The sequence below is a fragment of the Aegilops tauschii genome, chromosome 3 (assembly GCF_002575655.3).
Source record: "Aegilops tauschii subsp. strangulata cultivar AL8/78 chromosome 3, Aet v6.0, whole genome shotgun sequence".
Lineage (NCBI taxonomy): Eukaryota > Viridiplantae > Streptophyta > Magnoliopsida > Poales > Poaceae > Aegilops > Aegilops tauschii.
Window position 1 is genome coordinate 591016227 of NC_053037.3, and position 144179 is coordinate 591160405.

At 46.7% G+C, this 144179-nt stretch overlaps 4 protein-coding genes across 4 annotated transcripts; all 4 read right to left on the reverse strand.

The window, feature by feature from the left end:
* Positions 1-4601: 4601 nt before the first annotated feature.
* On the reverse strand, positions 4602-5072 carry LOC109784522 (uncharacterized). The gene has a single exon (XM_020343122.1). It carries the CDS (start codon positions 5070-5072, stop codon positions 4602-4604), a length of 471 nt encoding a protein of 156 aa, XP_020198711.1.
* A 12553-nt stretch (positions 5073-17625) lies between these two features.
* Positions 17626-18180, reverse strand: LOC109784523 (F-box protein At5g07610-like). The gene has a single exon (XM_020343123.1). The coding sequence runs from the start codon at positions 18178-18180 to the stop codon at positions 17626-17628; it is 555 nt and encodes a 184-aa protein (XP_020198712.1).
* Positions 18181-19599: 1419 nt separating this feature from the next.
* On the reverse strand, positions 19600-20968 carry LOC141020759 (F-box protein At5g07610-like). Its single transcript, XM_073495701.1, has 3 exons — positions 20442-20968; positions 20172-20240; positions 19600-20071 (listed from the first exon to the last, which is right to left on the reverse strand). Exons 1-3 carry the CDS (start codon positions 20966-20968, stop codon positions 19600-19602), a joined length of 1068 nt encoding a protein of 355 aa, XP_073351802.1.
* A 228-nt stretch (positions 20969-21196) lies between these two features.
* On the reverse strand, positions 21197-103066 carry LOC109784524 (DNA repair protein recA homolog 2, mitochondrial). Its single transcript, XM_020343124.2, has 7 exons — positions 102851-103066; positions 102243-102330; positions 101456-101625; positions 100951-101097; positions 100245-100379; positions 100030-100095; positions 21197-21880 (listed from the first exon to the last, which is right to left on the reverse strand). The coding sequence occupies exons 1-7, from the start codon at positions 103064-103066 to the stop codon at positions 21659-21661; spliced, it is 1044 nt and encodes a 347-aa protein (XP_020198713.1). The 3' UTR covers positions 21197-21658.
* Positions 103067-144179: the final 41113 nt, after the last annotated feature.

The window sequence follows — 144179 nt, forward strand, 5'->3', positions numbered from 1 at the left end:
GTCTTCTTATTCTAGTCACCTATTTCGAACTTTCTTATTTTGCCATTTTGCAGATTTCATTATGTGCTGGATGGAGTGCTTATTCTACTCTTCTTGTTCTAGTCTTCTTATTCTAGTCACCTTAGCTATGGAGTGCTTGTTTATGTATGGATGGAACTTGTTTATGTATGAATTGATGGATGGAACTTGCTTATGTAATATGTATGGATGGAACTTGCTTATGTATTAATGGATTGAACTTGCTTATGTATGAATGTATGGAACTTATGTGCTGGATATATGTGATATGAATGCCTGTGAAATATATCTATATATGTCATATATATTTGCTGTGAAAATTGTTGGATTTAATAGAAAACAGAAAAAAGAGCCAATATGCAGGCTCTTTGCCGTCTGCCACCGACGGCAACGGGCTCTTTGCCGTCCGCCGCAGACGGCAAAGAAGCCACATGGCATCCAGCTGTGCTTCCTGGGAGCTGACCCATTTGGTCAGTTTGCCTACAGTGGCAGACGGCAAAGAGTAAACGATTTTGCCGTCAGCGGCGGACGGCAAAGGCCTACTAGATGACATCATACGGCGGACGGCAAAGACACTAGAAAGTTTGCCGTCTGCCGCGGACGGCAAAGGCCTGCCGTTTGCCACTTAACGGACTGACAGCGCAATTATTGCCGTCCGCTCTCTTTGCCGTCCGCGGCAGACGGCAAAGGGCCTTTGCCGTCAGCCGCCAGGAAGCAGACGGCAAAGTAGCTCTTTACCGTAGCCTACTTTGCCGGAGCCTTTTGCCGTCCGCGGCTGACGGCAAAGGTCTTTGCCGTCCGCCGTTCATGCCTTTTCCGTCCGCCGTGGCAGACGGCAAAATAGCTGATTCCTGTAGTGGGAGTACAATTTAGACTTTTTGGCTTTGTCTGAAACGGGGAGACGTGATTTCTCAGTAAGTCTGCTTAACCGCCTATCTGGCGGGATAGACTATAATTGGATTTCACGGCCACCTCGAGGTCGTTCTGGGGGCATTTTACTTGCATTAACACAGGGACTATGGATGTTTTGGCTAGTTCGGATGGAGAGTTTCATATTAAACTCCATATCCGAAACAAAGCTGACAACTTCACATGGACCCTCGTCGCCGTGTATGGGGCAGCCCAAGATGAGCTCAAGGCCGTTTTTCTCCGTGAACTGGTTAATCTAGCGAAAGATAATCCCTACCCCATTCTTATTGGTGGGGATTTTAATTTGCTACGATTTCCAAATGAGAAAAGCCGAGGTAGGTTTGATAATCATTGGCCTTTCCTTTTCAATGCTGTCATAGACAGTCTAGATTTGTGAGAGGTTTCCATGATTGGAAGACAATTCACTTGGGCAAATAGTTTTCCAGAGCCGACATATGAGAAATTAGATCGAGTTTTAATGGATACCGACTGGGAATCCAAATTCCCAATGGTTTCTGTTCGTGCTCTGCCTCGTATAGAGGTTATCTCAGACCATGCACCCATCCTCTTAACCACTGGATTACCTCAACCACAACACAGACGCAAGTTCAAGTTTGAACTGGGTTGGTTGCATCGAGATGGATTCTATCAAATGGTGAAGGAGGTGTGGGATAAACCGGTTGCCGGGCTTACCCCAATACACATATGGAACAACAAAATACGTGCATTACGTAAGTTCCTTGGTGGATGGGCTAGGCACACTGCGGGTATCCTAAAAATGGAGAAGCTTCGTCTTTCATCTATTATTGATGATTTAGAAGCTCTGGCAGAGATTAGACCTCTCTCTGACTTTGAAATAGAGATCAAGAGTCAATTGAATGCCCAGTTAGCTAGCATGATGCGCGAGGAGGAACTCAAGTGGTACCAACATTCAAACTCTCAGTTTATCCTGAAAGGTGATTCGAATACTAGATTTTTTCATGGTGTTGCCAATGGTAGACATCGGAAGAAACTTATTCATTCCCTACAACAGGAGGAGGGCACGATTGAAGGGCATGAGCAACTTAAGTCTTATATCACTAGTTATTATAAAAATCTGTTCGGAACCCCTGAGGAAGGAAACTGCTCAATGGATGAGTCTCGAACAGATGATATCCCCCAGGTTTCTGATGCGGAAAATAGCCTTCTAACAGCTCCATTTTCTGAGGAGGAAGTTAGAAAGGCAGTTTTCCTAATGGAGCATAACAAAGCACCGGGTCCAGATGGTTTTCCCGCTGAGTTCTACCAGAACTTTTGGGAGGTCATCAAACAGGACTTCCTACTCTTGTTTGGATGCCTTCACGCTGGCCAACTAGAGTTGTTTCGCTTAAACTTCGGTGAAATTATTTTATTACCTAAGGTTAATGAGGCTGAAAGGATACAACAATATCGTCCAATTTGCCTCCTTAATGTTAGTTTTAAAATATTCACTAAAGTAGCGACGATTAGACTAAATTCGGTTGCTGAACATGTGGTTCGCCCTTCTCAAACTGCTTTCATGCAAGGCAGAAACATCCTAGATGGGGTTGTTGTCCTTCATGAAACAGTTCACGAATTGCATCGGAAAAAACTGAATGTTGTGGTTCTTAAAATCGACTTGAAAAAGCTTATGACAAAGTCAATTGGTCTTTTCTTCAACAAACTCTCAGAATGAAAGGTTTTTCTGCAGAGTGGCGCGCAATGATCCATAGTTTCGTGTCTGGAGGTAGTGTTGCCATTAAAGTCAATGATGACATTGGCAACTATTTCCAAACGAAGAAAGGATTGCGACAAGGTGACCTAGTATCATCCATGCTATTCAATATAGTGGCTGATATGTTAGCGGTCATGATTGAGCGTGCCAAGGTTGATGGCCAGATTGATGGGGTAGTGAGTCATCTAGTGGATGGTGGCCTCTCTATCCTCCAATATGCCGACGATACGATTCTCTTTATGGATCATGACCTCGAGAAAGCAAGAAATCTGAAATTAATTTTATCAGCATTCGAGCAACTCTCGGGGCTTAAGATCAATTTCCATAAAAGTGAACTGTTTTGTTTCGGCGAGGCTCAAGACGAGGCCCATCTGTATGCTGACTTGTTCGGATGCGGATTGGGCTAGTTTCCGATCACTTATTTGGGGATACCGATACATTATCGGAGACTCACAAATGCTGATTGGAAACACGTCGAGGAGAGACAACAAAAAAGACTTAGCAGTTGGAAAGGTGAATTGCTATCTCTGGGAGGAAGGTTGGTCCTCATAAATGTACCAAGTAACATGGTACTATATATGATTTCCTTTTTCCAATTGCCGAAAGGAGTATTACATAGATTGGATTACTTCCGATCGAGATTCTTTTGGCAAGGAGATAGCGAGAGAAAGAAATATCGACTGGCTAAATGGAGTGTGATTTGCCGTCCCAAGGACCAAGGTGGTTTGGGCATTCATGACCTTGAGGTTAAGAATAGGGCCCTCCTCGGCAAATGGTTGTTTAAGTTGTTGACGGAAGATGGCGTATGGCAAACCCTCCTAAGGAGAAAATATGTGGGTTCTAAGGCGGTATCCCAAGTATACTGGAAGCCTGGGGGCTCTCATTTTTGGGCCGGACTAATGGCAATGAAGAAATATTTCTTCCGCTATGGTTCCTTCTCAATTAAGGACGGCTCAGAAATTAGATTCTGGGAGGATAAGTGGTTAGGTAATGCTACTCTCTGGGAACAATATCCAGCTCTATACAATGTTGTGCGTCACAAGGGTGATACTATTGCCAAGGTTTTGGAATAATTTCCACCAAATGTGACGTTCAGAAGGGATTTAATTGGACCTAGACTCCAATCGTGGAACATACTGCTCCAGCGGTTAACCACGGTACAGTTGTCACAAGGATCCGATGTCTTTTGTTGGAACCTACATGGGAATGGACAATTCTCAGTGGATTCTATGTATAGAGCTTTGATCCAGTCAGACGTGCCAGTTGATAATAGTAAGAAGATCTGGAAGATGGAGATACCTCTTAAGAATAAAATCTTTGCATGATATCTTCGTCGCGGAGTCATTCTTACTAAAGATAACCTTATCAAGAGGAATTGGCATGGAAGTACGCAATGTGTATTTTGTCCGCATGATGAGACAATAAAACATTTGTTCTTCCATTGTAAATTGGCTCGTTCTATATGGTCAGTCATCCAGATAGCTTCTGGCCTGTATCCTCCGTGTAGTGTTGCTAATATATTTGGCAACTGGTTACATGGGATTGATCATAGGTTTAGAATTCTTCTCAAGGTGGGAGCGCTTGCCGTGATTTGGTCGCTTTGGCTATATAGAAATGATAAGGTTTTTAACGATAAAAGTACTTCACTTATGCAGGTTATCTACAGATGTACCGGGACGCTTCATTTATGGTCCTCTTTACAACGAGTGGAGAATCGAGACCTGTTTACGGAGGTGTGTACAGGATTGGAGGCTGCGGCGAGGGATACTTTTACCCAACATGGGTGGCGGCATGATCTTAGGATTGGGCCACCTATGCTTTAGGCGTCATACATATTTCATCTTTGTATTTCGCCTTCTTCTTTTATATTGGCTTGTCGTGAGGACTTTGTTGGCTGTGAGCATTTTAGTTATGCAGAAGCCGGGTGTAATGCTTAAACCTTTTAAGTAATAAAAGGCCCCTTTTTGAAAAAGAACACCTCGTAGTGCGGCGACGCGGCAGGGTCAAACGCGAGATACGCTTCACGGCATTCCCCATCATCGTGCGCTCCAGGCAGGCGCTGCCACCGCCGCGTGGCGGGGTTTGCCACAAAAAACTCCCTCGTGTCGCCGTAGAGCAGGAGAACTTTGCAGTGGTCCGCGATCTTTCTATGGCCTTCTGTGTAGTTCGGCAGGAAGTGGAGGTTGCTGTGGTCGACGCAGGAAGTGGAGGGGCGGGCGAGGAATTGCGAGCGGTGGTGGTCGTTGTAGTTGGCGAAGATGCCCTCCGCCGAGTGCGGGAGCAGCAGCCGCCGGGCGTCCACGACGGCGTGCCACGCTCTGCGCACGCATCGGGACCCGGCAAGGTCATGCGTCTGGAGGCGGCCAAGGATGGCGGCGAGCGCGTCGTCCCGCAGCGCCTCCGTGTGATCCATCGTTGCTCGCTGCTGTGAACCGCCTAGACACGTACGGAGGCTTATATTGGGGCGGACTCTGACGTTTCTGTTTGGGAAAAGGAATTTCTTTTTTGAAGTTCAGGAAAATTTCTTTTCTGATGACAACAATCGCCTGGTATGGTACAACGTTACATGGTAGAGTTTGTACCACCTCATGTGACTTCTTTGTCGTTCGAAATACGCACCGAACTCGTGTGCCTTTTTTTTTTCTTTCAAGATTGTACGCATTGAAATCCAATATAAAAATGCAGAAAGTTTAAAGGGGCGTGTTATGCGTCTGCCGGTTGATCTTTTTAAAAGATCCGCCCGGCCGCGAGCCGTCAGATCTCACGTCATCGAGCGGCCAAGCGTCATCGAGCCAAAGGTTGTGTAACAAGCGGCCAGCAGACACAGTAACGCTGCTACATGCTTGTGCCAACTGCGTGCAGAGAACATGGCGACTTGTGAGCAAGAGACCTCAAGCGCTTTGGATCGGTCGTATGCTTAGTGGGTTGCAGGTGGGCTTTGCTTCCATGCATAGGTAAAATATAATAGTGCCAAAAACCTGGGTGGGCCATGTCCAAGTTTGGCACCAACAAAGCTTCGCCCCTGATCATGACAGAATAAAACACATTAATGTCAGATTTTCACTATATTTGGGATTTTATTGCTGAAGGTGATTTGAAGGCATGCATGATAGGTACGCATGATAATCGTGCTGATATGATGAAAAAGCCAGTTTCTACCAATAAGTTTGAGCCTCGCTCATGCTTAGTTGGTATTTCTCATTAATCTTATGGACTTCGACACATAAGGTGTGTTGCTGATTTAAATTGAGTTATTTACTTTCTTCGACTATTATAGGGAATTTGGCTCAATGTGGAGATTGTTAAATTGTGATTCAAATTTTACCGTGTTGGACTAGACTAGTACAAACAGTGTGGGCATTGCATTGACGTTGACACATACGAGTACAACTGGTTTACTTGTCCTTCAAGGATTCCTATGTATTGCCCCTCATATATATCTCATGTATTCGCACCTAAAGACGGTCTATCGTCTCGTGTTTGTAATACTCCTCCATCATGGTGAATTGCACCTTCGTGCATCTATAGTTCCCCCGTATGGGTTTTCACGTTAAATCTGTGTCTCTTATGTTTTTATTCTCATTTTATCTACCATTTTCCGGTGTTTGGATGAGTCCTGCTGGATTGTACTTAGAGCCCTAGTTCTATTTGCACATTATTTATTCCTTGAGTATATATGTATCCAATTTACAATAACTACACCGGTAGTTATATATTTCTAGGTAGATTCAAGGATTGACAAGTTTTTTAGACATGGGTTCTCTGCTCATGTTTACTGATGTTCTTTGTGAACCGTGGAAACATGTGTTAAAAACATTGCTATATCTTCCGTCCTTCAACCGTGTGTGGAGGTCCACGTAAAAAACATATTTGGTTGTGTAACTTCACTAAGGTTTAACTATTATATTTCAGTCTTGGACCAATCCTTAGAATATTTAACTAAAACAAATATAGAAGAAAAACTGCAAAAGAGATGTCATTATTTGTACAAATATCTAGCCCGTGCAGTTGCACGGGGTTGACGACTAGTAATCATAAAGCAAGTTTATTACATCATTAACATACGTATGCTAGTCATCATCCGCATCATCATCTGAGTCTGAGTTTTGAGTCTGAGTTCGCCTTTTCTGAAAGATCTCCCATCATGCATGGGGTATATAGAAATGACTCCTCTACCGAAATTATCGTATCATAGGTTGGACGTAGACAGCCAATGTACTGAACTTTTGAGCTATCCAAATGATAAGCCACCAATTCAAATTGCTTCACCAAGAAGAAGGCAATCTCTTTGTAGGGGTGAAATCCAAGTAACCGATAGAATGCATAAGTGAGTCTACACTCATGGTTAGTATCAAGGATATTATCATCATCCCAGTTCCAATTAAAAATCACCTCCTCTAGCTTTGTGTTATTGCCATATCTGTCAAGAATAGGATCATCATCAAAGATCCAAGGACTACATATTCCCTTAGGGTCGAGGGAAGATCTATTTGCCAATGGCTCAATGCCAATGCTACTCTTCAGCACCCATTCTACCTCGCCATTTGATCCACTCAGATACCAAATTGGAATTTGATCATGAATATTTGCAAAGTACACACCAGTCTCAGAGCTCCCAAGATAATGGTGTCCTTCTTTCCTTTTGTTGGCATCTATGGGAGTTCCTATTACACGATATTTGCTATCAGACAATGAGAACCTGCAATTCCTAAAGCTGTCAATGGCATTTTTGAATGGTACAAGTACATATGAATGCTATTATTTGACAAGGGAAATTAACATTACGAGCTTCCAGTTTTTGTGATGCTTACCTGGTGACAAATGCACCGAGACAAAGCAGCACGTGCACGTGCAATGTTCCGCACTTGACTAGAAAATGTCTAGCGTCAACACGGGTGATGGCCATTCCGCCGAGTGTTGCGGAACCTCCGTGCTCCATGTAGGTTTCGACAAGTATCTTATACTTATCGTGAAGTTTTCCTCGACTAGCTGTTCTGGTGGCACCTCTGCGTCCTTGCAGTCGGTCACGTCAAACAGCCCTAGGTCCTTAGAAGTTATCAAGAACACATCGTAATGTGGTGACACGACAGGGTCAAAAGCGAGATGCGCCTCATATACTTCTGTGTTGTCATTGATTTCTGGGAGGCGCTGCCATCACCGTGTGGCTGGGTTAACCACACAGAACTGCCTGGTGTCGCCGTAGAGCAGAAGGCCGTTGCAGTGGTCCGCGATCTTATTACGGCCGTTGGTGTAGCCGGGCAGGAAGTGGAGGTTGCCGTAGTCGACACCGGGGTGCCGTGTGGAGGGGCGGGCGAGGAATTGTGGGCGGTGGTGGTTGTAGTAGTTGGCGAAGATGCCCTCCACAGAATGCGGGAGGAGGTGCGGGAGCAGCAGCCGCCTGGCGTCCACGACGGCGCGCCACGCCTTGCGCACGCACCGGGATGCGGCCAGGTCACGTGGTCCGAGGCGGCCGATGATGGCGGCGAGCGCGTCGTCCGGCAGCGCCTCCGTGTGATCCATCGTCGTTGCTCGCTGGCTGGTGTGAACCGCCTAGACACGTACGGCGGCTTATATATATTGAGCCGGACTCTGACGTTTCTGTTTGGGAAAAGGAAAGTTTCTTTTCTAATGACAACGATCGCCTGGTATGATGCAACATATACATGGTAGAGTTTGTACCGACCTCAAGACCCCTAAAAAAAGGAGAGTTTGTACCGACCTCATGTGACTTCTTTCTCGTTCGAAATTCGCACTGAACTCATGTGCGTTTTTTCTTCTTACAATATTTGTACGGATTGAAATCCATCAACAACAAAAAAGGCTGAAACTTCAAAAGCCGTAAGGCCCCGTTTGATACAAAAGTAACTGTAGTTTTAAATTCTGTGAAGTGTTTGGCTATAGGGAAACGATTACAATCAACCGGCCGATGACGCGCTGAGTTCCGTCGCATGCGCAGCTGTCAGATAAGATTAATCAGACAACACACAAGCTCTAAACAACTGATCAGGACGTGACGCGTGTCTCTGCCATCTTGACAATTTTTCTGCAACATCACCCGTGTTGCAGAAGTTTTTCCGCAACAGCATCCATGTTGCAAAAAAATTAAGACGGAAAAATTTCTGCAACATCATCTGTGTTGCAGAAGTATTTTCACAATAACACATGTTTCAAAAAAGTTAAGACAGAGAAAAAATATGCAACAAAACCTCTGTTGCAAATGTTACTGCAAAGAGCTCCGCAACAATGCCTTTGTTGCATTGTAAGGAAAAAAAGGATGCGCCGCTAAATAGCCTCAGATCAAGCGGCTGCGAAGGTGGCGGATCTTTTAAAAAGATCCGCCGGCCGACGCATAGCGTCGCCCTCGGCTATGTACCAACAACTATAGTTTCATATATGTAAACAGTGGAATTCCTGATACCGTATTTTTCTTTTTGTTTATTTAAGCATCAAAGAAAGGACGCCGATAACTGCCACACATGTGGTATATTAGGCATCCGCCCACACATCGTGTGTGGCGTGAGTACGAGGCAGCCCACACGGGCTGTGTGGGCGCACATTAGAATTGCCCACACGTGTGGGCGTAGCTACTTCGTGCCACACGCCCAACAAGTACTACTCATCTCCACCTCGCGCGTGTGGCACGAAGCAAGAATGCCCACACGTCCTGGCGCAGCTACGTTAGGTACCTGCGGGATGACGATTTAGTTGCCATCCGGGATGGCAGATGTAGTTATCCGGGATGGCAAGTATAGTTGTAAAAGCATGGCAACTCTATCTGTTTTGGTTAACTATAGTTGCCATGTCTAATTTATGGTAGTTGCCGCGTGTAATCAAACCGTAGTTGCCGTATGTGATCCGTGTGTTTATCTAGTTGTCACGTGTGGTCCAACCATAGTTGCCATGTATGGTTAATCACAGTTGCCATGTGTGTTTATCTGGTTGCCACGTACGCGCAACTGCAGTTGTCGTCTAGCAACGAATTATAGTTGCCATGTGTGTTTACCTAGTTGCCACGTTCGCGTAACTGCAGTTGCCATCCACAACGTAGGAGTCGTCGTGTGGGCGAAAAGTAGTTCGCCCACACGCGCATGGACTAGGTGGTGGCTGTGTGGGCAGAAACTAGTTCGCCCACACACGCAGCTGGCAAACAGCATGGTGCGGGGCGTGTGGGCAAACTCTCCAACGCCCACACACCAGCCCCGTCCTACGTGGCACAACAAATCCACCTTTTCGTGTCAAGATTCGTGCAAACTGCACTGGACGACAATTCAGGCGTGTGAGCGAGTTGGAGAAGTGCCACACGTGTGGACGTTAGTGTTTCCATAAAGAAAAGAGGTCGAACTGAGAAAAAACGCTCATGTTATCCTGTCCTTGACTACCATGCAGCTTGGTTGGTAAGCACAATTAACCATACTATCTTTGTTGAGGTCCATCTTTTTAAGCATATCTTTATGCCGGCCACCTCTTCTACAGAAAGATGCTCAGCTATCACCTGTAATAAATACAAATATGTGAGGAAGTTCATAGAAAGCAAGTCTAGCGTGACAAAGCATTGGTTCAAGTCAGACTGAGGTATACACTATTAGGGAAAAGCCTAGCAGTAGCGCGGGTATTTGGTGTATCAGTAGCGCGGGGTACCGCGCTACTGATACGGCGCTACAGCTTACATGTATCAGTAGCGCGTTCTGCCCCACGCTATTGCTATACATGGCTAGCAGCAGCGAGCTTTAATTCAACGCGCAATTGCTAATAGCTGCAACGCTTTTAACTTGGGGGCGCTACTGGTAAGAGCACGCTGCTGCTAACTTTTTCCCCTCGCTACTTTTAGTTTTATTAGTTTTTGTTTTTGTTTTGCATATTTGTTTTGTATTTGAACAGGCTTTATACAATAATCTTTAGCATATCATACACATACAAATGTAATCATAGCATCAAATCATGTCATCATCATAATCATCATCCAACACAAAGTGGTTTCTCGTCATCATCTCGAAAATAGCGATACAAGTCTCGATTACTTGCAACTACATGGTCATCCATCTAAATAATGATATACGCGAGAAGAGCTATCACTATGCCATCTATCACAGGATTAAAAACCAAGCAGCGGTTGAGGGCCCAGAGCGGCCGGGTCAGGGTCGTTGAGGATCTAGGCCGGCGTCACGTCCGACTTAGCGAACGCCAGGCGGCGAGTAGCGTTGCGCCGCTCGTAGAGGACCTGTTGCCTCGCCGCGCGCTCCTCCACGGACATGACGGCTCCCGAGCCAGAGGGACCGTTGCCGCCACCAAGGTAGTGGAGAATGTGGCCTCATGCCTTGGCGATATCGGACGCAGTTCGTCCTTAACGAACCGCCTGCGCCAGTTGTGGCCGGGCGGCAAGGTCGGCCCGTCAATCTGGGCATAGCAGCTGTGCGGCGGTGACGCTGGCTCCTCCTTCACGCGTCACCTGATTTGGACATAGTGGCTGCATGCCAGCTCCTCCTTGACGCGGCGTCGGATGTAGACGCCATCACAGTTGCGTGGCAGGGACGCGGGCTCCTCCTTCATGCGGTAGCGCAGCGATGAGTGATATTTTTACACTCCTCTACCCTTAATTTAAACCGATATAGTTCATTAAAATCAAAATATTTGCTCGGACATTGCCACTAATGCCTAATGAATGCATAATATTTCAAAATCCTATCTTTATTGTGTTATCATATGAAATGGGCTAAAAATGGACAAAATCAACTGAGAACATTTAAATGAGTAAATGAGAAGATAGAAGAAATCAAGTGGAAGCGTGCCAGCAATTCCAGAGCAAAACACATCGTTCCATGTGACCTCGAGCACTCGTATGAGTGGTATGCTCCTTGTCCACTTCAACAACTTTTATAAAAGGGTTGAGGCCGAAATGTCAATAGAACAACCGTGAGCGGAGCCAGAACAGAGTCATCTTCATCCCCTCTCCATCAACCCAAGCCACAACCACTTGCCATCTCCATAGCCACCATCTCCATCTCCACCATAGTTTTGCCTCCTCTAGTCATACTTGTAATCGTGCATCGCACACGGCATCCATTGTAAAACATATTATCAATCAATGTACCTTCATGATGTGTTCTATTATGTATTCTTCATGTGATCCGATCTCCACGTGTGAGTAGTTTGGTAAGATATGAGTTGAGGAAAGAACCTTGCAACCCGATTAATTGTTTTGGGGATCCATGGAAGCGATTTGAATAAATGTCCTGTATGTGTAAAATAAAATTGTTCCGTATATGTCTCTTGTCTCGTTCGCATTCTTCGTCTCTAGAGGTTCATGGATGGCGAGTCATGAAGAGGCTAAGGGCAGGGGACCGTGAAGTGTTATTCCGAACACTAGGGACGGAAAGGTTTAGTATGGTAACATGGTTCCTATCTTTAGGGATTTGAGAGGTGTAGTCATTATACGCCCAATACTTTTGTCTGATTTATTGCAATCTTAATTACCAAGGCAACCTAGTGAGACAGATAGGGCCTTTAGTTGGATAGCTGACTCTTGATGCAGGACGTGTGCTGGTCAAGACATAATTTGGACACATCCCCCACTTCGGTTCGTAACAAGCACATCTTGATAGGTGACTTCCAGTGCACAAATTAAGATCATATTTGGTCCCAACACAATTATATGGTTGTAAGCATTAAGACCTCATACCCATACCTATTTTTATTATAAGTGTTCTCCTTCATTTGTTTGATTTTGATCCGGTCAAAAGGTGGAATTGTTTCTTGAGCAAAAGCTTACTTGAGACCCTAGCTTCAAGGGGATCATCCTCTCATAAAAATCACATGATTAAAACATTCAGCAGATTTTATTATAAGGACGTTTTTTTGACACCCTTCAAATGGACCCAACTGTTTTTGACAAGTATGCATGCCAAGTTTCATAGCTTTTCGACCATGTATGAATTTTCTATGGTTTTCCTGAAGATAAAACCCTGAAAAACTATCTGGATGTGATGCAACGTGCGTATGTTGTTGGAATTCGATGAAATTTTGTGTGGGATCCTAGGGTGTGCATGCCCACTCACTTGTAAAATTTGGAGTCATTTTGAAGATGACCAGAAAATATTGCCCAGACGTTCTATGCATTTTATAGGGTTTCATGATGATAAAAGCCTAAAATATTGTCCGGACGTGACACAACGTCCCCTGGTTATCCAAATATGTGGATACTAATACTAACCCATAGGAAGCGCTCCACAAAATACGGGAATCTTTTTTGTCCGAAGGACCAAATAAAAATCAAAAAATGATGTCAACAGATCCCGCAATAAAACCCCTAAGCAAGCGACAGTTAGTTATTGTTCATTATTTATGGATCTGTTTTAATATTTTTGAACATTTTCTAAAAAAATTATGGACATTTTTTTTCCAAATTCCCGAATATGTTTGGAATATTAGATTATTAAAAAAAATCATGAACATTTTTTATTTCATTAACATTTATTTAAAATTGGAATTATTATTATTGAGATCTGCAAAAAAATTAAATTTATTATAACATATGCATAATTTTTGAAATCCCGAATCAATTTAGACATGAAAAAACAAAAACAAAAAATGCAAAATTAAATAAATATCAGAAACTATAAAATATATAAAACAGGGGGCGCCACGCCCGCGCTTGGGCCGACCCATTACCACAGGCCCGAGGACGACGCCCGGCGAAGGGTGCCGTCTGTTGGCTTGTCATAGGGTGCCATCTTTTTTCGTTCAAATTTCTTCCCCGCCTCTCGTCCGCCTCGATTCCTTTTTTAAAAACTAATTCAAGCAAAATTTAGGGCGGCCCGTGACGTCGGGCAAATTTCAATCAAATTTTGGAATTTATACAAAGTTTTTTTGAATGAAATTTAAACATAAACATAAAATCCCTAAACTACTCTGAGTCGCTGAACACCGGCTCCAGGAAGTACCCGCCGGAGCGGCCCACATCCGGCGCGTCGCCGCTGGCCGTGTCGCCTCGAGTGCCACCCACTGCCGGCTGCAGCCCTGCGGCAGACGCCGTCCGCCGGAGCATCTCGAAGAGGCCCGGTGAGTCCTCCGGGTCATTCGGTGCGCACGGCGGAACCCACCCGCGGTTGTCGCCGACTCACAGATGGCGTGAAAGAGGCCCGACATGTCGTTGGGGTCACCTTCTTCTCGGAGCGTCGTCAGCTTCGGTAGGACCCGTGTCGCCGGTGGTGGGTGGGGGGGGGGGACGACAGCTGCTAGCGGGGCGATGGCCACGGCCGCCGTCGGAGGGGGTGGGGGCAGGGAGGGTGCTGCACAGGAGGCGCCGCACCGGCGAGACGACGTCGAGCCTCCTCGATGACCTCGTCGAAGTCGTAGCCGTCCCAGAACACGAGGCGGCCGTGCCTGTTGAATCGGCCGCCACGACCGGCGCATTCATGGCCGCGGGCGATGGGGGGCCCTCCACCGCGTAGCCACCGCCATCGATGTGCCAACCTTACGGCAGGTGAGCAGCCGGCGGCACAAGGACGCCGTACCTGGACAGGTCGTCGGCCTCGTCGACCGTTAGCGACAATGGTTAGGACCCCGCCCTCGCAGCGCTGCGCCTGCCGCTGCTGCTGCCACCGCTCGACATCGCCGCTGGTGGGAGTGGGATCAACTCGTTTTGGATCGTGTCGCTGTAGGGGGTGTGTGGTGCTCGGGGGGGGGGGGGCTTTGCGGCGATGCGTCCATTTATAGGGAGAGGATGGGGGGCGGGGTCGATGGTGCGGTCGGAAGCCGCAATTAGACTCGTCGGGAGCCGGCGGGACACGTCATCAATGGCGTCCCTCGGGACCCGGTCGCAACACGCCTTGCAGTGCCGCCGAGGGGGCAGTATGCGGCAAGGAGCGTGTTGCGGAGGGAGAGGGAGGCGAAGGCGTCACGAGCACTGGTCCATGGCGACGGGAAGGCGCGCAGTCGAGGACGGGGAGCAGAGGAAAGGTCAGGACTCGGGGAGGTAAGCTCTTGGCGGCAAGGTTGCCGGAGATGTTGACGGTGCCGTCGCGAGATATGGTCAGCGGCGGTGGGGAGGCTTGGAGTTGAGGGGGGGGGGGGGGGGGGAATCAGGAAGGTGAGCTCCGGCCGGCGAGGTAGCCGGGGATGCCGTTGGTAACGCAAGGGGTAGCCCCAGCGCCCGGTCTCCTGTGTGCGTTGGGGCAGAAGGGGGGGAGGGGGATGAAGCTGCGGGGTGAGAGATGCGAGGGATTTGTGAAGTGGTTCTGCTTTTATATACCGATGACAGTTTCGCCGTAAATACTGTCTAAAGTTCGGTGGCATTTCTGTGGAGAAGGGGAGAGAAGCTGCGGGGAGCACACGAAGCACGTCCTGAGGTGCTTTTTGCTTCTAGTGCATTTGGGATGGGTGCTTCTACGAAGCCAAGCCCCAAGTTTTAGCTGTTTGTTTGGGCTAGTGCTTTTAGGGGTTCAAAAGCACCAAAAGCAAAAGCTCAAGCCCAAACAAACAGGGCCTAAAATTGAGAGTTCTGAATTCTGAGATGCTACTTAACCAATTCTGCCTTTGTTTCTCGATACTTTCCAAGATTTTTAGTAACGATGGTGACTGCATGCAGCTATAAAAGCCATCAAAGTGAACTTATCTAAGCATCATTTCCTTGGGACATGGAGTTTCTAATCCTGAGCTCAAATGCACCCTTCTAAACAGTAAAATCGAAAATAGAGTAAAAAGATTCATAACCTTCTGATTTTTTTTACAACAAACATTGTTCAATATTATGCATGCGTGCGAATTTCGTGAAGAAAACAAATCCCTAATAATCTGGGCAGAAAAAAGAAAAATCAATGCTCAGAAAAGACTATTTTGTAAAGAATTTGTTAGCACTGATTTTCCCCCAAAGCGATAGGAATCTTTTTCTCTTCACGAAATTCGCATGCATCTAGAACATTCAAATTCGAATTCTGCCAAAAACTTTCAGAATTGTTTTTTTTTGCTATTTTCTTATTTTGATGTTGATGCAAGGTGCATTCGAGCTCGGGAGAAGAAATGTAGTTTCACATTGTGAACGATTATTAAGCCAGTCAGCGGTCGTTCCATTTCCATCCCATGATACTGAGATCCCAAGCAAACTACCTTGGCCATCTGTCCACGATGCTAATGCATGCACTTATCCTGCTTATTTTGTTACTGTTCGCTTCCAGTTACAGTGTAGTTTATGCTTCGCAGCTTGAGTAGTGAACTCGGCTCAGTTGTGGTACCAGATTATATTTTTAAAGATAATATAGTATAAAAGAAAGTAGGACAGATATATTCCCTTCGTTTCTAAATATAAGTATTTTTAAAGATTTTAATATGGACTACATACGGATGTATATAGACATAGTTTAGAGCGTATATTTGCTCATTTTGCTCCGTGTATGGTCCATATTGAAATCTCTAATATTTAGGTGCGGCAGGAGTAGAAGAAAATATTGGGCTTCTCTAGAGAGGGGAGATGACTAAAACAGTGTGTTACACAGAACGCAGAATTAATCAAAGTGATTGGCGCTATTATCCTAAAAAGGGCGCGCAATATTAGCTCCCGGTGAACCACCTCCTGGTGTGGTGGTTGAATCGTGGAAGCACCAAGTAGTATATTCAAATCAGAGAGCTCACTTTTACGCACCTAAGTCTTTCAATTAAAAAATTAGCAAGATTTACGGTACTCATCAATCTTCTTATGCATGTCGCGGTGTGTACATGTACCTTTGTACTAATGGCGAAAAAACAGAGCAGACACCAGGCATAATCGTTGACAAACTAACTAAGACTGTAAACGTAACCGACCGAGAGCAAACAGACAATAGTCATGAAGCAAGGTTGGGACACAGATATATGTACACTAATCTTCATCTTCATCATCGTCTTCATCTTCATTTTCCTCTTCATCATCTTCTTCTTCTTCTTCCTCTTCCTCTTCCTCTTCCTCTTCCTCTTCCTCTTCATCTTCTTCATCTGAGTAGGCACTTAGTGGAAGATCTTCGATCATGCATGGTGTGTATAGAAATGACTCTTCTATCCCAAATGTTGCGCTGTCATAGTTTGGACAGAGATAACCTATGTACTGAACTTTTGTGCTATCCAAATGGTAAGCCACTACTACAGAATACTCCGCCAAGAAGAAGGCGATCTCTTTGCAGGGATGAAATCCAATTAGAAAGTATCCAAGACGATGTCCACACTCATCGTTTGTGTTTGTGTCAAGCATATTATCATCGTCCCAGCTCCAATCAAAACATTGCCCTGCTAGCCTCTTGTTATTTCCATGTTTGTCAAGAACCTGATCGTCATCTAACATCCAAGGCCTGCAAATTCCTTTCAGGTCGAGTGAAGATATACTTGCCAATGGCGCGAGGTCAATGATATTCTTCAACACCCAGCTTAGCTGATCGGTTGATTCACTCAGGGTCCAAATCCGAATTCGATCACGGATCTCTGCAAAGTACACATCATCCTCCGATCTCCCGAGATAATGCCGCCCAACTTTAACTTCCATAACATCTATTGGAGTTCTTACTGCTTTATATTTGCCACTAGACAATGAAAACCTACAAAAATGTGAACAACAATTTTTGAATGTAAATTATAAGCAATATGAATGCTAGAGTTGGCAAGAAAATTTCATTTATCATACGCTTTTATCATGATGTTTACCTGGTGACGAATGTACCGCGGTAAAGTAGCACGTGTAGTGCTCCATGACAATACACGCTGTAGCGCCATCTGCATGTTGCCATCCAAAACATGTACATGAACCACAATTTACCCTGCAAATTTACCGCTCTCGTCATAGCACCACCTTCCCTAACAAACAACCTCTTTTGCCATTGTCGCGTGCTCGACGAGAAAACATCTACCGTCAACTCGGGCGGCGGCCATTCCGTCGAGTGTGGTGGCCCCTCCATTGCCGTGCTCTGTGAATACCTTGAACTTATCGTGAAGTTTTCTTCAATGAGCTGTTATGGTGAGACTTCTGCCGACTCGCAGTCGGTCACGTCGAACAACCCTAGATCCTTAGGTTGTATCAAGAACACCTTGTAGTGCGGCGACGTGGTAGGATCGAATGCCAGGTACGCGGTGGAGCTTTCTTTGTCAGGCGTGCCCGGGAGGCGTTCCCACCGTCGTGTGGCGGGGTTAACCACGCAGAACACTCTCAGGCCGCCACAGCAGTAGAGTTTGTAGCCATCACCGTAGAGGAGGAGGCCGCTGCAGTGGTCCACGATTATGTTATTGTCCTCAGAATAGCCGGGCAGGAAGTGGAGGTTGCCGTAGTCGACGCCGCGGTGCCGCGTGGAGGGGCGGCCGAGGAAGTGCGGGCGCTCGTAGCTCCAGTAGTTGGCGAAGATGCCCTCCACCGAGTCCGGCAGATGGTGGTTGCGCGGCAGCAGCCGCCGCCCGTCCACGATGGCAAGCCACGCCCTGCGCACGCGGCGGCACGCCGCCAGGTCCTGACGCGCGAGGCGGCCGAGGATGGCCGCGAGCGCGTCGTCCGGCAGCGCCTCCGTGTGGTCCATCGGCTTGTCGCTCTCGCTCGCTGCCGCCGTGTTCTGGACGCCGATCACGGCAGCTCGGGGCGTACTGGGTTCTGACCTAGGTTTCCGCTCGATAACCTTGCCCCTATACGTACCGGACGTGCTTTATGTGTACAACTTGAAAAATATACGTGGAAAGACTTGAAAGCTACGGAATCAAATAGGAGCAGTATGAAATTTTCCTGTGGAAACTTGGCTTGTGGCTTACGATCCGTGCCCGCACATGTGGGCAAGTTTGTTTTTTTTCTTTTTTTCTTTTTTGCGATTGAAGTTTAAAATTTTCAGGGCCGCACGGCACACACTCTTCCTTTTTCTGTATGGAACAGTATATGGTATATTTAGACAGGTTTGTGTAACGGTGACATCTGGACATCAATCGTACTTGTTTCTTTGTCATTATCGTGTAGAGTGTGATCGTGTACATATTTCACTTTTGTATAGATTGGATAGCTTGAAATTAATCTACTTCCTCCGTTCCTAAATATAAGTCTTTTTAAAGATTTTAATATGGACTATATGTATGTACATAGATATATTTTAGAGTGTAGATTCACTTATTTTGCTTCGTAGGTAGTCCATATTAGAATCTTAAAAAAACTTATATTTCGGAACGGAGGGAGTAGCAAGTAGTTGTACTTATCAGGCTATCAGACTGCAAGAATACATGTTGCCTTCATCCCTTGCTATCTCGCTTGGATCAGTGATTAATTAGACGTTGCACTAGTGATTAAACTTAATTAATTCATAATTATGCTTCCACTCAAATCAATATCTTTCATAATTGATTTTAATATCTAATTCACCACCATTGATGTGGACATGTTTAACTACACCACTCAGACTGCAAAAATAGACTTAGGAGCGAATAAACTATGATGTGTATATGCGCCATCTCTGTGATTGCAAAAAAGAAAAGAAAACAAGATAAGTACAACCGTAGCGTGAGGCTGAATGCCTGAACAACGGGGCTTAAAAAGGAAGAGCAGAGTAGAAACTATTTGGCGAACAAACTACGAAGACTGTACACGTAAAACGACTGAGAGCAAACAGGCAACAGTCATGAAGCAAGATTGCGTCAGAGAACGTATGTATGCCATCTTCATCATCTTCATATCGATCTCGAACCTTCATCTTCATCTTCATCTTCGTCTGAGTTTGCATATTCTGAAAGATCTCCAGTCATGCACAGGGTGTACAGATCATCTTCGTCTGAGTTTGCATATTCTGAAAGATCTCCAGTCAGTCATGCAGAGGGTGTACAGATCATCTTCATCTTTGTCTGAGTTTGCCTATTCTGGAAGATCTCCAATCATGCACGGGGTGTACAGAAATGACTCATCTACCCCCATTGTCACACTGTCATACTTTGGACGTAGATGACCTATGTACTGAACTTTTAAGCTATCCAAATGGTAGGCCACCGCAATTATAATACTCCACCAAGAAGAAGGCGATATCTTTGCAGGGATGGAATCCAATTAGAAAGTACCCACGACAATCTCCACACTCATTGTTTGTGTTTGTGTCAAGAATATTATCATCATCCCAGCTCCAATCAAAAAGCTGCCCCGCTAGCGTTTTGTTATTTCCATATTTGTCAAGATCCTGATCGTTATCTAAGATCCAAGGCCTGCAAATTCCTTTCGGTCTAATTGCAGATATATTTGCCAATGGCGCAAGGTCAACACAATTCTTCAACGCCCAGCTTGCCTGACCGTTTGATTCACTCAGGGTCCATATCCGAATTCGATCACGGATCTCTGCAAAGTACACATCCTCCTCCGATCTCCCAAGATAATGCTTTCCAGCTTTGCCTTCCTGGGCATATATTGGAGTACTTATTACTTTATATTTTCCACTAGGCAATGAAAACCTACAAAAATGTCAACAACTATTTAAATATAAAATAAGCAATATGAATGCTAGAGTTGGCAACAGAATTTAGTTTCGTGTGCTTTTATCATGATGTTTACCTGGTGCCAAATGTACCATGATAGAGCGGCACGTGTAATGCTCCATGACAATACACGCCGTAGCGCCATCTGCATGTTGACATCATAAACATGTACATGAACGACAAGCTACCCCGCAAATTTACCACTCTCGTCATAGTACCACCTTCCCTAGTAAACGATATCTTCTGCCATTGTCTTGTGCTCGACGAGAAAACATCTAGCGTCAACTCGGGCGGCGGCCATTCCGTCGAGTGCAGTTCCTCCTCCATGCTCGTGCTCTGCGAATACCTTGAGCTTACGTCGAACAACCCCAAATCCTTGGGTTGTATCAGGAATACCTTATAGTGTGGCGACATGGTAGGATCGAATGCGAGATACGGGGCGCAAAACTCTTGGTCGAATGTGGCCGGGAGGCGCACCCACCGTCGGGTGGCGGGGTTAACCACGCAGAAGGCCCTCATGCTGCCACAGTAGAAGTTGTAGCCGTCGCCGTATAGCAGGAGGCCGTTGCAGTGGCCCACGATCATGTTATGGTCCTCGGTGTAGCCGGGCAAGAAGTGGAGGTTGCCATAGTCGACGCGGCGGTGCCGCGTGGAGGGGCGCCCGAGGAAGTGCGGGCGGTGGTAGTCGCAGTAGTTGGCGAAGATGCCCTCCACCGAGTCGGGCAGGTGGTGCCTCCAGGGCAGCAGCCGCCGCCCGTCCACGACGGCAAGCCATGCCCTGCGCACGCGGCGGCACGCCGCCAGGTCCCGCCGCGCGAGGCGGCCAAGGATGGCCACGAGCACGTCATCTGGCAGCGCCTCCGTGTGGTCCATCAATGACGATCACGGCAGCTCGGGGTGTTCTGAGTTCCGACCAAGGTTTCCGCTCGGGGTGTACAGGTAAAATTTGTCTGTACTGGTGTCATGTAAAAAGGGAGTGGAAAACTTGGTAGGTACGGAAACAAGTTTTGTTATGGAAAACTTAACCTGTGGCTTACGATCCATGTGCTATGCACGCAAGCTTGAAATTGCAGGTTTCCACGGCAAAGTATTCCTTTTTTTGAATTCAACATATATTTCTGATGATACACGGTAAAATTTGCAAAAGTGAGCTCAAGAATTCCAATGATCAAGGGATTGGCCCTCGGCAAAACAAGCTAACTATGGTACAGATTACAGAATAATCCAAAGGGAGTGGGAACAATGTGTTGGTACCCTACTAGATTGAAGTTACACAGGGAATACCCTACAAGAACATGATACAACTTCAGAAGTAAAACCCAGATGGCAGAAATCCACACCTTATGGAACCACCGTTTATATCCGCCTGTTGATGCAGATGTGCATCAATCCCAATTGCCAATCGACCGGTCATCAGCACTTCACCTGATAAATAATAAATGAGCCGCTCAAATCATACACCGGCTGTACACACAATATTCCTCGGAGTTTCTATATTTACATTGTGTTGATATGGCGAGGAGACATATTCTGGAGAACCATATTTTCGGTGGTCTTCGTACTTCAGGTTTCAAAGAGTTGGCTTCTCATGGTACTGCAGATGTCGTCTGCCACAGCATCGTTCTCAAGTAGGAACTTCTCAGCTTCCTCCTTGCCAGGCAGGAAGTCGCCGTTGATCCAATACCCAGATCCTTCCTTGACGATAACTCCATGCGTAGAAGCCATCTCCAGAATCTCCGATTCATGGCAGATTCCCTTACCAAACCCAATGTTGAGCCCAGCTTCCTTCAGGCACTAGTAGAAAAAGGGTCAAATGTGAGACACATTAGTGCCGGTTTGCATTTGAGCCGGTACTAATGTGTCCATTAGTGCCGGTTCAAACGGCTAGGCGGTAGGAGATCTTTAGTACCGGTTCGGGGTGAACCTGTAGTACCGGTTCATGCCACGAACCGGTACTAAAGGGGCTGGGGCTCCAGCCCCTTTAGTACCGGTTCGTGGCATGAAGTGGTAGTAAAGAGGTTGTGGCAGGCTGTTTTTAGTCCCACCTCGCTCCCCTAGCAAGATTTTTACCACCTTAAGTATGTTAATTATCAACCTATCACAAGCACTTAGTTTTCACTGAACTCTACGTGTAGAATTTGTGGTCGCAATATGAGTCTTCACCGGTTTTTAAACCGTTGAGGACTCATATTGACAATTCAGATTGTACACAAAAATATCATTGATAATCAATGCATTTTTATGATAATCAATGTTTTTTAAACTTATTTGAACTCCAGCCTATTTTTGTGTCCAGTATGCAGCATTCAAAGTGACGTCATCAATTTCCAACACGTTCTGACATCATTTGCTGTTTTTCAGTCATTTACCGATTTGTTTACAGAACTAAATGACCGTGAAATTGAAAATCACTACAAAATGAACTCTGAAAATGTTGGAACTTGGCATGGTATAATCATTCACCCGCATAGCATGTGCAAAAGAGTAGAGAGGGTCACGGCGAAAACTCGACGCACCTCGTGTACAAACTGGACAATCTCTTCCGGAGTATATCAGGGTTTTGGACGAGAACTCATTTGTTACACGGGCACTTCAATGTTTTTTAAATTTATTTGAACTCCAACCTATTTTTGCGTTCAGTATGCAGCATTCAAAGCAATGTCATCCATTTCCAACACGTTCCGACATTTGCTGTTTTCGGTCATTTACCGATTTGTTGAGAGAGCTAAATGACCATGAAATTGAAAATCATTACAAAATGAACTCTGAAAATGTTGGAACTTGGCATGGTATCATCATTTCACTCGCATAGCATGTGCAAAAGAGTAGAGAGGCTCACGGCGAAAACTGGACGCACCTCGTCTACAAACTGGACAATCTCTTTCGGAGTATCAGGGTTTCCGACGAGAACTCATCTGTTATACGGGCACTTCAATGTTTTTTAAACTTATTTGAACTCAAGCCTATTTTTGCGTTCAGTATGCAACATTCAAAGCGACGTCATCAATTTCCAACACGTTCTGACATCGTTTGCTGTTTTCAGTCATTTACCGATTTGTTTAGAGAGCTAAATGACTGTGAAATTGAAAATCACTACAAAATGAACTCTGAAAATGTTGGAATTTGGCATGGTATCATCATTTCACCCGCACAGCATGTGCAAAAGAGTAGAGAGGGTCACGGCGAAAACTGGACGCACCTCGTGTACAAACTGGACAATCTCTTCCGCAGTATATCAGGGTTTCAAACGAGAACTCATCTGTTACACGGGCACTTCAATGTTTTTTAAACTTATTTGAACTCCAGCCTATTTTTGCGTTCAGTATGCAGCATTCAAAACGACGTCATCAATTTCCAACACGTTCTGACATCATTTGCTGTTTTTCAGTCATTTACCGATTTGTTTAGAGAGCTAAATGACCGTGAAATTGAAAATCACTACAAAATGAACACTGGAAATGTTGGAACTTGGCATGGTATCATTATTTCACGCGCATAACATGTGCAAAAGAGTAGAGAGGGTCATGGCGAAAACTGGACGCACCTCGTGTACAAATTGGACAATCTCTTCCGGAGTATATCAGGGTTTCGGACGAGAACTCATCTGTTACACGGGCACTTCAATGTTTTTTAAACTTATTTGAACTCCAGCCTATTTTTGCGTTCAGTATGCAGCATTCAAAGCGACGTCATCAATTTCCAACACGTTCTGACATCATTTGCTGTTTTTCAGTCATTTACCGATTTGTTTAGAGAGCTAAATGACCGTGAAATTGAAAATCACTACAAAATGAACTCTGAAAATTACTCAAAAATAAATAATGCAGAAAAGAAAAAAATATATAAAATTTTTGTTGGGGCGCTGCCCAGTGGGCCTGCCAGACCTAGGGTGTGCAAATTCAGGCCCAGAAGGGCCAGCAGGCTCACAGGGCAGCGTGCCATAGTTAGGCCCAGAAGCCTGCTATACAGAGAAGTTCGAAGGAGCAGCCGCGGCTGGGTTTATAAACCAGTGCGGCTGCCTTTCGCTCGGCGAGGTGGGACTAAACATTGTGCACCGCCGGTGGCAGCGCGCAACCGTTAGTACCGGTTGGTGGCTCCAACCGGTACTAATGAGTGGTGAAAGGATCGATATAGTTGACTAGAGGGGGGGGGGTGAATAGGCAACTAACAATTTTTAGCTTTCTTTACCAATTTAAACTTTGCATCAAAGTAGGTTGTCTAGATATGCAACACTACAAAAAAAAGACACATCCGTGACATTTTGGGCCGAACGAATTTTTTTTGTCATACATATGACACTTCTATGACGATAATTTTGACAAAACCCGGTATCATCATAGATGTGGTGGGCTCCTACTTCTATGACAAAAAATCATGATAGAAAATGGGCTTTTCGTCCTGGGCGGGCCGGAGACGCAGCCGCATGATATTCTTTGGGCCGTCCATGACGGAAAAAACCGTGGTAGAAGCGAGGGCGAGGAAAATTTCGGGGAGTTCCCGGTTACGGTGGGAGGTCGGGGGCCGAGCGATGCGCGTTTCTCTCGTACACGTACGCGCGTGTGTGCGAGGCGTTGGCTCTAACTGAACCCGAGCGAGGCGTTGGGCTCTAACCGAACCCGAGCGATTGCACTGCAGGCTACGCGTTACTGAACCTGAGCGATCGATCGATGGCTGTTAACTGAACCCGATCGATCGATGGCTGTTAACTGAACCCGATCGAGCGATTCCTTCGCTACTACTGCTAACTGAAGCCGATCGATGCTGCCTCTGGGATGAACAGCGAGCGTTGCGGGGGGGGGGGGGGGGGGGGTTGGATGAACAGTGAGCGGTTGCGTTGCCTCTGGATGAACAGGACCCCGTGGTGTGGTGGAGGGCTGGATGAACAGTAGACAGTGGAGGGGTGCCCGTGGAGGGGTGGTTGAACAGGACCCCGTGGTGTGGAGGGCTGGATGAACAGTAGACGGTGGAGGGGTGCCCGTGGAGGGGTGGTTGAACAGGACCCCGTGGTGTGGAGGGCTGGATGAACAGTAGACGGTGGAGGGGTGCCCGTGGAGGGGTGGTTGAACAGTAGCCGGTGGAGTAGCACGCGGTGGAGGCTGGATGAACAGGAGCCCGTGGAGGCTGGAGGAGGTCGACGGTAGCCCGTGGAGGCTGGAGGAGGTCGACGGTGGAGATGAACAGTATCCCGTGGAGTCCCGTTTTGCAGTACGCCACACCCCTCCCGATGAACAGGAGCCCCGTTTCGACCGTAGGAGGTCCGTTTCGTCCGTTTTGCGGTACGCCACACCCCTCCCGATCAACAGGACCCCCGTTTCGACCGTAGGAGGTCCGTTTCGTCCGTTTTGTGGTACGCCACACCCCTCCCGATCAACAGGACCCCGTTCCGAACGTAGGAGGTCCGTTTCCTCCGTTGTGCGGTACGCCAGGCCTCGTTTCCATCGCCTGTTCCGTCCAAGCCCTCCCGTTTTGTGATACACCACACCCCTCCCGATCAACAGGACCCCCGTTTCGACCGTAGGAGGTCCGTTTCCTCCGTTTTGCGGTGCGCCACACCCCTCCCGATCAACAGGACCCCGTTCCGAACGTAGGAGGTCCGTTTCCTCCGTTGTGCGGTACGCCAGGCCTCGTTTCCATCGCCTGTTCCGTCCAAGCCCTCCCGATGAACACGACCACGCATTCCGTACCGACCCAGCTGGTTGGCTCCCACGCGTTCCGTTGCCTCCCGATGAACACGACGCATTCCGTTGCCTCCCCATGAACACGACGTATTCCGTTGCCTCCCCATGAACACGACGACGACGCTGTTTCTCCGTTTGCACCCAGCCATGTCAATGAGCCCTCGCTGTACGTATGCGTGAGTAGGCGTTCGAGACCCTGCCCGTATGTACACATACGTGGCCGTATTTTCTTTCTTGCACCCTGGCCGCTGTACGTACGTGTACATGCTACGTGCGCGCCTCTACTACGACACGTGAGCGCCTCTACATCCACCAGTATATATGTACGTACACGTTCGCGACCAGAATGACAACGCTATGTACGCTTCGACCAGGTGGGTCCCGACTATCAGGCACTTCCTTGCATGCGAAGATGTAGCTGGTGGGTCCCAGCAGTCAGGGGGGCGAATCGGTTTTTTTGCCCAGACGCACTTCCTTGCGTGCGAAGGTGTAGCTGGTGGGTCCCAGCAGTCATTGGGGAAACGTTTTTTTCGCGAAATACGGTGGCCCGTCTGGTGGGTCCCCGCTGTCAGGTGGAGGAATAATTATTTTGCGCGTAATAAGGAGGCACTTCCTTGCTGCGGCCGTGGACCCAGCTGTCAGCGTCTCCACGCACAGTACTCTTCCGATGGAATTCGGTCGTTGACCACATTGACCACGCCGCGCCGAGAGCACCACGGCGGTGGACGACGGCGAGGCCTAGGAAGGGGACGACACGGAGGCAGGGAAGACTCGGCAGTTGTTTCCCATGCGGAGGGGAGTACGACTGTACGAGGGTTTACTGGTTCGTCTGCCGTCGCCGGAGAATAGCAGCAGGTGTGGGTGAGTAGAGGGATGGCTAGGCCAGCGATGGGAGTACGGTGGGGCGGTGAGGCCTGCACGGCAGCACAGCCGGCCGCGGGGAGGAGGGAGCAGGCAGTCCCGCCGACGCTTGTTTGAGCGGCTGGAGCAGGAAGAGCAGAGATTGAAGAAGCACGACAGCCGTTGGATGGACATCCAACAGTCAATGCTTGTGCATCAACCTTTTTTTAGGAAAGCCTCAAATCTATGGAAAATAGCATACAGCCCATCTGCCATTATTTCTAATAATTTACAGCCCATTTGCTAATTCTTAAGGTTTTTTGGGAGCCCATATTCTTTTCGTTAGCATTACAGCCCATATTGTGGCCACGGTTAAAAAATTATACGAAATTTTGCATATTTCGGTGCGGTCCGAACTGTTTTTAATCCCGAAATTTCGACTCACATTCAAACTGATTTTAAAAATAAATGTATATCAATATAAAATCCAACAAATTCTCCACGCATAAAAATTAATGTAATTTAAAATCTTGAAATGAAAAAAAAAAATATTTGAAACTAATTGCCGGTTTGATGTGTTTTAAAAATGTACAACCCATTTCTCATTACTGATGGGCCATTTTCTCGGCCAGCCGAATGAAAGCTCTCCTCGTCTTGAAAGATTTGCAGCCCAACAGGCCTGACAAAGCGACTTACTTGGCAAATCACAAAAAAACTGGGCTCTGGCCGTGGACCCAGCTGTCAGCCTCTCCACGTACAGTACTCTTCCGATGGAAGTCGTTCCTTGACCACGTTGACCACGCCGCGCGGAGAGCACCACGGCGGTGGACGACGGCGAGGCCTAGGAAGGGGACGACGCGGAGCCGGGGAAGATGCGGCAGTGGAAGCCCGCGCGGAGAGGAGTACGAGGGTTCACTGGTTCGGCTGCGGTGTGAGGCTGCCGTCGCCGCAGGGCCTGGTCAGCGGTGGGAAGAGTAGGGGGCGGTGAGGCCTCTGCGGCAGCACAGCCGGCCACGGGAGGCAGGAGCATGCGGCACGACCGGCGCTGCTTTGGGCGGCTAGAGCAAGAAGACCAGAGGTTGAAGAAGCACTACGGCCGTTGGATGGACATCGTATGGTCACTGGAGCTAGAATCATTCATATTGACTAAGTTGACAAAGCCCTTCGTCCCCGTCAACTTACTAGGCCCACAAGTCAGCCTCCCACCAAGGTAGGCCCCAGCTAGCCGGGGGAGTATTCATTTTTTTGTGCGTAATAAGGAGGCACTTCCGGTGGGTCCCAACAGTCAGGGGGAAATGATTTTTTTCGCAAAATACTGGTGGCCCGTCCGGTGGGTCCCCGCTGTCAGGTGGAGGAATAATTATTTTGCGCGTAATAAGGAGGCACTTCCTTGCGGCCGCCGTGGACCCAGCTGTCAGCCTCTCCACGTACAGTACTCTTCCGATGGAACTCGGTCGTTGACCACGTTGACCACGCCGCGCCGAGAGCACCAGGGCGGTGGACGACGGCGAGGCCTAGGAAGGGGATGACGCGGAGCCGGGGAAGACGCAGTAGTGGAAGCCCGCGCGGAGAGGAGTACGAGGGTTCACTGGTTCGGCTGCGGTGTGAGGTTGCCATCACCGCAGAATAACAAGGGGTGTGGGTGAGTGGAGGGATGGCCTGGCCAGCGGTGGGAGTAGTATGGGGACGATGAGGCCTTCGCGGCAGCACAGCCGGCCACGGGAGGCAGGAGCAGGCGACACGACCGGCGCTGCTTTGGCCGGCTGGACCAAGAAGACCAAAGGTTGAAGGAGCACTATGGCCGTTGGATGGACATCGTACGGTCACTGAAGCTAGAATCGTTTATATTGACTAAGTTGACAAAGCCCTTGGTACGCTCCAACTTAGTAGGCCCACAGGTCAGCCTCCGAAATGGTGCGCCCCAGATGTCAGGGGGAGGAATCATTTCTTGGGCGGCCGAAGCTAAGAATATCCGAGATTGAAGAAGAAGCACGACATCCGTTGGATAGACATCCAACGGCCACTGCTGCTAGAACCGTGTGTTGACTATAATAAGTTGGCAAAGCCTTGCATACGCGTCAACTTATTTTTTTAGGGACGCGTCACTTAGTAGGCCCACAAGTGTGTGGCAGAGAACTTATAGCCCATTTGCATTTTGTAAGAATGTACAGCCCATTTTTGAATTCTAATGGAATTTACAACAGCCCATTTACGGTTTGTTAAAAGTACAGCCCATTTTCTAGCTAGGACAACGATTAATAATTTCAACCAGCCGTTGAAGACAGAATTCAATAAAATTTCCCACATTTTGATGGGATCCGAAATATTTTTATCCCGAAATTTCTAGTCAGATTAAATATAAATTTGTATTACGTAAAAATCCAACAAAACGTTGCACGCGCAACAATGAAAATTTAAGATTTTCAAAATCCATAAATAATATTTTATAAACTAATTTCGTGTTTGGTGCATTTTTTTATAGTTACTGCCCAGTGTTTATAATTACATCCCATTTATTATTTTTTAAAGCCCATTTTCCTGTTAAGCCTAATGCATCCCTCCTAGGAAAGATTTACAGCCCAGCGGGGCGGAGAATAACAAGTTGACCTTGCCTGGGTATTCCTCAAAAAGACGTGTAGCTGGGCTAGCCATTTTCATCTTGAAAAAATTAGTATCTGGGCTGGATATCTGGCCTGGACTAGACGGGCCATAGCCCGCCCAGTTAATACCCTGCTCTCCTCTAAACAACAACGAAATCATCGCCAAGAAAAACTCTGCAGTGCTCACGCCTCAAAAATACAAATACTGCTTGAGCTGCTTGGTCCCAGCTGTCGGCCGCACCTTGTGCAATTCTCTCGTTTATATTGACTACATAGGTTGACAATGGTGTGGGACCGTGATGTCAGGAAACCAAGAGAAAGCAAAAAAAAATATAGTTGTACATAATAAGGAGGCACCTACGTACGTACGGCTATGGCCCTAGTGGGTCCCTAGTGTCATCCAGTCAAAATAAAGTCATCTCATGAATCCTCATGTTCGTTGACGATGTTAACAATGCTCGGTGCCACGGCGAGCACAACAACTCGAAGGACAACGGAGAGGGCCTTGCGGGCCCTACGGATGGTCTGATACAGCGCCCGCTGCTCATTCAGGAAGCCAGGATCATCGGACACCTATGAGCACCTTCGAGAAACTGAGACGACATGAAACGGTAAGGCCGCGCTTGGGAGCTCTGGTTTATTTCAAACCTGTATTAACATACAAGTGTAATTTACTCGTCATTGGAAACAACGCGTAAAATACAGGCGTAATGAAACCGAGGGCCCGAGGTCTGTAAGTAAAACCGGCGGGTTACGCCTGTAATTTGAGAGACCAGTGTATATTTTACGAGCACTGCTATATGGACGACATTACCAGACGATACATGCACGACGTGCGTATCATGCCATCCATGGGCAAGGCCGAAACAGCAGCTAACGGCTGGATTAGCAATCGTCCGAGTGTCGTTCAGCGTTTTTATCGTGTGTGAAGTACTTCCGATATTTTACTAGTCGAAATCGACCAACCAAGCGCATTCTCCCGAGACCATCTGCTTTAATTTACAAGCGTCAGTTTTACAAGCGGTTTTGGTTGGAAAACGACGATCCAATCACGGCCTAATATCATGAGTTGGTCGGAAGATCATATGGTTTCACGTCTAACCTACCCGACTTGTCGTATAGGCTATCAATGAAACATCAGACGATTGACTTCTTAAGCACGGAAACAACAGAAGAGGATGATCTTCTTAACAAGCAAATCACTGGCATTAGATCGACATGCAAAACAACACGAAGCATTATTCTCAGGAGGCACGGTGAACAACTCATGATGCTGCATGCCACAACATTCCAAGCTCAACTTTGCAATCAAACACAAGGCCTGGCATTACATAGACAATATTCAGAACAAACTCTTAACACAAGAATATCTCAGCAGAGTAACTATTTACTTCTAAACTGAACACAGGAATAGGAAAAAACACTCGACGCTGCTCACAGCAAGGGCGTCCCACTCAAAAATATCAAATGCATGTCTTCTGGCTAACATCAATGAGCAAATTTTGACAAGGTTTTCCAATTCCAATATATTAAACTAACGTCTTCTTGCTAACATCAATGATTAAACTTTGACAAGCTTTTCCCATTCAAAATATGTAATGCCTATGATCGTGGAGTCCTGTCGTAGCTTCTTGTACTTGTTTGGGCACTTTTTGCCCAGGGCACTCCACGTGTTGTTAAATTGCCAATGGTCTCTGTAGACTAGTCATGTCACCGGTGTCTAATAATACTCTGTAAAGCTTCCCGGTCATTCCTTCTGTAATGTAGCGCAAACAGTGACTGCTTCTTTCTGCAAAGTGGAACGACCAACTGGACCCAGTAATGCAGCAGTTTGCCTTGGACACATTGGCTCCTTTTGTGCAGTTGAACTAAAATCGAAGTCGGAATAAAACCGAGCTTTAATTTTGATATCCCTGTAAGCAACAATAGGTATAAGGGAAACAATTACTGAGAAATAACGGTTGATGACTTGTACTCCCAGAAGAAAAGCATCTACTGATCTACTTTATCTTAATGGGAAACAAAGCAGGAGAGTAGCAAATCTCCATCAGTGTGATTCATTCATATTGACTGAGACATTATCTTAACAATGCCTTGTTTCAACATGTATAAAGAACGACAAAGCAGAAAAGTACCATTCCTAAAACAATGCAACTGATTCATTTTAACAGAGACATTATCTTAACAATACCTTGGTTAAACATGTAGAAAGAACTACAAAGCAGGATAGTACCATTCCTAACAAGTGTTGCAGTTTTGAACTAAGATTCAGTAGTTAATTAATTCTGAGAGTGTCATTGCTTAATTTTACCAGCGGCATTAGATTAACGAAAAGCATAAACAGTTCCAGGGGAGAGTGGGCGCAACAATAGTATGTGCTTCCATCTACTTATAAAGGGGGTGATGCAGAGTTTGTTGTAATAAAGCAACAAGCATCATGTGTGGGTTGGTCCCATTTTTGTTCACTACTTAATGGGAAAAGACAGCAATACAATAGCTTCAATTCAACATTTATTTAAAATAGTACCAATACAAGTAGCACAACATCTCAAAGCACACTGCACAATCATGTGGATGAAGGCCTGTACTGACCTTTCATGAGACCGACAAAGGTAAAATACGAATCTCGATCTCCTTTTGTGCAGTTCCACCAAAATTAAGCAAAGTCACCGGTGTGACATTCAAGTTGAACTGCACAAAACACTCTTAAAACATAAGTGTTTCGAGTAGCGAAGCAAAATGTCGCAATAGCAACAAGTTGAATCGATAGCCCTGTTTTAACAGAGGCAAAAAAGGAAACAATTACTTGCCGATAAAGGAGGATGAAACAAACGGTGACAGAAAGAAGCATCTAACTTATCTTGGATGGAAAACAAAGTAGGACAGTAGCATTTCTAAAACGGTTGCATTGATTCATATTAACAGAGACATTCTCTTGAAACAACATTTGTTAAAAATGTAATTTACTTTTAACAGTGGCATTGCTTCAATTTTCCGGCGGCATTCTTAGATTAACAGCTGCAAAATAGCTGTATGGGACATGCCAGCACCATGTGCGTCCACACGTATAAATGGGTGATGCAGAGTATGTAGCCAAGCAGCATATATGCGCTGGTCCCATATTTGTTCTCTTTGAACCTTCTTCCTATGTGAGGGCAGCAAATCTAGTCCTGCACAAACTACCCGACCCCCCAGTTTCTTTCCCTTTTCAACAAAGAGATCGGTTCCTTACAGATGTGTGTACTGGGTTACCCCCTTTTCCCCTTTTCGACCTAAAAAGCGGCTGGATAGCCAGTCTATACTACTTTCCGCCCCTCCTTTCCTCATTGAACCACGTCCTAGATTCTTGCTCCAGCCCACCGCACCCTTCTTTCCTCTTTGAACCAAGACCTAGATTCGACTACAGATCGAAAAAGATCCACAAGCAGCTAGAGCAACGACGGTTTCAAAGAAACTTATACCTTAGGGTCGTCGGGATGTGGCAAGGCATGCGGCGGGAGACCGGATCTTCCCACACTACGTACGGCAGCGAGGAAGAAGGCGTCGGTGGCCCTCCCGCACAGGCGCTGGGTGAAAGAGAACAACGCAGCCGGCAGTGGATTGCCTCCCTCGCCGAAGGCGATAGAGTGAACGCTGCACCTCCTCCCCTTCCCGGTGCGACGGGATACGGACGCCTCCTTCACCAGCTGTGAGGGGGGAGAGAGAGACAAGAGGCAAATGCAGTCTTGTTTAGATCTGGTGAAGAGAGGGTGAGAGACTGTGAATATAGCAAACCCTAGCAAATGAACGCCGAGCCTCCAGCATGTAACATATATGTAGTGCGGCGAGCGTGTGGAGAGTGCAAACCCTAGCGAACAAGCGCTGAGGCTCCCGCTTATATATATACTAATGTAGTACGGACTGAGCTCTGGTGCCTTCACTGCACCTGCTTTTGGCTGTATGACAGGTGAGCCAACCACATTTTGGGCCCACCTATCATAAATCCAAAGGCAGGTGCACTAAGTCAATGAAGCTGCGTCCATATAGTACTCGCATGTATACGACTAATATATAGTGGAGTGGTTTTCTTATTCTCTCCATAACAATCGTTTGAAATTGTGTAAGTACGAAACGAAACTCTTTATTTAATGTACAGTGAAGAAAACTAGTACTACTTCTGATGAACTAACGATCCACGCCCACGTGTCCTGGTCGCACTTCCTGTCCTTCACGTGTGGTACACTACCCTCCCTTAAGTGAACAACCACACATGCGCCAAATTATCGGAAACGTGTGAGAGTGTGTACAAATAAAGAATTTTAATTTCAATTATCGGAAAGGTTTGAGAGTATTACAAAGTTTGACTTCAGTCAAATCTAATATGCGGAGTAAATAAAAATGGAGGGCTACTACGTCCATCCAGGTTTTTAGTCCACACCATGTTTTAAATCAAAGTTAATAGCTGGACAAATAAAATTACAGGGGAGCTGGAGACAAAGTTGTGAGAAGGCTTAGTAATCAATATAAAACTTATGCTTTTAGTACCAACGTCGATCCTTTTTCGAGGAAACATTTGGTTCATAGCCAATTGTGTGATAAAATTGCACCAACGTGAAAGACGACTGCGTCTCCAACGCAACCAAGGTGAACTGACGAAGGATATCATCTTTGTGCGTAACAAGCAAAGAGCACTGATGGAAGACATGTTGTTTTTCATTGAAAATCGATCAGCTTCACCAGCCGACGCAACCATGAGGTGCAACCATGAGCATCGATAGGTCATCGTGGTGATGCATCATCCATTTGGCATCAAGTTTGGGTGAGGCACCTATGAAGTTCGACAAATCCTCACTGTCGTCTGTTTATTCTTAGTAATCAAGCTCGAGGAAGGAAGAACCACGTGGCAGAGGACAGTGAGGCGGAACAACAATGGCCATCCAATTTTGTGCAGTTCCACTAAAATTGAGGAAGACATGCCCGGGTATGGAGACACGCATCGTTGTTTCCAAAAATATAAAAAAGGGTTAGCAACGACATCTCAATTGTCAATAAGAATTAATGAAAAGTACACCAACAAACAGAAGCATCATAATTATCTTGATGGGAACTAAACCAGGATACCCGAGAAAAAAGCATTTTTTCATTTAACCAGTGATAGTACTACCACCATATGGACAATGACAGCACAACCACCATGTACTTTTTGTCGAAACAACATGTATACCTCCACCGAGGCATAAATCAGGACAACTTTTTGAGTGGCATTTCCTCTATAATAGTACTAGTAGGTGATGTTGGACCAGCCGACGAACCCTAGCTACTATGCATGGGGAGCTGGGGAGTAGTCGCATAGAAGAAAACCCGCACGGAGCGACCTGGGGAGCTGGACCAGTACAAGAAGTTATACCTCAGGTGGGCGAGATCTCGTTTAGGCGGGCGGGCGGGATCTGCCCACACGACGGCAGCGAACAAGGGCGTGGAGGATCTTCCTCCGCTCCAGCGCCGGCTCCGAGAGGACGGTGCGCATCGGCTTCCTCCGTCGCCGACGGCGACAACGTCAACGCTGCACCTCCTCACCTCCCGCAGCGGACGGGATTCGGCCGGATCTGTGACCACCGGTGAGGAGAGAGATAGAGTGGACACTGTCATCTTGTTTTGATATGGAGAGGGTGAGAGAGCGAGACACGACAAACTCTATCGAACAAGAGGCTATAATGGAGTAAAAAAATCTCTCCATAGCAGTGGTTTTAAATAGAATACGCGCGTTCCCGGAAAAAAGAAACGAAAACTGGCGGACAATTTTTCTAACGTACCAAGAAAGAAAACTCGATCAAAAACACGCCCCCGCTTCCAGGTCGCAAGAGTCGTCGCGCACACACACATAGACATAGACATGCATATCCGTGTTTACGTAAAATTCCATTTCCATCTCCATCTACAATCATTTGTGTCCAACTGGCACATTATTTACGTTGTTAATTATATACGCAGCAATATTAACGTACAACATCTCTTGTTTGCGCACGTCCGGACCGCTGCCACGGCCGTTCCTGACCAACCCGAACCCTCTTCATCACCCGCGCGTGCTTCCCGCCCGAAACGGTCAGTGCCGCATTCATGCCCGGCCAGAGCGGACGCGACCTCTCACTGGCGCCGGCATTAAAGCGGCGCGCCGGCCGAGAGAGCGTCGCCCGCGCCGCTTCCGGGTGCACGCGGCTGCACCGCGTTCAAAGGTCGCAATAGCCGACTACAACATGCATGTAAAAAGTTCTTGGGAGTCCGTGCTACAGCTAGCTGTCCTCCCCCAACTCGTCAATCTCTTCCAGTAGCGCAGTACTCCATGGCGCGATCCATCGACAAGCAGGCGGGAAAGTTATCGTATACTCGGTTTGCGGTGAGTGGCATGCCGAGCGACCGTGTGGGGTCGAGCCGTGGAGGAGGGTGAGACACGAACATGCCAGACGTGATTTAAACGTTGGTTTTGCTCGATGGCGCGATCCAACGAAACGAAACGTTGGTTTCTCTCCGTTTCTATTTTTTCTCCGGAAAAATAGAAACTTTCCACTCCATTTTCATTCCTATTCCAAGGTTGCCCCGTTACAACATTCCATAAAATACAAAGGAAAACTAACACGCATGCTGATGCATCTCAATGATTCACAGATCATAGCCAATATTTACTTCACAACTAAGGAAAAAAGTTGTGAGAGCGTGTACGAAAGAAAAACTAATGATGGGGTCACTAGGACTTAAACCCTAAACCCTAAACATGATTTAATTTCCTGGCCAGGTAGAACCTGTCGAAGGAAAGACGGCTGACACCCAACGGATCATACGATGCTTTTGTGCAGTTCCACTAAAATCGACCTGAGCATCCCTGATGGCAAAGATATTGAAGAAGTGTGATTAGAATAATAGTAATGGCACTAGTTCATGAGACATAAACTCATCACAAGTAGAAGCCGGTAGAAGTAGAGAAAGATCGACATGGAGATGGAGCTACGGCAGTGGAGCAAGCCGACTCCAAAAGGAAGATGGACTACCTGGGACGTCGGGCTGTAGCTAGAAGGGCGGTTGGGACGCGGCATCGGCCCATACCGCGGTGACCCCCAATTGGGACGCACCGACTGTGGGTTTTCTCCCTCGCCGATGTCGACCGCGTCTACGCAGAACATTGTTCCCTTCCCCCAGCTGCGGGATCAGGCCCGTCGTTCTATGCTTGTGAAGAGAGCAACCTAAGCAAGCAGGCTTGTAGCTTAGGCTCCTGCTAGTGTATATATATAGTGGTTTTCGTTTTCTCTCCATATCAACCATTTTATATTGCGTACGTGTCATTCAAGAGTGAAATGATGGTTGCTTCTTTCGACTAACTTACTGTGTGATTTGATTGCTCCTTAGTGGCCCCTACACGTACTCCCCCTACGTGTATGCAACAGTCACACGTACACATGGACGCAAAAACGCGCGCGACGCCCTAATGCATGCATGTCCGAGCACACGACGGAACACACACGGTCACACTCAAGTGCTCAACCTACACGTGCATGCACACACATACTCAGTCAGGGTGAGCTAGTGACTGTATAAACACCGGAAAATATATATATTGAGCGCAATGAGCGTATTATGAAGTCCACTAACCGTATTTTTACAAATATACAGTGACAGACACTGTATTTATCTCATTTGAAATTAAGACAATATTAACCGGAGAGGAGGCAGTATGGACTAGCATTACTTTGCTGTGTCCCGTCAACTTGCCGAACGAGGAGAAGGTTGCAGGACGGGAGAAGCTTGGGTGCGGTGGCTTGCAGGACAAGGAGAAACTTTTGACTAATGCAAGCTCTCCCTCGCTCAGGCGGTGGACGTGCAACAGTTAATTCGGTGTCAGATTGCGAGAAGCATACACTATACTACTAGTGCTATTATTGTTCGACTTCCCGAATAGGCGAACAGCCAAGCTACTAGTGGTGCACTTTGAATGTGGCCGAGAGCTGGCTTGATGAAACACCTCGCTTCCTACTTCTTTTTTTGCGGGGTACCTCGCTTCCTAGTGACCAGTGTCTTGGCTGATCGTCCTAAGAATGCTTATATATGAATAAAGCTCTCTCATTTACCCGCAAAAACATTAAGCTATATTAACCGGAAAGGAGGGAGTATGGACTAGCACTACTTTTTTGTGTGTCCCGTCAACTCGCAGAACGAGGAGAAGCTTGCAGGACAAGGTGAAGCTCGCTTACGCCTTTTGACTAATGCAACCTACCCTCGGTGTACATGCATCAGTCCATTCGGTGTCAGATTGTCAGAGGCGAAGAGCCAAGCGCAGTAGTACGAGTAGTACTACTACTAGAACCGCATGGTGGAGCGTCTGTCTCTTATTTTTTTATCTCTGATAAAGTACACGTTTATTCCGGAGAAGGGCGGAAAACGGCAGCCCAACATGTAATGAATGATATCGATCAACCAACCATGCTCGAATATATCTTGGCCTCCATGCGAGCCCGTCTGTGTGTTCTCACTCCTCGTCTCTCTCAAGGAACCGCGGGTTGGCTCTTTGCCGCCAATTGAGATCGGTTTGCTCACACTCCTGTCCCACATGTCAGCGATATGCCAAGAGGAGGTGCGTTGACCGACTGGCCATACGCGTACTTGGTTTTGCACCTTCATACTACTCCTCCCTCCGTCACAGTTTACAGGGCGCGCTTCATTATGATGCATTTCTCTCAATGCGTTTCCACCACCAGAGAGACTTTAGACGTGTTTGGTTTAATGCTCAATTAATTAGGGCGTGGTAACCGCAATCAAGTCCACAATTTTCTCTCCATGTACTGTACTACTACGGAGTGGAGTAAGTGCATGCATGTGTGTACCCGGGGTGGAAGCACTGCATGCATGTGTGTACGCATTATTCCCTCTAGTAATAGACGCCGTGCTATAACTACCAATGCTATTTTTCAGGCCGATCGCTAGTCGCCTTGGTCCCACAGATTTTTTTTCTTTTTTCTGAAGCGCACTGTATAAATAGTGACGGATGGAGTAGTATGAGCGGATTCAAAGAAGAGCGTATTGATGGTTGCTTCTTCAGAGCAACTTACAGCGGGAAAGGTGGGGCCTATGATTTGACTGCTCATTACTCACTATTAATGCGGCGCAACGACCGGGCTGAGTCTCCCATGCGGTTGTGCACTACCCCCTCGGTTCTTAATATACTCCGGAGTATTTGTCTTTCTAGAGATTTCAACGAGTGACTACTCAAATATTTGTCTTTTTAGAGATTCCAAATGGACTGGCACATACGGATGTATATAGACATATTTTAGAGTGTAGATTCACTCATTTTGCTCCGTATGTAGTCACTTGTTGAAATCTCTAGAAAGACGAATAGAATATTTAGGAACGGAGGGAGTACACATACGAAGCAAAATGAGTGAATCTACACTCTAAAATATGCCCGTTTGAAATTTGTAAAAAGACAAATATTTAGGAACGAAGGAGTATAATTTTGTGCATGGCACATGGACCCGTATGATGAAGAGGCTTCTGGCAATGCTATCAAGCTTCCATCATTTGTTTACATAATTGACGTACTATACAAATAATTTTCCAGCGACATGAAATTGTACAATGGTGTGAGCTTTCGGCTTTTGTTTCGCGTGTCTTGCCATCGATGCTCTTTCGGAAACAATAAAAAACTAACTTCCTTGCTAATGCATGTCAATTATTAGCAGATCAGAGCTAATAATTACATCACAACTGAAGACAGAGTTGTGAGAAGGTGTTAAATTAAAACTGATCCATGCTTTCATTGGCAGCAACGTCCCCCCAGCTCTGTCTAAATCAACAAGGCATGTTGGGAAAAAAATAGCTGTCTGGAGCATGCAACATTCCGATCATTTTGTGCAGTTCCACTAAAATAGAGCTGAGCGTCCCTGTTCCAAAGATATTAAGTGTGATTACGATAATAGAGGACTGCTGATGAAACAATAAACACACAAATAGAAGCCGGTCACCTTTGCAGTCTCTCTTAAGACTAACTAGTTGGAGAAGATTAGGCTCGGAGTTGGATGAGGAGGATAGAGCAAAACCAATCTCCCTTTGTGCAATCGCACTGAAATGTAGAGACGTTGCCCTTGTGACATTTTAGTACAACTGCACAAAACACTCTTAAGAAAAAAGTGATTTGTGCAGTTCACCAAAAGGTCGCAATAGCAACGAGTAGAAAGGAAACAATTACTGGCCAATAACAGTTGATGACACATGCGACGACAAAAAAGAAGCATATTCTTTGTCCTAAGGGAAGATAACAACACTGTTGTGTTTGTCTAAAACGGTGTGAGGACGAGAATGCAATATGGAAAGTACGCCGGACGAGCTACGTTTTGGGCAAAGAACTATGGAAGATCCACATGCAGCGACGTGGGAAGACGGGCAGTGGAGCAAGGCCGGAGGGGATACCTGGAAGTCGTCGAGATGTAACTAGGTGAGCGGCGGCGGGCGGAATCTGCGAGCAGGTGGCGTAGGCCCTGCTGTGCCGGAGCTTGGTCAGAGAGAACGGCGTGTACCGCAGATCGGGACGTGCTACCTCGGCGCCGTCAAACGGAGAAACAATGCACTTCCTCCCTTTCCCCCGGCGGACGGGATGCGGCCGGATCAGTGACCAACGGTGAGAGAGAGAGGCCACCGCACTCCCTTTGCCCCGGCGGACGGGATGCGGCCGGATCAGTGACCAACGGTGAGAGAGAGAGAGGCCAGCGCACTCCCTTCCCCCGGCGGACGGGATGCGGCCTGATCAGTGACCAACGGTGAGAGAGAGAGAGAGGCCACCGCACTCCCTTTCCCCCGGCGGACGGGATGCGGCCGGATCAGTGACCAACGGTGAGAGAGAGAGAGGCCACCGCAGCCTTGTGTGAGATACTCTGAAGAGCGACAAACCAGGCAGGCAGGCTCCATTGTATATAGTGAGCGGACTACCTTTTTCTCCATAAAAATCATTTTATATTCTGTGTACGTGCCATTGAGCGCTATAACTTTATTTAAAAATAATGCGGCAACGCTTCAAGTCAAACTTTGTTTCGTGCACGCGTGGTACACGACCTCCCTAGGTAAACAACCGCTACAGGCGTTCAAATTAGCACGTGGGCTGCCATTTCATAAAGAAATGAGCTCCACCGTGTACCCGCGCGGGTGTGGCTGGGCACGAAGCGTGAGTACGTGCACGGTGCACCTATTCTCTTCTTGTATATGTACACCACCTACGTGGGGTTGTGTGAGAGAGATACAAACCTAGAGAGATATAGTGTGTGGGTTCTTGAGAGTTTTTTTTGGGGGGGGGGTCAATCAAAAAATGTAACATATGCAATGTGTGTGAAATAGAGTCCTGGATATAACATATATATAGAGGGGGCGATCCACGAGAAGAGAGTGGAGGTATCATCGGCTTGAGGTGTCCATAGAATTGAAGAGAGGGATGATGTGTGTGTGTGTGTGTGCGCGCGCGATCGATAAAGAGTGCCATCAAATTTGTGTGTGCCCACGTCAAAGATATAGAGTGGCTGGCCTACTGGAACGTCAGATGGGACATGTGCAGTTTGTCTCTGTGGCATGGATACCTACCTGCAGCGCTCGACTATCGGTGTGTGGTGGGGGAAGAGGGAGGCCCAATTAACTATAGAGGTACAATGGCTGGTATATGTGTGGAGGAGGAGAGAGGCCTACCTCATGTATTAAGGAGATCGATCTGCCTCATGTATTAAGGGAGATCGATCGGCATCCATGCATATGTGCAGGAGAGGAATAAGGTTGGGAGAGAGACCGAGCTAGAGTGTTGGAGGGGGTGGTAGTGGAGTTGCTTCTAACAAATGGTGGGATAGGCTAGCTGGACAAACGGAGGGCACGCCCGCAATATCAATAAGAGAGGAGATGGCTGCTTGTTGTCTGTGCACGTGTGTGTGAGAGACGGGTCAGGAGGCATGCACGAATGATGAGGGGGGACGATGTGGCTGTGGTAAGCAGACATAACTACATAGGAAGATCAATTGCCCTTTGTAGGAGGTGGTACGAGAGGCATACTATATCGAGGGGGGAGGAGTGTGCGAGTACGAGAACGATGAAAAGAGTGGTGGGAGTGAGGCATGGACGGTGACAAGAGAAGAGGGGAAGCTTGTGTTTGTGCTAGGCACACCTGGCTAGAGAGGCATATCGATCGATGTGTGCCGAAAAGAAGGAGCTGGGGGGCCTACACACACCGTGGCTGAACGACCCAAAGTGAAAAGAAGAATTTGCATGATGGAGCTAGAGAATGCTGAGGAAGGGTGAGAGGGATGCGGGCGTGTGCATGCACAAGAGAAAGTTAGCGCTACCTACAAAGATAAGAGGGTTGTGTGGGTGTAAAAGACGAATAGAGATCATATATACTTCATTATAAAAAGCGAATTTGGATATTTGAAGAATTTATCATAGTGTTTCAAAAGAACGCATGTGTGAATATATATAACGGTGATACACATGGTGAGGTTATGAACATGTTATACTACATTTAATATATTTTATCTCTACTCTTATAAAAAAACGGAGTTGTTGATGATGGTGTGCCTGCCGTCCTGCATTATAGGCCGTCCGATTTATATCTGGCGGATAGCAAGGAAACTATGATGGTTGAAGTTGGCAACAATCATGATTGTAGATTCTTATTGAAATAGAGAAACGAATTCAAATTTAGTTCGAATTGCAGCGGTAGTATAGACATTTGGAATGCACTAAAATGTTGGTATGAGTAGGTTACATGCATTATACAGCAAGCGAAAAAATTTAATCGGACATAACATGGATTCATACTCCCTCCTTCCATCTATATAGGGCGTAATTAGATTTTGAAGACCGCCTTTGACTATTGACAAGATTAATGGTACATGACATGCACAATGTGAAAATTATATCATTGAAAGAACCTTTCACAGACGAATTTAACGGTGTGCTTTGTGTAAGTTGCATGTCATATATCATTGCTCTAATATTTGGTCAAAGTTAGCATCGAAAAACGCATTAGGCCCTATATAGATGGAAGGAGGGAGTAGCTTTGAATAGCATTTGTATAGTAAAACGGGGCAAGACTCTCTCTTTGTGTGGTGTGAATAGTTTTATTTTTTTTCGTTTTCTTTTTGGTTGAGGGAAGTGCGAATTTATTTGGTACGTACAAGTACAATATTACTACACGTTAGGCTTGTCCCTAAAATTCAACCCGCGTCTTGTTATATCCCGAAAATTCAGATATCGTGCTCCCAAAACTGGCGCCTTCACAGCCCGCGCCTTGCTATCCCGAAATTACAATGCGCGTGAAAACTCCCTCCAGCTGCCAAATCCCGACACGCGAAATCCCCCTTCTAACCCTGAGCCGAAAGGGCCGCTAGTTCAAATCGGTGGGGGGTACTTTTGTAACACACCCTACATTTTGAACAAGCGCGTTCCAGTCATGCTTCACCCCCTCCCATCGCTCCCTTTTCGCCATTCGAAATCCCAGGCCGCCATAACCTCTCCGCTCCAGCCGCGAAACCCCACCCTCCTTCGTCCGCCACGTCACCGCTGCCCAGCCGGAGCCTCTTCCCCGACGATGTCATCCACCGCAACAGCTCGACGTCCCTCGTCCACCTCCCCGTATGAGGATCCGTCGTCCATCTCGCCGTCCCGCCGGTTCAGCCGCCCCGTCCTCCACCTCCAAGGAGCTGCTCCGATGATCGCCTCGTCTATCGCGGCTGCTCCATCCCCACAGCGCCGCCTTAACCTGCTCCACCGGAACCGTAGCATCCTCACCGACTCCTCGGACGAAGCCGAGGCCTACTCAGCGCCACCAAAGAGGTTGTACACTCATCGCATCGCACCTTCTCCTTAACTAAACCTCCCGGCGCCGACGGTGCTCCATCCCGCACCCCCATGGAGCGGCTACCTTGAAGCGGGTGCCGCGGGCGACATCTCCACGGCGGCTCTCCCCCAGTGCGAGGCCCCTTCGGCGGCGGCATCCATACCAGCCGGATCTGCTGCTGCTGCTCCGGCTCTCGCTCGCTCGCAGCTGCTGCTGCTGCTCCGGCTCTAGCTCGATCGCTCGCTCGCCCAGCTGCTGCTGCTCTCCCCCTCGCTCGTGTTGCTGCTCTGCTCCGATTAAGCCACACTTCAGTCGACTGAATCGACTTTTGGGTCAGTCGATTTCAGGGGTTGGGGGGGCTCGCCGGAGTTAAGGAAGAACCACCCGCAGCGGGGATGGGGGCTCGCCGGAGAGGTACCCCACTATCTATCTTAGGGTTCAGGGTGGGCAGCGGGGGGCCTAGAGGGCTGGCCTGGGCGGCGGTGGCGAGTTGTTTCGGGGCGGCGAGGCGGTGCTGGGGCCGGCGGTTCGGCCGGTGGTGGCTGGCGGCTCAGGGGGGTGCAGGTTGAAGATGAACTGCAGGCCCTCCCTGAACTACATGTCAAGTGCCTCTCTGCTACCATTGCGTTCAGTTTCGACAGTAGCATTCAGATTCCACAGTAAATTTCAGTTTCGACAGTTAAGTTCAGAGTCAACAATTTTTACCTCATCTGTTGTAGTCAGGTGGTTTTTGGTGATGTTAATTTTACATCCATTTTACATCATCTATTGGAGATGCTATTAGAATCCCACTTGAGATTGACGATGTCTGTCTTGTGCTGCTTCAGCCTTGACGTCTTATGGCTCACCGGAGCTGCTCCAATGACAGAACGATCCATCACAACAGAGCAGTGCCCTGTACGCCGTCTACAGATTCCTCAGATCTCCCTCCACACCTCCGACAGCCACCTGTGCCTCAACTGCTTCAGCGACCAACCCAATGATGCTGAGGTCGACACGGCTACGGCAAAGAGGTTGTACACTTGTTGCATCACTTATTACTATACATTCACGTCGATCCATTAGGGCTATTTTGGTTCAACGGAAAAACGTCGATCCACTGGTTGTTACCATCACTCTAAATTTCTGCATGCTCTCCTTACATAATCTCACCATATTTTTTTCGTATGCATGTCAGATATTGTACACAGTCATGCTGAACATGTAGAGAAAAACAGAAGAGTTTTGCACGGCAATACAATGTCATGCAGACATCGCTCCATGGTGGGTTCAATGGCAAACCCTCCCCACCCTCTCCAGATTGTAATCCAGAGGAAGATATCTGTTCTGAGGCGGATTCAGATGCCGCTGACCACTCCTATTTACCCCCCAAGGTGTTTGCTCTACCTTGGCATGATGATGTTAGTCATATCATGCATATGTTGCCTTGCAGTGCCTACTTTTGACATCATATATGTCAGCTGCTTAGTTTAGACATGTTCTGTAATGCCACCTATTTAGTTTCTATATCATATATGGGAATTATGCAGTCTCATGTCTTTTAGCCAGCCACAATATATGTGAAATGTGCAATGCCATCCTATTTAACCAGGCATCATATATTTGAATGATATCTTGCCCATCCTTTTCTTCGTTACATTTCCATTTGTCGACAATGTTTGTACATTAAACTACTCTTCCTGTGAATCAGCCATTTGGGTGGGAGATGGAAAAATCTGGAGTGAAAACAAGGCCTTCAGAGCAGACAGTGCTACCTGTCGAAGCAGATCTCTTGTTGGGTCCCGATAGCTCCTCAGAGATGGATTCAGAGACAGATGACCAGTCATGTTCCCCCACTGAGGTGTATGCTCTAACTTGGCACGGTTATACTGCTCATATCATGCATACGGTGTCTTGCATTGCAAAGTTTAGACATCATATACACAATATTCAACACCATGTTCTTAGTTCAGACATCATATCGAGTGCCCTCTGTTTAGCATATAAATCACATATGTGAATTAAATGATGCGATCCTGATTACTTAGATAACATGTAGGTGAATTATGTCATGCGATCCTGTTTAGTTATTCATCATATCTTTGAATTATGTTATGCTATGCTATCCAGTTTAGATAGACATCATATATGTGAAATTATGTCATGCTATCCGTTTTAGTTAAACAATATACATGTCAACTATTTCATGCCCTCTTTTTTCCACACTATCTATTGCATCTGTCTCTCATACAATGTCTGTACATTCAACTATGTTTCCTGTTTATCAGCCATTTGGATTGGAGCGGGTGATGCCAGTATCTAGCGGACTAAAAACACGGTCTTCAAATAAAACAGTGCTACCTCTTGGTGGAGATAGCACCCCGGTTGTACATGCACAAGAACCAGCCCTACCACACATAACCCAAACTCTCGCAGATTGTACCCCTACTGCGATAGACAGAGAACCAGCTTCACCCAATCTAACCCCAACCCCAGCCGATAGTAACCCAGTTCCTGTTGACACAGCACCATCTCCACCACAGAGCTCCCAAACAAGAGCAGTTAGTAAGGCAGCTCCAGTGCCCAAAGGGCCAGTACTATCACGGCGAACCCCAACACCACCAGTTAGTACGCCTATTCCTGTGGAGGAATCACAACCAGCTAGTCGTAGTTTAGCATCTATCGCATTTGATGTTGTTAAATCGTATGTGCGTATCTTCCCATCTTGGAAATATTATACTGAAGATGAAGGAAAATGCCAGTTGCAGGTGTTTGTCCAGGAGTTATGTGTAAGTAATGTTATTCATGGCAATTAGTTTGCTTTGTCCCATACATCCTACCTCCATGATGGTTATAATACAGCAAATTTTCCCATTATTCTCTATAGAGAAGGACCGATTTGGAAACTCAGGATGAGGTAACCTATGCTAATACCTCTGCTATCTTCAAGAATGCTTATTGGCAGTATCTGAATTACCTGAAGAAAACGTACTTCACCGGCAAAGAAACTCATCAAATTCCCATACGTTCTCCTCAGACACATTTACTGGACGATGACTGGGAACGCCTTGTTCTTTACTGGTCCCGAACCAAGAATGTGGTAAGGTCTATGAGCTCATTTTCTATTTTTAGTATTATATTCTTGCGTCTTACTGTACTCTGTTCATGTAGAACAAGTGCCTAAACCTGAAGAACAACTGTTCTAATTTAAGATTCCATTGCTATCATAGTTCAAAAAAGCGCTAGGCGTTAATTGTGCATTTTGCCACCGCCTTGCGCTTTACTGACCAAAGCACATGCTTATGCGCAGTTATGCACAGATTATGCGTAATTATGCGCAATGCGTTTTGCCAACACCTAGAGCCTAGGCGCGCCTTTTTTTAACTATGATTGCTTTGCTCTTGTATCACTGTATTTACTCATACAAACTTATTTTTAAATTGAAGGATCTAATCGATACTCCAATGGCACAGCAGGTATGTTCACGCATGTTTCTTTAACAGGTTTGCTCTTATCAATAGCTCTGTTGATTTCAATTTCAATTGTGTATAAAGTTGACTTTCATATCATGCACATTAGCATCACAACCGAGCCAATAGTGTTGTTGTACATGTAGACCCGTGGTACCCAACCGAAATCTTGTTGTGCCGTGTAGTTTCCCACGCTTTGTATTGTTTCACTGCTGCTTTGTCTTGAACTGATATGATTTGAACCGTGTCTCTATTTTGATTTGGCAAGACAATGCAGTGACCATAGGACATAGATATATGTTTGTTTGATGCTTTTATTATGTACTAGTACTTGGCAATAGAAGACTTGGTAGTTTAATCTTGTCCACCTTACTAATGAACTGGTTCACCGAAATGAGTTTCATATACTAGTACATGCTAAACTTGTTATGTGTCTGCTTGTTTCTTCTTTTAGAATGCTGACAGAATATTGGGGAAGAGTGCCTTATTAAGCAATGGTAAAGGAAGTAATGCAGATAAGGTTCAGGATAGTGACACATCCTTGTTGGTCTCCAACAAAGCTGATAAAACAGCTAAGGAAGACTATCTTGAAGACAGCGAGACAACCCCAAAGTCCTGTCTTGGTTTAGTGTTCGAGTTACTGGCCACTACCGCTTGCACAAGCTATTCAAACTCACTGTCTGAATCAGTTCGGTTTCTTGAGTCTCAACTACAAGCTAAAAGACATCGATCAGCTGTGCTGCGACAAGAAGCGAAAGGACTGCGGAAGTCCCTGGAGGATTCAGATGCATACTTTCTGGTGCAATAGCAAGCGTTGGAGGATTTTAGCGCCAAACAGGACAAAGCTAATCAGCTTGCTAAGCTTATTGCCAGCATGGTGGATACACAGGATAACGTTTCTTGAGCTCTTCTGAAGTTGTTTCAGTTATGCTCTTGTTTTGCTGCCGCGTTTATTTGCACTGGTGGCCAATTTTGACGGCCAGTGTATGTAATGTGTTGCTTTGTTCCCTATATTTGCACTGGTGGCGAACTTTGATGCCCAGTGGATGTAATATGTGTAATAGCGGTAATAGGCTAGCGTTAATTGCTTGCTTATTTATTTCCTTATTGTCTTGTTTAGTTGTTTGCTTGTAGTCACTGCAGTTCTTTTTCTGTTTTTTCTAGTGGCCACAATAGCCTATTTTTGGTAACTAGGCCAAAATAATCGTGGCAACACACGGACTGTTGTAACCATGGGCCTCCTGCAGGCCGTATGATCCATGGGCCTTCGTCCGGCCGTAGGATCCATTGGCCTTCTATACGGGCCTTAGGGTCCATGGGCCTTCTACGGGCCGTAGGGTCCATGTGCCTTCTACGGGCCGTATGATCCATGGGCCTTCTACGGGCCGTACTATCCATGGGCCTCATACGGGCTGTAGGATCCATGGGCCTTCTACGGGGCGTATCATCATTTCGCCAATCATGGGCCATACTATTCGTGGACCATAACGGGCCGTTAATAGGCCGTATTTAATAACTCTATGAAAACAGCCCAACGGGGTTTTTTACATGAAAACGGCCCAACGTATTGACGGCCCGCAAACGGGCCGACTGTAACGACGGGCTGAATTTGGCCCACAAGCAGAAAATGACAGTAACGGGCCGTATGTAACCGAATGCTGCAAATGAGCCCAAGAATCAATGGGCCCTGAGAAGGCCGAAAGATAACTTGGGCTGGAAACGGCCCAATGGAATAACGTGCCGTTAATGGGTATAAAGTGATACACCGTTCATTACGGGCCAGTTTCACCACGGGCCGTTAATGGGCCAAGAGTTACAAAGGTCCTCATATGGGCCGAAAGAAGTCATGGGCCACACATGGGCCGGAAGTTAAAACGGGCTGAATCATATTAGACGGCCCAGATGACGCTACTGGGCCTAATTCAGATAGGGCGTAACGGGCCCAGGGTTAGCGGGCTGTAAATGGGCTATATGCGAACAGGCCGTTAACAGGCTTTCCATGGGCCGGCCCGCCACCTTTTGACCAAGTCAAATGGGCCAGCCTTTTCACAGGAATGGGCCTCTGTTGGGCCGTGCCACGTGTCGCCGTATCATAGGCGCCTTTGGTCCAATGAGCGGATGACATCTGTCCCAACGGTGAGCCGAGACGTGTTTCCTCCAGCCAATGATGATTTTACACGTGGAAAATCCCCATTGGTCGGGGCTGTTAATGGGTTATCGGATCCATAACCCGACCCGATAGCTTAACGGCATTCCGTTATGGTGGATGCTACGTGTCGGTCACCCTTGACGAAAGCACTTCTATGATGCGCGATTTATCGTCATGGAAGTGGACACTTCCGTGATGATAATTTTGGTAATGTCATGGAACACTTCTACGACAGCACAGGTATGACTATCTAGATTCTGTCATAAATTTGTCATGGATGTACATGCATGACAAAAAACGCGACCTACTGTGACAAACACGTATCATCACGGAAGTGTATTTTTTTGTAGTGCAACTAGGTGAGCAACCTATATGATGCAACAACAATAAGCACACACGCAAGCAAGAGATAAAGCACAAATAAGCTTGCACAAGTAAAAGGCACGAGATAACCAAGAGTGGAGCCGGTGAAGACGAGGATGTGTTACCAAAGTTCCTTCCCTTTGAGAGGAAGTACATCTCCGTTGGAGCGGTGTGGAGGCACAATGCTCCCCAAGAAGCCACTAGGGCCACCGTATTCTCCTCACGCCCTCACACAATGCGATATGCCGTGATTCCACTATTGGTGCCCTTGGAGGCGGCGACCGAACCTTTACAAACAAGGCTGGGGCAATCTCCACAACTTAATTGGAGGCTCCCAACGATACCACGAAGCTTCACCACAATGGACTATGGCTCCGCGGTGACCTCAACCGTCTAGGGTGCTCAAACACCCAAGAGTAACAAGATCCAGAAGGGATTAGTGGGGGGATTCAAATTTCTCTTGGTGGAAGTGTAGATCGGGCCTTCTCAACCAATCCCTAGAGAATCAACAAGTTTGATTGGCTAGTGAAGGAGATCGGGCGAAAATGGAGCTTGGAGCAACAATGGAGCTTGGAGGTGGAAGAGATAGTCAACTAGAGGAGGAACAAATCCAACCGTTATCCACCAACTCAGCCTGCGCAACGCGGTACTACCATACCTGAGGCGCGGTACTACCGCAGGGGCACGCGGTACTACCAAAGGGCCCCGCGGTACTACCGCCCACGCAGCAGAGACCAGGACAGCCTAAAATGCACTAAAGCAGAGGGCGGTAGTACTGCTGGCGCGGTACTACCGCTCCCCCTTGCGGTACTACCGCAAGGCAGGGGCTGTCCAGAGATGGGAAGGCACGGATATAAAAAATTACATCCGTGGCTACTTCCGCAGAGTTGGAGTCGATGCAAAAACCCGACGCGGTAGTACCGTAAGCCAGCAGATGTAAAAAATTACATCCACCCCTTACTGCCATGTACTTGCGGAACTAAGTCAGATACCACGGTACTACCGCTTACTAGAAGTGGTACTACCGTGGGCCCTTGCGGTACTACCGCACCAGCGGGCGGTACTACCGCAAGGTCCTGCGGTACTACCGCTCTAAGGAGCAGTACTACCGCACGCCCTAGTTCAGCAAGCAAGAGCAATATTTGCATAGACAAGGAAAACATAGGATACTCCAAAGGCTAGAGGAAAGGAGGTACAAAGGAAGATGTGTACGTGATGAATCCACCCAACCTTTCCAACGCGGACCCCCTCTTAATAGTACGGCTTCCCTACGACTCAATACCACCGAAAAGAAACGAAGAGAAACGCCGTCTTCCATAGCCTTCGAGGGGAACCAAATCATCTTGTGTCTAGTCAATATATTTGAAATATTCGATGCACATGATTAGTCCGCAAAAGCATTGTCATCAATCACCAAAACCAACTAAGGGATAAAAATGCCCTTACAATCTCCCCCTTTTTAGTGGATTGATGACAACACGGGATTTGCACGAGGGTATAACGCAAAGAGCAAGGGCAAACCCCAAGTCTCTAAAATATTGACAGGCTCCCCCTAGATGTGTGCTATCTCGATGAGTGCTTTGGACTGCACGGGACACTTACTAGGATCAACACTCCCCCTATATTTTATAGACATGGCAAATCTTGCAATAAGGCTAAAGCTAAGCAAGATAGACATGAGCAAAATGTAATAAGCACAAGATAGAATAAGCTCACTACGGTACGATATAGTGCATATGTCTTACACCATATGATAGAAGGTCTCACGAGCACAAACCAAAGCAAACCAAAGCAAACAAAATAAACGAAGTTCAACTGACCCAAACAAGACACAACTCGCAAATCCTACACTCTCTTCCCCTTTGGCATCGAGACACCAAAAAGGCAAAGAGGACATCTACAGCAATAGTGGTGGCTCAAGCGGAGTAGTCACTTGCATGCTCCCCGTCAGACTCTGTAGCTGGGATGGACTCCTCCTCGGACTCCGTCCGCCGATAACCCTGCTTGTGCATCCATTCTGCCTCTGGGGTGATGTGCACCTCTGACCCGCTAGATATGTTCTCGCCAAAGGTCCTGAAAATCCGCTTGTCGCGGCGGCGAGTCTCCTTGGAAGCCACATGGGTCTGGTACTACCCCTTTGCCTGCATACAGAACAAAACCTTCATCTTGTTCTTCAGTCGCTTAGCCCAATAAGGCTCAGAGGTGGAAGGGATGTAATCCTCAGAGCTGTCCTCGTCTGCTGCCTCCTCCTCATCTTCATTTGCATCCACGTCCATGGCAGCCGCAGTATCAGCACGAGAGGTAGTGTTGGCCCACTGAGGCTTGATACGGAGGTTGATGGGCTCATGCCGGATCCAACCAGGGGCCTCAAACTCATCCTGAGGGTAGACCCGCTCCCAAGTAGCCGAGATCAACTGAAACAGATAAGGTCCATAGATGGGGACCTTGCGGTTGTAGACCGCAAACCGAAGCTCATGCCACATGATATGTGAGACATCAAGTGGTAGTGTCTGAGAGTTGCGAGCATCTTCACACAGGAGCATCATATCCACAAGATAGGCATGCACCTTGTCCTTGTCCCCAATGCGTGGGAAGAGAGTGTTGCAGAAGATCCGGTGCATGATGTCAAGAAAGGAGTTGAGTACCCAAGATGACTTGCCATTGGAGAGCTTCTTCTCCACATAGAAGGGCATAAGCTTGTTCTTGTTGGCAGACTCGGGATTGGCATGAGGGCGAACACCTTGGGGTGTGGTGAGCCCCTCATCCAGAACCCCAAGTGAAGTCATGAATTCCATCCAAGTAGCAGTCAGGTGCCGACCATTGGTCATCCAAGTCATGGTCCTTTCCTCATTGGGGTGAAAATGCACTAAGGCAAAGAACTGAGCAAGGATCTCAGGATCATAGTCTTTGTGGAATGAGATGATATGCTCAATGCCAAATTGCTCCACTAGGTCTAAAGCCTCACCAAAGTATTCCCGGTGCGCCTCTTTTCGCATGTGATGCATGTTGATCCACTTCACCTCCACATAGGTGTTTTGCTTGGCCTTGATGACATCCACATAAATGAGATTCTGCTGCTTGGTCCAGAATAGCTCATTCCCTCGAAAGTTGGCACGAGGGTTTCCATATGGGTTGATCTTCCTCCGAGAGATGAACTCGGCAAGCGGGATCTCATCCATACCCTTGGTGGGTTCCTTCTCTTTGGTGGCGGTGGTCTTGGTTCTGCATTGGGGGGCATTGGAGCCCTCTACTTCCTCTGTGTTGTGCATACGCTTGGATCCCGTGTCACATCTTGGATTGGAGCGGTGAGCCAGAGCACCTTAGCCACCACCTAAAACACACACCACAAAACAAACACGCACGAAACATGTCGAGGAATTGTCACGGCAAATGTCCTTAGTGTCAGGACTTAGTCGCGAGGCCAACGCATCTATGTGGTAGCTTGAGAGGGGTTGAGCGGAATCGAGAGACGCAAGACAAGACAAGGATTTAGACAGCTTCGGGCCCAGGGAACATCATCCGGTAATAACCCTACATGCTGTTTGAGGCTAGATCTCATTACGCTCATGAGGGAGTCGCCGTAAACCGGCTCTCCTCTAATTGTGTCTAGCCCTAGAGATTATTGATTGTCCCCTCTTTGGGGAGCCCTGCCCCTCCTTATATAAGTTGAAGGGGCGGGTTACATGTAGAGTCCAACTCGGACTTAAGACTTAACTATTCTGACTTCTCTTCATGGGTTTATTAACGTCTTGGGCTTCATAACGTCTCGGACTTCATAACGTCTCGGGCTTCATAACCCCTGGCAACCCAGTTATCACTGTCTGCTGGGTTATGACTGGTGCCGGTTTATGATGGTCTGCCGATTTATGATGGTCTGCCGGTTTATGATGGTCTGCTTAGTTATCAACTGACTTTAACTCCTACCGGGTTATCATCTGACTTAACTCCTGCCGCTTTACCACCTGCCTTAACACCTGCCGGTTTACCACTTGCCTTAACACCTGCCGGTTTACCACTTGCCTTAACACCTACCGGTTTACCACCCGTTTTAGCCATCTGTCTTAACTGTCTGTCTTAACTGTCAGCCGGTTTATCAACCTGCCGGTTTACCAAGTCCCAGGCGGGTTATAACTCCGGCCGGATCGTACCGCGGGGTATATCCCCGACATTAGCCCCAGTTTAATTTGGATTTATCCATGTTAAACTGATCCTGAGCATCCTTAAATCCTTGTCATTACTTTCTAGAAAATCCGGGTCAATAGGCCAGCTTCATAATCAATTTGCTGACATTGGTTTGTCATAGAGAAATATTGTGAAGAATAACTCCTTTGACTCAGCTCCCAATGCTTAACAAAAATATTGGTCTTTGAAATACTCATCTGATCTTCATCCGGTTTAAGAATGTAGAACTTGCCGGTTTACAAATATTGATGGCACCGGGTCATAATTGTAGTTAACATCAAGCTTGAAAATATACCTCTTATATGCCTATGACTTATAGCCCCCAAGTCTTAAGAAGGTAGTATAGCAACAGCTTAAGACTTGCTTCAATATAAATATCACAAGCGTGAAGAAATCCAAGTTGTTCATCTCAATCACCAGTCAGAACTGAGTATTCCACATATGTAACCCCCAAGTGCCGGGTTGTCATGCTTGCAGCAACCTGGGACTTGAAATTGCCTTATACTCATAAAACTTCAACCAGTGTAGCCCCCAAGGGCCGGGTCATTATGCAATAATGAGCAGGGACTTTATATGTAGACTTTGAACAGCAACGTGTAGCCCCCAAGTGTCGGCTCAGTAAGATAATATTGAGCTGAGACTTTATATATACTTCGTTCAAAATAACATCATATGATGTAACCCTCATCATGGGGCTTGAACCCACGTCCACAAGGTTAAGAGCTTTGTGCTTTACCAACTGAGCAATAAACCTTCAATATAATGGATTAAGACTTGTGTACCTTGAATTGTTGACAGGAGCAATTGGTAGCCCCCAAGGGCCGGCTCATTACAATGTGATGAGTCAGGTCTTCAATAAAGTGAGCAAAAAAATGACTTTTCATTAGCCCCCAAGTGCCGGGTCGTAAGCCTGCAGCGAGTCGGGACTATTCCCTCCATTGTAAAAATAAATCATGTCCATTAATAAAATAATAACCATTGCGCTGAAGCGACTTTGAAGACCTACATCATAATATTGGCTATTGATAACCATAATAAAAATCCAGCCATGTTGGCTATTAAAGATTTGAATAATATAATCTAATGATTTATAAGCGCATGATTCCAATGGCGCAATCCAAATATATACTGGCGACTGATAGTCGAAAGCCAGGCCGGGTTAATAAACACCGGATTATAAGTGATCATGTACTGACAACTTGTAGTTGAAAGTCAAGCCGGTTTAATGAACACCGGTTTATCGAAACATTATAAATGTCACCAAAAGAGAAAAAACTTGGCAAACAAAAGCATATGAAAAACTTGTAGTCGAGGCTTTTCACGGGCTGCCAGGCCCCAAATTCGAGGCTTTTCATGGGCTGCCAGGCCACTGAGTTAAACCGTTTTACAAAGCCTTTTAAGATGGTCCTCCGCCTTTAACCAATCGCCGGTCTATCATTGACAAGTTCAGGGTCATATGCGATTGACTTGTCAAGTTGGCGGGTCATACCAGGCTTACCTGGGCGGAGTGACTTACTTAATGAAGGCAGGTTAACTCGGGGTGCCTATGTTTGAGTTGTTCTTGACAACACTCTTTGGCCCCCATGTAATGGCATTGCGCCAGCCAAAAGGTGTAGCTATGGTTTGTACACAACCAAGCCCCCCAGTGACTTACTGTCGTGGCTTTTGAGCCAGCCAAGTGGTGTAGCTATGGTTTGAATACAACCAAGCCCCAAGTGACTTTTCTTTCGTGGCCTTGAGCCAGCCAAGAGGTGTAGCGATGGTTCAAACATGACCAAGCCCCCAAGTGACTTTCTTTCGTGGCCTTGAGCTAGCGAAGAGGTGTAGCTATGGTTCAAACATGACCAAGCCCCCAAGTGACTTTGTGGCATTCCGCCGATCAAGAGGTGTAGCTATGGTTCGGATACGACCAAGCCCCCAAGTGATTAATAATATAAGCCCGTAAGGCAGGATACCCATGTTTGAACTACGCATCATGGCAACAGGTCCTCTTCGGCAACCTTTAACTTTTTGCAAGAGATAAATTCTTCTTGAACCGGGATTTTGAACCGGATATTGAGAGCTTCAGAGCTTTGTGGGAGACAGATTTTCCCTTGAGCCGGGTTGTAAACCGGAATCTTTCTTCTTTAAGCCGGAAATTTTCTGACGGCCTTTAAATTTGCACCAATATGGCGATTGAGGGTCCTGCATTAGATAACTTTGCAAGCCGGAGTAATTGCTCTTTTAAAGAAAGCAATATATAATATAAAATATATTGGATGGATTTCACCTGATGTGTTAGGCCAGAATTTATTCACCGCAGTGAAGCTGAAATTAATCACGGGTGAGCCGGCCGCGGCGCTGTAAGCTAGCGCGGACGGGCGGGTTGATCGCAGGCGCGGTAAATCGCACGGGCGGGCAAGTCAGCCGGATTGTGTTGATGTAGAATGGACCGCGGGGGCGGCAGCTTGCGCGCGTCCGTCGGGCGACTTATGAGAGCGGGCGCGGCGTTGGAGCCCAGCGCGCGTAGGCACCGACAGACGAGTCAACCACATCATGGCAGCCAATGCAGGCGCTTGAGTTGGCCATGAAGTTTAAACCGGTGCGAGCCTTATGTTAACGGCATGACGTCACTTTTGTAATGGACTTTGTCCTGATTCGTCCGGATGAGAGATGATCTGCTCTACGCGGCAGAGGCTGCACGAGACCAGGGTGGGGGCGGCAAAACCGGCTGGCGACTTGAAGCACGGTGAGGCAAATCCGGCCGGCGACTCGAGGCCCGGTGTCCCTAGGTGCGGCGGCCCAGGGCGCGGGGAGGTTTCAGAGACGGTGGCTTACAGTGGCAGATGAGTGGTGAGCCGGAGCGGGGTGACTTGACCGCGGAGGCAAAACCGGCGAGGCGCGGGCGGTTCAGGGCAGCAGCTTGCGGCGTATGTACCAGCAGTAGCAGGAGGAGGTGAGGCGAGATCAAACCAGCGGCCGGTTGGTGAGGCGCGGCTGTGGGTTGGTGATGGCGACCCAGAGGAGGCGAAGCGCTGCCGAACCGGCGGCGGTTTGGAGGAGTGAAATCAAGGCGCGCCTCTCCAAGGCGGGCCGCAGCAGCAGCTCGGTGCGCCGGTGACGGCGGCTCAGTGGCGCAAGGCCGGCGAACGTCCAGTCCTCGCAGGATGGCTAGGAGGAGGCGAGGCGCGGGCGGACGACGGGAACGACCCGACGGCCGCTCAATCCAGTCCATGGAGAAGGGCGCGACGGTTGATAAGTTCACGGGGCACGGCGGTTTAAAACAGAGCAAGTCCGTGGGGTAAACCGGCGAGGTGAATTGTGGCGGCCTTGGCGGTTTGGGGACGCATCCAGGATGGCCCGGCGCCGGTTCATTGGCAGCGAGACGAGCAGGGCCGGCTCACGGGGCTCGGGAGCCGGGTCACCTGAATGGAGGCGCGGCGCAGAGGACCGCGGCGGTTTGGGCGTCGAGGGTTGAGAAGCCGGTGCAGAGCAAACCAGCGCCGCGGCAGAACAACAGAGGTCGGCGACTCGGCCAGGGCGCCTTGGGGGCTCAAAATCCAAGGCGGCGGCTCACGGGCGGTTCGTCCGGCTTGCAGGTGACGGCCGGGGCACAAGCACGAGCAGCCGGTGTGGTGAAGCGGTGGAGGCCCGCACGCGGGGCACGGAACCCACGGCAGTTGAGGCGGCCCAGCTGATGCAGCGATGACTTGTCCGGGGCGGCGATTTGGAGCCGGCGGCGCAAGGCCACAGCGACTCGGAACGACGTAAAGGCGACCGCGGAGTGCAAGGTCAGAAAACGGCGGAGGTGGGCAGATGCAGCCGGTGATCCGAGGCCGCATCCGCGGTCGCGAGCTGACAGCCGCAGCGGAGATGAGCCACCGTCTCGATGCAAGACACGGTAGACACCCGGGCGGGTCAATGCAAAGACCACAGCAAATGTGACACCCAAAATTTTTATTTGGTTTTATCAAAATCTTTTATTTGATTTGAGGAGGGTATTTAAAATTTTCTTCTAAAAGAACCCTCCCTCTCAAAAATTTTCTTTTATGGCAAGTGTTTTGTTTGGATTCACCCAAGACTTGATTTTTGGTCTTGGAGGTTTTTCCATCTTATGTGGACTCAAAACCAAATGCTTTTCATTTGGGAAATTTCTTTTGAAAAATCTTTTAAATAACCCTATGGCATTTGGAGTGATCTTTTCCCCTTTCAAAAATCCCTCTTGCCATGGCCCAAGTGGAAATCCCCTCCCAAAAGCCTTTCCCCATCTTTGGATCATGATATACTTCAAATCCAGCAAGTTGAACCTCCCCATGATTCTTCTTTCTTTTTTTTTCTCATCAAAAATAATTTCTGCCCTCTACTTTGGCTCTTGGAGATTTACAAAGGAGCTACCCTTTCTACTTTGAGTTTTGCCTCCAAACCAATTTCCCTAGCTAGTCCTTAGAGCCCTCAACCAAGATCCATGAAGATCCACTGGTCTCCAGTTGAAATATTTCAAATTGTGCTTGCTGCAAGTTTGGACCATATTTGCCAAATTTGATGGAATTCAATTGCTTTCTCCTCCTAAAAATCTGAGAAAATTCAGGCAGCCTCTGGATGCATTGAGAGGTCACCTCACCAAGTCCCAGCTCCAGAAATTTTTTTCTTCATGCCAAATCATTTCGTCGAACACCTGATGGACACTGTTGCTATCAATGTTCAGAGTTCAGTTAAACAGTTTCAGTAAACCACTGTCGTTTTGTTCAGAGCCCGTTGTCGATCTCGCCAGTACCCCGGTGGCGCCTTGCTCCCTGTTCCCTCCTTCTTATCCCTGCGCCGCACGATCGCCTGGAGGTTTGCGGGCGTCGGCGACGAGCAGGAGGAGGTGCGCCACCCGTGAGCGACGGCAGCAGCGGCTTTGCGGCTGCCAGAGAGAGGCGCAGCGGTGGACGGCGCCGTCCAGCGCCGCCCAAGCCACCGGAGGCCGCCGCGTGGCCATCCACTCACCCGTGCACGCTGCCATCCGTCGTCGTGAACTGCTAGGCGCGGAGCGCGCTCTCTGCCGCCGCCATGCCCGTACGGCCACCCCGTCGAGGATCGGCGCATTACGCCAAGCTCGACCAAGGTTTAGCGGGGGAACGGCACCAGTGATCCTCCCTGATGGTGCCTAGCCGCCTAAACCCCCTTCCCAACCCCTGCCTCGCCGTAATCGCTCGCCGGAGCTACCCCATTCACGGCCACCCCCTCGGATCGCCTATAAAAGGAGGCCCCGAGCTCGAACTCAAACCCACACCACCTCTTCACTCCACCAATACCACGCCAAGCCACTGGAAGAGCCCCGAGGGAGCCTTCTTCCCCAACTCCGGCCGCCTCGACCCGCCACGGGCTCCAGCTCGATTCACCCCCGTGCGTGCACCTCTACCTCTCAGCTCTTGCCAGTAGCTTCCTAGTACATCCACTCTTCTGACCCGCCCTTCAATTTGGAGTTTGCAGCGCCCACCGGAGTACTCCACCATCGCCCGAACCACCGTCCGCCGGAGAAAGTGTCGCCGTCGACGTGGTCCTCTCCGACGACCAAGTCCACCACCCACCGACGCGGAAGAACACCCTGAACCTCTTGGTACCCTCCGATCTCCCTGCCTCGCCGTGGTTCAACACCGGCGCCCACCGCAGCCTTCAGGCGCCGGCGAACTCCGTTGGGAGATTTAAACCTGACGGGTGGGACCCCCCCGTCAGTCTCTCTCTTTTCCCCCTTCGAACCGTTTTCTGAAAGCGCCTTCGGGCAAATGCGCTTTCCCTTTGGGCTGGCGCATTTCTTTCCGAACCGTTTTCTGGTTTTTTCAAACAAGTCCCTGGATCTTTTCTGTTTCATCACAGATTGGTCCTTGGACTAAAACCCTTATAACTTTTTAATAAAAGAAGCTTTTTGATTGATTCTTTTTCTGTCAGGCTTGTATTTTTGTCTAGTTTTTTATAGTGTTTATTTGGAAAAAATTTGGAAAATTTTTTATGCACGCTACGATGTTCACGTTAGTATACGGTTTCGTTATACCGTAGGTTCCGGAGGAGGTGACGGAGCCGCAAACTTCGCCGAGCTAGACTCCGACTTCTCCGAACCAGGCAAGCATGTTTGAACCTTTGATATGATAGGTGTTTTGCATGTTTGCTTGAAAGGTTTGTGCATGGCATATGAGCATCGGTGAGTATTACGTTGCATGCGGGGCAACTGACCGTGTGTTTCGAAGTTACCATTATCTTTGATGAGAGATGACCTGATCATGTGGTGACATGAAAGGTAGTAAGATGGTATTGTTGTAGCATGCCAGTCTTCCGTCATCCGATAAACTCCGACGTTAACGTGGACTGAGTCACGTTATCGTTCTTCCCCTTTCGTGCTGCCACATGTTTTCTGCAAAGAATACGATTTAGTAAGTTGTTAACCTCTTTCCGTGTACACACCAAATAGAGGGGCCGGGATGAGGGTTCCATGGCCCTGGATTAAAGCCAGTCATCCGGTCAGGGGGCATGAGTGTTTCCGATTCGGACCGAGAGGGGGGCACCCCTTAGAGCGCGCGTATATAAATTTGATCCCATGCTACGCGAGGTTGTAGCCTCCCCGTCTCAAGGTTTTTCTTGAACGTTGCCGAGGGTGATTCCTGGCATCGGAATGTTGAATGGGTGTGTACTGGTTAGATGTGTTTCTTCCAAAACACCGTAAACGGAACTAGTCCTTGTGACTACTAAAATCCGTTGGCTGTGGTTAGAGTACCAACTCTGCAGAGTCAAATCCTTCCGAATCATCGTGTCCATGGTCAAGGACCATGGCCAGTATATCCATATCTATGTCAGTCCTCGTGGTAAATCCCCGGTGAACAAGCTTGAGTGGTATACCCGTTTAAATTGTTATTCCTGTGGATGGACTAACCTTTATTTTATCTCGTACCTGAAAATTTCCCTTGCAATGAATTAAGTTCATGAGCTACTGGAATATTAAGTTGTGAAATAAAAGCCCTTTATGTGATGTCGCTCAGACGTCCGACTGTGGCACTCTTGTCATTTACTTTCAATATAAGCCCTTTATGTGATGTCGCTCAGACGTCCGACTGTGGCACTCTTGTCATTTACTTTCAATATAAGCCCTTTATGTGATGTCGCTCAGACGTCCGACTGTGGCACTCTTGTCATTTACTTTCAATATAAGCCCTTTATGTGATGTCGCTCAGACGTCCGACTGTGGCACTCTTGTCATTTACTTTCAATATAAGCCCTTTATGTGATGTCGCTTCAGACGTCCGACTGTGGCACACACTGTTATTTATCTTTCCATTATAAGCCCTTTATGTGGTGTCGCCTTGACGCCTGACTGCGGCATTGTTATTTCATTTGTATCCTTTCGAGGAGTCATTCAGACACTCGATTGGCCTTCAGTATTACTTTGGGATTTCGGGAGGACTACCGCCCGACTTCCCTTTTATTTTCCCATGCATTGCTATCTTATTCCCTGAGTGCGCTTTGTTAATCTATTCATATGCATCATGTTTACATTTGTTATATCTTATGTCCGAACTGTCTTGCGAGTACTTTCATAGTACTCACCTGGCTTGTTGATTTGGCCAGATGTTGACGAGGGCGATCTCATGGATGAAGAGTTTGATAGTGAGTCCGACGCCTAGAGGAATCCCAGTCAGTCCCGTGCGATCCTGGATTTTGGTCACTTGTATTATATACGCTTCCGCCACCCACAATAAGTATCCTCGAGCCTCACTCCGACGCTCGAAGAGCTGTTAGATTCAGGAGTCATGTCACCCACGTCACTGTGATATTTCCACCACCGCTTTTATTGTGAGTTAGTAGTCATGCCACCCTATCCGCCTTTATGTATTATTGGCGTGCTTGTAATAAATTGTTGAGCAGTCTCCGCTCAACCTTGTATTATATTCAGTACTCCTGGTATTTCTTCTGTGATCAAGATTTTGTCTACCAGTGAGAAGGATTCTTCTCTACTGGTCCGTAAAAGGGATCGATTTCTCAATAAATATTTTTATTGGAAAACCGGTCGTGACAGCAAAGCAGATGAAACAAGTAGACATGGCATGGGAGAAGTGCCACAAGAGGGATTTGAGACAACGGTAGTATCGTGTGTTGCGCCACGTGCGGTAGTACAGCTCCAAGGAGCAGTAGTACCGCACCAGGAGGGTGGTAGTACCGGACGTGCGGTACTACCGCACCTACAGAGCAGTAGTACTGCACGGTTGCAGATCTGAAATGGCCACGGAGATCTGAGTACAACTGTGTCAACACGCGGTACTACAGTCGATCAAATCCTTCACGGGACAACTATAGCAAGTACGATCACTACACAAAACTACTCTCCTACGTCCTACTCTTGCATTGATTTGGCCTAAAATCTGAAGAACAACTTGCATCTCCCCAAAACCTAAAAGCAACAAGACGAACAAGAAAAAAAGGGGAGGGATTGGGGAGAAACCTTGTTCCATGGCAAGAGGGAGTGGTGGGGAACGATCCCACTGGTCGGAATCCGAGGAGAGCGGCCGGAGATGGAGATCCGGCAAGGACCTCCAACGCCGTTCTTGAGCGAGAGAGAGAGACGGAGTGGGGAGAGAGACGAATGGGTATGGGGGAGTTAGAACTCCCCCTGCCCGTGTTTAACCCCCCACGCGCCCTCGACCGCACGGTAGTACCGCACGTCATCGTGGTACTACCGCCACAGGCGGAAGTACCGCACCGTGACTTTAGTACCGCTCCCCCAGGCGGTAGTAAAAAATAACTGCCGCGCTGGGTGCGGAAGTACTGTGCGCTCCTCACGCGGTAGTACCGCACATCATTGCGGTAGTACCGCCCGGGCGGAAGTACCGCAGCGAGGCCGTAGTACCGCTCCCCCAGGCGGCAGTAAAAAATTACTACCGCGCTGGGTGCGGAACTACCGCCCCCCCCTTTGCGGTAGTACCGTGGCATGCCGCGGTAGTACCGTGAGCTAAAGAAAAGACAGTTTCAACCAAAAGAGAGAACACCGAAGGAAGGAACCTTCAAGCGAGACATCACAACAAAGAGCTAACACACTGGACACCATAATCACAAGCTCGGCACGAAGGAAGAGAGGCAAGAGACAACACAGACCAAAAACGAGACACAAACTCTCCAAGGAGAGGGCGGTGGCCGGAGCCACCTATGTTTGAGTCAATTGGTATAGCACCGCGAAGAATTATCCTTGGGCCCACGACCAAAACTCGTCTTTGAAGCACAAGTACCATAAAAATGGCTAATGTGAAAGGGTTGATCACTTTATGCATAATGGGGGGAGGGAGAGTTCATTGAGAGAACAACACTCCCCATATGTCCATGCCTAGACCTAGATTAGACAACAAGTTGAGTGTGGTGGGGTGTGCAAGGGTTCAAGCAACATTGCTCGAATCAATGATATTTAGCTCATGCCTTAACTCGCGAAATCTTGCTTCATCCAAAGGCTTCGTGAAAATATCTGCAAGGTTATCATGGGTGTTGACGTAGTTGAGCTCGATCTCCCCTCGCCTAATGTGATCTCGGATGAAGTGATACCGAATCTCAATATGCTTCGTCTTGAAGTGTTGCACGGGGTTGAGAGAAATCTTGATGGCACTTTCATTATCACACCAAAGAGGCACTTTGTCACAAATGACACCGTAATCCTTTAAAGTTTGCCTCATCCATAAGAGTTGTGCACAACAACTGCCGGCCGCCACATACTCCGCTTCGGTGGACGAGAGAGACACACAACTTTGCTTTTTAGAAGACCAACTTACCAAAGAGCAACCAAGGAATTGGCACCCTCCGGAAGTGGACTTCATATCCACTTTGTCTCCCGCCCAATCGGAGTCCGAGTACCCTACAAGCTTGAAGTTTGCTCCTCTTGGGTACCATAAGCCAAAGTTTGGGGTATGAGCCAAATATCGAAAGATTCGCTTGACCGCCACAAAGTGGCTTTCCTTAGGTGCGGCTTGAAACCTTGCACAAATTCCCACACTCAACATGATATCCGGTCTAGATGCACAAAGATAAAGCAAGGAACCAATCATGGAGCGATATACCTTTTGATCCACCACTTTACCATTGGGATCGATGTCAAGTTGGCACCTAGTGGGCATTGGAGTGGACGCCGGCTTGACATCACTTAGCTTGAATCTCTTGAGCATGTATTGAGTGTATTTGGCTTGGTTGATGAAGGTTCCTTCTCTTGTTTGCTTTACTTCGAAACCGAGAAAGAATTTCAACTCTCCCATGGAAGACATCTTGAACTTTGAGGTCATGAGTGCGGCAAATTCCTCATTGAAAGCTTTGTTAGGGGAACCAAAGATAATGTCATCAACATATAGTTGGCACACAAACAACTCCCCTTTGACCTTCTTAGTAAAAAGAGTAGGATCGATTAGCCCAACTTCAAACCCACGATCTTGTAACAACTCGGTAAGGTGGTCATACCACGCACGTGGGGCTTGTTTAAGGCCATAGAGTGCCTTATCGAGTTGATACACATGATCGGGAAAGTAGGGATCCTCGAACCCGGGGGGTTGTTTGACATAAACCAACTCATTAATAGGACCATTAAGAAAAGCACTCTTCACATCCATTTGGTGCAACTTAAAGTTGTGATGAGAGCAAAGGTTTCACCGTAGTCGATACCCTCGACTTGGGAGTAGCCTTGTGCCACAAATCGTGTCTTGTTGCGGATGATGGTCCCATGAGCATCTTGCTTGTTCTTGAATATCCACTTGGTTCCAATGACATTGTGGTTCCCCGTTGGCCTTGGCACTAATCTCCACACCTTGTTGTACTCGAAGTTGTTGAGTTCTTCATGCATGGCATTAAGCCAATCCGGATCTTCGAGTGCTTCATATACCTTTTAGGGTTCAACACAAGAGACAAACGCGTGATGTTCACAATAGTTTGCCAATTGTCTACGAGTGCTTACCCCCTTTTGAATGCTACCAAGCACATTCTTCATGAGATGACCCTTGGTGGAGAGCTTGGATGAAATCTTGGCGGCACGACGCTCCAATTCCTCCTCGGTGGTGAGTTGAGGAGCGGTCACTTGATCATCTTGAGCGCCGTCTTGAGCTTGTTCTTGATCTTGAACTTGCTCGGAGGAGAGAACTTGACCTTGGGCATCACTTGGTGTGTCAGCACCGTCTTGAGCATGATCTTGCCCTTGGTCTTGTTCATGAGGTTGAGGGCCTTCACTTTGTTCTTCGGAAGCGTGTGGGCCTTGGGTTGGTGATGGCTCCACTTGTGTGGAGCATTGTCCTTCTCCTTCGGCCACAAGGGGTTCCTCAATGGGTAGGATAAGACCAACACCCATTCTTCTTATGGCTTGAGGAGGAATTTCATCACTTACATCACAAGTGCCACTTTGCTCCACTTGGGAGCCGTTATTCTCATCAAACTCCATGTTACACGTCTCCTCAATAAGTCCCGTGGATTTATTGAGGATACGGTAAGCATGAGAGTTTGTAGCATAACCAACAAATATGCCCTCATAAGCTCTAGCCTCAAATTTTGACAACCGAACACCTTTCTTGAGAATGAAACACTTACACCCGAACACCCGAAAGTACTTGAGGTTGGGCTTGTTACCGGTGAGTGTCTCATATGGAGTCTTGTTCAAGCCCTTGCGGAGGTAGAGCCGATTGGATGCATGACACGCGGTGTTGATGGCTTCGGCCCAAAAGTTGTATGGAGAGTTGAATTCCGCCATCATGGTCCTTGCCGCATCCATCAACGTCCGCTGCTTCCTCTCTGCAACACCGTTTTGTTGAGGGGTGTAAGGTGCGGAATATTGATGCTTGATCCCCTCATCACTAAGAAACTCATCCAAGGTGTAGTTCTTGAACTCGGTGCCGTTGTCACTTCTTATTGTCAAGATCTTTGCATTGTGTTGACGTTGGGCTTCATTTGCAAAGTCAATGACGGTTTGTTGGGTCTGGCTCTTCCTCTTGAAGAAATACACCCAAGTGTACTTTGAATAGTCATCCACAATCACCAAGCAATATTTCCTACCCCCAAGACTATCAAAGGATGGAGGCCCAAAGAGATCCAAGTGAAGGAGCTCCAAAGGCCTCTTCGAGTAAATGATAGTCGTGGGAGGGTGAGCCATCTCATGTAGCTTTCCTTCGATACAAGCACTGCAAGCACGATCTATAGCAAAACTAACATTCGTTAGTCCACGGACATGGTCCCCCTTGAGAAGAATTTGCAAAGATCTCATATTGACATGGGCTAAACGGCGATGCCAAAGCCATCCCACGTCAACTTTAGCCATTAGGCATGTCGCGGTCTTAGTGGGTCACTCCGAAAAGTTAATCACATAGAGACCGTTCTCGACATGCCCAACAAAGGCTAATTTAAGAGTCTTGCTCCACAAGAGGGCCACGATATCAATATCAAAGAAAGTGGCAAAGCCCATGATTGCAAGTTGACGAACGAAAAGTAAATTGTATGCAAGGGACTCAACAAGCATGACCTTCTCGATCGTGAGATCATGAGAAATGACAACTTTGCTGAGTCCCAATACCTTAGAAGACGAGGCATCACCCCACTCGACATTGGTGGTCATAGATGGAATCTTAAGCACGTCCACCACCAAGTCCTTGCTTCCGGTCATATGATTTGTAGCTCCACTATCGAGCAACCATGATCCGCCACCAGAAGAAAACACCTACAAGAGATCAATGCTTGGTTTTAGGTACCCATTTTTTAATGGGTCCTTTGATGTTAGTAACAAGGATCTTAGGAACCCAAATAGACCATTCAATATACTCATGAGGAGAACCAACAAATTTGGCATAAACATGCCCATCACTAGCACGGCATAACACATAAGAAGGATTAAAGTCGCCGGCTTTGTTGGAAGGGGTGGCATTGCCCTTCTTGACACCGCCACCCTTCGCATTGTTCTTCTTCTCCTTGGAAGCACCCTCTCCCTCCTTCAAAGAAGTTTGCTTGAGGGGAGGAGGTCATTTGGTCTTGTCATTCTTCTTCTTGTTCTTGGGCGTGGGTGCAAACCCAATCCCCTCCTTGGCCACAACTTCCTTTTGATCGCTCAATAGGTCGTTGAAGTTCTTCTCACCTTGTATGCATGACACAAGGCCTTTCTCAATTTGCTCCTTCAACTTAGCATTTTCCTCAACAAGATGCACATGCTCACAACAAGGGTTAGTAGCATTTGCATTATTAATTAACACCATATGAGGAAAGGTGGCTTTCTCCTTGGTTAGCTTCACTTGGAGTTGATCATGAGACTCCTTGAGACTAGCATGAACACCCTTCAAGACTTTGTGAGCCTTGTCTAGAATGTCAAACTCCTCTTTGAGTCTAGCAAGATCAACCCCAAGCTTTTCCTTCTCGGAGTTTAGCACACGAGAAACAACAAGAGCATGATAAAGATCTTTTTTTAACTTAGCATGATCATTGTTGTGTGACTCCTCAAGAGCCAAACGAAGACCACACTCTTCATCAAGAGCATTGGAAAGATCCGAAATCTCATCGGCATAGTCACGACTATGCCCCTCCATCTTAGAGATGGTATCTTCGTGAGCCTCGATCATGTCATTGGCTTCACCAAGTTGTTCCAAGAGAGCAACAAAGTGCTTCTTGGATTTACCCTTGAGTTTACCCATAAAGGTCTCAAACTCGTTCTCCTCCACATTTTTCCCCTCATGTTCATCAATGCTATCCGAAGAATGATGATTAATGATGGTAGTTTTGATGTTGGGGGTTACCTTGTTGCTGGCTTTAGCCATGAGGCACTTGGCGGTGATGTTCTCATTGGGTGAGTCAAAGAGAGACACCCGTGGAGTCGTCGCAATGGCAACGGAGGCCATGGCACCCGACTCACCATCTTCCTCATCGTCATCATCCTCATTGTACTCTTCTTGTACCACCAATGCCTTGGGAGGAGTCTTCTAGTGAAGTTGCTCTTGTTGGGGAACGACTTGGCCTTGTCCTTTCGGATGAGCTTGCCACCATTGTCTTCCCTCTTCTCATAAGGGCACTCCGCAACAAAGTGGCTCACATTGCCACAATTGAAGCAAGTCCTCACTCATTGCTTGCCCTTTGCGCCACTTGAATTGTTCTTGTTGACGTTGGGCCTTGAGTTCTTCTTGCTCCAAAATTGCCTTGAAGCAAGCGCCATGTGTTCATGATAGGCATACTTCGTATCTTCGAGGTTGCTCTCCTCTTCTTCCTCTTCATCCTCTTCCTCCATACTAACCTTGGCCTTTAGAGCAACGTTGGGCTTCTTTACTCTTTGAGAGCGAAGAAACGCATTGTCGGCGGTCTTGTCCAAGATGCTCATAGCAACGAACTCATCCAACACTTCACTTGAGGGAAAGGTGTGGAAGTCCGTCCTTTGACGAATGACGGAGGACATGGCTTTGTGGTAGGGCATCATTGCCTTGAGGAATTTGCGCTTGATCCAATTGTCATCCATGTCCTTACTTCTCGAAGACCGCGAGTTTAGTTACTCTCCGATAAAGCTCACGAGGTTCTTCATCTTCTTTCATTGCAAACTCATCGGCTTCATCTTGCACCACTTCATAGTTGGAGCGTTGAATGCTTGCGCTTCCCCGATAGAGGGAAACCACTTGGTGCCAAGCATCTTTGGACATGGTGTAGGGCCGGAGATGAGGAAGATCTTTGGGTGGGATTGCTTCTTGGATGATGAAGAGAGCATTCCCATTGAATTGATCATCCACGGCTTCTCTAGGAGTGAGGTTCCTTCGGTCATGCAGATAGAAACCTTCTTCAATGATTCTCCAAAGGTTAGTGTTCACATGATTTAAATGACGCTTAAAACGATAGACCCAAGAATCAAATTCTACATTCTTCTCAATCTTAGGGGCCGGTCCGGCATGATGCAAATGAGTGGAAGGAAGCGGTCCACCATAGACAAGTGGAGGTTCCACATGGGCAAAGATGCCGGTGCCATTTTTACCACTGGAAGAAGGAGCTTTCTCGCTAGTAGCTTCCCCCTTGTCGGAGGTAGCATCCGTCACCTTGTTAGCGGGATCACCCACTTTCAACGGTGCGGTGGAAAGTTTAAGCCCTTCTAAGAATTTATTGAACTTGCTTTCGACCTCGGTCGTCATGGAGGTTTTCAATGTGTCCAACGCCACATTGAATTCCTCACGAGAGACCGCTGTTCCCCCATCTCCCGTAGACGAGACCGGATTCACACCGAAGTGCTCCTCCACACCGTCTAATACATCAACCATACTATTTGGACGGTAAAGTCCTTAATAAAGAGATGAGGCTCTCATACCAATTGAAAGGATCGATATAGTTGACTAGAGGGGGGGGGGTGAATAGGCAACTAACAATTTTTAGCTTTTCTTTACCAATTTAAACTTTGCATCAAAGTAGGTTGTCTAGATATGCAACTAGGTGAGCAACCTATATGATGCAACAACAATAAGCACACACGCAAGCAAGAGATAAAAGCACAAATAAGCTTGCACAAGTAAAAGGCACGAGATAACCAAGAGTGGAGCCGGTGAAGACAAGGATGTGTTACCGAAGTTCCTTCCCTTTGAGAGGAAGTACGTCTTCGTTGGAGCGGTGTGGAGGCACAATGCTCCCCAAGAAGCCACTAGGGCCACCGTATTCTCCTCACGCCCTCACACAATGCGAGATGACGTGATTCCACTATTGGTGCCCTTGGAGGCGGCGACCGAACCTTTACAAACAAGGCTGGGGCAATCTCCACAACTTAATTGGAGGCTCCCAATGATACCACGAAGCTTCACCACAATGGACTATGGCTCCGCGGTGACCTCAACCGTCTAGGGTGCTCAAACACCCAAGAGTAACAAGATCCACAAGGGATTAGTGGGGGGATTCAAATTTCTCTTGGTGGAAGTGTAGATCGGGGCCTTCTCAACCAATCCCTAGAGAATCAACAAGTTTGATTGGCTAGGGAAGGAGATCGGGCGAAAATGGAGCTTGGAGCAACAATGGAGCTTGGAGGTGGAAGAGATAGTCAACTAGAGGAGGAACAAATCCAACCGTTATCCACCAACTCAGCCTGCGCAACACGGTACTACCGTACCTGAGGCACGGTACTACCGCAGGGGCACGCGGTACTACCACAGGGCCCCGCACTACAAAAAAAACACTTCCGTGATGATACGTGTTTGTCACAGTAGGTCGCATTTTCTGTCATGCATGTACATCCATGACGATTTTATGATAGAATCAAGATATTCATACGTGTGCTGTCGTAGAAGTGTTCCATGACATTACCAAAATTATCATCACGGAAGTGTCCACATCCATGACGATAAATCCCGCGTCACAGAAGTGCTTTCGTCAAGGGTGACCGACACGTGGCATCCACCGTAACGGAACGCCGTTAAGCTATCGGGTCGGGTTTTGGATCCGATAACCCGTTAACAGCCCCGACCAATGGGGATTTTCCACGTGTAAAATCATCATTGGCTGGAGGAAACACGTGTCGGCTCATCGTTGGGACAGATGTCATCCACTCATTGGACAGAAGGCGCCTATGATACGTCGACACGTGGCACGGCCCAACAGAGGCCCATTCCTGTGAAAAGGCCGGCCCGTTTGACTTGGTCAAAAGTTGGCGGGCCGGCCCATGTAAAGCATGTTAACGGCTTGTTCGCATATAGCTCATTTACATCCCGCTAACCCAAGGCCCGTTACGCCCTATCCGAATTAGGCCCAGTAGCGTCATCTGGGCCACCCAATATGATTCCAGCCCGTTTTCACTTCTGGCCCATGTATGGCCCATGACGTCTTTCGGCCCATATGAGGCCCTATGTAACTCTTGGCCTATTAATAGCCCGTGGTAAAACTGGCCCGTAATGAACAGTGTATCACTTTACACCCATTAACGGCCCGTGGTGAAACTGGCCCGTAATGAACAGTGTATCACTTTATACCCATTAACGGCCCGTTATTCCGTTGGGCCGTTTCCAGCCCATGTTATCTTTCGGCCTTCTCAGAGCCCATTTATTCTTGGGCTCATTTCCAGCATTCGTTTACTTACGGCCCGTTACTGTCATTTTCTGCTTGTGGGCCAAATTCAGCATGTGGTTACAGTCTGCCCGTTTGTGGTCCGTTAATACGTTGGGCCGTTTTCATAGCATCATCAAATACGACCTATTAATGGTGGCCCGTTATGGTCGGCCCATGAACGGATGATTCCAACTCTAGCCCGTTTACGGCCATAATGCGGCCTGTTATTGGCCCATGTTTGGCCACTCAATCATACTGCCCGTATAAGGCCCATTGATGATACGGCCCGTAGAAGGCCCATTGTTTCTACGGCCCGTAGAAGGCCACTGTTTCTACGGCCCGTAGGAGGCCCAGTGTCACTACAGTAAATATTAGCCCATGGTTATTGGGGCCTAGTTTTAAAAAATAGGTTATTGCAGCCACTTGCAAACCGCGGAAAAAGAACTGCAATGACTACAAGCAAACAAATAAACAAGACAACAAGGAAATAAATAAGCAAGCAACTTACGCTAGGCTATCACGGCTATCACACATATTACATCCACTGGGCATCAAAGTTCGCCACCAGTGCAAATAAACGCGCCGACAAAAGAATATACAAAACCGAGAGCACTTCAGAAGGCACTAGGCCTGGCCACGTCGGGCCCCCCAAACAGCTGAAGAAGCTGAGTAGACCTCAGTTGTGTCAACGATAGATGCATCAACACTAGATTTAAGGCATGATGGTGCGCACGGCAGTCCTCTGACATCTTCATTGCATCTTTGACTTCAAGTCGGAGCTGAGCTGAAGCAAGCCTTTCCGCTTTAAGTTGAGACTGAAGAAGTCGAACTGATTGAGGCAGCGACTGCACAGAGGTTGTCTCACACCTGCTGGTGAGTAGCTTCAACTCACTGTCTTCATCAAGACAGGACCTTGGGGTCATCTCGCTGTCCTCAAGATGGTTTGGCTCACTATCTTCCCTAAAGTTCTGCCTGGCGTAAGAGATACGAGTCTGAAAGAGAAACAAGGAGACACGTAACAGGTTTCACAATTATATAAGCCAATAAATGGATCTGTTCTGCATAAGGAACATGTTTTTACAACTACAATTTGAAACTGGTAGTTGTTGCAAACATCCAATCAAATGTAAACAGCAAAGCAAACAGCAGTGGAGGAAATGATGCCTATCCAAATCTATACTAGAACAAAGTTTGAAGGCTTGAGAAGGATGAACTTACATTACATGTTAACACGGGCTGGACAAAGCCCTTCTCCATGTTGATGGAAGGATAATTCAATAAATTCCCGAAAGAAAATTCTTTATAAGCGTTGCCATTATTCTACATTTTGCTAAGAGTAAATATAGATCAAATAATATTGGAAGAAACAGAGGATAATGAAGCTCAGGTGCAGACTGATGATACATAATCAAATAGCAATTAATTAAGTACATCGTTACAAGGCAAAAGGGAGAGAGGTACTGACAAGAGCAATGCAGAGCCCATTATTGTTTTGAGATCGTATGATCGTTTGAGCAAGGAGATTCATCTGAAATTAGTTTTCATACAAGAGAGAAGGTAAGGCACAAGCAGAAATTTAGGAGTTCAAATTTTGAATTGATATCATAGACAGTACCTGACGCTGGGCTCCCAGCAGTTCTAATAGGGGTTTGGCCACTGGAGTAGGGGTAAAGTGTGGTACAGTTGGGCCTGTGTTTTCGGTGGCAGCTGATCTATCTGATTTAACAGGTATCACTACCTTTTCCAAATACCTAGTTTGTACTCCTTGAGGATCTGCACCCACCCTCTTCCTTTTCGACATCTATTACGAAAGAACAACATTTGACTGGAAAAACATAGTGTGACGACACATGGAATAGGTACAGAAAATGGATAGGTATGGCATATACTCATATATGATGCTTAAACTAAGCAGATGGTGTAACAAAGTAGAAGTAATGCAAGAGGTCAGATGCAAAATATGTGCGACCAATACAACTTTGCAAAGTTAGAGCAAGCACCTTGATGGGTGAATAAGATAGGCCATCCTCCACCATGCCAAGTTTGTTAGCCAGTGGATCGTTCTGCAATATTCCTCTCGTGCGCCCGTTCTCATATTCATTTTGATAATGTTCAATATCTGACATGCATGAAAACATAAAAACAAGTGAGATTTTCTTTGTAATGCAGAAGTGATTCTAATCCAATACTGCCTCCCTGTAAACCCCTTTGTGCTATCTCTGCAATTCTTTTAAAAGATGCCATGCATGCTGTAATTTGTTGTGTGCATTAATATAATGTGGCCTACTACTCAAAATATGAGAGCTCCAGAAGTGATGACACTTCGCAGATGATAGCTTCAACATATAGTAAAGAAGAACAAGTCGACCTGACCTGACAGATTCAAAATATACTAAGGGAGTACAACTCGACCTGACCAGTCGACCGCAAGAGAAGAGTATCATCTTAAAGAAGAGAAGAAGAGCAAGCAGATTGAAGATATTACAAGTCTTTCCATACAATGTTGGTTGGCCACCCATGATGAACCAGAGCACACAGAGAAATACTATTCTTTCCGGTCTCCCCATATGTGGCTCACATGCATTTCGAAACTAAAGTAGGAACATTTAGCTAACCAATTAAACATCTCTCAGTTTTACTAATATCAGCAATAATATCAGATATGAATTTGTACAACTAAGCTTGTTTAGCTCGATGGGTGGAGCAGTGCTATTACGACACGAACCACGTAGGCTGATTGTGGTCATCATAAAATGGGGAAAACATAAACATGATGAGTACAGTGTTGACCGTGGCAGTGGGATGGCAGATCTGAAGCTGCAAACCGCGCAAAGGGTAGTTAGCAACCGATGTTTGCTTTGAAATAACAACTAAGATTTGGTATGGACAAGAAAGTACGGTCAACAAGTGACAAAGAAATGCAATTATGCTGTCTCTCTATATGTCGCGACATGCATTTGGAAACTCAAGTGGGACCTTTAGCTAACCAATTAAATGTGTCGGTTAACTAATATCAGTATCATATCACAATCATATTTGAACAACTAAGCTTTCAGATTCTGAGTGTTGTGTTGTTTAGCTTGAAGGGTGGAGTAATGCTAGTACGACAGAAAGCACCGACGCAGATCATAGTAGAGTAGATAAAAGGGGAAAACCCTAAGCATCAAGAGAAAAATCAGGAAAGTGGAACTAGCTGGACCAGTGGGTGGCGCACATGCTTTTCGAAACGAATATAGGAACATTAGGTGACCAATTAAACGTTCTCTGTTTTAGTGATATGAGCATCATATCAGATTCATATTTCAACACGTAAGCTTTGGGTTGAGGTCTTGAGGAGCAGTGCTAGCACGACACGAAGCACCTACGATGATGGTAGTGAATATAATGGGGGGAAACCATAAGCTTTACGAGTATAATGCCCGTACCATGGCGGATCTGAAGGTGCAAACCGGACAAAGCTAGTTCGCAACCAATGTTTGCTTTCAACTAGCCACTACGATTTGGTATGGACAAGAAAAGTACAGTAACCAAATTACGATCTATTTTCCGGCTGAGATCAATAACTTAAGCACATATTGAAGAGTACCACCTCTCTTGCGACGCCGTGTAGGCCTATGCTGATACGTTGAGGGTGCTGCGGGTGCGATGGCTGTCGGCGGCGGGGAAGAAGACTTTAGACGGCAGACGGCCGGGTCGGGGGATATATCCTGTTGCCGTGGACGAGGCGGTCGTAGGAGCGGCAACGGCAAGGTGGACGATGGCACCGATGAAGTGAGAGGAGGCGATGAAAGGATCCTGGTCCAGCGCCGTGGATGAGAGACGTCCATCTCTTGTAGTGGACGACGGGGTAGGGGTAGCGGCTCCAGCAAGGTGGAGGATGGGTTGGCGGACGGAGGAGGCTGGCCGCAGTGCGGAGGTTGTCGTGCCGCCAACGGTGTATGAATGGGGAAATGGAGGGGAGGGGGGATCTCAAACTTTGGGACGCGCTTCTCTGAAATGGGGGAAAGTTACGAACTTATCCCCCATTTAAAATTTCGGACATCGCGTCGGTTGGGGATAGGACGGTAATCTCGCATCTCCCAAATATTTTCCGAGGAGAGGGTGTTTTGCCGCCCACGGTTGGCGCCCACGGTGTATGAACGGGCCTGACAGGTAGGGCGGTTGTGTCACGTCTGATGGAAGTTACACATCTGCCCCTATTTAAAATATTAGCCTACATCAATTTCGGACGAGGAGAGTTTGTTTTGCCGCCCACCGTGTATGAATGGGGAAATGGAGGAAGAGACACATGTCTTTCGGACGAGCTTGAATCAAATGTGTTTTGCCGCCCACGTTTGGCGTCCACCGTGTCTGAATGGGCTCAGAGGCCGTCGTGTCACGTCTGATTGAAGTTACTAGTCTACCCCTATCGTCAGCAGTGTAAATCCGGTCGATAAGGATGTCAAGTGTCAGGGGTAGACAGTAATTTCCATCTCACAAACACTTGCTTCGGGCAGACCACAAATTATAGTGGGTGTTTAGCCGCTTCGTTCAAAACTTGGGAGAATTAGCAGTCACGTTTGCCCTGGGACCTGGCAAACTAAATTCAAATCCAATTTGTATTCGATTACGAATATCCACAGATAATTATATGTTTTGTTATTTATTTCTTCAAAACCACAACAAAGATTTATTCCACCTTTATATATGATTATGATTTAGAAATGCTGTGATCTTCGAATTCAGTAGGTTGGATACCCTCTGAGTCAAACAGTTATTTCATCCAATACAATATGCTCACACGAAAAGCAGTTCACCTTATGTCAATCATACAAGTACTGAGGATTACCTTGCCTAAAAAATTCGGATCATTACAACACATGGACAACATAGGGGGTCTTGCAACATAATCCATTCTGAGACATGACACAACATGCAAGTACAATAATCTAATGACAATTTCAACTGGTATCTAAAGAAGAACCGGGATTACCTTGGGCTTCAGATAGCAGAAATAGCAGGACCTCCTCCGTCTTCAAATGCAACATTCTTACTTCCTCCAATTCTTGGGTTGCTTGCATAATGCGTGCCGGTAATTCCGTAATTTCCAGCCTCAAGATAAAGATTACCTCATTCATGGCAGCCACACCATCTCTTTCTTCCTCTAGTAGAGCCTCAAGCACTATAATATCTGTGCTCAGACTGCTCTCCGGCGGTGTTGCCTCTGAACTGCTACCATCTGGTAACATGGATGGCGCACTGCTTCCAGAAATAGATTCTGGGGTTGTACATTGTGTCCTAGTGTGAACGGCATCCTGAAAGGTTTCTGCTGGACATCAGTAAGAGATAGTTATCGTATGATCCATGCAGTAAGCTTACATGGTAAACGACGGACGAATTATTGCCGAGCATGGCAAACTATATTTAAATGGTTCGAAGCAGCATCAGCCGAAAAGAAATTAAAATGGTAAGATGAAACTAGGGATGCAAGTGGCAAATAAACGACATCCGCCAGTCCCATCTTGTTAGTTTTTGCTACCTCCCTAGTTCATCTTCCTCAAAAAAACAAAAACTCTTTTGAACTATCATACCGCTAGTGGACTTCAATCGGGATTAAACGGGACCCAGTTGACATCCCTAGTTGAAAGGGAGTGTACAACCGCTATATTTAAGTTGCCAAGGCATCTAAGCAGTTGAAATAATCTGAGAAAGCACTTAACAGTGTGGCCTCATATAAACTACGAAGACAGTCTTGTGATGAAGTTGAGAGGAAAAGTTAAGGACTCAAATGAAATAGGCATGCATTTCTTTACGATAGTACAGCAGGCACTGCTGACATATTGGCCAACTCAGGTATAGCGTAACAACAAATAAGCATTCGAATCAAGCAATACAGCAAAGCAGACAACTGAACTATTTGTAATTCGGTAGGATTACACGTTGAGGGCACAAGCCAAGAAAGCAGCCCACTCGCATTACATTTCACATGTACTAAAACACACTGGCTTACCATATGTTGCTGTGAAGCCTAGATGTTGTTGCAATGTTCTTTGAAGATATCGTCAGCATCCCGTGGTTGCAAATCTAGTTGTTGTAGTTTATTCTGCACCATCTATTTAGGTAAAATTAATTTTAATCGCATGCACTAGTCCGAATTGATCATCAATGGTTCATCTAAACTAATGAAAGAAGGGTGTGTGCATACACGACAATATATCTGCTTCCCTCTATTTTTATGCTTGTTCGAGGTGCCAGCCCCAAAAGAACAAATATTTTGCTTGATGGGGTTGGCAGCTCCATAATTAATAGAAGCATCAAATTAGTCATGCAACTTGGGAAGATCAAGAACACACAAACAAGTAATGAACAGAGGCTCGGAGCAGTGATGTAATAGCTAGCATCAGAAAATGTAGGGTAAAACGAACAAAAAGCGGCGGAACCACATGCTAGTTTGCTGATGTGTAATTAAGCATAGAGAACATTAAGCAGTCTGATGGAACCAACAGGTGGCATCAGAACAAAACTAAAGCATATTAACTATATGTGCACTGGTATGTAATTTAGCACATGTAACATGTTCACTGCCAGAAGTATGGCCCTACAGGTGCAAGCAGAATAACGCGTCTCATGAAAAACTGAATGATGCCCTGAAGAAATTCAAAGGTGCGGTGCTTATGCTAGGAAGGTGAACGTAGGCGCCGGCCGTTGGATAATAGTACCTGATTCTCGGCGGCGTATGGGTATCGTTGTCATACTTGATAGCTAAGGATCGTCGATGGTGCTCGTGTTGCGGTTGAGTTTGGGCCAGCTGTCGCCGTCGCTGAAGAGGCTCCGGTGCTACAGTTGCGGCGCCTGTCGACATACAAGAAAGCTCATCTGTGGTAAGTGAACAGTTGCACGATAAAGAGAAAAACCGAAGGAGTACAAATCCAAATAACCTGATGAGGCTGCGGCATCAGTAAAGCAGGGCCGGTGGAGTTGAATATGGCGTCCGTGGAGCGTGTCCGGTGCAGTGGACGAAGGCTTCGGTGGGCGCATTGTACAGTGCTTTCGGTGAGGCGGATCTGTTGCGGCGGACGAGGGCTTGTATGAAGGGCCAGCGAAGGGGCGGACGAGGGAGTCCGTGAAGGGCCTACGCTGTGGTGGACGAGGGCGCCGGTTAAGCAGATCCGGTGCGGTGGACCATGATGGCGGTCAAGGAGATCTGGAGCGGTGGACAAGCCAGTCGCTGCAGCGGCTCCGGTGAAGTGGTGAGTTGGCAGTTGGGGGTTCCAAGGTGCGGAAGGTAGATCCGGCGGGGTGTGAGGTCCACCGCTGCGGCGGAGGACTAGATTCTGTGGCTTGCCGTGGTTGGGGGGTCGGGGAGGGGAAGGGGAGGGGCTCTGGGAAAGAATGTTGGGGGCAAAGAGGGGAAAACAATGGAGTTACCAAAGCAGCCCTTTTCCGTTCATGTGGCAGGGGAAAAACAAGAATATCGCAGGGCTAAACTTTCAGGCGCGTGATATTTCGATGTGAGCGGGAAGTTTGAAAGCTTTTGGCGCCTAAAATTATAAGTATTCTGCTCTCGTACAGCCGACTATGACATCATGGCCGACAATTTGTTTGTTTTGCACGCAAAAAAATGTGCAAGTTTTGAAAATCAATGTCTCCAACTCGAAACTTAGATTGTCCATTCAATTCAAATATGGATCATTGAGCTACTACAAGCAAATACCATCATACGGTCCAATTCAAATGAAATTCCAAATGTGTTTATCCTAAATATGATGACAAAAGCAAAAATGTGTATGTGTATGAATAAAGTGGATGATTATAAAGTTTGAACATGCCCATATGTGTATATCTCTAGGTTTGATATATGAATTTGAAATCACGAAATCCCGGCTTAAAAAATGTACCTCCGTTTAAATGAATTACAAAAGCTAATGATGGAGTCGAATTCCAAAATTCCAATCTTAGGTTTGTAATTTTGGTACATCAAGGTATATCACGCATGTTCAAAAGTATCGTTATCTCATAGTACAAACTGTGAAACAAATTGATCAACCATGAGTGCACAATATCTCAATTACGCTAAAGTCCCTCAAATATAGACACCTCACTCTTTATCTGAAGTCAACCCCCCCCCCCACCACCACACACACATACACACATAGAGAAGTCGTTCTCTCCCCCAAACACCAACACACGAGCACATTAACACCCCTCTCTCTTGTAAAGTCCGGACCCCAACATAGGTCTCTATCACTTTGTCTCTGGGGCATGCACACATCTCTTCCCTCACTCTCTAGGTCTCCCGCTATCTCTCTTACCCAAGCACACGCACTATGTAGAGTGTATATTTCCCATACACACAAAATGTCGCCCCCAAACGTCTATCTCCCTAGTCATGTGGTTCTCGCGCACTCACCTCACACACCACCCCCACTGCAAACAAGCACACTTTGTCTCCTTGTGCACCACTCTCCTCTTTCTATCTCTCCCACATGCGGACCCGCCCCAGCTCCTTCCCTGTATACATATATGTCGTGACTCTTTGCATAGCTCCCTAATGTATAATCGTTCTCGATTTCGCACATTGTTCTCTACACCATCTATTCTAGATCTCTCATGAAGTCCCTATCACACACACGATGACTCGCTTCCCTTGCGTCTCCGTTCATAGGCCAATTTCGGACAACATCAAGATTGTCTCCCTATCTATACGCCATTTATGGACACAAACGACCCCTCTCGCCCCCTCTCTTCCTCTTTCTCTCTCTCTCTCTCTCTCTCTCTCTCTCTCTCTCTCTCTCTCTCTCTCCGTCGCTAGCTCTCTCTTTCTCTCGCTCTCACACCCCTCTCCCACACACACATTCGATGTCTCTTCCAAATAGTCTGCTCCCCCCGCCCGCACCTGTGCTATCTCGCTACTACACATGTCACACCATTCCCCCTTCCCTTATACTAGGTTTACATCATCAGTGGTCTCTCTACTCCACATACACTCTCTCCCTCTCACACACAAACGCGTGCACAAACACACACAGACACGCACAAACACCCATTTATCTGAATCCTCATCTCTCCTCATGTCCGCATGTGTATCTCACACACTCACTCTCTAATTATGTATATGTGTCTCCACGTTACACAACACAAAGCCCCATGTACATGTCTCTCTCTATCCTCCACACACATAGACACAAAGAATCTGTTATCATTGCCTCAGTCTCTAACATATCACACACGCACACTGTCTCTCTCTCTTGCAAACACGCTCAACAAGGGTTTCCCCGTGAATAACTTACCGTCTATTCATCAACAGTCATGGCAGTACGGCGAACACGAGACATGAAAAAGGATAAATCTACACATGCTTAGACCACCTAGTATGACTACTAGGACTCGAGCAAGCCAACAAGCGCGCCGCCATCACCCCCTCCTTGTCGGCAACGGGAAAATCTTTGTTTTACACAGTCGAGAAGTCATTGTGCTAAGGCCCCACATGCCAAGGCGTTGAATAGAATGTAGATGCTAGTTTACGGAAGCAAGTATCGATAATAGGTTTGTATCTCCATACTTATATTTCTTCTCTTATAAAAAACCGAGTTGGTGATCATGGTACGTGTGCCATCTTGCAATATAGACCGTCCGATCTATATCTGACGGATGGAAATTAAACTAAAAGATACCCGCACCCCTCTCCACATTTGCAGACAAGGCCTTCCCTCGTTCATCCTTATCTCCAACAAACCTCATTGTTGAGCAATTAAGAAAGGAAGCCTCTGGAACAAATTGGCCTGGTGGCCGCTGCTAGCGTCGTCAATCCTCGTGCCTTCGCTCAGTCCGACCACCAACCACCACCACACCCCACTCATCTTCACCTTATCTCATATTTCTCGAGATATCATTAGTTTTTAAACATGGGATTACTCCCGCAAGGGTCAATCACAACAAGTGTTTTATAAAAAAAATGCATCTTGATGTTCCGTGCAATGCACGGATCTTGCTAGTACTCCTACACAAGACTAAGTTGGTGATGCTGGTGTGTCTGCCATCCGTCGTTTCTGACCATTAGATCTACATCTAATGATTGTTTGAGGTAAGTTGTTGCCTTTTCTCACCAACATCCCACTTGTCTACCAATTAGCAGAAAAACCCATAATTAGTATCTTAAAACCAACCACATCCCTCCCTGACCTCACCAAAACCGCCGAAGGAATATATTCTAATTGAAACATAATATATCTCTAGTGACATATGTATATCAAAACTAGAGTGTTTTGTACCAAGTTTGTGAATAAGTATTATTCTAATTATGATTCGTTGCAACGGACATGAACATTGCTAGTATTTCCAACCATGCATTTTTTTCCTAGTATTCCATAGTTTCGAGTTTTCCATCAAGATATTAGTCACTCATGGTTGATATTTACTTTCAATCATGTACACATATGCACTATGTAACTAGCCTTGCTTATTGGCTTCCAAAGCTTAACTTTCACTCCTACTTACAATATGTAGAGTATTTAACAAAAAACTACCACTTTCAACCAGCCCTAGGAAGAATCTATTGTACAAAAAATAGCAAAAACATACCCAAAATTTCTTAATCCACGCCAAAAACTACCTAGTACTCCTACCGATTAGGTTCGTTTAAACCCATTTATGACAGGGTTGGCCCACACATCCGTGCTGAGAGGCAGCTTAAACCAACACATTTTGTTTGACCGTTGACACAAGGGACCCACATCTGACCTTCTATCCTGTTATTCCCCCTCAAATCATTATTTTTCCTGAACATTACTTCAAACAGTACTCATTCGTGTTCGTCGGTGGCGCTGGTGATGAGCGAGTTGGCCGCCGCTCCGCCGGACGGGCCGGACACCGCGCTGGCCTCCGCACGGGTTGGCAGGCTGGCCCGAGCATGACTCACGAGCGAGCAAGCCGCCGCGCTGGCCTTCACTCGAGCCAGATGGCTGGCCTTAGCGCGGCGCGCGCGAGCAAGCCGCCGCGCTGCCGTGCCAATCTAGCTAGCAAACCTTGCAGACAAGCAGCTGGACGGAGCTATCTTGGCTAGCTAGCGGCCGCGAGCGCCGGACAGAGCTGGCATCCGGGCTGCCGCAACATGGGCTCCGCACCGCCGGCGGTTTTGACCTCGCCTTCTGCCGCCGGCGGTAGCTGCGTCCCATGGCCGAGGATGACTAGGTGGACGGGCCAGAGGTAGGAGGTCACTCGAGGATTTTTGTTGGTAAGAGCATGTACAATGGTTGATAAGGTAGTCTTATCTTAAGTCTGCCACGTATGCAAGTGGTAGTAGTTTCTTGGCATTTTAGTGGTTTCTTGCATTATTAGAGCAAGTACAATAGAGCTGAGTCAGCGGGCTATAAGAAATAAACTAGTATATTTCTGCTTAGTTGGAGGAAAGAGCAGAGGAGAGAGAAGGTAAGCGGGCTCTTCGTGAAGAGCCAGCTCTAGCACGTGCTCCTAGGCACTTTGTGAGAATGAGAAGTGGGCCACATAATAGAAAAGTAGTACACTCTTTTTATCTATTATTGTACATGTTGGCTATAAGATGGGCTGTAGATGACATGGCACTGGCTTATAGCCAGCAGCTGGCTATACTATTAACCATTAGGGGTTTCTTGTAAGGAACAATGTACGTACTACTAGCGACAAAAGGCGATTCTAGGTTGCGTTGTACTCCAACAAGTACTACTAGTGGTCGCGGGAGTGTATACCTCGTTTTGTGGGTTCGATCCCGGCCGAACGCACGACGGCCTTTTTTTTAAATAGCACTACTACACTTCGCTGCGAGCCAATATTTTACATGGGTAGTTTGAGTTTTCAAGTCAAACGGACGTGCGGCCCCACAATCTGGGTGCACTGGACAACCTAGCCACGTGAACGGGTTTTCCTTCCCAGCATCCCGTGGCTCGCATGCTCGCCCTAGCCGCAGCTCGCTTGCAGCTTCCATCTAGTAGCATATTTAAACTAGCGCCTCCCAATTAAGCCCGAGGAGCCGGAAAAGCCTGGCGGGGCATTGGGAACTGTGCAATATGGCTCTGTACGTAAAGTGCTCTACTACTACTCTGTAGATTGTGGCGTTGCACGCATGGACTTCACTCCATTATCGGCTCTACTATAAAATAAATTCCTCTTGACGTGTTTTTTTTGAAACGGAGGCAAAAGCTTTGCTTCATCTCATTCATAAAGAAGGAACTACTAACAAAGTTCGACAAGATCCATTACACCTCAAAAAATGGAAGACAAAAGCCTAGTCTCGCTGTATCAAATAACTCAAATGTTCTGCCCCCGCAGTAACCGTCACTGATAAACAGACTGCTAGTGTGTGTGTGAGAGGAGCGGCTGAGTAGGCCAGCTACATGAGAGGAGCGGCTGAATAGAGCACCGAGAGTACCCACTAGGCCACTACGCAGGTGTACTTCCCCTGCATTGACAGTACAACGATGGTTCTAGAGAACATTAGTACCCTCCACTTCCAACTGTAGCTCCTTGGCACTGAGATTCAAGAGTTCAAAACTGGTGCACTATACTAGACTAGAGTAGAAGTACAGTACATCGCACTACTAGTTGAGAAAAGTAGTACTAGTACTGCTACAGTACGAGTACGTACTCCTCCGTCACATAATGTAAGAAGTTTTTTGACACTAGTTGGCGTGTACAAAAAATGGCAAAAACATACCCAAAATTTCTTAATCCACGCCAAAAACTACTACCTAGTGCCAAAAATTTCTTACTAGTGCTATTATTTACAGTATAATGCAATCCCATAACGTTCCATAATGCTAGTACTAGTAGTAAATAATAGCCTCACCCCTTCGCTGAGGAACGATCTACAGTTGGAAGGGACGAGGCCGTGCGGTTACAACGCTCTTATCTCCTCCTCGCCAGTTCCCCTCCCCCCGAAGAGAAGGCAGATCGTCGCTGCACCCATGGATTCGCCAGGCGGTTCTCCTCCTCATCGGGGCTGGGAGACCTTGGACGACGATCCTCTGGGAGAAATCGCACGCCGCTCCGACGTCCTCACCGCCGCAAGACTTGGTGCTTCCTGCACCAACTTTTTCAAGACGCCGCTTAAACAGGCTTGGGAAAAGGCCATGCTTGTTGGTCTTCCATGCGTCCTCGAGGAGAAGGTTCTTCTATGGGACAATCCTTCGAACAGTCCATCGCTCCCTGGCCATGGTTGCACGTTGACTCCGCTAGAGTTGCCGACGTTGAGAGGTAGTCGGATTTTGTCCGATGAGCAGGTCAGTAATGGAGTTTGATCATGTAGTACTTAGTTATTCCATTTCCATCCGGTAATTTCTCTGCTGCCCACCGTCTTATATATAGGTCTGGGTCGGTGCCAACGAAGATTGGCTTGCATACCTCCGGCCGGATACCACCATCATTTTACACAACATCCACAGCAGTGCGGCCGTTCCGGTAGACCCCTTCTCCACCATTGGGATCGGCCTTCCGGACTGGCTGGGCTTGAATACGTATGATGATGCCTACATGAGATTGAAGAAGATAGCAATTGCGGACCCGCCGACAAAGCGACGCGGCTACAATGATTACTATCTCATCGCGGTGTTCGACATAAGGATTGCCATCAATGCAAGAGGCAGTAATGGCAGAGGCTGGCGCATGTTGGCGGCGGCAGATTTGTACCCCTACACGTTCGAAGACGCCGTGCGCCATCTAGGCCGCATCTTCGCGGTGACAAGCCAGGGGACTTGTTTCATCTGGTTGCCATCCTACGGTACGGGAGATTACAAACGGAATGCACAAACCATCATTTGCATCCCTAACGGTACTCCATTATTTTGCAGGGACCAGTCATCCCCCGATCAAAATAAGATCGCCGATCCTGGATGTGCATTTGCATCCGCGATTCGATCTAACCTGGAACCTTGTAGCTGACTTTGGCATATTGGGATCAACTATCTTAGCAGTCGTTACCCATGGTACCACTGATGTGCAACATGGTCACACAATCTACCACGATCGGTCCGTCACCATCTACCCAGGTATTCCATTTTTTAACTCTCTCGCCTTCTCTTTCATTGTTGTACTAGTAGTATACTTTGTAGTAATAGTAGGAGTACTTTTTACCTTGGAGGACGCGTATAGCTAGCTAGGCCCTTGAAGACTTGAACCCACTAGCTGCCACCATTTTTGTTTTTCCATGTCTTACTATCTCATCCATGTAGCCAAGAGTGGCTATATATAATAAGCCGGTTATTTTACTTCCTCTATACCGGAGTAGTACTATTTGCTGCATAGTATTACTGACCGCCATATTTGAGCACAACATTATTATGCATGGACCTTGACTATGTACGTCACCATGTGTCCAGATTTGGGATGCCGCGTGTACCAGATGAACGGCGCCGAGTTCAACCCCCGTGATGCTACGTGGGTGCCGAGGAACACTCTTGGAGAGTACTCGCTTTTCATCGGGGACAACTACCCCATTGTGAAGCGGATGCCACCTTCCGTGCATGACATGGAAGGCCTGCCGTTCAAGAAGCATGGTTGTGTCTTCAGTGCGCACCGCCGGATGAACGTCATGCTGGGACACGCTATCCCTGATTTATGCCGCTACAGCTTGGATGAGTCTCCATCGTGTGGAACCGGACTAGAAAGCTGCGACAATGATTCCCGTTGCCCACCGCTATGGATCGTGCCATCCATGAAGAACACCTGGGACTGGAACCTGGAGGAGGACATGTAGCCCATCTATAACGTGTAAGTGGAGTACGGTAATTGTGAACGGTAGCGCTGTGAATATATGTAGACTAGTCGTGCACAAATTTATCACATGAATTGGAGATGAACTTGTGTGGCATACTGGCATTTGTCCTTTAGAATTTATTACTAGTAAATGTGTTATGTGTACGTGCAACTTGTGTGGTTGTTGCACGGGCTCCAACACGCTCTTTGAGAAAAAAAGGTGGCACAACTTTGGATATACGTGACGTGGCGGCATCATACAGTAGCATCGTTCGCTATAGTTGTAGTACACTCCTACTAGGACGAAAACTCCTATAAAACCTTGTGCTTGGCTCTTTGCCTCTTCGGGAGGTTCAACAGTTCGTAGTCGTGTGAACCTTGCACTTGGCTCTTCGCCTCTTCGGAAGGTCCAACAATGATGATACTACAGTACAATATGCTTCTGGCAATCTGGCACCGATTGAACTGCTGCACGTCCACCGCGAGGGCGAGGGCGAGGGAGAGAGAGAGGGAGAGGGCGATGTAGTCAAAACCCTCTCCTCGTCCTGCGAACCACCGCGCGCGTGGGCGAGGGAGAGGCGTAGTAAGCAAGCTTCTCCTCGTTCGGCGAGTTGACGGGACACATCATAGCAGTACTAGTACTAGTAGTAGTAGTCCATACTGCGTCCTTTCCGATTAATATGGCTTAATTTGAAACGAGAAAAATACACTGGCGGTCAACATATGTAACAATATGCTCTTCACGGTCTTACAAATAGTTTTGCGGCGATTATACGATCACTAGCTCATCGTAGAGCACCGTATTGCACCCTACTGACCGGCCACATAGTCGACGTGGCACTTTGTTGACTGGTTAAATTGTCACCTGGTTTCTGGGTCCCACCTGTCAGTTGGCAGAGCAAAGAAATTAGTTAAACAAAACTTTACGTAGGCGCGACACGAGTCCAACCCTTGCGCACGAACCGCCCTGGCTGTGTATGTGAGTGCATGCACGTGTCCTCCCTCGGTCTTCCAACAAAGAGTGTACATCGGCTATAAAACAAAGAGTGTAGTACATGATGTACATCTACACTTCCAATGCATTTAGCCTTTAATCTAAATCGATATTGATTGACTAATGCACCAACTTGTGCTGTAGGTATAGGCTACATGTCTATCCTTAATTACAGCATGCAACGACCTTCATTTAATCTTCTTATCTCAATGGTCGCATGCACACATAAGTCTGCTACTTTTGGGCATTAATTATGCCCTGGTCAATGTGTAAATCTCTAAATATACAGTCTTTCACGGACGTAGGGAGTAGGTTGAGCACTTGAGCGTGAGCGTGTGTGTTGCGTCATGTGATGTGTGCCGCATGGGTGCGTGAGTGTTGCGTGCGTCCATGTGTACGTGTGAGTGTTGCATGTTGCATGCATGCATGCATGCATGGGGCTTACTCCCTCCCATTGACATGTTCATATTTCAAGCTTCCTCTGTTCCCTCCATATGGTGATACTCCCTCTGTTCCCAAATAGTACGGAGTAAAAGCCTCCCTCTGTTCCCAAATACGGAGTATTTGTCTTTCTATAGATTTCAACAAGTGACTAGGTACGGAGCAAAATGAGTGAAGTGAGCATAGAGGCATAGGGATACTGTAGAAAGGAAGTCCTCGCGATCCATTATTCCCCATCTCGGTCAGAGAGAACTATTCAACTAGTCTTCGCAGTGAAGTGACAATACACGCTGCAGCAGATGGGACACGTAATTAATAAGCTGAACCAGCATGTTGGTGTTACTAAATCAGCCTTACCCAGTACTGCCATCATGTTTGCCAGTAGAGCACGCTTCCGCAAATACGCCTACGCACCTCTGTCCTCCAGTAACTGACATATGGGCCCTGTTGTGGTAGACCCACATGTCATCGGTGTAACTATTTACACTCCGAAGGACGGTATATCCTGGTAGTAGTACTAGTAGAATTGAGATTGAATGCACTTTCTTCCCCGTCTTCCACTCTTCTTCCTCCTCCCTTCTTCTTCCTCCTCTCTTCTTCTTCCTCCTCTCTTCCCCATCGTCGGCCGCACACCATTTACCCCCGCTCACTGCTCGCCCACCCGCGCCATCTTCCTTGGTAGCTCGCGCGTACCATATCCCCCCGCTCACTGCTCGGCCACACGAGGAGAAGCTTCTTCGCTCGCCCGCCCGAATCCACTTCCCCGTTGGCTCGCAGGCACCGAAAACCCCAATGGCAGAACCAACTCACACGCAGAGCCGCAAGTGGAATTCCCTCCCCGATGTTCTCTTGGAGCAGATCTGTAGTTGTATGGACCTACTCAGCACCGTCCGTCTGGCCGCATGCTCGGTGTCTTTGTACCATCTACTCGTCTGCAACCGGCCGGCTCTTTTCAAGACACCCTGCTTGTTGATGCCCGATCCTCGCAGGTGGCCCAGACACCGACTTGACGATCCTACGGAGGTTGCCGTGGTTCCCCTCGACATGCTACCACTACCCGTCCACCTGTTCTTCATGCGCGGCCACTACTGGGCGGGCATGAAGGCCAACTGGATCGTCCTCATCCACCACACCGGTAGTCCGTGGCGTCTCGTGAATATCTACACCCAGCGAGAGATCACCCTTCCATCGTTGGATACCGCCGCCATCGACCCTCGCGGCCCGCCGGACACTCCTGCCTAATACGCACGAGACGCGTCAAGCTTTTGGCTCGACCTCTGTTTGCAGAAGTTGTAATCTGGGAAGTGCCCACACCATCAGAAGACTACATGGATTACAAGCTCATTGCCTTGTTCAACATGGGATTAGTCTATCTGGAATCCGGTCGCCATACATGGTTATGGCTCATCATCAATCCTGTTGAGGCAACATTTCTGTCTGATGCTATAGTGCACAATGGCATCATTTACGCGGTCGACGCACAGATTGGCTGCCTATACTGGTGGAATCTATCGTCGTGTAATTGTTCTATCTCATCTCATCTTTACCTTATGAATACGACTGCCTGTTCATTTGTTACAAATTTAGAATGCATAGCATGTCTATAACCACATCATTGCTATATGGTCCTCTCATTTCCTAGATTTTTATGACCACACATGTTATTGTTAGAGTTGATACGAGAACAATTGGCATCTAATGATTGTTAGAATACATATTATGAGCATAACATCATGATTGCTATATGTTACTCTCGTTTACACGATTTTTATAACAACGCATGTTATTGCTTAGAGTTGATATGAGAACAGTAGTAGTAAGTGCAATGGTAGAATATGAGTAGGCGCTGTCATAGATGTTTTCCTCTCATTGCTACATGATGTTTGAACCATGACATATTGCTAGAATATAAAAGCCATTGGCTTATTTTTTTAACTTGAGGTATGATTATGACCACGGCATTGCAATTCTCTGTCTATGATATGTGTCACTATTATAATAATCTTAATTCCACACATACTCTGAACATGATTGTTTATTTTTGTCCTTTTGGTCTCCAATTTGAATTGTTGCAGCAGACACAAATGCGCTGGCCTTCATGATTCCAGGACCTGGAATCATACCAGCCGATGGGTGATGGTTTATCGCTCGTTCAGCTGACGGCGGTCATTTGATGCTCATTCGCACGTACCAAATTGACCAGACCATTACATCAAACCACATGCAGTACAATGCGTGGGGCGTTCGTGACATTGATGGCTATGGGTGCTTCGTGTTCGAGAAAGATCCCAGCTCCGTTGGGCCAGGCGTATTCAACTGGAGGCGGGTTTACAGCCTCGGCAACCACTCCTTGTTCCTCGGGCTCACTTATCCGATCATCCAACCAATCATCGATCATATCACCGGCGATGATTACTGTGCTATGCAACTTCCATTCGCGAGGGGGGGCTGTGTTTACACATCATACCATGGGTTTCATGAATCACCATATCCAGAGATTCGTCAACACAGCTTGTTGCCAGATAATGTTTAGTGTGTGAAAGGCATCAAGCTTCCATGCGATGGATGGCTTTTGCAAACCCGACATGCGGCGATGTGGTTCATGCCAACAGCAAATATGCACAACTTGATTCGTGCTGATATCTAGACTGAGCCATGTATTTTGCTGCTGTAGCACGACCCTCTTTTGTTTGATATTATGTACTGTTTGTTAGTTTGAAGCACTCCTCTGGTTTGAAGGATAGATACCTTCCTGGGATCAAGTGCATCCTAACTCACCTACTGATAATGATGATGGAGATGTTGTGCAGAAGCCATATATATATATATATATATATATATATATATATATATATATATATATATATATATATATATATCAGTTAGGCTTCAAGTGCGTACTTGTTAGTTAAACCTATGTATAAATTGTGACACTAAATACGACTAGTAAGTAGTACAGTTGCAGTACTAGTATACGTCGGTCAAATTATTCATCATGTCCACACATTGAATTGACGTGACAACACGCTGCGCGTGAGGTGAGACAAGAATCCCGGCGGCGTGTTCGGGTATTCTGGACTAAAACATGTATTCCACAATACTGCAGGTATCACACTTTGTGGCCTAAGGCAGCATTTCTTCCAGCGCAATTCCAGGGCGTTCAAAAGGGGCACGTGGACGCGTCACAAGATATAGTTGGAGTGCGGCATGCACGCGATGTGGCACAAGACCGGCAATACCTTGCCGGTGATGGTCAACGGCCGGCAAGACGGGCAGCAAAAAGGTTCTGGTGCTGCACACCAACAAGAACTTCGACCAGCAGAGGACCAACTGGGTGATGCACCAGTACCACCTCGGGGACCTGGAGCAAGAGAAGGAGCGGGAGCTGGTCCTCTACAAGATTTTCTACCAGACGAACACTAGGGCCAGGAGTAAAAAGATTATAAGTCAGTTTGGTATTGGTAGTTGTACTACCTTGTCGTCCGCAAGTTGGTATTGTTGTTAACGATCTTTTGGTATGAACTTGCATTTGCTTCCAACCATCATGCCGAGGGTCGACGTGGATATAAAGCTGAATCATTTGTTTCGAAACGAATTTTCAGGCACCTGATTTTTATTTGATGGGTAGCATAAGCACCCGCCGTTCGCATTCCCAGTTCTCCAATTTTTTCGAAACAAGTGCATGCACTTATTATCACGATAAAAAAACAATATCCGTGCTGCATCCCAGTTATCAGTTTGTACTTGCAGAATTCTCTCGTTTATTGAGCACGTATATTGTTTTTTCAGGTCGAGCAAGTTTCAACTGGGCTGTAGACTGCCCAGGGTTGGTTTTGTTTTTAACAGGCCCAGCCCATGACGACAAGGGGGCACAAAGATCCAGCAGATATCTACTGGCCTCTGGCCCGCCAGCGTTAGTTATATTTTGTCTTACAACATCCGCAGGCAGTTTTTTTTACTGAATCAAACACACAACCCAGTTCTATTTTCCTCTTGAAACGCATGTCCTGCATCCGTTTTCTAATCTCTACCTATAGTTTTACTATTTCATATACACGTATCATTATATTGAAAACACATAAAATTCCCTTTTCATATTTACATCCTTCTTTTTGTTGTTTTTTCCCACCCAGCGCTGATTTTTTTACCACTGGTTTTCCCTTAAACCAACTCAATTGTCCCACGTTTATTTGCTTACAAAAACAAAACGATTTTTTTGGCAAATCAGTAAGTTCTTACAAAAATGTTTATCATTTCGGGATTACAACAGTTCGGACTCCACCGAAATATGCAAAATAAGGTTGAACTTTTTGACCGTGGTCCTGGGCAGAAAATGGGCTGTAATAAATTACTTAAGAATTAGAAAATGGGCTGCAATTATAAAAAATAGCAAATGGGCTTTATATTGTCTGCCACAGATTTGGAGGCTGACTTGTGGGCCTACTAAGTGCATGCGTACACAAGGTTTCTCAAAAAAGAAACTTAGTCAACAATCGACTCTACCAGCGTCAGACCGTTAGATGTCAATCTAACGGCAATCGTGCTTCTTCAGTCTCTGATCTTCCTGCCCCAGCCGCCCAAACCAGCGCCGTCGGAACCGCCTGCTCCCGCCTCCCGTGGCCGGCAGTGCTGTTGGGCAGGCCTCACGGCCCCATCATACTCGCATCCCTGGCCTGTCTATCCCTCTACTCATCCACACCTCCTATTATTTTCCGGCGACGGCAGCCGAATCAGTCAACCCTCGCACTCTCCACCGCGTGGGCAACCACTGCTGTGTCTTCCCCGGCTCCGTATCGTTCCCTTCGTAGGCCTCGCCATCGTCCACCGCCCTGGTGCTCTCGGCGCAGCGTGGTCAACGATGTCCATCCAACGGCCGTAGTGCTTCTTCAACCTCTAGTCTTCTTGCCCCAGCCGCCCAAAGCAGCGCCGGTCGTGCCGCATGCTCCTGCCTCCCGTGGTCGGCTGTGCTGCCGCGGAGGCCTCACCGTCCCCATACTACTCCCACCGCTGGCCAGGCCATCCATCCACTCACCCACTCCCCCTGTTATTCTGCGGCGACGGCAGCCTCACACCGCAGCCGAACCAGTGAACCCTCGTACTCCTCTCCGCGTGGGCATCCACTACCGCGTCTTCCCCTGCTCCGCGCCGTCCCCTTTCCTAGGCCTCGCCGTCGTCCACCGCCGTGGTGCTCTCGGCGCGGCGTGGTCAATGTGGTCAACGACCGACTTCCATCAGAAGAGTACTGTACGTGGAGAGGCTAACAGCTGGGTCCACGGCAGCCGCAAGGAAGTGCCTCCTTGACAGTAGGGACCCACCGGACGGGCCACCAGTATTTCGCGGAAAAAACGTTTCCCCCCTGACTGCTGGGACCCACCGGCCGGGCCACCGTATTTCGTGAAAAAAACATTTCCCCCCTGACTGCTGGGACCCACCGGACGGGCCACCGTATTTCGCGAAAAAATGTTTGCCCCTGACTGCTGGGACCCACCGGACGGACCACCGTATTTCGCGAAAAAAACGTTCCCCCCGCTGTCAGCTCGGACCCACCGGAAATGCCTCCTTATTACGCACAGAAAAATGAATACTCCCCCTGCTAGCTGGGACCCACCATGGTGGGAGGCTGACTTGTGGGCCTACTAAGTTGACGGGGACGGAGGACTTTGTCAACTTAGTCAATATGAACGATTCTACCTCCAGTCACCGTACGATGTCCATCCAACGGTCGTAGTGCTTCTTCAACCTCTGGTCTTCTTGCTCCTGCCGCCCAAAGCTGCGCCGGTCGTGCCGCATGCTCCTGCTCCCGTGGCCGGCTGTGCTGCCGCGGAGGCCTCACCGCCCCCTACTATTCCCACCGCTGGCCAGGCCCTGCAGCATCGGCAGCCTCACACCGCAGCCGAACCAGTGAACCCTCGTACTCCTCTCCGCGCGGGCTTCCACTGCCGCGTCTTCCTCGGCTCCGCGTCTTCCCCTTCCTAGGCCTCGCCGTCGTCTACCGCCGTGGTGCTCTCCGCACGGCGTGGTCAAGGAACGACTTCCATCGGAAGAGTACTGTACGTGGAGAGGCTGACAGCTGGGTCCACGGCCACAACCCAGTTTTTTTGTGATTTGCCAAGTAAGTCGCTTTGTCAGGCCTGTTCGGCTGCAAATCTTTCAAGACGAGGAGAGCTTTCATTCGGCTGGCCGAGAAAATGGCCCATCAGTAATGAGAAATGGGCTGTACATTTTTAAAACACATCAAACCGGCAATTAGTTTCAAATATCTTTGTTTTCATTTCGAGATTTTAAATTACATTAATTTTTATGCGTGGAGAATTTGTTGGATTTTATATTGATATACATTTATTTTCAAAATCAGTTTGAATGTGAGTCGAAATTTCGGGATTAAAAACAGTTCGGACTGCACCGAAATATGATAATTTTTTAACCGTGGCCACAATATGGGCTGTAATGCTAACAAAAAGAATATGGGCTCCAAAAAACTTAATAATTAGCAAATGGGCTGTAAATTATTAGAAATAATGGCAGATGGGATGTATGTTGTTTTCCACAGATTTGAGGCTTTCCTAAAAAAAAGATTGACGCACAAGCAGTGACTATTGGATGGCCATCCAACGGCCGTCGTGCTTCTTCAATCTCTGCTCTTCCTGCTCCAGCCGCTCAAACAAGCGCCGGCGGGACTGCCTGCTCCCTCCTCCCCGCGGCCGGCTCTACTGCCGCGCAGGCCTCACCGCCCCATCGTACTCCCATCGCTGGCCTAGCATCCCTCTACTCACCCACACCTGCTGTTATTCTCCGGCGACGGCAGACGAACCAGTAAACCCTCGTACAGTCGTACTCCCCTCCGCGTGGAAAACAACTGCCGAGTCTTCCCAGCTGCCTCTGTGTCGTTCCCTTCCTAGGCCTCGTCGTCGTGCATCGCCCTGGTGCTCTCGGTGCGGCGTGGTCAACGTGGTCAATGACCGACATGCATCTGAAGTGGACTGTACATGGAGAGGCCGACAGCTGGGTCCACGGCCGCACGCAAGGAAATGCCTCCTTATTACGCGCAAAATAATGATTCCTCCACCTGACATCAGGGACCCACCGAAAGGGCCTCTGTATTTCACGAAAAAAACGTTACCGCCACTGACAGCTCGGACCCACCAGCTATATCTTCGCACGCAAGAAAGTGCCTCCTTATTACGCACAAAAAAAAAGAATACTCCCCCTGTTAGCTGGGACCCAGTATAGTGGCAGGCTGACTTGTGGGCCTACTAAGTTGACGGGGATGGAGGGCTTTGTCAACTTAGTCAATATGCATGATTCTAGCTCCAGTGACCGTACGATGTCCATCCAACGGCCGTAGTGCTTCTTCAACCTCTGGTCTTCTTGCTCCAGCCGCCCAAACCAGCGCCGGTCGTGCCTCGTGCTCCTGCCTCCCGTGGCCGGCTACGATGCGGCGGAGGCCTCACCGCCCCCTACTACTCCCACCGCTGGCCAGGCCATCCCTCTGCTCACCCACACCCCCTGTTATTCTGCGGCGACGGCAGCCTCACACCGCAGCGAACCAGTGAACCCTCGTACTCCTCTACGCGTGGGCATCCACTGCCGCGTCTTCCCCGGCTCCGCGTCGTCCCCTTCCTAGGCCTCGCCATCGTCCACCGCCCTGGTGCTCTCGGCGCAGCGTGGTCAACGTGGTCAAGGAACGACGTCCATCGGACGTGGACTGTACGTGGAGAGGCTGACAGCTGGGTCCACGGCCGCAGCAAGGAAGTGCCTCCTTATTACGTGCAAAATAATTATTCCTCCACCTGACAGCGGGGACCCACCGGACGGGCCGCCGTATTTCGCGAAAAAAACATTTTCCCCTGACTGCTGGGACCCACCAACTACCCCTTCGCACGCAAGGAAGTGCGTCCGGGCAAAAAAAACAAAACGATTCGCCCCCCTGACTGCTGGGACCCACCAGCTACATCTTCGCACGCAAGGAAGTGCCTGATAGTTGGGACCCACCTGGTCGAAGTGTACGTAGCGTTGTCATTCTGGTCGCGAACGTGTACGTACATATATACTGGTGGATGTAGAGGCGCACACGTGTCGTAGTAGAGGCGCGTATGTGTCGTAGTAGAGGCGCGCACGTAGCATGTACACGTACGTACAGCGGCCAGGGTGTAAGAAAGAAAATACGGCCACGTATGTGTACATACGGGCAGGGTCTCGAACGCCTACTCGCGCATACGTACGGCCAGGGCTCGTGTACATGGCTGGGTCAGAACGGAGAAACAACGTCGTCGTCGTGTTCATGGGGAGGCAATGGAATGCGTCGTGTTCATGGGGAGGCAACAAAATGCGTCGTGTTCATGGGGAGGCAACGGAATGCGTCGTGTTCATCGGGAGGCAACGGAACGCGTGGGAGCCAACCGGCTGGGTCAGAACGGAATGCGTGGTCGTGTTCATCGGGAGGGCTTGGATGAAACAGGCGATGGAAACGAGGCCTGGCGTACCGCAAAACGGAGGAAACGGACCTCCTATGGTCGAAAAGGGGGTCCTGTTAATCAGGAGGGGTGTGGCGTACCGCAAAACGGAGGAAACGGACCTCCTACGGTCGAAACGGTGGTCCTGTTGATCGGGAGGGGTGTGGCGTACCGCAAAACAGACGAAACGGACCTCCTACGGTTGAAACGGGGGTCCTGTTCATCGGGAGGGGTGTGGTGTACCGCAAAACGGGACTCCACGGGATACTGTTCATCTCCACGGTCGACCTCCTCCAGCCTCCACGGGCTACCGTCGACCTCCTCCAGCCTCCACGGGCTCCTATTCATCCAGCCTCCACCGCGCGCTACTCCACCGGCTACTGTTCAACCACCCCTCCACCGTCTACTGTTCATCCAGCCCTCCACACCACGGGGTCCTGTTCAACCACCCCTCCACAGGCACCCCTCCACCGTCTACTATTCATCCAGCCCTCCACACCACGGGGTCCTGTTCAACCACCCCTCCACAGGCACCCCTCCACCGTCTACTGTTCATCCAGCCCTCCACCACACCACGGGGTCCTGTTCATCCAGAGGCAACGCCACCGCTCATTGTTCATCCAAACCCCCCCGCAACGCTCACTGTTCATCCCAGAGGCAGCATCGATCGGCTTCAGTTAGCAGCAATAGCGAAGGAATCGCTCGATCGGGTTTAGTTAACAGCCATCGATCGATCGCTCGGGTTCAGTAACGCGTAGCCTGCAGTGCAATCGCTCGGGTTCTGTTAGAGCCCAACGCCTCGCTCGGGTTCAGTTAGAGCCAACGCCTCGCACACGCGCGCGTACGTGTACGAGAGAAACGCGCATCGCTCGGCCCCCGACCTCCCACCGTAACCGGGAACTCCCCGAAATTTTCCTCGCCCTCGCTTCTACCACGGTTTTTTCCGTCATGGACGGCCCAAAGAATGTCATGCAGCTGCGTCTCCGGCCCGCCCAGGACGAAAAGCCCATTTTCTGTCATGATTTTTTGTCATAGAAGTAGGAGCCCACCACATCTATGATGATACTGGGTTTTGTCACAATTATCGTCATAGAAGTGTCATATGTATGACAGAAAAAAATTTCATTCGGCCCAAAATGTCACGGATGTGTCTTTTTTTTGTAGTGCCATGGTACTACCGCCCACGCAGCAGAGACCAGGACAGCCTAAAATGCACTAAAGCAGAGGGCGGTAGTACTGCTGGCGCGGTACTACCGCTCCCCCTTGCGGTACTACCGCAAGGCAGGGGCTGTCCAGAGATGGGAAGGCACGGATATAAAAAATTACATCCATGGCTACTTCCGCAGAGTTGGAGTCGATGCAAAAACCCGACGCGGTAGTATCGTAAGCCAGCGGTACTACCGCGAGGCGCGGATGTAAAAAATTACATCCGCCCCTTACCGCAGCGTACTTGCGGAACTAAGTCAGATACCACGGTACTACCGCTTACTAGAAGTGGTACTACCGTGGGCCCTTGCGGTACTACCACACCAGCGGGCGGTACTGCCGCAAGGTCCTGCGGTACTACCGCTCTAAGGAGCAGTACTACCGCACGCCCTAGTTCAGCAAGCAAGAGCAATATTTGCATAGACAAGGAAAACATAGGATACTCCAAAGGCTAGAGGAAAGGAGGTGCAAAGGAAGATGTGTACGTGATGAATCCACCCAACCTTTCCAACGCGGACCCCCTCTTAATAGTACGGCTTCCCTACGACTCAATACCACCGAAAAGAAACGAAGAGAAACGCCGTCTTCCATAGCCTTCGAGGGGAACCAAATCATCTTGTGCCTAGTCAATATATCTGAAATATTCGATGCACATGATTAGTCCGCAAAAGCATTGTCATCAATCACCAAAACCAACTAAGGGATAAAAATGCCCTTACAAGTGGGCCTTTAGTACCGGTTCGTGGCACGAACCGGTACTAAAGGGGCCGTTTCCCGCCCCTTGGCCTGGCGAAAATTGGCCTTTAGTACCGGTTGGAGCCACCAACCGGTACTAAAGGCCCCTCCTATATATATGGCACCTACGAAAAATTCAGTTTCATCGACCACCACTTCTTCTCCAACTTCTTCACGCGACATCGCCGCCGCCGCCGCGCCGTCGCCCATCGCGCGTCGCCCTCGCAGGCCCCGCCGCCCTCGCCGCCCCCGCCGCGCGCCGTCGCCCCCACCGCCTGTCGTCGCCGTCACCGCCGTCGCCCCCACCGCCCGTCGCCGCCGCCCCGTACTACGTCGCCGTCTCAATCGCGCCGTCGCCCCCGGCCCGCCGCTCGTCGTCGCGCCGTCCTTGTCGCATCGCCGTCTCGCGCCGCCGCCCGTACGCCGCCGCCCCCCGCTCGTACACACACACATACACACAGAGAGAGAGAGACACACACACATATTGTTTTTACTTATTTTCTGTTTTCTGTTGTTTAGATTAATGTTAGATAAATTACGTTGATAAGAATGTTAGAATGTTAATTTTGATGAATTATATGGAAAATATGTTAAATATTAATGTCTATTTTAGATGAATTAGCTAGATCTTAATTAGGTATATATATGAGATTTGAACTAGTTGAATTAATATAACTAGTTTATTTTTAGTATGAAAATTAATAGAACAATTTATTTTTAGTAAGAAAATTTAGGTATATGAGATTATTTGAACTAGTTGAATTAATATAACTAGTTTATTTTTAGTAAATGCTTAGTTGAACTAGTTGAATTAGTAGAACTAGTTTATTTTTAGTAAGAAAATTTAGGTATATGAGATTTGATGATCTAATTAAAATATTACTATATATAGCTACTTTATATATTTTAGTAAGAAAATTAATAGAACTAGTTTATTTTAGTAAATTCTTAGTTGAATTAATAGAACTAGTTTATTTTTAGTAAGAAAATTTAGATATCTGAGATTTGATGATCTAATTAAAATATTACTATATAGAACTAGCTACTTTATTTTAGTAAGAAAATTAATAGCACAAGTTTATTTTTATTAAATGCTTAGTTGAATTAGTTGAATTAATAGAAATAGTTGAATTAGTTGAATTAATAGAACTAGTAAATGTTTAATGTTTCACCTATATGAACATAGGAAATGTCGTCTGACGACGAAAAAGATTTCATTAAGTGCGAATACTGTGAAGACCAGCGCGGCCTGTGCTACAGAAATTTCTTTGTTGATGATAGGCACTTCGGCATCAAGCTGGATGAGATCTTCGAAGTGGATAGAGTAAGTCACAACGACAAGTCTTTTTTCGTAATTTAGCATTATTTATATATGCTTCATTTGCTTCAACTTATAATTTTAAATTTTCACTATTCTACTAGCGCATCCCCTGCCATGCAAGAATTTTTGTCTTGGATAAGATAGGTTTCAGTGCTATGGAAACTATGGAGGTAAAGAGAGTTTACCTGAAGACCGAGCATGGTTATACTTTCAACGTCAAATTATACAATGCAGACACGTACACCTATTTTGAATGCAAAACTTGGCAAGCACTATGCAAGGCTTATGCATTTGAGCCTGATATGGTTATCACCTTTGATATTCGTCCGGAAGATGATATTGAAGGTAATAGAGATGTCTGGGTCGATGTGCCGACGCCTCCAGTTCTACCATTATGTGAGTTTCTCAACCATATTTATGTCTTTGATATTGTTTATTCAAAAATAGTTGACAACTAATTTCTATTGACAGCTTATTTCCATTCAAGCAAACGTGTCCAGCGCTTGGTAGACAGGACCTACTACTGTCCCGGAGCTGAACTAAACTGCAAGGAGATAAGTCATTGTGTTTCATGGCTTGAGGACCTTCATACTGTCAAGACAAAATTTTCTTCCTGCACTTAGAAATGTTAGTACTCAAAACGTGCGACCAATAGTGATCGTATTGAACTACGGTCACATCTATTTACGAAAGATGGTAAGATTTTTACTATTGTCCTCAGTGCATCTTTTGCATACATTATTTTTTGGTAAACTTTCATTGCTAAGTATATTAATTACTATACGATGTTCTTCAACAGGGACTCCCGATGACAGTTGTGCCTCAGTGGATCGAGACTAAAGGTCACATGTCAATGGTTAGCTTACGGCCAAGATATCCTACATTGCACATGAGTGCATTCAGGATTTCTAAAAGCGATGAATGCTTAATAGTGAAATATTGGAGCAAAATTATTAACGATCCCAGAGAAGTACTAGGGGGCAGCAATAATGAGAAGCGCAGCCCACGATTAGGAAGCAGGTTCATCTGCATGCTCCAGTATGATCAATCAGGAGAGCTATACATGTTCTATGCTATTTTACCTGAGAGAGAGCAGCATGAGTGATTTAGCTAGTTCATGCTCTTAGTACTTTTGTCCTCTCATGTCCGTGTTCTTCGTCCTGAACTTAATCTCAAAGGGTGATTTGCTTTTGTGGTGTTATGAACGCTTATAATATCATGACCATGTTGAACTCGATGATATCTTTGCTTCTGGTACAAGTGAATGTTTTTTCTTTAAGCTAGTGTTGGTGGTGATTAGATAGCGGTAATGACTATGATGATTAAACAGTGGTAATGACGACTATGATGATTTTTAGCTAGCTAGTATACTATTGTTGATCATATGATGCAAGAGTTTTTATATTAATATGATGATGATGATGATGATGATGAGTTATTATATCATTTATGAAAGAAACCGCAGATTAGTTTCAGCTGGATGGATCCTAGCTAAGTGATCAAGTATATGCCATATCCATATTATACTTGATCACCTAGTGATCAATCAAGTATATGCCATATCCATATTATACTTGATCACCTAGTGATCAATCCATATTATACTTGATCACCTAGTGATCAAGTATAATATGGCATATACTTGATCACTTAGTTAGGATCCACATGCATCCAGTCAAAACTAATCTGCGGTACTTTCACCTAATGATTTAACAACTAAAATAATCACTAAATTAAATTGAAAACACAAAATTAAAGAAAAAATAAAAAATAATACCAAAACAACCCCAAACATTTAGTACCGGTTGGTGTTACCAACCGGTACTAATGTCCTGTACGCACCCGGGCCTGGCTCATGCCACGTGGTGGCACTTTAGCGCCGGTTCGTGATGAACCGGTACTAAAGGGGGGGACCTTTAGTCCCCACTTTTTAGTGCCGGTTGTGGAACCGGCACTAAAGGCCCTTACGAACCGGCGCTAAAGCCCGGTTCTGCACTAGTGAGGGCTGCTGGTACCAATTTGTTCTTGATGATCTGCACTGCTATACTGATGCCAGTAGCCTGAAAAGGCAGAATTTTGTACTATTAGAGCAATCACATGCACCTGATGGTATGTTATGATCAAGTTGTGCGCACTTCACACGTTCAGCAGAACAATATGCATTTGTATAAGAACACCGAGTAAGAATCAAGAAATATATCTATAATACCTCGTCTTCGCTATAGTGCAATTTCCTTCTCGAAGTCCTCATTCTGATTGCTGAATAGAACCCTAATGCATTGCCACCACAGGTTACCTCCTTGTAGATCCCAGAAGATGCATCTGAGCTCCGCTTTGTTCTAACCTATAAATAGAATCAATCAATAGAGTCAAAGAAGCATGGCAGAAGCATCATACTCCCTGTATTAAAATAGACCTTCATTATTTTGACTAGTATCATAAGAAGAATAAGGGTAACAAAATCACATTAAGGCTGCAACTGAACCAGTATGAAATGTCAGAGCAGTATCAGCAGAAAGGGATAAAAATATCACTCTGACATAGAGGCAAGCCAGCATATTTGATACTTTCAGTACTACAATAGCATACCTTTCCAACTGTTACACAAGCCAGTACTGAGTTTTCAACTTTTCAGATCAAACCCATTTCATTTTGAAGATTAGGTTTACAAGAACATAACACAGCATATTCATCTATCTTTGTGAGTACATGGAGAAATGCTCATTTATAATATCAGGAGATTCATTTTAATAGGTTTCTTGTTTGAACAACAGAAAACAGTACAAACTAAAACAATTACTCAGTCAACAACATCTGACAAATCATGTGGGAACCAGGAACAAGGGTCTCAAGGAGCTAAGGGGCTGTTCGATGTAATAACATAACAACATCAAGAAACCCAAGTAAATTCATACCTGATTCACAAAAATAATAAGTGTTTCAGAGCGACTTAATGTGTATTGAATTTTTCGAAGTGCCCGAGTCATTAAACGGGATTGTGCGTCTTTAAATTTCATATATATTTCACCTTCAAGTTCACATTTGGGAATCAGTGCTGCCACCTGTCATTAATCCATTAAAAGCAAGGTAAACAAATATATAACATAGATTAAATATGAAGTACATAAAGTTGGAACCTAAGCAAAAATTGATGAATTATGCATAAATGCAAGATAAATAACATATCATGCCAAATTATAGTGCTAATCTTAAATCATGGACTTAACAGTCCAACTGTCAGACAAATTACCGACGCATGCTCTTCTTTGGTACTACTAGGGAAATGCACCATCTTCAAAATTCAGTTCATATCATCAATGCTAATGTAAGTAAGCTTCTACCTATACGCTATAACAACGTAGATAAAATATGGTAAAGAAAACAGAAAATATCTGAAAATGGCATAGTGAAGTAACATACACTATCCACAACAACAACATCAATGGATCCACCAACAAGAGTGTTCACTATGCTTAATGAATTTTCAGCAGAATCAGGTTGAGCTATTAGGAGTTTGTCAATGTCCACGCCAATTTCTTCTGCAAATGAGGTGTTGAAAGCATTTTCTGCATCAATATAAGCACAGTAGCCTCCAAGTATTCCCAATCACAAATATTGATCAGATACTCTGGTTCACAATAAGATGAAAAACGTATCACTACCAAGCACAATGAACCAAACAAAGATTAAAGATAAATCACGCAATAGCTCTGTGAAAGTACTTCACGAGAAGGATTTCAACCAGTTGGATGAAACTTGCTCTTGAGATTTGAAGTAGGGAAATCTTTTGGAGCCAGCATTGTAACAATGTAAAAAAAGACTCCTCGAATAAGAACAGTTTTTCCATTAAAACATATTAGCAATTTTTAGATATGTTTCTAAGTATACAGTTTCCAAACATCCTTTACTAATGCATGTTAGGGAGAACATTAAAAAATAAAAAACGACAAATGTGGAAGCCATTCTTATAGTTGAAGATCCAATTTCTTGACGCTGAAAGTTTTCGAATAATGCTACGTACAGCTGCTCAAGAATATACAAAAACATTTATAATGACTTCAGGAGTGCACAAGATTAGAACCATTCACAGATTTGATGTTGTCAAGGATTGCTGTAGCGAAGTAAATACGGTGAAGGATAAAAGAGGAGGGTAAACAATTTGATAATTGCATAAAAAAATTGCAGGCACCGTAAAAGAAATATCGACCTCCATTCTTTTGGGCTTCCTTGATAACATGAAGTGCAAGTGTTGTCTTCCCAGATGACTCTTTCCCGAATATTTCAACCATTCTACCCTGCCAAACAACTTTAATCAGTGATTTGTTAAACAGGGCAAGTAAAATCAAATTTGAAATGTACTAAAAAATTTGAAATCCAAGGAGACAAACATGAAGTTGTGCCTGTATATACTTTTCTAGAGATGCTGAAGACAAACTGTGATTCTTGGGTGCCCCGACAAAAGAAACATGAAGCAGGCACATGATGTTTAGCACGAGTGAATGAAAGGGACTTTGCCACTCAATTAACCAGTTGAACACATCATACAGTTTAAACCAATGCAGAGGTGTAGGTGTGCATCAAAATTCCCGCAAAATATACCAAATAACATTTGGACTTGTGACTGCAGACAGAAATAGGGACTGCTATATAGCATACAGCAACAGGACAGGGAAAGGTTATTTGAATTTTCCTGTGCAACATCAGTGGGCCATGTGCAGTACCAAGCGAGGCATTTACAGGCAATTAAATGATAACGACACATACTTGGATCATGTGAATATTTAGTTTTGAACAATATGGAAAAGCATTATAAACCTTTGGTAAACCTCCAATGCCAAGAGCAAGGTCAAGCTTAAGAGAACCAGTCGAAATGACGGATGCACGCCTCGTCCGGGAGAAGCGCTCCAAGCATAGATTAGAATCTCTATCGAAATCACTTGCAAGCTGAGAGACAGCACCATTCAGCGTCGACACTTTCTCAAGAGATTTCTCATCATCCAGTGGGGGGTCGCTCTCATAGTCTGACTGCATATCAGCTGAAATTTTGTACAGATTCCTGAGTAGATGCATAACTCATAAGGAAGGCAGTTAATAACTTAATATAGCTATATAGAACACAAAAGAGTACTATATAGCGCTGTAACTTTGGAGAGCACATGGTGTCTACTAACACACTAACAAACTTTAACCATATGTTTTATGCAGACACAATAAAGTGACACTTGGGGAAAGACAGTGCCTAGTAGGCATTTAGTTGCCACAGCAATTTGATTTTAGCTCATTGGGGGAAGACAGTGGTTTTTGACAATAATAATAGGCATATAGTACAAACGGGATAGAACTTCGACCAAACAGCAGATAAATCTGGAGCCTTTCATCATAACACAAATACCAAACAGCAAATAAATCTGGGCAAACATCAGCCGCACCTATGGGAAGAGAAATCCGACCCAGCGAAGACATGTGGGACCAACCGCCAACTGATGCCACTGGTCATTGCCTCCAAGGGTAGTGGCGAGTGTGAGTGCGTCATTCCAACATGCCCACGCAACAGCCGTGCAAGGCGCCACGCGACACCGGAACTGCTGCCATACGACGCGTTACGAACGGTCACCCATGAAAAGCTGACCCAGCCAATAAGGAACTACGACGAGCTCGCGAGTCATTGAAGCCGAAAACTTACCGTGGGGTGAAAGCACCCAACGAAGATCCAACGGACCAGCCAGCCGAGTTTTCGAGCTTGATTCGCAAGTCGTGAGACTTTCCGGTGCCTCATTCGAGGATCCAACATTAAAACCATTAAGCTACGCGTGAAGGGCGGCCAACCAGGTATGCCACATGGCGCAAGCTGGTTGGCTGCGGTAAGAAATCTTTTAGAATTTTTTTTAGATGAAGGCATGGCTTATTTTTAAATGTATTTTTTTAGATGGAGGTGAGGACCTCTGGTATATTTTAAATGGATAGTTATGCAAAGTGGCACTCGAGGATAGGCTGTGGTGGTAATTTTTTTACTTTTTTTTAGATGAAGGTGAGGATTTTTTTTTTCTGAGATTTTTTTTGATGGAGACGAGGAATCTATGTTTTCTTAATGGAAACGTGCGCATAGCTTCCTCTCAAGCAGCGCCACAGGGTGGCGCCCCAACCACTAGTGGTCCAGAATGGTGCGTGGGAGGCTCGAATTTGTCATTAATTAATACACATTTGGGAGAAGTGGTTTGAAGAACTAAATCTTGTACCCCTAAGTTTCAAGTACTAATTAAGATGCTTTTGCATGATACCTTTATAGGTTTTGCTAAAACTCAGCTGAGTTTTAATTTGGTCTCATTAACTTTCATAGCCGTTGGATCATCTCGCGTCACGATGTGTATTGCTTTTTTTCTTGAGGGGACACGATGCATATTGCTGGCTCAGGGAGGTTTGAACGCGCCCTGTTGCGGCCCAGTTTCGTTCCTTTTTCGCGACTCATGTTGGGCTGGGGACGTTGTGCGTTGTTTTATCTTTCCGCTGTGGGCCCGTTGTTGTTCGCTGGGGCCATTGTTGCTTAAGGGAGCAACAGCGATAGGCATTTGAGAGCTCCTATTGGGTGCCTTATGCGCCCGTTCAGTACAGGCGCCCGCTGTGGCACGCTAGTGGGCCGGCCCATGAGCACGCTGGGCAGTGAAAAAATGTATTTATGGCATGAAAAAACAACCACACAAACGTCGCTCTCTTGAGGATTCAAACTCACACCAGTAGCTCCAATGAATGGTTGGGTAACCACTTGGCCTGTTAACCACTTGTGAAATATTGCAATGCGAAAGTTTTAAGAACTAAACTTAGGTCGAGCTATTAAGAAAAACAGGGTTTCTTTTGACAAGTAATGTGAAGAAAAATTGAATGTCCCCAGATTTTTAAAAACATCACGAATTAGAAAAAAAAATCATGTATTAAAAATCATGCAAGAATTCCATTGATTGTCAAAAAGTTCGTCAATTCTAAAGAAAGTTCGCAAGTTTGAAATAACTTCATCAATTTTCAAAAAAAATCATCAAATTTGGAAAATAGTTCATCGAATTTGAAAAAAAATCACAAAAATTTTCGAAAAGTTCATCGAATATGAAAATAGTGCACTGAATTCAAGAAATAGTTCATCAAAATTTTGAAAAAAAATCATCAAATATGAAAATTGTTCACCGAATTTGAAAAAAGTTCATCAAAATTCGAAGAAAAGTTTCATCAATATTTGAAAAAGTTAATCGATTTTGCAGAAAAAATTATGAAGACAGAAAGTTTCTCGGATTAGAAAAAAGAAAGAAAAATGGACAGAAAAAGGAAAAAATGATAAAGAAGAAAACGTGAGAAAACTTAAAGTAAACACTACTAGGGAAGTGGTTGAGTCTGAGAAGAGAAAGACACAGCGTGAGATTTTTGTTACCCAGTTCAACTTAAGAGTAGAAACGCACTGCAGGTGATCTCACGCACTAGTCGTCGCCCCTCGAGAATCCTCTTTCTCTTCTTTCTTTTGCGGTTGAAAAAAAATTCCTCTTTCTCATAAGAACACCGTACGCTTTTTTTTTGTTATTTGTTGTTGTTTTGGGGGAATTTGGGACAGAGCAGATGGATATGTATGCCGATCTTTTTTTGGGGTTGAGCGGCCTTGGATCTTTTCTCATAAGAACACTTAAATCAGTGGTGACATTTGTTCTTAAGAGTAGGAGATTCGGAGATAGATGCGGATTTTTTTTCTGGTTTTTGTAGTGGGGAGTTTCTTTTTGTTTCCTTTTTATTTACTTATTTATCTATTATTATTTGTTTAAAACTTTTAGGGTGTCAAAAATATATAAACAAACAGGTTTGCTATTTTTGCACCTAGTTGAGAAGTAGTTGTGTTTCAGTCATATGTCAGACATTGATCAAATGCTTCAAGATTTGAGTGCTCGGTATGTGATTGTTGTGTTTTTTTCCTTCATCGAGTGGGATGACAGGGGATGGCCCTCGGGTTTTTTTTCTGGCCTCGAGTTATTTGGGTTGGCTGTGGGTTCGTTGTTGGCTGCTTCGGCCCGTGGGTAGTTTCTCTTTTTTTGTCTTTCCCAATGCACCGTTCAGATTATAAAATCGTATATATATTTTCTTTTTTTACCAGCTATTTACTTTTTATGTCCCATGGATTGTTTTTCACCTTTCTTGGTCTTCCCAGCACAGCTTCCGAGTTTCTAAATCACATTTTTTTTCTTTTTATAGGTTGTTCGCTTTTTTGAACTGTGCAAATAAAATTGCACCAACACATGCCCCACGCGCTACTATAGTCGCATAGTCACGGGGTAAGTGGCATTTTCCTAAGGTTTTTCCTTTTTTTTTCTATTTTGGGATTTCCTTTCTTGGAGACTCGCCTAGTGGGCAATCTCAAAAGTGCATCGTGATTCGTGGAAGTTTGGCCAACCAATGTTGTATGCGGCCAATAATTTTCATGGTTTATGTCATTGTACTCGTGGCCCTTCATGGCCGGTTGTGGGATTTCTTTGTCGTCGATAAGGAATCGACGAAGCTGCATTATTCCTCTTCTCTTTTGCTTTCTCAGCCGCTCTTGTGGAGTGTTGTGCCCATTGGCTGTTGAATGCAATTCAAGCTGTGTTCCCACACTCACCTCAAAGATATTGTCTTAGAAATATCTATGCAAATTTCCAGTCAACAGACTTCCGGAGTGAGGAGTTGAAGAAGCATATGGACAAAGATGCATATTCATACACCAAGAATGGTTTTGAGGTTGCAATGAATGAACTGAAAAAGGAGGATGAAGATGCTTGGAAGTGGCTTTGTAATATCCCTAAAGAGACTTGGGCAAGGCATGCTATGGATCACACATGCAAGACAGACCTAGTAGTCAACAATCTTAGTGAAGTATTTAACAAAATGATACTAGATGTGAGGAACAAGCCAATAAGGAGCTGTGTTGATGGATTCAGAACTAAGTTGATGGTTAAGTACCAAGCAGTTAGAAAGAAGACAGAGAAGAGTAAGTGGGAGATAACACCCACTTATATGGAGAAGTTGGAGGAGTCAAAGAAGTACTCTAGGCATTGCACTGCATACATGGCAGGTCCTGGTATTTGGCAAGTCACTAGTGGGGAGTCTACCTACTATGTGAACCTTGATAAGTGGACCTGTGACTGCAAGAAATGGGACCTATGTGGTTGGCCATGTAACCATGCAGTTTCTGCCATTACAAGAGTGAAGGGACAGCCAGAAGACTATGTGCATGAGTTCTTCAAAAAACCATTGTATAAGGAAACATACAAGCACATCATCTACCCTGTACCAGGGCCTGACTGTTGGCCTAGGACACCAACTGCTGACATAGATCCACCAGTGTTCAAAGAGAAGAAGGGCATGAAGCAAACATCTAGGAGGAAGGGGCAATTTGAGGTCCCAACAAAGAAGGATACATCAAGGATGGCAACTATCACCTGCAGCAACTGCAAGATGCAGAAACATAGGTACACCTACTGCCCTCTGCCCCTGAAGCCTCATCTTCAGGCAAGAAAGGACAAGCACAAGGTATGGAATATGCACATTGTTGTCATTGTTTTCAACTTACATTGTTGCCTCACCAGCCTGCTACATCTACCAGGGGAAGAAAAACAACTGCTGCTTCTACTCGTCTTGCCCAGCCTGCTGCTTCTACAAGGCCAAGAAGAACAACTGCTGCTTCTAGAAGGGCAAGCATCACAAGTGATGCTTCTACTACTTCTTCCCAGGCTGCCACAAGAGCTTCAGGTTCAAGCAATGCACCCAGGAGGAGAGGTGGAAGGCCCTACATGGCATCAAGGGCTGCAACTACAACAGAGGGAGCAACAGTAGGGTCCAAAAGGAAGAGGTTCTAGAGCACCAGGATGAGGGGTTACTTTTATGACAGTGGCAACTAGTCAGTGCACAATTTGGTTGTTGTCTTTTGAACTACATGCCTTAAGTATTTCTAAATTTCAGAAACTATGCCTGAGAACTGCTATGTGTAATCAGTATTTAGCTTGAGAACTTGTTTGTGTTAGCTTGAGAACTGCTATGTGTCAGTAATCAGTATTTAGCCAGTGGCAACTATTATGGCTGAGAACTATTATGGTTCAGAACTTGTTTGTGTGATCAACAATTTACTTGTTTTATTTGATGCTTTTTTTGTTCTACAAGAACTGGTGGTTTTGTCGAGCCCAAGCCACCCTAAAGCCTAAATGATAGGTTTAGTGGCTTTGTCGAGCCCAAGCCACCCTAAAGCCTAAATGATAGGTTTAGTGGCTTTGTCGAGCCCAAGCCACCCTAAAGCCTAAATGATAGGTTTAGTGGCTTTGTCGAGCCCGAGCCACCTTGAATACTAAATGAGTAGTTTGGGTGGCTTTGTCGAGCCCGAGCCACCTTGAATACTAAATGAGTAGTTTAGTGGTTTTGTCGAGTCCGAGCCGCCCTAAAGCCTAAATGATAGTTTTAGGTGGCTTTGTCGAGCCCAAGCCATCTTCAAGACTAAATGGTGGTTTGGGTGGTTTTGTCAAGCCCAAGCCACCCTAAAGCCTAAATGATAGGTTTAGTGGCTTTGTCGAGCCCAAACCACCTTGAAGACTAAACGACGGTTTGGGTGGTTTAGTTGGCTTTGTCGAGCCTGATCCACCCTAAAGACTAATTGAGTGGTTTAGTTGGCTTTGTCGAGCCCAGCCACCCTAATGAATAAATGAGTGCTTTAGTTGGCTTTGTTGAGCCCAAGCCACCCTAAAGACTAAATGAGTGCTTTAGTTGGCTTTGTCGAGCCCAAGCCACCCTAAACACTAAATGAGTAGTTTAGTTGGCTTTGTCGAGCCCGATCCACCCTAAAGACTAATTCAGTGGTTTACTTGGCTTCGTCGAGCACGATCCACCCTAAAGACTAAATGAGTAGTTTAGTTAGCTTTGTGGAGCCCGATCCACCCTAAATTGTAGGTTTAGGTGGTGAGTGCACTATGCATATTTTTTCTTTGTGGTTTATGTGATCAACAATTTACCTTCTGTAAGCATTTGCCCAATTTGGCCATGCCCAGTTGGTGTTGACCACTGACCATTTAGTCCAAACAAGCAGATTAATAATTGCAGATTAATAATAGCATAGCTCTTACTATAGAAAGCTAACAACATTACATAACTAGGGTAGTTTTGCAGCTAGTCATTACATACATTACATAACTTAACTGGAGGTACTTTTGCAGATAATCATTACAGTCATTACATAACTAGGGGATTCCCAAAATATAAAACCCCAAGGCCAGCTATATTGTTCCAAGGCCACATATTAGCTTAACATAACTGAGGTGATGAACATCATTGTTCACTCATCAAGGATTGACTTGATCTTGGCAAGCTTGTCCTTGTTGCCATGACCAGCTTTCATAAGATCACCCACCAGAAACTCCAGCTTCTTCTTCTCCTCTATCAGCCAATCCCTCTCTTCCTTGAAGTCATCCCTCTCCTTCCTGGTGTTCCTAATGATCTCTTCCTGGGATCTAAGAATGCACTTCATCTCCTTGTGCTCCTGAGCCAGCTTCTCCATCTCCTTCATCTTGCCAATGGCATCACTCTCCTTCTCCTTGCTGATAGCTAGCTTCTCCATGTCCTTGTCCACATCCATCTTCTTCTGCTTGAACTCTTCATCACTCATGACCCTGTTGTTCTGGTCTGCCCAATCAAACATCTTGGTGACATCCTCAACCAGCTGACTGTACTCATCCCCAAGTGTATCCAACTGCTTGTTCACCTTCTCCAACTCTTTCTTATATTAATCATGGTCAATCATTCTGCCATGGTTCTCCTCATTAAACATCTCCCATATCTTCTCCAAACATCTTTGCAGAATAGAAGGCCATGGGGCATCAACCCACTGAGCAACTCCACAGTCAATACCATCCTGCATCAAGTATTAGAAATTAAATATGCTAAGTTCAAGAAGAAAATAGATGAGATATTCAGTGATTCAGTAAGACATGCAGATACATCAGACATTCAGGAAACTTGAAGTTCAAGCTAAGCTTATATGACAAGAGCAATACTACCATTAACTGAATTGCAAAATCACTGTTAAAAACATGTTATAAACAAGTTTGGTCACTGCAACAAACTACATTAGTTCATTCAGTACTGATACGTCTCCAACGTATCTATAATTTTTGATTGCTCCATGCTATTATATATTCTGTTTTGGATGTCTAATGGGCTTTATTATACACTTTTATATTATTTTTGGGACTAACCTATTAACCCAAGGCCCAGTGCAAATTGCTGTTTTTGTCTATTTCAGTGTTTCGCAGAAAAAGAATATCAAACGGAGTCCAAACGGAATGAAACCTTCGGGAGCGTGATTTTTGGAACAAACGTGATCCAGAGGACAGTGGACGTCAAGAAACGAACGAGGAGGCCAGGAGGCAGGGGGCGCGCCTACCCCCTGGGCGCGCCCTCCACCCGCGTGGGCCCCTCGTGGCTCCACCGACCTACTTCTTCCTCCTATATATACCTACGTACCCCGAAACCATCGAGGAGCACCATGAAAACCTAATTCCACCGTCGTAACCTTCTGTACCCATGAGATCCCATTTCGGGGCCTTTTCCAGCGCTCCGATGGAGGGGGCATCGATCACGGAGGGCTTCTACATCAACACCATAGCCTCTCCGATGATGTGTGAGTAGTTTACCTCAGACCTTCTGGTCCATAGTTATTAGCTAGATGGCTTCTTCTCTCTCTTTGGATATCAATACAAAGTTCTCCTCGATCTTCTTGGAGATCTATTCTATGTAACTCTTTTTGCGGTGTGGTTGTCGAGTTCCGATGAATTGTGGGTTTATGATCAAGATTATCTATGAACAATATTTGAATCTTCTCTGAATTCTTTTATGTATGATTGGTTATCTTTGCAAGTCTCTTCGAATTATCAGTTTGGTTTGGCCTACTAGATTGATCTTTCTTGCAATGGGAGAACTGCTTAGCTTTGGGTTCAATCATGCGGTGCTCGATCCCAGTGACAGTAGGGGAAACGACACGTATTGTATTGTTGCCATCAAGGATAAAAAGATGGGGTTTATATCATATTGCTTGAGTTTATCCCTCTACATCATGTCATCTTACCTAATGCGTTACTCTGTTCTTATGAACTTAATACTCTAGATGCATGCTGGATAGCGGTCGATGTGTAGAGTAATAGTAGTAGATGCAGGCAGGGGTCGGTCTACTTGTCTCAGACGTGATGCCTATATACATGATCATGCCTAGATATTCTCATAATTATGCACTTTTCTATCAATTGCTCGACAGTAATTTGTTCACCCACCGTAATACTTATGCTATCTTGAGAGAAGCCACTAGTGAAACCTATGGCCCCCGGGTCTATTTTCCATCATATAAGTTTCCAATCTATTTTTACTTTGCAATCTTTACTTTCAATCTTTATCATAAAAATACCAAAAATATTATCTTATCATCTCTATCAGATCTCACTTTTGCAAGTGGCCGTGAAGGGATTGACAACCCCTTTATCGCGATGGTTGCAAGGTTCTTATTTTTTGTGTAGGTATGAGGGACTTGCGTGTGGCCTCCTACTGGATTGATACCTTGGATCTCAAAACTGAGGGAAATACTTATGCTACTTTGCTGCATCACCCTTTCCTCTTCAAGGGAAAACCAACGCATGCTCAAGAGGTAGCAAGAAGGATTTCTGGCGCCGTTGCCGGGGAGTCTACACACAAGTCAAGACATACCAAGTACCCATCACAAACAATTATCCCTCGCATTACATTATTTGCCATTTGCCTCTCATTTTCCTCTCCCCCACTTCACCCTTGCCATTTTATTCACCCTCTCTTTCCGTTCGCCTCTTTCCCATTGTTTTTCTTGTGCCATGGCCAAATCAAAAAGGGCTAAGGGCTCTCTCCATGGTTTTAATACTTCGGATAGTCCCTCTGTCCTCTCTAAGCTCATAAATAATGATGCTATGGAAAGACCTACTGGGGTTATCAATGAGGGTTTGAATAATTTCGATGAAGATTATCTCAGAATTTTTTGTTATTTACTTGATGAGTCTTTGAAAGATGCTTGGGATCGGCTTTTAAGGAATCGAGCCAGCTATGTGCCCCAATATCAAATTGAGATATACCTAAAAAGCTTTTATGTTGGGTTGCCCGCTTCGTTCAAGCAAGTTTTAGATTCTATTTTTGAAGAGGGTTTTCTTGAAGGGGATCCCATAGATACCTATGAAAATATGAAAACTATATTGGGGCACCCCATGAGTGAGAAAGTTTAATCCACCTCTCTTTTGTGCTTTTACCAAAATGAAATTATCAAAGAGATGAAAGCTAGCTTAGATGCAAATTTCCGTAGCGTGCTTAATCTTTCTTCCACAATTAATGGCCACGTTCTTTCTCAAAATAGAAAGATAAATGCTATAGATAATAAATTTTCTCTTTTCTTTCCCAACACCAAAGATGGCAATACCTAGATCTATCTTTGCCTTTATGCCTAGCTAGGGGCGTTAAACGATAGCGCTTGTTGGGAGCCAACCCAATTTTATTTTAATTTCTTGCTTTTTGGTTCTGTTTAGGAATAAATATTTTATCTAGCCTCTGGTTAGATGTGGTTTTATGTTTTAATTAGTGTTTGTGCCAAGTAAAACCTATAGGATCTTCTTGGATGATAGTTATTTGATCTTGCTGAAAAAAGTCAGAAACTTTCTGCTCACGAAAACAATTGTTAAAAATCACCAGAACGTGATAAAATACTGATTCCAATTGCAGTAGATCAATAAAACTATTATCTAGGTCGTCCTATTTTGGTAGATTTTTTTGAGGTTCAGAAGTTTGCGTTAGATACAGATTACTACAGACTGTTCTGTTTTTGACAGATTCTGTTTTTCGTGTGGTGTTTGCTTATTTTAATGAATCCATGGCTAGTAATGGAGTTTATGAACCATATAGAAATTGGAATACAGTAGGTTTAACACCAATACAAATAAAGAATGAGTTCATTACAGTACCTTGAAGTAGTGTTTTGTTTTCTTTCGCTAACGGAGCTCATGAGATTTTCTGTGGAGTTTTGTGTTGTGAAGTTTTCAAGTTTTGGGTAAAGATTTGATGGATTATGGAACAAGGAGTGGCAAGAGCCTAAGCTTGGGGATGCCCAAGGCACCCCAAGGTAAAATCCAAGGACACCAAAAATCCTAAGCTTGGGAATGCCCCGGAAGGCATCCCCTCTTTTGTCTTCGTCCATCGGTAACTTTACTTGGAGCTATATTTTTATTTACCACATGATATGTGTTTTGCTTAGAGCGTCTTGTATGATTTGAGTCTTTTCTCTTTAGTTTACCACAATCATCCTTTCTGTACACACCTTTTGGGAGAGACACACATTATTCGGAATTTATTAGAATACTCTTTGTGCTTCACTTATATCTTTTGAGCTATATAGTTTTGCTCTAGTGCTTCACTTATATCTTTTAGAGCACGGCGGTGGTTTTATTTTATAGAAATTATTGATCTCTCATGCTTCACCTATATTATTTTGAGAGTCCTTTAGAACATCATGGTAATTTGCTTTGGTTATAAAATTAGTCCTAATATGATAGGCATCCAAGATTAGTAAAAAACTTTCATATAAGTGCGTTGAATACTAAGAGAAGTTTGATACTTGATGATTGTTTTGAGATATGGAGGTAGTGATATTAAAGTTGTGCTAGTTGAGTAGTTGTGAATTTGAGAAATACTTGTGTTGAAGTTTGCAAGTCCCGTAGCATGCACGTATGGTAAACGTTGTGTAACAAATTTGAAACATGAGGTGTTCTTTGATTGTTATCCTTATGAGTGGCGGTCGGGGATGAGCGAGGGTCTTTTCCTACCAATCTATCCTCCTAGTAGCATGCGCGTAGTGCTTGGTTTTTGATTACTTGTAGATTTTTGCAATAAGTATGTGAGTTCTTTATGACTAATGTTTAGTCCATGGATTATGCGCACTCTCAACCTTCCATTATTGCTAGCCTCTTCGGTACCGTGCATTGCCCTTTCTCACCTTGAGAGTTGGTGCAAACTTCACCGGCGCATCCAAACCCCGTGATACGATACGCTCTATCACACATAAACCTCCTTATATCTTCCTCAAAACATCCACCATACCTACCTACTATGGCATTTCCATAGCCATTCCGAGATATATTGCCATGCAACTTTCCACCGTTCCGTTTATTATCACACGCATCATCATTGTCATATTGCCTTGCATGATCATGTAGTTGACATCGTATTTGTGGCAAAGCCATCGTTCATAATTCTTTCATACATTTCACTCATGAGTCATTGCCCATCCCGGTACACCGCCGGAGGCATTCATATAGAGTCATATTTTGTTCTAGTATCGAGTTGTAATCATTGAGTTGTAAATGAATAGAAGTGTGATGATCATTATTAATAGAGCATTGTCCCAAAAGATGAGAGAAAGGCCAAAAAGAAAGAAGGCCCAAAAAAGAGAGAAGAGAAATGAAAAGGGGCAATGCTACTATCCTTTTTTCCATACTTGTGCTTCAAAGTAGCACCATGATCTTTATGATAGAGAGTCTCTTGTTTTGTCACTTTCATATACTAGTGGGAATTTTCATTATAGAACTTGGCTTGTATATTCCAAGAATAGGCTTCCTCAAATGCCCTAGGTCTTCGTGAGCAAGAGAAAGTTGGATGCACACCCACTTAGTTTCTTTTGTTGAGCTTTCATACATTTAGAGCTCTAGTGCATTCGTTGCATGGCAATCCCTACTCCTTGCATTGACATCAATTGATGGGCATCTCCCTAGCCCGTTGATTAGCCGCGTCAATGTGATACTTTCTCCTTTTTGTCTTCTCCACACAACCCCCATCATTATATTCTATTCCACCCATAGTGCTATATCCATGGCTCACGCTCATGTATTGCGTGAAGGTTGAAAAGGTTTGAGATTACTAAAGTATGAAACAATTGCTTGGCTTGTCATCGGGGTTGTGCATGATGAGAGCATTCTTGTGTGACGAAAATGGAGCATGACTAAACTAGATGATTTTGTAGGGATGAACTTTCTTTGGCTATGTTATTTTGAGAGGACATAATTGCTTAGTTAGTATGCTTGAAGTATTATTATTTTTATGTCAATATTGAACTTTTATCTTGAATCTTTCGGATCTGAATATTCATACCACAATTAAGAAGAATTACATTAAAATTATGCCAAGTAGCATTCCACATCAAAAATTCTGTTTTTATCATTTACTTACTCGAGGACGAGCAAGAATTAAGCTTGGGGATGCTTGATACGTCTCCAACGTATCTATAATTTTTGATTGTTCCATGCTATAGTATATTCTGTTTTGGATGTTTAATGGGCTTTATTATACACTTTTATATTATTTTGGGACTAACCTATTAACCCAAGGCCCAGTGCAAATTGCTGTTTTTTTTGCCTATTTCAGTGTTTCGCAGAAAAAGAATATCAAACAGAGTCCAAACGGAATGAAACCTTCGGGAGCGTGATTTTTGGAACAAACGTGATCCAGAGGACTTGGAGTGGACGTTAAGAAACGAACGAGGAGGCCACGAGGCAGGGCGCGCGCCTACCCCCTGGGCGCGCCCTCCACCCTCGTGGCTCCACTGACCTACTTCTTCCTCCTATATATACCTACCTACCCCGAAACCATCGAGGAGCACCATGAAAACCTAATTCCACCGCCGCAACCTTTTGTACCCGTGAGATCCCATCTTGGGGCCTTTTCTGGCGCTCCGCCGGAGGGGGCCTCGATCACGGAGGGCTTCTACATCAACACCATAGCCTCTCCGATGATGTGTGAGTAGTTTACCTCAGACCTTCGGGTTAATAGTTATTAGCTAGATGGCTTCTTCTCTCTCTTTGGATCTCAATACAAAGTTCTCCTCGATATTCTTGGAGATCTATTCGATGTAACTCTTTTTGCGGTGTGTTTGTCGAGATCCGATGAATTGTGGGTTTATGATCAAGATTATCTATGAACAATATTTGAATATTCTCTGAATTCTTTTATGTATGATTGGTTATCTTTGCAAGTCTCTTCGAATTATCAGTTTGGTTTGGCCTACTAGATTGATCTTTCTTGCAATGGGAGAAGTGCTTAGCTTTGGGTTCAATCATGCGGTGCTCGATCCCAGTGATAGTACGGGAAACGACACATATTGTATTGTTGCCATCGAGGATAAAAAGATGAGGTTTATATCATATTGCTTGAGTTTATCCCTCAACATCATGTCATCTTACCTAATGCGTTACTCTGTTCTTATGAACTTAATACTCTAGATGCATGCTGGATAGTGGTCGATGTGTGGAGTAATAGTAGTAGATACAGGCAGGAGTCGGTCTACTTGTCTCGGACGTGATGCCTATATACATGATCATGCCTAGATATTCTCATAATTATGCACTTTTCTATCAATTGCTCGACAGTAATTTGTTCACCCACTGTAATACTTATGCTATCTTGAGAGAAGCCACTAGTGAAACCTATGGCCCCCGGGTCTATTTTCCATCATATAAGTTTCCAATCTATTTTTACTTCGCAATCTTTACTTTCAATCTTTATCATAAAAATACCAAAAATATTATCTTATCATCTCTATCAGATCTCACTTTTGCAAGTGGCCGTGAAGGGATTGACAACCCCTTTATCACGTTGGTTGCAAGGTTCTTATTTGTTTGTGTAGCACTACAAAAAAAAGACACATCCGTGACATTTTGGGCCGAACGAAAAAAATTTCTGTCATACATATGACACTTCTATGACGATAATTGTGACAAAACCCGATATCATCATAGATGTGGTGGGCTCCTACTTCTATGACAAAAAATCATGACAGAAAATTGGCTTTTCGTCCTGGGCGGGCCGGAGACGCAGCTGGATGACATTCTTTGGGCCGTCCATGACGGAAAAAACCGTGGTAGAAGCGAGGGCGAGGAAAATATCGGGGAGTTCCCGGTTACGGTGGGAGGTCGGGGGCCGAGCGATGCACGTTTCTCTCGTACACGTACGCGCGTGTGTGCGAGGCGTTGGCTCTAACTGAACCCGAGCGAGGCGTTGGGCTCTAACTGAACCCGAGCGATTGCACTGCAGGCTACGCGTTACTGAACCCGAGCGATCGATCGATGGCTGTTAACTGAATCCGATCGAGCGATTCCTTCGCTACTGCTGCTAACTGAAGCCGATCGATGCTGCCTCTGGATGAACAGTGAGCGTTGCTGGGGGGGTTTGGATGAACAGTTCCCGGTGGGGGTGGATGAACAGGACCCCGTGGTGTTGCCTCTGGATGAACAGGACCCCGATCGATCGAGCCGGTTGGGGCTGGATGAACAGGACCCCGTGGAGGGCAGGATGAACAGGACCACCCCGTGGAGGGCAGAATGAACAGTAGACGGTGGAGGGTTGGATGAATAGTAGCCCGTGGAGGGGTGGTTGAACAGGAGCCCATGGAGAGGGCTGGTTGAACAATAGCCGATGGAGGAGCGCGTGGTGGAGGCTGGATGAACAGGAGCCCGTGGATGAAAAGTCGCAGGTGGAGGCTGGAGGAGATCGACGGTGGATGAACAGTAGCCCGTGGAGGCTGGAGGGGGTCGATGGTCGAGATGAACAGTATCCCGTGGAGTCCCGTTTTGCGGTACGACACACCCCTCCCGATGAACAGGACCCCCGTTTCGACCGTACCGCTCCAACACAAGTCTGTTTCCTCCGTTTTGCGGTACGCCACACCCCTCCCGATCAACAGGACCCCCGTTTCGACCGTAGGAGGTCCGTTTCCTCCGTTTTGCGGTAGGCCAGAGCCCTCCCGATGAACAGGATCCCGTTTCAAACGTGGCCGGTCGAACACAAGGCCGTTTCCTCCATTCTGCGGTACGCCAGGCCTCGTTTCCATCGACTGTTCCGTCCAAGCCCTCCCGTTGAACATGACGACGCACTCCGTTCCGACCCAGCCGGTTGGCTCCCCATGAACACGACGACGATGCTGTTTCTCCGTTCTGACCCAACCATGTACACGAGCCCTGGCCGTACGTATGCGCGAGTAGGCGTTCGAGACCCTGCCTGTATGTACGTACGTGGCCGTATTTTCTTTCTTGCACACTGGCCGCATTATGTTCGTGTACATGCTACGTGCGCGCCTCTACTATGACACGTGCGCGCCTCTACATCCACCAGTATCTATGTACGTACACGTTCGCGACCAGAATGACAACGCTACGTACGCTTCGATGAGGTGGGTCCCGACTGTCAGGCACTTCCTTGCCTGCGAAGATGTAGCTGGTGGGTCATAGCAGTCAGGGGGGCGACTCGTTTTTTTTGCCCGGACGCACTTCCTTGCATGCGAAGATGTAACTGGTGGGTCCCAGCAGTCAGGGGGACACGTTTTTTTCGTGAAATATAGTGGCCTGTCCGGTGGGTCCCAGCTGTCAGGTGGAGGAATCATTATTTTCCGCGTAATAAGGAGGCACTTCCTTGCTGCGGCTGTGGACCCAGCTGTCAGCCTCTCCACGTACAGTCCACGTCCGATGGAAGTCGTTCCTTGACCACGTTGACCACGCCGCGCCGAGAGCACCAGGGCGGTGGACGATGGCGTGGCCTAGGAAGGGGACAACGGGGAGCCGGGGAAGACGCGGCAGTGGAAGCCCGCACGGAGAGGAGTACGAGGGTTCATTGGTTCGGCTGCGATGTGAGGCTGCCGTCGCCGCAGGGCCTGGCCAGCGGTGGGAATAGTAGGGGGCGGTGAGGCCTCCGCGGCAGCACAGCCGGCCACGGGAGGCAGCAGCATGCGGCACGACCGGCGCTGCTTTGGGCGGCTGGAGCAAGAAGACCAGAGGTTGAAGAAGCACTACGACCGTTGGATGGACATCGTACGGTCACTGGAGCTAGAATCGTTCATATTGACTAAAGTTGACAAAGGCCCCCGTCCCAGTCAACTTAGTAGGCCCACAAGTCAGCCTCCCACCATGGTGGGTCCCAGCTAGCAGAGGGAGTATTCATTTTTTTTGTGCGTAATAAGGAGGCACTTCCTTGCGTGCGAAGATATAGCTGGTGGGTTCGAGTTGTCAGAGGCGGTAACGTTTTTTTCATGAAATACAGAGGCCCTTTCGGTGGGTCCCTGATGTCAGGTGGAGGAATCATTATTTTGCGCGTAATAAGGAGGCATGTCCTTGCGTGCGGCCGTGGACCCAACTGTCGGCCTCTCCACGTACAGTCCAGTTCAGATGCATGTCGTCGTTGACCACGTTGACCAGGCCGCACCGAGAGCACCAGGGCGGTGGACGACGGCGAGGCCTAGGAAGGGAACGACACGGAGGCAGGGAAGACTCGGCAGTTGTTTTCCACGTGGAGGGGAGTACGACTGTACGAGGGTTTACTGGTTCGTCTGCCGTCGCCGGAGAATAACAGCAGGTGTGGGTGAGTAGAGGGATGGCTAGGCCAGCGATGGGAGTACGGTGGGGCGGTGAGGCCTGCGCGGCAGCAGAGCCGGCCGCGGGGAGGAGGGAGCAGGCAGTCCCGCCGGCGCTTGTTTAAGCGGCTGGAGCAGGAAGAGCAGAAATTGAAGAAGCACGACGGCCGTTGGATGGCCATCCAACAGTCACTGCTTGTGCGTCAACCTTTTTTTTAGCAAAGCCTCAAATCTGTGGAAAACAACATACATCCCATCTGCCATTATTTCTAATAATTTACAGCCCATTTGCTAATTCTGAAGGTTTTTTTGGAGCCCATATTCTCTTTGTTAGCATTACAGCCCATATTGTGGCCACGGTTAAAAAATTATACGAAATGTTGCATATTTCGGTGCGGTCCGAACTGTTTTTAATCCCAAAATTTCGAGTCACATTCAAACTGATTTTAAAAATAAATGTATATCAATATAAAATCCAACAAATTGTCGACGCATAAAAATTAATGCAATTTAAAATCTTGAAATGAAAAAAAGAAATTTGAAAGTAATTGCCGGTTTGATGTGTTTTAAAAATGTATAGCCCATTTCTCATTACTGATAGGCCATTTTCTCGTCCAGCCGAATGAAGCTCTCCTCGTCTTGAAAGATTTGCAGCCCAATAGGCCTGACAAAGCGACTTACTTGGCAAATCACAAAAAAACTGGGCTAGCCAATTTCAGAAAGAAAAAAAAACTACTGGGCTGGTCTGTGGTAAACATAAAAGAAAAGGTTGTCTAGACATGCCAGAGTGCCCCGCACAGCCCAGTTGACACCCTGCTTCTGTCTCAAAAACAAATTAGATAAATGCCACAACAAATATGGCGATTCATAAAAATGCCACTGCAATTTCCAAATTTTGAAAAATGCCACTGCAATTTTTGCAAACTTTGGAAAACGCCACTGCAATTTGCAAACTTTGAAAAACGCCACTCGAGACTTCGAAAAATGCCACTGGGATGGCATGAAATGGCATTTTTCAAAGTTTGGAAATTGCAATGGCATTTCTTAGAAACACCAGATTTGGAGTGGCATTTATCAAATTAACCCAAAACAAAAATAACTGGGCGAGCTGCTGGGTCCCTGATGTCAGCCGCTCGTTGTGCAACTCTCTCGTTTATTGACTACGTTGACAATGGCATGGGACCCAGATGTCAGAAATCTATTACGAGGAGCCATTTTTTTATTGGATGAAATAAGGAGGCACTTTGCTTGCGTACTGCCATGACCTTGGCGGGTCCCTGCTGTCATCCTCTCCACGTACAATCATCTCCTGGTTGTGTACGCGTCAACTTGGTAGGCCCACAAGTCAGCCTCTAAACCCGTGGAGGATAAATACAACCCATTTAAAAAAACAACAGCCCATTCCACATGTTCAAACGGAAAGTTCAACATTCAGAGCAAAGTAACAGGTCTGATCCACATATAGAGTATTGAACTTCCACGTTGACAACCATCATAGCCAAGTTAACTATCTACTTCCACTAATACTCTAGTAGCGTACAAGTACTAACTTACTCTTAGCTAACTAGACGATGCTGGCTGCCATCTGCGGTACACGCTAAACGCCGGCACCGGCGTCCTCCGCCTCGCCTCGGACTTGCCAGAGGTGCGATAGGGCGCGTTGCTCGCGCGCGTTGGCCCTTTCCATGCCGGCGTGGTCCACCGAAGCTTCGGCTTCTAAGCGGGAAACCCACTTGACGAGCTGGTAGTAAAAATCGGCGTCGCGAACGCGTGCGTGCCCGACAGTCTCCAGGGCTATTTGCCGGGCGCCGGCCTCCACGTAGTCGGCCCACGTGCGGGCGCTCTGCTCGCGACTCAGAGCGTTGGTGCGCTGCTGCTCCATGTCCCGCTGGCGGCGCAAATCGGCGATACGCTGCTCATCCACCAAGAGGTCGCGCTCCAACAACTCCTGCTCCTCCGCCAGGCGGTCGCGCTCCAACAAGTCCTCGATCTCCGCATTGCCATCTAAAGACCGATAGAATGCCTCCTCCCTCTGTCTGCCTTCCGGTGAAAAACCGAACACTAGTTCCGGCGGTGACCGCCTCCGGCCACGCCTAACGCGGACGGGCGGGGGCATGGCGGACGTGGCGAGAGCGAGGATAAGTGGCGAGCAACGTCGGGCCGGTGGGGGCTTATGAGGATAGGGCGAGTTGGGTCACGGTGCCACCATAGAAGGCCGAGAAACAGTACTTATAAGCGGAAGGTAACGCGACGGTCATCGGAATTCAATGCTAATGAAGCAGGCATGGCTTAGCGTGCCAGCTTGCCATGGAAAACTAGAGAAACTGATATTCTGACTGTGTCGTCCCGTCCCGTCCGTCCTGGGTCGCACACCGGCCTTACGGTCAAACGAGTGCACTCGAATCATCTCCCTCCTTGTCAATAATGATTCCACGGATTGAAAAGGCCCACAACAATTAAAGCGCATCTTTTTTCGCATCAGTTAGCTGCCTTAATTACGGCCGGCTGCATGCGGGCACTCATAATCGCTCGCAGCCAGTACGCGGAGCAGCATGCAATGAGTCGCAGCCGAGGGCATTCATTGATGAACTTTAGCTGGGAGATAATAAGGCATTTGCGAACGTTTTTGCTAGAAGTTTCTTCAGATTCGCATGGCATTTTCTTCAAAGCAGCTTGTCAGTTTCTTCAGAGGTAGGCATTTCTATTAAAAAAACTGCCACTTCGGATCTTGCGTCGCAACTAAAACAGCCAGGTGCGCATTAGTAGGCTAGCTAGCGATCGATCGGTAACTTGTAAACACTGAGCGAACAGATATAAGGAACTGTTAATGCATCTCAATGATTCACAGATCATATACAAATATGTAGCTCCAAAAGCAAAGATCAGCCACAACTAAAACCAACCAGTACGATTCCCATACATAAGATCAACATGTTAATGCATCTCAATGATTCACAGATCATATACAAATATGTAGCTCCAAAAGCAAAGATCAAGAAAAAACATATGTTCTTCCTACTAACATGGATGCTTCTCTTGGCCAACATTCAGTACAGACTGAATGAGAAATTTGTTTGTGAAGTCTACAATTCCTCTTGCAAACATAAGTGGTTTCACCAACAGCTGGAACCATGGGAATGAACCACACATGATGGAGGAACATCCACTGCAATATGAGTTGGTCTTCTCTTGATCACACGGCGAGACTATTTTCGAAATACAAACTTTAACTTAGGCAAAATGATGCCCATTGTATAATCAGACAAAGCAATGAAGCACCTAGTGATGGCCAATAAATAGTACAGTACTACTTTTCTGGAGTCCATGAAGTGACTATCCAATCTTTCTATGTCTATTTTCAAATGGCGCTGCATGCAGTGACTATACTATTCTCTTGTGCAGTTCAACCAAAATTGCGGTTACTTTGTGTGTTTGCTAAATAGCAACGGGCAGACATCTCTGTCTGCACAAATATCAAGCAGCTAGTAAACATATACCCCACCTTGTATTTTCGGTTTAAACATGTCTCTTCCGCTTAGATCTGTCATGTTTTGCACTGGACAATTTGATACATTCATGTTTTGCCCTGGACAATTTCATACTATATTGATTTGCTTGTTCAGAGCAGAAATATAGCGCCTATTCTTCATCAGACCAAGGATATCCATGTTCGCAGTGATGGAAGAGGTGAAATCGATATAACCGAAATTGAGCATCCAGTCATTTAATCATGTCCTGCACCTCCAATGTAGGTCCATCCTGCCAATAAATTCACATGCAAACCACTAGTATTACTATCTAATGACAGTACAAAAAGAGTAGCAAGATAGTAGCAAACCATGTACCTTCTTAATGAACAGCTCATAGTGCCACCAATTGGATATAAAGGTTTGGGAGAAAACATGCTCCTAATGTTGAACCAGTTGGACTTTTTGTGCAGTTCCACTAAACTCGAGCATCCCTGTTTGCATAGATATTGAAAGTGTGATTACTATAAAAGTGGCACTAGTTGAAGCATAGACTCACAAATATAAGCATTCCAATATCTTAATGGGAAAAGGTAGCAAGACTGTTTCTAACCACCTTTTTGAAGGAATAAATAAGGCAACAGAGGCTGATGTCAGAAAGGCATATATAGTTCTTTCTGAAAGAATGATCGATTCCTGACCTTGCCTCTTCTTTTAAGCATATTTTGTGCAGTTCAACTAAAATAAAATGTCATCACCGCCTTGACAATTCAGCGACACTGTACAAAAGGAAATGACTTAACATTACATCATGATGTCAGGTATGTAGTCGACAGGCATTAGAGACAAACTTACAGACCTCCTCCGATAACATAATGAACATTAATTTTAACAAAGGTGTGACTAGCTTACCGGGATAATTTGAGTGAACTCTACACCCTCTGTTCCTTAATATAAGAGGTTTTTGCGGTTCAGTTTAAAGTACCCAAACGTCTACTAGTATTTAGAAAAACAGGTAGTAGCTTTCTTGAGCACATATCTGGGAAAGCTTGCCACCCTTTATTTATGTCCATACGCTAATGCAACACCATTCGAAATTTCGAATACTACAAATATACACTAATCCAGTGGCTATTGAAATAGTAGAGTAGTTATTTTATTACAGGGTACAGTACAATGGTTTTATTGAACAGATTTCAATAAACTCTGGCACTGGAAGATTTCTATAAGAATTAACAATACAAAATGTAAAGGTAACACGTTTCAGCATTGGTATACTAGATGTGCATGAGCATTAAACCAAATACAAAAGTCTGAAGGTAACTAGCATTATTAACTAATGACAGTATAAAAAAATTGCAAACCATGTACCTCCAAGGTAAATATCATTTCGAACTCGGGGGGACCTTAAAAATTGCTATCCCAATCTTGATAATCGATCAAACATAAAAACTTGATCGAACGAATCAAGAGAACAGCGGGAGGAGGAGGTGCCCACTCTTAACCTTTCCTCTTGTCTTCATAATTTTTTGTGCAGTTTAACCAAAAGAAAATGACATCAGCGCCTTGGCATTTTGGTGACACTGTACAAAAAAATTAACTTATCTCATGAAAGTGAGGTATGTAATCTATAAGCATTAACAATGCAAAAATCTGAAGGTAGTAACAAGTTTCATCGTTGGTATACTGGTTGTGCAACATCATTAGAATGCCTTAGTTGAAAAATCTTTAATACATCCACAATCAACAGCTAACCCTGAAATAATCCAGTGACATTAAATGGCATTGCTTAAATTTATCGGTGGCATTAGACTGAGTGCGGCATTAGTTAAATGTGGCATCACTTTAGCAGTAGCATTGCTTGACTTGACTGCTGGCGTTATACTAACAGCAAAAAAGTTAGACTAAGAGCATGCGAGGCCCATTCGGACAGTGGGCGCACCAGTACGATGTACCTCCACGGACGCATAGAGTGGTGAGGGAGGTATGGTTGCCCAGAGCAACAAATATCCAGGCAGCATATGTGGATTACGTCCCATTTTTGTTATGTTTAGCCACCTTTTTCCTATGTGAGGACAACAAACCGATCGACCTGGTCATTCTCTATTGCGTTGTCATGCCTTTCTACCCTTCTTCAACCAAGAGACACGAGACTCGTTCCTTAGCTACTGATTTTCCCCTTCCCAACCTAGCTACAGGTTCGATGCCTACTCTCTTGGACAGTACAATCTCCCTTCCTTTCCTTATTCAACCCAGACAAGGATTAGTCTGCATGAAGTAGGGTTTCCTTTAATAGTGAAATTAAGGTTTTCGTCTGCGTGACCAGCAGAGCAGAGGATAGCAAATTGGGAAGATGGTGGAGTGGAAAAAGATCCACATGCAGCGACATGGCAGATGGGGCAATAGAACAAGGGTATGGTTCGAAAAGAGGTAGCATACCTAAGGGTCGGCGGGAAGTGGCTTCGCTCGTGGTCATCGTCCGCCACACGCACTACGACAACGAGCTTGGGGACGGAGGCCATCCCGCGCGGGCGCTAGGTCTGAGAGGACGTCCTTGTCATCAGTGCGTGACCTCGCTCGCCGACGACGAGTGCGTCAACACTGCACGTCCTTTTCTTCCCCGGCGGATCTGTGACCACCGGTGAGGAGGGAGAGAGAGGCCGTCTTTTTTAGATCTGGAGAGAGGGTGATAGTGTGAGAAGCAAGTGGGCAGCCCTTAGCAAGAAAGCTCTGAAGCTCCAGCCTATATATCTTTTTTATACTACTAGTACTAGAGGTGGAGTAGTGGTAGAGTAGTTTATATTTTCTCTGCAAACAGTACCACTTAGTCGTGTTTCAGAACTGAACGGCACGCCATTAAAAAGATAAAGTTGAGAAATAATGCGGCACCTCGGGCCAACGCGGCCAGATCACATTTTGCACGAGAAATTACACACGATGTTTCGTTGACATATGGTCCCGTTCCAACATGTCAGTGAGACGACGGTGAGTCCTTTTGTACAATTTCCGAAAGGACGTGTAGGCCGGGGCGCCTCTTCGTGTACCGTGGCAAACTGGCAACCGTCCACCGACTCTTTGCCTTTCCCTCTTGATTTGGAACTGCTGTCGCACGCTCTTCCTCCCTCCTTCATTTGCCTTCACCCTTCCTTCTGCCATTGTTCGATCGTCTTCTCCATGGAGGGAACAAGCCGGAAACGACCCCGTTATTCTTGCCCCGATCTGAAAGATGACGTGGTGGCGGAACTCATTGATTGGTGCGACGTCATCACCTCGGCTAGCATGGCAGGTTCGTTCAAGCCCATTCCGGACTCAACTAATAACATCATTACAAGGAACCCAAGGGTCAAGGAGCGGTTTGATCTCCCTTATCTTCTTCGCTATAAGCCTGTTCGCTGGCACAAATGGAGATTGGGTTGTTTATATTGGGTACAATTGCGACTGGGAACTTGTGAATGTGTACACTCGTCAGCGGATTCCACTTCCAAAAATCTCCGAGTGCCCTGAGGTTGAGCACACAAATGATCTACGTACGTTCAAATACGATCATGGTGACTGTCGTCTACTGAAGATAGCTATTTGTCGAGTTCCCAACCGCTCTTGGAATTACAAGAACTATCAAGTTGTTGCTATCTTCGACAAGCTTGTTGCCGTCCTTCGTGGTTCGACTGGATGGATATTGCTCAAAAATTAGTTTCTATACATGGATGTGTACTATGATGCAATTGAATACGAGGATCTTGTGTTTGCTGCCACCACTTGTGGCACTGTTTTTGCATGGGATCCTCGTAGTTTCGGTACGTTTGTCTTCCACCGTAATTATAATTGTTTCATCCACATGCATGCGGGTTAGCAAGTTTCCCTTTACTAATTAACCTTCTTCTTTTGTTTCCAAGGTCTTGTGAACATTCCACCACCTATACTTGAAAAAATTTATAAGCAAGGGAGAGATGATGATGGTGATGATCACGAGCATGAGGAGGAGCAGAACTTATATACTCAGTGGCGCCCGGCAACTAATTTCGATGGATCACCTCTTCTTGTCTGTATACAGTGCACTTAGACTGTTACTACTGAGGAAGCAGATGTTGTCTCCCATGGTCGCCCTCTCCTGACCTATTCCAACACCCGTTGCATGGTATTCAGGACGGATACTAGTGTGCTAGCGCAAACACCTTCTCCCTGGTTCAGTATTGATAGTCTTGGAACAAACTCGCTCTTTCTTGGACCAAACTATCCAATGATGGTGAAAGGCAATCCAGCTGCTGTTGACACAACGTTACTACCATTTATGAGAAGCAACTCTATCTATACCTCGGACATTTCGGTGGTTCGCTACCCTGGTCCTGATATATGCCGCTTCAGCCTGGATGATCAGTCCTGCGTTGCTCTCGATATTGACAATAGCTGGCCCTTCCTAGAGCACCTATGGTTCAAAGCAAGCGTTTCCAACGCCGAGGATTGGTTGAGTTGAAGTTCATTTCATTGCTTGTTATTTGTTGTGTGATGAAAACTTTAGTATTTGCTAGAATGTTTTGTTGGAAATAATCTATAATCCAACATGTATCCTTGTTGTCGTTGTGTCTTGATGACTTGTTGTATTTAATGAATGGTACATTTCAGTTGCGAATGCATGTCATAGACTCAATTTATGAATGGTTTTCAAGTCACTTCTTGGAGTGTGAGTACCGTAGTAGTATAGCCAGCATCCGGTTAGTATATGAAGTTGCCACATCACATAGAGCCAACCTAATATTGGAGTATGCTAGCCCTCCACCGGCGCGCCGCTGCAAATGGCGGAGGAAGTGAGAGGTCGCGTCACCTTGTGTCCAGATCTGAGATGCCACGTGTACCAGATGAATGACTCCAAGTTCGACCACCGTGATGTTAGGTGCGAGCCCAGGAACACTGTTGGAGAGACCCCCCTCATAATTTTCCTACATTGGCCGTTTGATTCATAGGATAGAATGCTATAGGATTTTTTCCTATGTAATCATCTTTTAATTGGCAATCTAGCATCCACTCCAACTTTTGTTTCACTTCCTTTGTTCCTACGAAGAGAGTACTTGCTCTAAATGATGTGCCGCTGCAAGAGCCGCCTATATTTATTAACCATGCTCTAAAAAGGTGGACCAGCTTTGGCTATAGTAGTACTGTACTAGGTTAGTAGGTGACCTTGCGCTTGGCTCTTCTCCTCTTCCGGAAGTCAAACAATAATGATGGTACTACAGTAGTACTTCTGGCAATCTGACACCAAATGAACTGCTGCACGTCCACCGCTTGTAAGCAAAAGTTTCTCCTCGTGCTGCGAGCCACCGCGCACACGTTGGTGAGGGAGAAGGCATAGTAAGAAAGCTTCCCGTCGTTCTGCGAGTTGACGGGACACATCAAAGTTATTTATTAGTACTCTCTTCAAAAAGGGCCGACCATGTCCATGGCTACCAGCCCGTGCTCTGTCATTGAGTACGTGCACTATTCACATATCTTTTTTTCAACATTGATTTTTTGGTACATGGAAATACATCACCAAAATGTTGACTAGAAAAGCAAGACCAAAGAAAACAAGAACCACAAGAATACATTTTAGAAGATATCCAACTTCCATAACTGCTCCTGTAAGTTGGATTAGTGCCTTCTCGATGCATTCATTGTTGATCTGCGGAGGCTCGATCTTGCGTGCTTCTTTCTTCTTCGAGTGTAAAGAAGTAGACGTGTCTAGCTTCTATTCTATCAACAAGTGCACTAGTCTCATATCTAGCCTCTATCCTAGCTAAAAGTGCTGGAACATCTACTAAATTGTGCTCTATCAATATATCATTGTACTCTTCTTCCCAATACCAAAACTTGCATCGATTCTACACAATAAAATTTTAAGTTAGCACAACTAGTCTAATCCGAGAGCACAACCGAAGATTTGGTCGAGTTCTTCCTCCTTTTGCCGACACGTGGGACATCCAGCATCCAGGTCGTGTCATGCAAGAAAATAGAGTGGTAGGTGAAGCCACGTGATGTGCATCTTGGGTTAAACTGTAAATAGAATCTTACTACTCTTGACTAACTCCAAAAGCGGCCACCGAAGATCTTTATTGGATTTGTTTTTCGTCACCAACACGTCGAGGTGAAAGATGTGCAGGTTCAGTGGGTCCTCTTGCGTTTTCACTGACATGTGGGACCGCATATGAGCAAACAGATGATGGGCTCCGCGCATCTGCTGGCTGGTTGACAAGAGAGATAGAGGAGGGCCGAGCACGGAATCCAGGAAATTTGTTCTACGTACTTGATATAGTGGAGTAACCAGCACCTCGATATAGTGGGGTGACATGGGCCATAACTAGCCTTCATGTCTAGCAGTACGGCACATGCCACCCACACGAGTCCCATCCGACACCAATTTTCTTGGAGTCCGTGCTAGCTACAGCCATCTCTTCTCCCTCCTGTTTTCTCAGCCATCGCGCGGTGGGCGGGGTGGGGGTTTGCCGATAGTCGGTTTGCTCAACTGCGGTCCCACTTGTAAGTGAAAATGCAACACAGCATGCATTCCCCCTTGAGTGGCGTGCCGGACAAACCGTGTGGGGGTGCGATGCGAACACGGCAGGCTTTTCCTTTTGAACTTGTAACTTGTAAAATTTGGTTCTGCTCCATGGGGCGACGGATAGATAGAAATAACAATTTCCCTAGAGTAATGAGAAGTTTGGTTCTGGCACGGTTCATGCATGGAGTACGTAGGAAAATTATGAAGTTGATGCGAAAGATAAGATAATTACTAGTAGTACCATATACTACTACATGGATTTGACGGAAAGATAAAGATACATACGGATCCATCAACGACATCCTCACGCCCTAGTGCACCGGGTCACCAACCGACGTGTGAGGAGCAGCGGCGTTGGCGGCAAGCTCAACGTGCTTCTAAACAATGCCGTCCAAGTTTGCCCCGCGGTCCAAGAAGGCCAGCGTCCTATCGTCCTCCTCTTGCATGTAGTAGTCCTTGTGGACGATTTGCGCGTAGACGTGGGTGATTATGTCGATGGTGTCTTGCTGCGCCAGGCGCTGCGCGGCGAGCGCGACCTCGAGGTGGACATTCTCCGGCGCGACGGCGGGCAGTCGCAGGGCCACCAGTGCGTCGAAGAGGTAGTCACCATAGAGGCTGTTGAGGGTGGCAGGCATCGCAGAGCCTGGGCGCGTGGGCTGGAGGCATACGTCAAGGTCGTCCGCGAGCTTCTTGACGACGGTGAACTTGTCGAGGAAGCCGGCGAGGACCTCGTCGAACAAGGAGACGAAGCTGTCGTCCAAGCGGCCCCTCGCCCTGGCGGCCTCAAGCACTACCTGGAGACATTCCTCGGTGCCAGGATGCAGGCCGGCGTCATGGACCATCTGGCACAGCCGGCTGATGCTCGCGCTCATCGCCTCCACGGGTCTAGCTTCTAGTCAACTGATCTTGCGATTGGAGTGATCACTCTTGCCCTTAGGTGCGTAGGTGCGTAGGATTTCGTAGATTGGACTGGCGGGAGCCTTTATATGAGAAGTGCAGACTGCGTTGAATTCACGTGCGTGTTGGCCATCTACTCCTGCCCCCTCTACTGCACCTGCCTTTGGCTGTATGACAGGTTGGCCAGCCACCCGTTGGACCCACATGTCATACACCCAAAGGCAGGTGCAGTAAGAAGACGGCGAGTCCTTTTGTACAATTTCCGAAAGGACGTGTAGGCCGGGGCGCCTCTTCGTGTACCGTGGCAAACTGGCAACCGTCCACCGACTCTTCGCCTTTCCCTCTCGATTTGGAACTGCTGTCGCACGGTTGATCGTATTTGAACGTATGTAGATCATCTGTGTGCTCAACCTCAGGGCACTCTACACCGTCGAGGCGTAGACGTGGATGTGCAGGTCGACGGTTTCTTGCATGGCGAGGCGCTGCGCGGCGTGCGCGGCCTCGAGGTGCACATTCTTCGTCGCGACCTCCGGCACCTGCAGGGCCACCAGGGCTTGAAAGAGTTCGTCACCATGGAGGCCGATGAGGGTGGCAGGCAATGAGGAGCCTGGGCGCGCGGGCTAGAGCAGTACGGCAAGGTCGTCCGCGCGCTTCTTGACGGCGGTGAACTTGCGGATGGAGTTGACCATCATGTCGTCCATGCGAGAGGCGAAGCCGGCGTCGGCGAGGGCTACGATGCCTGCGGTCGCCAGCACCGTCTGGAAACGCTGCGCGGTGCGGGGCCACAGGCCGGCGCCTTGGATGATTTGGCACAGCCGACTACCGCTCGCGTCCATCGCCTCCATAGGTGCTTGTGGCTTCTGGTCACTTGGTCTTGGATTGGAGTGAGCAGTGTTGCGCAGAGACTTGGGAGTAGATGGATTGGAGTGGTGGGGCAACGTCTCGGGAACCGCTACCCTCTCCCTCCTTGGCATCCAAGCACCTATGGACCCGTCGACGACGAGGTGCCTATGGTGACTTCGTAAATTTCAAGATGATAGTGCCGTGCGTGTGTGCGTTCATAGGGGTGAGTGTATGCGCGTTTATATGAGCGCTTGCATCTATACTGTGTAAAAAACGTAAATGCGTGTCAAAAAGAGACTAGTCAGTATACTCAATATTGTGCACTTCGGAGAGGAAAATGATAGAACTAGTACGTATTTATTTACGGTGCAGATTCACTCATTTTGCTCCATATGTACTCCGTCTCAGTGTAGTCTAGTCACTTGTTGAAATCTCTAGAAGGGCAAATACTCCTTTCTGGTTTACAGGGCTATACTAGCAAGTAGTTGTACGTACTAGTACAATAGTGGGCTCACATAGCAATTTTGTCTCATGCAAGAGCCTGGCTATATGCGTGCTCCAATGTTCGCAACTGCAACGTTCGGTTTGCGCTTGGCTCTTCGCCTCTTCGAGAAGACGAACAATGATGTTACTACTACTGCTTCTACAGTGTCGAATCCACTGCTGCATGTCCGTCCACCGCGAGCGGGACGGATAGCTTGTTGTAGAAGTACTACTAAGCAAAAGCCTGTCCTCGTTTGCGAGCAACCGCGCGCATGGGTGAGGGAGAAGGCATGTAGTAAAATCAAGCTTCTCCTCGTTGTACGAGTTGATGCGACACATCATAGCACTGGCCCCACATGCTTGCCTCTAAACTTGGCTGAAAGACCCGCAGTGTACAATATATTTGCTGCGACCTCTAACATTTACCCACCACAAATTAAAATATATGTGGCCGTATGCATCGTTCTGATGCAGAGGCCGGGGAGTGCCCCCTTTTCGAAAAAAAAACAAATTAAAATATATATTCCTGTCTTGACCAGATGAGCGTGCAAACTACAATCACCAGGGTGTTAGGTAGGGCCAGAAGACTATTTTGTTTTAAAAAAAAACTTCGAGACGGCCACATAGCATGGAGCCGACCCCAACGATTTTAAGCTTACAGGCACGGTACAGGCTATCCTAGACTACTCTACACATGAAACTGCCACACGAGCGTCCGGGCAGCGCTTGGCTCTTCGCCTCTTCGGGAAGTCGAACAGTGATGGAGTACTACTGCACTGGAGGAGTACTACAGTACGCTTCTGGCCATCTGACACCGATTGAACTGCTGCATGTCCACCGCGTGCGGGAGGGAGAGCATGTAGCGAAAGCTTCTCCTAGTCTTGCCAGCCACCACGCTCATGGGCGAGGGAGGGACGCTCCTGCCTTTGCGTGTATGACAGGTGGTTCCGACAGGTGTGTGGCCAACCTTTCATACAGCCAAAGGCAGGTGCAGTTAAGTCCGCGAGGGAGAGGATAATCAAACTTCTCGTTGAAGTACGAGTTGACGCGACACATCAAACCATTGCACTCGATATATTTCAATAATTTGCGTTTACCGATGCATTAATTACAACGCATGCATGCATGCCGTGACTCTCCTTTTGATACTTGCATGTGTTGATTTAATGCACCTTGAAGTAGTATAACATATGTGACGGTAAAGCTTTGTAATACCCCGGCCCAAGTCGAGAGATGGTTGTGCACGAGGAGGGCGAGATCATGCAGACCGAACAGGACCCGACGATGGAGCTCTCTAAGGTCTCGATGGACCTCACTGTGCTCCACTGCCCCTTGTGCCTCCGCCCCTTGACGCCTCCAGTGTATGAGGTTCGAATACACCTTGTCCGTTCGGCTGATTGAGCAAGGTGCAGGTTTCTTGATTGATGTGCTGTTCGATTGATTTCTGCAGTGCAAGGGAGGGCACCTGGCCTGCGCGGACTGCCGCGTCCTTATATATTCATCAGTCTTGCTATAAGTCGCAGTAGATGCTATATAGGTCCGTCGGATCTTACATCAAGATCTGTGCTTTCAGATTTTCTTTTTTCTCTCTTAAATCTCAGTCGAGTGAGACATAGCCACGCCATTAAACAGAGGCTCGGGCGCCATTAATGGAGACCTTGGGAGAGAGGTGGACGGCAGATGGAGGTCAAAGGGCTCTCCTCCCGATAAGCACGCGCAGGGGTCTGATTGCACGCCTCTTGTACTCCAATAGCTACCCTGCACGACGCCTCCCAGCTAATAAAAAATGGGGACGTGTGGCGGCACGTAAATGGTACTAGTAAGTAGAACGCCCACGGTTTCAATAATACTTGTGTTTCCGATTGTAACGTGACAGCACTTATTCCAAAATGACTTTGTTGATTGTTAATGTGTGCGCCTTCGCAAATCGGACTGCAAATTTACCACAGCATGTTGGTGCCATGACATGGCACCAAGCCAAGTTTCATTATTTTCATGCGTGTTTCGGATTTACAGGAATTAAAAAACTAAGTTTCTCAATGTTTCCAACACAGCCACGACGCCCAGAATTTTGAATTCCATTCCCATTTCTTGCATGGAACCTAGAAATTTACCCGAGGACACACATGTGATTTTTCAACCAACTTTGGTGCACTACAACATGTGCTTGTATTTCAAATTTGAATTATGCACACAAAGGTGACACGTTCCCTCCCAGAACCACGAGCCTTCTTGAGAGAAGCTCCGATTTGCAAGAAGCTTATACCAAAATTTGTTCCTATTCGGCCAATTTTTTTACCACTGCATGGTACTACCATGACATGACACCATGCCAAGTTTCATGTTTTTAAAACCAAGTTTCTCAATGTTCTCGACCGAGCCACGATGCCCAGATGTTTGAATTTTATTCTCATTTTTTGCATGGGACCTACTCCCTCCTTCCATCTATATAGGGCCTAATGTGTTTTTCAAGACAGCCTTTGACTATTGACAAGATTAATAGCACATGAGATGTATACTATGAAAGTTATATTATTGGAAGCTCCTTTGACATACAAATTTGAAGGTATGCTTTGTGTAAGTTGCATGTCATATATTATTGCTCTAACGTTTGGTCAAAGTTAGCCTCGAAAAACGCATTAGGACCTATATAGATGGAAGGAGGGAGTAGAAATTCACCCGAGGACACAAATGTGATTTTTCAACCAACTTTGGTGCACGGGAGCATGTGCTTGTAGTTCAAATTTGAATTATGCATGTTAAATGAACAAAAACTCAATTAATGTGTAAATAATGCCAAACGAAGCCGGAATAATTCCAAAATTTGACAGGGCACTCATGTAGTTCTATGTTGCCTTTGTAAATAAACTCAAGGGGGACAACGTATATCGTTTCGCACTCAAAGGTGGCACGTTCCCTCTCAGAACCACGAGCCTTCTTGAGAGAAGCTTCGGTTTGCAAGAAGCTTATACCAAAATCTGTTCCTATTCGGCCAATTTTTTACCACAACATGGTAGTACCATGACATGACATCCATGCCAAGTTTCATGATTTTCAGACCTGTTTTGGATTTACAAGAATTTTAAAACCAAGTTTCTCAATGTTCTCGGCCGAGCCACGATGCCCAGATGTTTTAATTTTATTCTCATTTCTTGCATGGGACCTAGAAATTCACCCGAGGACACAAATGTGATTTTTCAACCAACTTTGGTGCACGAGAGCATGTGCTTGTAGTTCAAATTTGACTTATGCACATTAAATGACCAGAAACTCAATTAATGTATAAAAAACAACAAACGAACCCGGAATAATTCCAAAATTTAACAGGGCACTAGTGTAGTTCTATGTTGCCTTTGTTAAGAAACTCAAGGGGGGCAACGTATATCGTTTCACACTCAAAGGTGGCACGTTCCCTCTTAGAACCACGAGCTTCCAAATCGGCCCAATTTTTTTACCACAACATGTTAGTGCCATTACATGACACCATGCCAAGTTTCATGATTTCTAGGCGAGTTCTGGATTTACATGAATTTAAAATCAAAGTTTCTCGATGTTCTCGGCCGAGTCATGACGCCCAGATGTTTGAATTTCATTCTCATTTCTTCCATGGGACCTAGAAATTCAACCAAGGACACACATGTGATTTTTCAACCCACTTTGGTGCACCGGAGCATGTGCATGCAGTTCATATTTAGATTATGCACATTAAAAGTCCAGAAACTCAATTAATGTATTAAGGGAGATCGATCAGCATCCATGCATATGTGCAGGAGAGGAATAAGGTTGGGAGAGAGACAGAGCTAGAGTGTTGGAGGGGGTGGTAGTGGAGTTTCTTCTAACAAATGGTGGGATAGTCTTGCTAGAAAAACGGAGGGCACGCCCGCAATATCAATAAGAGAGGAGATGGCTGCTTGTTGTCTGTGCACGTGCGTGTGAGAGACAGGTCAGGAGGCATGCAGGAATGATGAGGGGGGACGATGTGGCTGTGGTAAGCAGACGTAACTACATAGGAAGATCAATCGCCCTTTGTTAGAGAAAGGAGCGACATAACTTGTGAGGTACGTCGATCGATGGGGGGGGGGGTAGTTAAAGTCGATCTAGGTATATGTTGGGAGATCGATCGGTATACATGCATGTGTGTGTTAGAAGCAAATGAGGCACGAGGAGCAGGATAGAGAGAGAGGGATGCATGTAGGAGGTGGTACGAGAGGCATACTATATCGAGGGGGGAGGAGTGTGCGAGTACGAGAACGATGAAAAGAGTGGTGGGAGTGAGGCATGGACGGTGACAAGAGAAGAGGGGAAGCTTGTGTTTGTGCTAGGCACACCTGGCTAGAGAGGCATATCAATCGATGTGTGCCGTAAAGAAGGAGCTGGGGGGCCTACACACACCGTGGGTGAACGGCCTAAAGTGTAAAGACGAATTTGCGCTATGGAGCTAGAGAATGCTGAGGGAGGGTGAGAGGGATGCGGGCGTGTGCATGCATAAGAGAAAGTTAGCGCCAGCTACAAAGATAAGAGGGTTGTGTGGGTGTAAAAGACGAATAGAGATCATATATACTTCATTATAAAAAGCGAATTCGGATATTTGAAGAATTTATCATAGTGTTTCAAACCGACGCATGTGTGAATATATATAACGGTGATACACATGGTGTGGTTATGAACGTGTTATACTACATTTAATATATTTTATCTCTACTCTTATAAAAAAACGGAGTTGTTGATGATGGTGTGCCTACCATCCTGCATTATAGGTCGTCCGATTTATATCTGGCGGATAGCAAGGAAACTATGATGGTTGAAGTTGGCAACAATCATGATTGTAGATTCTTATTGAAATAGAGAAACGAATTCAAATTTAGTTCGAATTGCAGCGGTAGTATAGACATTTGGAATGCACTAAAATGTTGGTATGAGTAGGTTACATGCATTATACAGCAAGCGAAAAAAATTAATCGGACATAACATGGACTCATACTCCCTCCTTCCATCTATATAGGGCGTAATGAGATTTTTAAGACCGCCTTTGACTATTGACAAGATTAATAGTACATGACATGCACAATGTGAAAATTATATCATTGAAAGAACCTTTCACAGACGAATTTAACGGTGTGCTTTGTGTAAGTTGCATGTCATATATCATTGCTCTAATATTTGGTCAAAGTTAGCATCGAAAAACGCATTAGGCCCTATATAGATGGAAGGAGGGAGTAGCTTTGAATAGCATTTGTATAGTAAAACGGAGCAAGACTCTCTCTTTGTGTGGTGTGAATAGTTTTATTTGGTTGAGGGAAGTGCGAATTTATTTGGTACGTACAAGTACAATATTACTACACGTTAGGCTTGTCCCTAAAATTCAACCCGCGTCTTGTTATATCCCGAAAATTCAGATATCGTGCTCCCAAAACTGGCGCCTTCACAACCCGCGCCTTGCTATCCCGAAATTACAACGCGCGCGAAAACTCCCCCCAGCTGCCAAATCCCGACACGCGAAATCCCCCTTCTAACCCTGAGCCGAAAGGGCCGCTAGTTCAAATCGGTGGGGGGTACTTTTGTAACACACCCTACATTTTGGACAAGCGTGTCCCTAAGTCATGCTTCACCCCCTCCCATCGCCCCCTTTTCGCCATTCGTAATCCCTGGCCGCCATAACCTCTCCGCTCCAGCCGCGAAACCCCACCCTCCTCCGTCCGCCACGTCACCACTGCCCAGCCGGAGCCACTTCCCCGACGACGTCGTCCACCGCAACAGCTCGACGTCCCTCGTCCACCTCCCCGGATGAGGATCCGTCGTCCATCTCGCCGTCCCGCCGGTTCAGCCGCCCCGTCCTCCACCTCCAAGGAGCTGCTCCGACGATCGCCTCGTCTATCGCGGCTGCTCCATCCCCACTGCGCCGCCTTAACCTGCTCCACCGGAACCGCAGCATCCTCACCGACTCCTCGGACGAAGCCGAGGCCTACTCGGCGCCACCAAAGAGGTTGTACACTCATCGCATCGCACCTTCTCCTTAACTCGACCTCCCGGCGCCGATGGTGCTCCATCCCGCACCCCCATGGAGCGGCTACCTTGAAGCCGGCGCCGCGGGCGACATCTCCATGGCGGCTCTCCCCCAGTGCGAGGCCCCTTCGGCGGCGGCGTCCATACCAACCGGATCTGCTGCTGCTGCTCTGGCTCTCACTCGCTCGCTTGCGCTGCTGCTGCTGCTCCGGCTCTCGCTCGATCGCTCGCTCGCCCAGCTGCTGCTGCTGCTCTCCCCCTCGCTCGTGCTGCTGCTGTGCTCCGATTAAGCCACACTTCAGTCGACTGAATCGACTTTTGGGTCAGTCGATTTTCAGGGGTTGAGGGGGCTCGCCAGAGTTAAGGAAGAACCACCCGCAGCGGGGACGGGGGCTCGCCGGAGAGGTACCCCACTATCTATCTTAGGGTTCAGGGTGGGGGCGGGGGGCCTAGAGGGCTGGCCGGGGCAGCGGTGGCGAGTTGTTTTGGGGCGGCGAGGCGGCGCTGGGGCCGGCGGTTCGGCGGGTGGTGGCTGGCGGCTCAGGGGGGTCCAGGTTGAAGATGAACTGCAGGCCCTCCCTAAACTACATGTCAAGTGCCTCTCTGCTACCATTGCGTTTAGTTTCGACAGTAGCATTCAGATTCCACAGTAAATTTCAGTTTCGACAGTTAAGTTCAGAGTCAACAGTTTTTACCTCATCTGTTGTAGTTAGGTGGTTTTTGGTGATGTTAATTTTACATCCATTTTACATCATCTATTGGAGATGCTATTAGAATCCCACTTGAGATTGACGATGTCTGTCTTGTGCTGCTTCAGCCTTGACGTCTTACGACTCACCGGAGCTGCTCCAACGACAGAACGATCCATCACAACAGAGCAGTGCCCTGGACGCCGTCTACAGATTCCTCAGATCTTCCTCCACACCTTCGACAGCCACCTCTGCCTCAACTGCTTCAGCGACCAACCCAATGATGCCGAGGTCGACACGGTTACGGCAAAGAGGTTGTACACTTGTTGCATCACTTATTACTATACATTCACGTCGATCCATTAGGGCTATTTTGGTTCAACGGAAAAACGTCGATCCACTGGTTGTTACCATCACTCTAAATTTCTGCATGCTCTCTTTACATAATCTCACCATATTTTTTCGTATGCATGTCAGATATTGTACACAGTCATGCTGAACATGTAGAGAAAAAGAGAAGAGTTTTGCGCGGCAATACAATGTCATGCAGACATCGCTCCATGGTGGGTTCAATGGCAAACCCTCCCCACCCCTCTCCAGATTGTAATCAGAGGAAGATGTCTGTTCTGAGGCGGATTCAGACGCCGCTGACCACTCCTATTTACCCCCAAGGTGTTTGCTCTACCTTGGCATGATGATGTTAGTCATATCATGCATATGTTGCCTTGCAGTGCCTACTTTTGACATCATATATGTCATATGCTTAGTTTAGACATGTTCTGTAATGCCACCTGTTTAGTTTCTATATCATATATGAGAATTATGCAGTCTCATGTCTTTTAGCCAGCCATAATATATGTGAAATGTGCAATGCCATCCTGTTTAACCAGGCATCATATATTTGAATGATATCTTGTCCATCCTTTTCTTCATTACATTTCCATTTGTCGACAATGTTTGTACATTAAACTACTCTTCCTGTGAATCAGCCATTTGTGTGGGAGATGGAAAAATCTAGAGTGAAAACAAGGCCTTCAGAGCAGACAGTGCTACCTGTCGAAGCAGATCTCTTGTTGGGTCCCGATAGCTCCTCAGAGATGGATTCAGAGACAGATGACCAGTCCTATTCCCCCACTGAGGTGTATGCTCTAACTTGGCACGGTTATACTGCTCATATCATGCATACGGTGTCTTGCATTGCATAGTTTAGACATCATATACACAATATTCAACACCATGTTCTTAGTTCAGACATCATATACACAATATTCAACACCATGTTCTTAGTTCAGACATCATATCGAATGCCCTCTGTTTAGCATATAAATCACATATGTGAATTAAATGATGCGATCCTGATTACTTAAATAACATGTAGGTGAATTATGTCATGCGATCCTGTTTAGTTATTCATCATATCTTTGAATTATGTTATGCTATGCTATCCAGTTTAGATAGACATCATATATGTGAAATTATGTCATGCTATCCGTTTTAGTTAAACAATATACATGTCAACTATTTCATGCCCTCTTTTTTCCACACTATCTATTGCATCTGTATCTCATACAATGTCTGTACATTCAACTATGTTTCCTGTTTATCAGCCATTTGAATTGGAGCGGGTGATGCCAGTATTTAGCGGACTAAAAACACGGTCTTCAAATAAAACAGTGCTACCTCTTGGTGGAGATAGCACCCCGGTTGTACATGCACAAGAACCAGCCCTACCACACATAACCCAAACTCTCGCAGATTGTACCCCTACTGCGATGGACAGAGAACCAGCTTCACCCAATCTAACCCCAACCCTAGCCGATAGTGACCCAGTTCCTGTTGACACAGTACCCTCTCCACCACAGAGCTCCCAAACAAGAGTAGTTAGTAAGGAAACTCCAATGCCCAAAGGGCCAGTACTATCACGGCGAACCCCAACTCCACTAGTTAGTACGCCTATTCATGTGGAGGAAACACAACCAGCTAGTCGTAGTTTAGCATCTATCGCATTTGATGTTGTTAAATCGTATGTGCGTATCTTCCCATCTTGGAAATATTATACTAAAGATGAAGGAAAATGCCAGTTGCAGGTGTTTGTCCAGGAGTTATGTGTAAGTAATGTTATTCATGGCAATTACTTTGCTTCGTCCCATACATCCTACCTCCATGATGGTTATAATGCAGCAAATTTTCCCATATTTCTCTACAGAAAAGGACTGATTTGGAAACTCAGGATGAGGTAACCTGTGCTAATACTTCTGCAATCTTCAAGAATGCTTGGTGGCAGTATCGGAATTACCTGAAGAAAACGTACTTCACCGGCAAAGAAACTCATCAAATTCCCTTACGTTCTCCTGAGACACATTTACTGGACGATGACTGGGAACGCCTTGTTCTGTACTGGTCCCGAACCAAGAATCTGGTAAGGTCTATGAGCTCATTTTCTATTTTTAAGTATTATATTCTTGCGTCTTACTGTACTCTGTTCATGTAGAACAAGTGCCTAAACCTGAAGAACAACTGTTCTAATTTCAGATTCCATTGCTATCATAGTTCAAAAAAGCGCTAGGCGTTAATTGTGCGTTTTGCCACCGCCTTGCGCTTTACTGACCAAAGTGCATGCTTATGCGCAGTTATGCACAGATTATGCATAGTTATGCGCAATGTGTTTTGCCAACGCCTAGAGCCTAGGCGCGCTTAAGCGCTCGCTTAGGCGCGCCTTTTTTAACTATTATTGCTTTGCTCTTATATCACTGTATTTACTCATACAAACTTATTTTTAAATTGAAGGATCCAATCGAAACTCCAATGGCACAGCAGGTATGTTCACGCATGTTTCTTTAACAGGTTTGCTCTTATCAATAGCTCTGTTGATTTCAATTTCAATTGTTTATACAGTTGACTTTCATATCATGCACATTACTAGCATCACAACAGAGCCAATAGTGTTGTTGTACAGGTAGACCTGTGGTACCCATCTGAAATCTTGTTGTGCCGTGTAGTTTCCCACGCTTTGTATTCTTTCACTGCTGCTTTGTCTTGAACTGATATGATTTGAACCGTGTCTCTATTTTGATTTGGCAAGACAATGCAGTGACAATAGGACATAGATATATGTTTGTTTGATGCTTTTATTATGTACTAGTACTTGGCAATAGAAGACTTGGTAGTTTAATCCTGTCCACCTTACTAATGAACTTGTTCACCGAAATGAGTTTCATATACTAGTACATGCTAAACTTGTTATGTGTCTGCTTGTTTCTTCTTTTAGAATGCTGACAGAATATTGGGGAAGAGTGCCTTATTAAGCAATGGTAAAGGAAGTAATGCAGGTAAGGTTCAGGATAGTGACACATCCTTGTTGGTCTCCAACAAAGCTGATAAAATAGCTAAGGAAGACTATCTTGAAGACAGCGAGACAACCCCAAAGTCCTGTCTTGGTTTAGTGTTCGAGTTACTGGCCACTACCGCTTGCACAAGCTATTCAAACTCACTATCTGAATCAGTTCGGTTTCTTGAGTCTCAACTACAAGCTGAAAGACATCGATCAGCTGTGCTGCGACAAGAAGTGGAAGGACTGCGGAAGTCCCTAGAGCATTCAGATGCATATTTTCTGGTGCAACAGCAAGCGTTGGAGGATTTTAGCGCCAAACAGGACAAAGCTAATCAGCTGCCTAAGCTTATTGCCAGCATGGTGGATACCCAGGATAACGTTTCTTGAGCTCTTCTGAAGTTGTTTCAGTTATGCTCTTGTTTTGCTGCCGCGTTTATTTGCACTGGTGGCCAATTTTGACGGCCAGTGTATGTAATGTGCTGCTTTGTTCCCCATATTTGCACTGGTGGCGAACTTTGATGCCCAGTGGATGTAATATCTGTAATAGCGGTAATAGGCTAGCGTTAATTGCTTGCTTATTTATTTCCTTATTGTCTTGTTTAGTTGTTTGCTTGTAGTCACTGCAGTTCTTTTTCTGTTTTTTTTCTAGTGGCCACAATAGCCTATTTTTGGTAACTAGGCCAAAATAATCATGGCAACACACGGACTGTTGTAACCATGGGCCTCCTGCAGGCCGTATGATCCATGGGCCTTCGTCCGGCCGTAGGATCCTGTCGGAGTAAATGGCCACGGGTAGCCCAACCGACTACCCCTGGTTCTTCAGAAAAATTATCAGGCCTTTGGGCCTTCAAGCACTCCGAGCATTTGGGCCGCCTTCCCTGGCCGGCTACCTCTGAAGCCGACTCCCGGAAGGCGACCCAACCTCAAGCAACCCCTCCCCAGGACGACTACGGGGTGGCCGACTCCAAGAAAGCCGGCCAAGAAGGACGCCGGCTCCTAGGAGCCGGCCGAGACCACAACCACCAAAGCTGTTCCCACATAACGGCGACACGACGGGGTGTGGCCACAGTGGGGCCCACTACCCCCGAAGCCCGAGGCGGGCATGGCTACAGGAGGCCGTACGGGACGGCCGTCTCCTGTGCGGCTCAGCACTGTAGCCATGCTAGCCTCGACGTCACCCACGACAGACTCCTGTACGGCCCACGGGCGGCGGGCCCCTTCAGCCAGAGAGAGGCATGAAGGCGGCTCGGCCTTTCCCAGTCGGCCAAGAGCGTAGCCGGCCCCCAGAAGCCGGCTACTCCCTTCCTCGAAGCAGGAGCCCCATTAAGGAGACAAGACGAGGTAAGGCTACAGTGAGAGCCCCCAAGGCGGCCCACTGTAGCCACGCTTACCTCGACAAAGCCCTCGTCATCAGAGGCGAGGCTACAGTAAGCAGCCGCCGACAAGACCCTAGGCGGTGGGGCCGGACTGTCGACCAAGAAGCTGGCAGCCGGCGGGACCCACCAGCCGACGGGGCCCAATTGCCGACGGAGAAGTCGGCAAGCGTAGACACTGACGGCTGGGAGCAGCTCCCAGTCGGATTACCATTGTACCCCCGGGGGGTAGGCCTATATAAACCCCCCGGAGCACCCATGCAAAGGGTTGGCCTCTGAGCATAGAGTTGCCTTCTAAGCATAGCACACACACCATAGATAGAGAGAAGCAAGAGCTAGCCTTGTTCTTCTTCTCCCTTGATCCCAACAGCTCTAGGAGCGATTGTAGCTACCTTTCCTGATCTAGTGATCATGCGGAGACCCCGCAGAGCAGGACCAGGTGTGTTATCTCCTCGGAGAGCCCCGAACCTGGGTAAGATCCGCCGGCGTGCATGTCTTCGCCTCATCCCGTTTCCAGGCACCGGCGATGTTTTATTGGCTCCCACAATGATAAGCCATCCCTTGGCATATGTCGCACCAACCACCCGACATTTGGCGCCCACCGTGGGGCCAGGTGCACCGTCGTCCGGAGACCTGTTCTGGACGGGAACCCTCTTCCTCCTCCGCGAGCGCAGCCAGCCTGCTGCGCCCGATGGCGCTTGCCTTGACGCGCTCCAAGGCGTCGACGACGCCTGCGCAGCGAGCCGCCTCGCCGATCTGCTCGGCGAGACTCGCATCTCCGACGAGCCTGCGTCCGACGCAGGCACCGACTACCCCGAGAGCCTCCTCGACCAACTTCACGTCTCCAGCGAGCCTGCTGCGGACATGGAGTCGGTCGGCTCCACCGACCCGATGCTCATCGACTCCGACACCGCGTCGCTTGACGCCTACCCCTCCGACGTGGTGGTCTTCGACGACCCCCTCCCTCGAGCTGACAGCGGCAGCAGCGCTGTCGCCGAAGTGCTGGTCATCAGCCACGTCTCCAACTCAGGCGAGAATGCCCGCGACCCTCAGCAAGCGGCGATGCACGACCTCTCCGTCCCCATCCCGGCCGACG

What these genes read in the sequence shown, in the direction of transcription:
- LOC109784522 (XM_020343122.1), bottom strand. Translation starts at nt 5,072, where the DNA reads ATGGATCACACGGAGGCGCTGCGGGACGACGCGCTCGCCGCCATCCTT.
- LOC109784523 (XM_020343123.1), bottom strand. Translation starts at nt 18,180, where the DNA reads ATGGACCACACGGAGGCGCTGCCGGACGACGCGCTCGCGGCCATCCTC.
- LOC141020759 (XM_073495701.1), bottom strand. Translation starts at nt 20,968, where the DNA reads ATGGACCACACGGAGGCGCTGCCAGATGACGTGCTCGTGGCCATCCTT. An exon ending in TTGTTCGACGTAAGCTCAAG is followed by an intron (nt 20,241 to 20,441) that starts GTATTCGCAGAG and finishes GTCAACATGCAG; the next exon opens with ATGGCGCTACGGCGTGTATT. An exon ending in CATGGTACATTTGGCACCAG is followed by an intron (nt 20,072 to 20,171) that starts GTAAACATCATG and finishes ACATTTTTGTAG; the next exon opens with GTTTTCATTGCCTAGTGGAA.
- LOC109784524 (XM_020343124.2), bottom strand. Translation starts at nt 103,066, where the DNA reads ATGCAGTCAGACTATGAGAGCGACCCCCCACTGGATGATGAGAAATCT. An exon ending in GCATTGGAGGTTTACCAAAG is followed by an intron (nt 102,331 to 102,850) that starts GTTTATAATGCT and finishes GTTGTTTGGCAG; the next exon opens with GGTAGAATGGTTGAAATATT. An exon ending in TACCAGCAGCCCTCACTAGT is followed by an intron (nt 21,881 to 100,029) that starts GCAGAACCGGGC and finishes TAGTGCCTGAAG; the next exon opens with GAAGCTGGGCTCAACATTGG.